Source organism: Phyllobates terribilis, unplaced genomic scaffold (assembly GCF_046119375.1).
Source record: "Phyllobates terribilis strain yellow unplaced genomic scaffold, ASM4611937v1 Scaffold_1__5_contigs__length_1240528914, whole genome shotgun sequence".
Classification (NCBI taxonomy): Eukaryota; Metazoa; Chordata; class Amphibia; order Anura; family Dendrobatidae; genus Phyllobates; species Phyllobates terribilis.
In genome coordinates this window covers 315,758,850-315,903,028 of record NW_027362761.1, presented here as the reverse complement: position 1 = coordinate 315,903,028, position 144,179 = coordinate 315,758,850, and the positions used below count along the sequence as shown (strand labels likewise).

Genomic DNA, 144,179 nt, shown 5'->3' with positions numbered 1-144,179 from the left:
CATGATGTGCTTGATATTGCCACTGTTTCGGCCCATCATAAAGAGGTGATGTTGTACAGCTATATCCAATTGTGTGCTGACAGGTATAGCATTGGCAAGGCTACCAGCAAGATGTTCCAACAATAGTGCAGTACCTTCCTTAACAGCGCTGGTGTTATTCTGCGACCCCCTTACAATCATAGTAGCACCGTAGACTCTTGAGCGCTGCTTGAATGAAACTGTTATGTTGTAGGTTTGGGAAATGTGCTGGATTGTGGGCGAGTTCGGATCAGGAATTGGCTGCAGAATCCGCGCTATGGGCAAATCAAACATTAACACCAACGGCAGCAGCTCTCTTATTCTTACTCTTGCAGATTCAACTTCAGCAGGCTGCCCAGCAATTGATACCTGGTTACTTTTCTCAGCTTGATTGTTCCGGTTTGAATCAGGAAAATGTATGTGGCAGCCGGTTTCCTCCATTACCTTCTTGATTTTGTTCCCACCTTTACCGATAACATGCGAGTGCTCAGTATGAGAGACGTCCATTTTTAAAGTAACTCTGTTACTCTCTGTATTTAATAAAGACATTATCCTCTCTTTGGCTTCCTTCACATTTTCCATCTTACCAGAAACTTTTATATGTGGGTCTTTCTTTGACTTCGCTCCTATCTTCAGTTTAGATGGCCAAGCGATCTGCGTATTTGTTTCTTCCATAATCTTTTGAAAGAAATCTTCACTGCTTTTCCTTTTCCTTCTGCTGCTGATTGTAACATGGTCTCCAGCTTCTTCCTATCCACTTGGAACCTCTCCTCTCCCTACTCCGTGTCGTGGGAGGGCGGGAGAGTCGTCCTCGGAGCCGGGGAGCGGGGAGTCGGTGCTTCTCTCGCTGTTGGAGCCTGGGTTTGGTTCATGTATCCGCTCATGGAGTCGCACTGAGCAGCCATCGTACCGCTGGGATAATGCGCCCAAGTCCGCGCTTGCAGCGGCAGGAGAGTGCCCGGGACCGCTATGTGCAGGACGGACGCAGATGGAGCGGAGTGCTGCTCTCTGCCGCTCACACAACTACACAACTTCCAGAGGGAGCTCTGCTGATGTCACCACACACTGCACGAGAGGAGCTCACATGTGCACTCACCCTGCTGATGTCAGAGACCTGTCACTGTCTCAATGACACAGAACCGGTTTATATCTGGAACTAAAACTGGCAATATGATGATGTCATGTGTTTGGAAGCTTCTGATAGTTTTTTTGGGCAACATCTGAGTTAATTAGAGACACACCTGTGGATGTATTTTAATGCACACCTGAAACACACTGCTTCCTTGTGTAGCATCATGTCAAAGTCTAAAGAAATCAGCCAAGATATCAGGAAGAGAATTGTGGACTTGCACAAGTCTGGCTCATCCTTGGGTACAATTTCAAGATACCTGAAGGTGCCTCGTTCATCTGTACAAACAATTACAAACAAGATGGGAATGTCCAGCCATCATACCGCTCAGGAAGGAGACGGGTTCTGTGTCCCAGAGATGAATGTGCTTTGGTCCAATATGTGCATATCAACCCAAGGACAAAAGCAAAAGACCTTGTGAAGATGATGGCGGAAGCTGGTAAGATTGTGTCAATTTCCACAGTACTATATCAACATGGGCTGAAAGGCCACTCTGCCAGGAAGAAGTCATTACTCCAAAAGAAACATAAAAAAGCCAGATTAATGTTTGCAAATGCACAAAGGAGCAAAGACCTTAATTTTTGGAGACATGTCCTGTGGTCTGATGAAACTAAAATTGGACTTTTTGGACATAATGACCATCGTCATGTTTGGAGGAAAAAGGGAGAATCTTGGAAGCCTAAGAACACCATCCCAACTGTGAAACACGGGGGTGGCAGCATAATGTTGTGGGGTTGTTTTGCTGCAGGAGGGACTGGTGCACTTCACAAAATAGATGGCAACATGAGAAAAGAAGATTATGTGGCAATACTGAAGCAACATCTCAACACATCACTGAGGAAGTTAAAACTTGGGCAGAAATGAGTCTTCCAAATGGACAATGGTCCTCAGCATGCTGCCAAAATGGTAACAAAGTGGCTTAAGGATAACAAAGTCAATGTTTTGGAGTGGCCATCACAAATCCCTGATCTAAATCCTATTGAAAATGTATGGGCAAAGCTGAAAAGGCAGGTGCGATAAGGCGACCTACAAACCTGGATCAGTCACAACATTTTTGTCAGGAGGAATGGGCCCAAATTCTGACCAACTATTGGGAGAAGCTTGTGGAAGGATATCCCAAACGTTTAACCCAAGTAATTCAGTTTAAGGGCAATGGTACAAAATACTAATGAAATGTATGAAAACTTTTGACTTTACAGTAAACAATAAAAATGCCTTAAAACATTCTCTCTCTCTCATTATTCTGGAATTTGGCAAATATTAAAAATTATGGTAATCCTAATTGATCTAAAACGGGAAAGATTTATTCTGATTTCATGTCAGATATTGAGAAAAACATGCATATGTGTCTTTTTTATACAGTGTATGTAAACTTCTGGTTTCAACTGTAGATGCTGCTATCGTGATTGACAGCAACATTTAAAGAGTTATCAGCTCCGATCCATTCCAAAACCGGTCGGGGCCAATGCCGCAGCGTGTCAGTTGTCATATACAGCTGTCATGTGTGGGATTTTCGCCTGATGGTGGGGCACTATACACTTAATCCTCGGTGCTGTGATTAAGGTCCCTTAATGACCTCCGTAAAAAGATGTATCAGTGGTCGTTAAGGGGTTAAGGACTATTGTTTACACATATTACATGTTGTTCTGCCCATTACATGCTACCATAAATCCACACACTCACACATAGAAATACACATAGAAAAACACACACACGCACACCCATACACATAGAATAACACAGACACATAGAATAACACAGACACACACACATACATTGTCTCACCTCCAATGTTAGACCTGTCATGCCTGGCAGATTACGGCCTCCTGTCCCTGCTGAGCTCTGCTCTCCAAAGTTCTATGACTTCAGCCCCTCCCCCTCCTGAGCCGACAATAGTGACGGCTCTGCTCACTGACAGAGGAGGATGCAATGCATCCTCTTCTCTGCAGGGCGCCCAGCCTCTGTTCCCCACAGTGAGGGAAAGTAACTCACAGGCCTGAGAGGCAGGGATCACAGCAGTGGAGGTGCAGGGATGAGTGCAGACGAGTAACTTTCACCTGAATCACTGTCGCCCTGGCTGTACTCTGGCGATCGCACAGGTTGCACATAGCTAAGGCCAGCCATGCATGGACCAGCTGCAGGTCTCCTGACCTAAACTCGACAGACTCCTAGGAATAGTCTGTACATTGTAGTTTGTATTTGGACCGTGAAACAGAAATTAATGAATCCAGCCTGAGTCTCCAACTATGCAGTAGCCTGCATGATTTTGAATAGAGATGACTCCTATGCACATGCATACAATAAAGAGGACTACTTCTTCAGCATGCTGCATATAGCCTGTTTTTTTTAAAGGGAATCTGTCACTCCCTGGGACGTAACTAACCTGTTTATATGGGAATACAGGTGATAGAAATGTAAATCTATTCAAAACTGTATGCCTCATATTAAAAGTTTTGACGTTTTGAAATCTTATATTATGTCTTTATGGTAATGATTGCTCCAGGCCCCTGGCCCGTAAGGAATCCCCGCCTCCTCTCTTTATTATCATAGTACCCCCCTCCCCTGCACGTCACAATGTCCTGTTGCAGCGCTATAATCTCGTGCCTGAGCGTTGAAATCCCTCCACGATCCTACCTCCCACAAGTCTCCGTGACTCACCTTCGCCTGCGTAGAAGGTCACAGACTAGTGTATTGTGTGATAGGTATGTTACGTCCCAGGGGCTGACAGGTTCCCTTTAAAGTGGGGAATGCATCTGATCTGAATAAAAAAAAATGTACTAATTTGGAAAGAGCATCTTTTAAAAGGCTGCACAGAAAGACGGTTCAAACCAAGCACAAGCACTCTATGCACCTTGGTGTGGCCAAACATTTAAGTGAACCTTAACACCTACTTGTTTTCCTTCTATGTCTGCCCTTCTCTGGCTCTATAAAACCAGATCTGATGATCAAAGAAGAATAAGGGGGATGGGTTCAGGGTAGAGATAGATGGAAAACAAGTAGGTGGGAAGGTGCATGTGCATGTTTGGCCACACCAAGGGTGCTCCATGCACCTGCCTTGGTTTGAGCAGTCATTCTGTGCTGACAGACTCCATTTAAGCTATTCACTGATTGCTATCTTTTAGAAGGTTCTCAGAGAATTCCAGAGTAGAAAAGAAAATGAGATGAAATGCTAGAGAAGTACAGAGCAAGAGTAGAAAAGAGTACTTATTAATGAGCATAAGCTATCCAGGTCATCCTACTTCACTTTAAGTTGTTTAGTGCATGTCACTTATTTCAATTTTAACACTATAAAGAATGCTGTTGATTCCTTCCGAGTGTTAGATGTACAGGTGCATTTCATTAAATTAGAATATCATCAAAAAGTTAATTTATTTCAGTTCTTCAATACAAAAAGTGAAACTCGTATATTATATAGAGTCATTGCAAACAGAGTGATCTATTTCAAGTGTTTATTTCTGTTAATGTTGATGGTTATGGCTTACAGCCAATGAAAACACAAAAGTCATTATCTCAGTAAATTCAAATAATTAGCAAAAAACAGCTGCAAAGGCTTCTTAAGCGTTTAAAAAGGTCCCTTAGTCTGTTTCAGTACACTCCACAATCATGGGGACGACTGCTGACTTGACAGATGTCCAGAAGGTAATCATTGACACTCTCCACAAGGTCCCAGAGTTCCAATTTTCATTTGGAAATCAAGGTCCCAGAGTCTGGAGGAGGACTGGAGAGGCACACAATCCAAGCTGCTTGAGGTCTAGTGTGAAGTTTCCACAATCAGTGATGGTTTGGGGAGCCATGTCATCTGCTGGTGTAGGTCCACTGTGTTTTATCAAGACCAAAGTCAGCACAGCCGTCTACCAGGAAATTTTTAGAGCACTTCATGCTTCCCTCTGCCGACAAGCTTTTTGGATATGGAAATTTCATTCTCCAGCAGGACTTGGCACCTGTCCACACTGCCAAAAGTACCAATATCTAGTTTAAAAACAGTATCACTGTGCTTGATTGGCCACCATAACGCATGACCTTTACCCCATAGAGAATCTAGCATTATGGAGTACATGCTGATCTAAACTGACTAAAAATAGTTAAAAATTTTGGCATGGGCTTTTCCATCCGCCACCCTCTGACCTCCTCAACGATTCAGAAATAACACCTCTGAAGAGTATAGGTACACTGAATAATAATAATAATAATAATCTTTATTTATATAGCGCCAACATATTCCGCAGCGCTTAACAATTCACAGGTTCATGTACAACAGTCATAAGTAATATAGCTAAAGATAATACAGTAATTACAGCAAAAATTAATCCCATTGAAATTAATAGGCTCTGTCATCAGATGCAATAATCTTTTTCATCACATCAAAATACATTAAATTGAAGGGAACTGCGGGCATTGATTAAATTTCAAATTTCCTATGTCTGCCATCCCCTATGAAACACTTTGTACAGCTGTCTGAATTCAGGTACAAAGATGACAATTCTCTGGATACAACGTTCCTGAATTGGCATACAAGACAAGTTGCATGTTATTTTCACATCTACTTTTGTGAAAGGGTTGTTACTAAGTCTACGTTACCACGATTAGTTTTTGGTGTGTTTTTGACGCTGCATATTTTTGAAAAAATGCAAGAAACCTATTTTAGTTAATGGGTGCAGAAATGCTGCAGAAAATCTCCAACATCAAAAACGCATCAAAACTTCATTGTGGGAACGTGGCCTAACAGTCATTATTTTGGAGCAGAGTTTCAGACAGTCACACAAAACTTTTTTTTTTTTTTATTGGTTAATGAAAAAAACAATGAGCTGTGTCATCAATTAATAGTGCAGGACTGTCAAGCAAAATACATCATGTAGACTGCCTCGTCTGTCAGTAACTGCTGACAATAGTTGACTTGGTCTGCTGAAAGCATTTGGATGGGTCCTCTTACTGCCATAATCCTGCAAAGCCTTCTCACAAAACCAGCAGGATCAGCCACTAATCTCTTGAGGTGACTCGTCCAATCCCATCCATTAATATGCTAAGTAAAGGATGATACTGCTGAATCACATAACTGGAGATGAAATGGGGCAGGTGCACCCAGGCACAGTATACAGGGTTCGGCCCCCCTATACTGCTACCAACCATAAACCTTTGTAATAAAATACACCTTGTAGTAAGACACATTACATTGTAACCCATGTGTAGATTCTCTCTCCTTATGTATCTAGCTACCATTGGGTTTTCTTTAGGCTATGTTCACATCATGTTAATGGTCACCAATTTATTTATATACTGGGAAAAGCTCCCAATATATTCCTCTGAAGGAAGCCTGTAAAGTATCCCACTGCATAGGCATACAATGGGAACTGATACCCTCGGGGTGTCATTGCAAAGCGCAGTGTGTTGGCATGAAAAACGCTGGGTACATTGCATGTTTTGATGCATTTTGTATGCTTTCAGTTGAAAGGGTAAAAAATGCACCAAAAGCTGTAAAAATATACATGCTGCAGTTTAAATTAAAAAAAATGCACAATGTGAATGCGATTTTAGAAATCTCATTAATTCTGTGGCTAATGTAAAATGCTGCATTTTTTTCCCCACACAAGAAAAAAAAATCGCAGCAACAACACTGCGTATGAACAAGCTCTAACGGACTATTCACATTGTGTTGCTGGCCTTTTTATGAAGTGTTGCATCTGAATTCCTTCCAAACTATACTCTTGTGCCAGTCTGAAACTGCTAGGAAAGATAGCTGAGACAGGGAGCATTTGAACCAAATTTATCTCATTTTCTATTGCTACACCAAGGAAACCAAGGAAATAGGTGGGATGTGAGGCAAGCAAGGGGGAAGGGGAGAAGTGAATATAATGAGGGTGGAGAGGGGGGTGGGGATAGTACAGTTAGATCGTTAGAGAAGAATAGGATGCTAAATAACCCCAAAGTTTTATCTTGCATGCTGACCAACGCAAGAAGCCTGACCAATAAGGCGGATGAGCTGCAGGCGCTTATATCGGAGGAGAGGTATGACATCGTAGGTATAACAGAGACTTGGCTAGACGATAGCTACGACTGGGCGGTAAATTTATTAGATTATAGTTTATTTAGAAGGGATCGGAAACAGGGGAAAGGCGGAGGAGTCTGCTTATATGTAAAGTCATGTCTAAAACCCAGACTAAGGGAAGATATAGGAGAGGGAGAAGAGGGGGTCGAGTCCATGTGGGTAGAGATAGAGGGGGCAAAAAATAATAATAAAATATTACTGGGGGTCTGCTATAAGCCACCAAATATAACAGAGGAGAATGAGAATCTGCTATTAGGACAAATAGACAAAGTAGCAAAACATAATGAAGTGATTGTAATGGGGGATTTCAACTACCCGGATATTGACTGGGAAACAGAAACCTGTAGATCTCAGAAAGGGAAAAGGTTCTTGACAAATATTAAGGATAATTATCTCTCCCAACTAGTGCAGGAACCAACGAGAGGGAAGGCCGTGTTGGACTTAATATTGACTAATAGGCCTGATAGAATAACTGAGGTACAGATAGGGGGGCACCTAGGTAATAGCGACCATAATATTATCGACTTCAAAATGCCCTTCAGTAGGGTTATCAATAAGGGAACAACAAAAACATTAAACTTTAGGAGGGCGAAGTTTGATCAGCTGAAAGAAAGCCTTCAACTTATTGACTGGGACAAAGTTCTTAATCAAAGGAATACGAATAGTAAATGGGAAACCTTCAAAAGAATTCTGAATACTCAGTGCGAGAGATATATACCGTATGGGAATAAAAGGGCCAGAAATAAGAGGAAACCAATATGGTTGAACAAGAACGTAAAAGGGGCGTTAAATAGCAAAAAAGAGGCATTCAAGAGATTAAAACAGGAAAACAGTAAGGAGGCACTAATGTGTTACAAGGAAAAAACGAGAACCTGTAAAAAACAAATAAAAATAGCGAAGGAGGAAACAGAGAGACGTATTGCTAGGGAAAGTAGATCAAATCCCAAACTGTTCTTTACTTATATAAATAGTAAAAGGATTAAATCGGATAATATTGGACCGATAAAAAGTGAGGAAGGCAAAATCATAGAGAAAGATGAGGATAAAGCTAATCTATTAAATTATTTTTTTTCGACAACTTTCACAAAGGAAATAGAACTAACAGGAGAAATGAGAAGTGACAAGCTTAATCCTCCACTAAGTATGACAAATCTAACCCAAGCTGGGGTACAGAAACGCCTCAGTAACATTAAAATAAACAAATCACCAGGACCTGATGGCATACACCCACGGGTACTAAGGGAACTAAGTAATGTGATAGACAGACCGTTATATCTTATATTTAAGGACTCTGTTGAGACTGGGTCTGTGCCACTTGATTGGCGACAGGCGAATGTAGTGCCAATATTCAAAAAGGGAGCGAAAAGTGACGCCGGAAACTATCGGCCGGTGAGTCTGACGTCCGTTGTGGGCAAAATTTTTGAAGGCTTTATTAATGAGGCAATCATGGAGCATCTTGATGCTAATAATCTTTTAATCCCGAACTAACATGGATTCATGAGGAATCGCTCCTGCCAAACAAACCTGATTGACTTCTACGAGGAGGTTAGCTCTCGAGTAGATGAGGGGGAACCAGTGGATGTCGTGTATCTCGACTTCTCAAAAGCGTTCGATAGCGTGCCACATAATAGGTTGGTATACAAAATGAGAATGATGGGGCTGGGGGAAAATGTCTGCAAGTGGGTAGCTAACTGGCTAAAGGATAGAAGGCAGAGGGTGGTTATAAATGGAATATACTCAGATTGGGTAAGCGTCACTAGTGGGGTACCACAGGGGTCTGTACTAGGCCCAATGTTATTAAATATCTTTATTAACGACATAGTCAACGGGATAAATAGTAAAATATCAATATTTGCAGATGAAACAAAGTTATGTAAAACAATTAATACAAAAGAGGACAGTGCAGACCTACAGAGGGATTTGGATAAGCTGGGTAGGTGGAGCATTAAATGGCAAATGAGGTTTAACGAGGAGAAATGTAAGGTCATATGACGCGCCCCTGGGCCTTCTGTCGCGCAGCGTTGCGCACACGGGAGCCTACCCGGAGCCGGATCTCTTTAGGGTTGTAGTCTCGTGGCGGTGATCCGGTCCGTGCCCAGGGAGTCAGACTAAGTGGCAGTCTATGGCAGTAGATGTTAACTTGATCGACTACGCCACCCGTTGAGTGCGGCTTTGAAGCCGCCGCTGCAGAACAGTCCACTGAGGCCAGGTGTATGAGGATGTGCAGCGTGGTGGTATAACCCCCAACGGGAGGGGTATGGCCTCAGGGCAGCAGGGATAGATGATTGGGGTGATGGTGGTACACGAGCGCAACAAAGACAACTCGGAGTCTTGGTGGTGCAGTTCAGGGTCTTTACTCACGGTTACTCGGTTACTGCTCCAGGCCACCGCTGCAGAGGTGGCCGCCTGTGTCGCGCTGTGCTCACCAGGTGAGGGGCTCGGTTAACTCCCAGGTCTTTCTGGAGTGCTTTGCAGGACCCCCTTTATGTCCCCTGTCTCTGGTCTTCAACCCCACTAGTGACCACGCTTATGTCCAGCTGCCTCGGACCTTCTTGGTGGGCAAACGTTGGCCTGCGTTTCCCAGGTCCTATGTGGTGCCTTTCTAGCGGGTGTGGTGAGGGGCTGCTCCACATGTAATGTCGCAGCCTCCGGTTCTTAGTTGAGGGTAGTTTCTCTCCTCCACTAATTTGGGATCCGGTACCCATCTTCTTAACCTGACCCCCCTACTCAGGTAGCGGCGGGCGTGTGGTGGCTACCAGCCAGTCCACACCCCTGGGGTCCCCTCTGTCCTTCCTGGAGCCCAGTCTGCTCCTCTTCCTCCTTCTTCCCTCCTCCAGGCTCAGGCCTCCTGACAGGGTCTGCCTGTGGAGCAGAGCCCATAAAGCAGCTCTGCTCCCTGTCTTCTCCTCTCTCAACTCTCTCCCTTTCCAAGATGGTGCCTCCCTTTATACTCCTGTACAGAGTGCACCCAGGATCTACTTCCCCCACGCACACACTACCGGGTTCCCTTCTCTAGGTGTTCCCTCCCCCCACTCCAGCCAGGGACATGCTCACTCGTGCCTGCATAACTAATGGGAGCACCGTCGAGCTGTCCCCCGGAAATGTGGTGTAGTGCATGTGGGTGTTAGGGTCCTGAGCCACACTCCATCCTTACCTGGAAGTGAGATATCGCACATCTGGGTGAGATGCAATACCTCTGTAGCAACCGAACCCTCGGGGTGCTACACATACATATGGGAAGGAAAAATGGAAGTCACCAGTACTCACTGAATGGGAAATCATTGGGGAATTCAGAGATGGAGAAGGACTTGGGCATCTTGATTGATAGCAAACTAAATTGGAGTGCCCAAAGTCAGGCCGCTGCTGTAAGGGCAAACAGGGTAATGGGATGTATCAGAAGAGGTACAGCTGCAAAGGATGAGAACATTGTTCTTCCACTGTACAAAGCACTGGTCAGACCACACTTGGAATACTGTGCTCAGTTATGGGCCCCAATATATAGAAAAGATATAAATGAGCTTGAAAAGGTACAAAGGAGGGCAACAAAATTAATAAAGGGAATGGAGGGACTGCAATACCCAGAGAGGTTGTCAAAACTAGGACTATTCAGCCTGGAAAAGAGAAGGTTGAGGGGGGACATAATAAATGTGTACAAATATGTTAGGGGACAGTATAGAGACCTTGCCCGGGATTTGTTCAAAAGGAGGGATATTACGGTAACAAGAGGGCACTCACTAAGACTGGAAAAGAAAAGGTTTCAGCACCAGCATAGGAAGGGGTTCTTTACGGTAAGAGCAGTGAGAATATGGAATTCACTGAGTGAGGAGACGGTAATGTCGGATTCACTACACCAGTTCAAGCGGGGACTGGATGCATTTCTAGATACCAGGCAGATTTCAGCATATACTTAAAAATAAAATAAAATAGTAGGTTGATACAGGGATTTATTCTGACTGCTGGTTTCAGAGTCGGGAGGGAATTTTTCCTCAGGTGAAGATTGGCCAAATCATTTGGGGTTTTTGCCCTCCTCTGGATCAACTTTAGCAATTACAGAACTAACAGGTCGAACTTGATGGACGCAAGTCTTTATTCGGCTTTACAAACTATGTTACATTGTAAGACTCTATCTGAATCCCATTTTTCGGGGAATAAGACGGAGTGCTCAACGGAAGGGGCAAAAATCAATGTGAATGGCCCCTATCAGCCAGACGGATGGCAAATGATACTCGTATTCTGCATGGTCATCTCCCTCTGATGAAGCATTACACTAGAAAGATTGCATAATGCTCGTTGGGGACTTCTGTGATGTGGGTCTGACCATTGGCACGTACAACAATCCGCATCATGGGTATAAGCTTATGACATATGCGGTATCCTCTTTCTAACAGCTGATGCACTACTAGCACTTTAAATAAGACACTGCTGATGTATATTATATATGAGTAGTGATGGGCGAGCACTAAAATGCTCGGGTGCTCGATGCTCGGGTCGAGCAAATTGGAATACTCGGGTGATCAAACCAAGCCCAATGTAAGTCTATGGGAAACTCGAGCATTTTTCAGATGGCTTTTCCCGGCGGTCTGCAGAGAGCCTAAAACTTGCCCCAATCAATGGAACAGTGCTCAAATGACATGGGAACAGCATGGGGAAGACCCCTGGAAGCATTTCTGACTCCCAGGTCACTGCTGTCAACAACATTATAAGAGGTATTACGCCACTTTTACGGACTCACAATAAAACATACAAAAACGAAACCAAAATGGATTTTACTGGGAAATATGTTAAGGAACATCCTTTCCAGGGTAATGACTTGTATATAAGGCAAAATAAATAACCAAAAACAAAAGTTTTTCACACGTAGCGTTTTTGATGAGTTTTTGCACTTTTGCATTGCTTATAACCGTGACAAATGCATTCACAGGGAAATGTCATTTTAACATTTTACAACCCTATTTGGCCATGTGGTGTGTGAGACATGATCAGACACATCCTGTTTCATTTATGAAGGAGGGACTCTGAAAGTCACAAAGCCTATTTTTATAGGGCCATCTGGCGGCCTTTACTATTCTTAAAGGGCCAGCAGTCGGCCCTCGCTATTCTTAGAGAGCCATCAGCCGGCTATGCTTTGTTGTTCCCATTACTAAAGAATGGGTCTCCTATACTGTTATTGCGTATGCAGTGAGTGGCAGGTCTGCCCAAAATTTGGACGCACCCCAATACCCCTTTGAAGAGACTTAGAGGAGGGCCTCCTGAAAACAATGTTCCCATTATTAGGAAGTGGGTCTCCCATACTGTTTGCCTATGCAGTGAATGCAAGGGCTGCCAAAAATTTGGACCTACTCCAATACCCCTTGGAAGAGACATAGAGGAGGGCCTCCTGAAAAAAAATGTTCCCATTATTAGGAAGTGGGTCTTCCATTGTGTTTACCTATGCAGTGAATGCAAGGGTTGCCAAAAATTTGGAGGCACTCCAATGCCCCGTGGAAGAGACATGGAGGTCAGAGGGCATCCTGAAAACAATGTTCCCATTATTAGGAAGTGGGTCTCCCATAGTGTTGGCCTATGCAGTGAATGCAAGGGCTGCCAAAAATTGAGAGGCACTCCAATGCCCCTTGGAAGAGACGTAGAGGGCCTCATGAAAAAATGTTCCCATTATTAGGAAGTGGGTCTCCCATAGTGTTGGCCTATGCAGTGAATGCAAAGGCTGCCAAAAATTGGGAGGCACTCCAATGCCCCTTGAAAGAGACGTAGAGGGCCTCATGAAAAAATGTTCCCATTACTAGGAAGTGGGTCTCCCATAGTGTTGGCCTATGCAGTGAATGCAAGGGCTGAAAATAAAATTGGGAGGCACTCCGATGCCCCTTGGAAGAGACGTAGAGGGCCTCATAAAAAATGTTCCCATTAGAAAGGAGCAAGTCTCCTATACTTGTAATGCCCATGCACTAAGTGTATGGGCTGATAAACATTTACCCCGGGGGGTATACATGAACATACTGTATAAAATTTTTTTTTTACGGGCATCATAAACACCCTTTAAACAAATTATGCGGCTGTTGCATCAAGGACCACGGTCACCCTGGTGATATGGTGGTGAAGGATGAGGATGAGAAGAAGGAGGAGGAGGACAAGAGCAAATAGCCAAAACCAGGAAGCGTATACCCATGTGTGGGCGTGAAAAGATGCATGGGAATACAACTCCCAACTAAAGACACTGGATTTGAGTTTATGTTACGCATCTATCATTCGGTGGTGTTGAGAAGTCTGGCCCAATCCAGCCCTTGTTAATTTTTATAAGAGTCAGCCTGTCAGCATTTTCAGTTGACAGGCAGATGCACTTATCAGTTATAATTCCATCAGCGGCACTAAAAACCCGCTCTGATAAAACGCTACCAGCAGGGCAGGCCAGGACCTCCAAGGCGTATAGAGAGCCAGTTCATTCCACATGTCCAGCTTGGATACCCAATAATTATAAGTCACAGAGGAATCACGGAGGATGTTGGTACGGTCGGCAAGGTACTCTCCAAGCATCTTCCCAAACTATGCACTCCTTGTGAGAGTACCCCGCGCCTCAGGGCCTATGCGATCAGAGGGGCTGAGAAAACTCTCCCAGAACTTTGACAGTGTTCCCCTGCCTCTGCTGGATTAGAGTTGTCTCTCTCGCCTGTACTCTTTGGTTGTCCAACGAACTGTGACCTCTGCCGCCAGCGTTTTCAGATGGGAATTTTTTTAATAGTTCCTCAACAAGGGCCTTCTGGTACTGCCCCATTTTTGTAGACATGTCAGCCTCAGGAATAAGAGATATAAAGTTCTCCTTGTAGCGTGGGTCTAGAAGTGTCACCAACCAGTAATGACTGTCGCCCAAAATTTTGAGAACGAGAGGGTCACGGGAAAGGCAGCTTAACATAAACTCAGCCATGCGTGCCAGACTGCTAAGAGGCAAGACTTCCGTGCCCTTACCAAGAGGACGACTGACCATGCTCTCCTCCTCCTCCTCCTCCATGTCCTCAGGCCATCCACGCTGAACAGACGGTATGACAGTTGTGCAGGTAGTACCGTCTATAGCGCATGAAACTAGCTCCTGTTCTTCCTCCTCCTTCTCCTCCTCCTCATTGTCACCCAATCCACGTTGGGATGAGATGAGGCTGGGCTGTGTGTAATCACCCTGTATGGTTCCTTGCTCCATCTCATCGTGCTCCGCCTACAATGCATCCTCTTTGATTGTAAGCAGAGCGCATTTCAGAAGACAGAGACGTGGGATGCATATGCTAATTATGGCGTCATCACCGCTCACCATTTTGGTGGAGTCCTCAAAGTTTTGGAGGATGGTCAGATGTCTGACATCCATGTCCACTCCTGAGGTCTTATGTGTGGAGTCTGAACTGAATACCCACGGCCTTGTTGATGGTGGTAGTCCTCTTCTGCTCACAAATCCTTCCCAACATCTGCAGTGTAGAGATCCAATGCGTGGGGACATCACACACCAGTCGGTGAGCCCGAAGCTGCAAATGCTGCTGAAGCACAGCAAGGGCGATGGAAGCTGTAGTTGACTTTCTAAAATGGGCACACACAGGCAAACTTTGACAAGCAGATCCAGCAGCTCCGGGTAGGTTTTGAGAAACCGATGAACCACGAGGTTAAGCACATGGGCCAGGCATGGTACATGTGTGAGTTCACCTCGCCTCAGAGCCGCCACCAGGTTCCGGCCATTGTCACACACGACCATGCCTGGCTGTAGGTTCAGCAGTGTCAACCACAGATCTGCCTGCTCTTTCAGAGCTGTCCACAACTCTTCAGCATTGTGCGGTTTGTCACCTAAGCATATTAGCTTCAGCACAGCCTGTTGCCGCTTGACTGAGGCAGTGCTGCAGTGGTTCCAGTTTGTGACTGATATGGTCATTTTGGAGATGGAGGCTGAAGAGGAGGAGGCTGAGGAGGATGAGGTGCAGGAGATGTAGACTGTGGGGGCAACCATGATTGCCCTAGGGCCCTCTATCCTCGGCGTTGGAAGGATGTGTTCCGTCCCAAGGTCTGACTGAGTCCCGGCTTCCACTACGTTAACCCAGTGTGCAGTCAACGAGATGTACCATCCCTGCCCACAAGCACTTGTCCTTGTGTCCGTGGTTAGGTGGACTTTCCCAGTAACTGCATTGTTGAGGGCACAGCTCATGTTGTGGGACACGTGCTTGTGTAATGCAGGGACGGCACACCGGGAGAAATAGTGGCGGCTGGGGACCGAGGGATGGCCGCCGCCATCAGGTTGCGGAAATCGTCCGTCTCCACGAGCCTAAAAGGCAACATTTCGAGCGCAAGCAGTCGCGAAATGTGGGAATTTAGTAGTGTGGCCTGTGCGGCGTTGGCTGCATATTTGCGCTTGCGTTTCAAGGACTGGAGTATGGACAACTGAATGCTGCGCTGGGACAAGGACGTGCTTACTGATGGTGCTAGTTGAGAGTGTGCAACGACAGGTGCAGGGCAGGAGGCATCTTTGCATGCACTTTGAACAGGGGATTGGCTTGCATGCACAACAGCATAAGAGGCCCTGGGGTTCGGCCCACAAAGTCGGGTGCTTTGCTGCCATGTGCCTGATCATGCTGGTGGTGGTCAGGCTGGTAGTTTTGTTAACCCTGCTGATGCTGGCCTGGCAGGTGTTGCAAATGGCCTTTTTGGGGTTATCGGCAGAGTCTTTAAAAAAACAACCAGACTTGGGAAGACCTAACAGTTGTACTAGAAACTTCCGTCGTGTTGGTGTTATGGGGAACGGTTGCCCGGCTTCTGTCTGTGGCCACCACACTGCTTCTTCATGTCTGTTGGGGTGCTCTGCCTCCCTCCCCCTGTGTGATGCTGTCCTCGCTCTGCATGTCCTCCTGCCAGGTTGGGTCAGGTACTATATCATCCACCACCTCGTCTTCCACTTCCGCACCCTGGTCCTTCTCCTGACTTTCTGGCAATTGTGTCTCATCATCGTCCACCTCTTGTGACATTTTCCAACCGTCGTCTTTGTATGACCGTGGCTGCTCAAATATTTGGGCATCGCTACATGCAATCTCCTCTTGCCCCGCTTCAAGTGGACCAGGCGAGAGGCCCGAATCTATAAATGGAAAAGTGAACAGCTCTTTTGAGTGTCCAAGTGTGGGATCAGTTTTCTCTGGGCACTCGGCATGGTGGGAGGAAGGAGGATCAGGGTGAGGAATATGCAGTCCAGACTCACGGCTACTGAGACTTGACCGTGTGGAAGACAAGGGTGGTGGTGGCTAAGTGACTGGAAGCATTATCTGCTATCCAACTAATAACCTTTTCACACTGCTCTGTGTTTAATAGTGGTGTTCTGCGGTCCCCTATTAATTTGGACAGGAAGGTCGAGCGAGAACATGTGAGTGTTTGTTGTGGTACAATTTCAGCTTTCCCACGGCCTCGGCCTCTGCATGAATCATCACCATCACGTCCAGTTCCCCGTCCCTTGCCACACGCCTTGCCCATTTTAAATGGAGGACAGTATCTTCGACGCTCACAACAAATGGCTGAATTTGGAGCGAACTTATATGTGATCCGTGTGACGGACAAACCACAGTTTTAAATAGCTGGCTTGTAGGTCACTATTTTTAACAGTAAACTGATGTCAATAAGTTCGCTGACACACTGCAACAAAATTTCAATGGAGGCCAGGAATGGCAGAATTTTCAGCGCAATTATATGTGTTCCGTGTGACAGACAAACCACAGTTTTAAATAGCTGGATTTTTAGCGCTGTAATATGGAAAGGACCTGGCTGTATTCTGCAGTGCCAACAAGCAAATGGCGCAGAAAAACGGTGTTCTCTGGATTGCTTTTTAAGCAAATAATCAGGATTAAGATAAAAAAAAAATTCCTGGCCCCTGATACCTTCGGCTATTTCTGCAAATATATTATCTGTAAAAGCACCAGCAGACAGAACTCGAATGGACCCTCTTGCTATATGCACTGCAGTCTGCTATATACCCTGCCTGTTTGCCTAGCACTGATATCTCTGCAGCTGGATTAGTCCTCAGAAGGACTGTTAGTTGAGATGTACAGCACAGACCAAAAGTTTGGACACACCTTCTCATTTAAAGATTTTTCTGTATTTTCATAACTATGAAAATTGTACATTCACACTGAAGGCATCAAAACTATGAATTAACACGTGGAATTATATACTTAACAAAAAAGTGTGAAACAACTGAAAATATATCTTATATTCTAGGTTCTTCAAAGTAGCCACCTTTTGCTTTGATGACTGCTTTGCACACTCTTGGCATTCTCTTGATGAGCTTCAAGAGGTAGTCACCGGAAATGGTCTTCAAACAATCTTGAAGGTGTTCCCTGAGATGCTTAGCACTTGTTGGCCCTTTTGGCTTCACTCTGTGGTCCAGCTCACCCCAAACCATCTCGATTGGGTTCAGGTCTGGTGACTGTGCAGGCCAAGTCATCTGGCGTAGCACCCCATCACTCTCCTTCTTGGTCAAATAGCCCTTACACAGCCTGGAGGTGTGTTTGGGGTCATTGTCCTGTTGAAAAATAAATGATGGTCCAACTAAACGCAAACCGGATGGAATAGCATGCGGCTGCAAGATTCTGTGGTAGCCATGCTGGTTCAGTATGCCTTCAATTTTGAATAAATCCCCAACAGTGTCACCAGCAAAGCACCCCCACACCATCACACCTCCTCCTCCATGCTTCACGGTGGGAACCAGGCATGTAGAGTCCATCCGTTCACCTTTTCTGCGTCGCACAAAGACACGGTGGTTGGAACCAAAGATCTCAAATTTGGACTCATCAGACCAAAGCACAGATTTCCACTGGTCTAATGTCCATTCCTTGTGTTCTTTAGCCCAAACAAGTCTCTTCTGCTTGTTGCCTGTCCTTAGCAGTGGTTTCCTAGCAGCTATTTTACCATGAAGGCCTGCTGCACAAAATCTCCTCTTAACAGTTGTTGTAGAGATGTGTCTGCTGCTAGAACTCTGTGTGGCATTGACCTGGTCTCTAATCTGAGCTGCTGTTAACCTGCGATTTCTGAGGCTGGTGACTCGGATAAACTTATCCTCAGAAGCTTAAGGCTGTGTGCCCACGATGCATTTTTAATGCGTTTCCGCAGCGTTTTTGCAGCTGCGGAAATGCATTAAAAACGCATGGTAGAAAGGCAGCAATGTTCCCCAATGATAATCCGCATGTGCGGAAAAAAATCATTGCGGAAAAAAACGCAGCACTACCAATTATTTTGCGGAAGTGCTGCGTCTTCGCTGCCATTGACTTGCATTAGACCGCATGGATTACGCATCACTGTATATGTAGATGCGTATTCCAAGCGTTCTAATGTGCGGATGGTACCCGGGTGTAGATGAAAGGAGAGTCTCATCCACACCCATTAAAAAATCGGTAAAAAAAAAGAATAAAATAAAAAATAAATGTATACTTACCTTCTGTCGGCCCGTGCTGTGCTCCTACTTGCTTCCCGGCACTTTGCAGTGAATTGAAGGACCTGCACTGACGTCAGAGTCATGTGACGGGTCACGCGACGCTGACGTCGGCAGGTCTTTCAATTCACTGTTGCCGGCAAGGGAGAACGAAGTGAGCGGGACACCGGGGGCCATCAAAGGGTAAGTATACATTTATTTTTACCACTCTCTCGGGTCACACTATATAAATCCATGCTGTTTGCATGGATTTATATAGTGTGACCTAGTTGTCACAAGCACTTTCCAAGTGATGCTAATCGCTTGGAAAGCGCTTGTCAATCCACATGCGGAAATGTCAGTGGGTAACCGCTCCATTTCCGCATGTCCCTGGCAGGAAAACGCATGTACAATCCGCATGCGTTTTTTTCTGCAAGGGAGATGCAGAAATGCTCAGGAAAAAATCCTGAGCATTTCTGCATCGTGGGCACATAGCCTTACAGTTGTTGAAAAGATGTGTCTGCTGCTAGAACTCTGTGTGGCATTGACCTGGTCTCTAATCTGAGCTGCTGTTAACCTGCGATTTCTGAGGCTGGTGACTCGGATAAACTTATCCTCAGAAGCAGAGGTGACTCTTGGTCTTCCTTTCCTGGGGCGGTCCTCATGTGAGCCAGTTTCTTTGTAGCGCTTGATGTTTTTTGCAACTGCATTTGGGAACACTTTCAAAGTTTTCCCAATTTTTTGGACTGACTGACCTTCATTTCTTAAAGTAATGATGGCCACTCGTTTTTCTTTACTTAGAATTTGTATTATGGCAAGAAAAAAAGCAGCTAACAGTCTATTCAGTAGGACTATCAGCTGTGTATGCACCTGACTTCTGCACAACACAACTGATGGTCCCAACCCCATTTATAAGGCAAGAAATCCCACTTATTAAACCTGACAGGGCACACCTGTGAAGTGAAAACCATTTCCGGTGACTACCTCTTGAAGCTCATCAAGAGAATGCCAAGAGTGTGCAAAGCAGTCATCAAAGCAAAAGGTGGCTACTTTGAAGAACCTAGAATATAAGACATATTTTCAGTTGTTTCACACTTTTTTGTTAAGTATATAGTTCCACATGTGTTAATTCATAGTTTTGATGCCTTCAGTGTGAATGTACAATTTTCATAGTCATGAAAATACAGAAAAATCTGTAAATGAAAAGGTGTGTCCAAACTTTTGGTCTGTACTGTATATGTAGAGAATCTTGTGGTATACCTACACTAACTTATAAACAAACAAATCTCTCCCTAGCTCAGCAGCAGCTCTCCCTACACTGCCTGATTGCGGAGTAGACTGTGACGAGAAAGGCGGCGCCAGGTCTGATATAGACCTGATGACACTGTGTGGCCAGCCAATCACTGTAATGGCCACAACCAACAAGGCTGCTGCATTACAGTGTGTGGCAGAAAATCCCTGCATGTTGATTGGCGCTCTAAAGAGCGCCAAATATGCAGGTAGGGGACCCGAGCATCCGCCCGAGCATCTCGGAAGCACTCGGCGAGCTCCGAGCATCTCGAGTACTGAGATGCTCGGGCGAGTACTGAGTACTTGCGAGTATGCTCGCTCATCACTATATATGAGAGCTAGAATAAAGGAGTATAACCTACTTGCAATTGTTATGTACAATATTTAGATTGTTATATATACTTTCCTGCCATTGCAATTGCAGGGCAGCACAGTGGCTCGGTGGTTAGCACTGCAGCTTTGCAGCACTGGGGTCCTGGGTTCAAATACCACCAAGGACAACATCTGCAAGGAGTTTGTATGTTCGCCCCATGTTTGTGTGGGTTTCCTCCGGGTTCCTCCGAAATATGTACGGATAGGAAATTTAGATTGTGAGCCCCATTGGGGACAGCAATGATAATGTATGTAAAGCACTGTGGAATATGTTGGCACCATGTAAAGAGAAATAAAAAAATTGCATATGTAAATATGATTGTTAGTACTATAGGATTTGATCTCTTTTCTGTATACTATCCTCTGTTTTTATTGGTTCTTATAATCTTCACTTGGATAATATGTAGCACTGAATAAAACTTTTTTTATGTAAGCATTAGTGTTGAGCGAGTATGTTCTATTAACCATTTCGCCGAGTACGCTCGGGCCGAGCTCCGAGTATTTATAGCTGCTCGGTGATAAGGTTAAATCGCTCCCGTGTGCATGATTTGCGACTGTTTGACAGTTTTACTACATGGGAGGAATGTCTATTTCTAACACATTCCTCACATATAATAAAGCTGTCAAACAGTCGCAAATCATGCACACGGGAGCGATTCAACCATATCATCGAGCAGCTGTAAATACTCGGAGCTCGGCCCGAGCATACTCGGACGAAACATACTCGCTCAACCCTAGTAAGCATTTATTTCCCTGTGTCCTCCCTCTTGCTTATATGGTCTGAGTTTTGTTGTTAAAGAAAGGAAATCTGTCTCCAGGTTTTTGCTGTGTAATCTGAGAGCAGCTTGATGTAGAGACAGAGACCTTGATTCCAGTGATGTGTCACTTACTGGTCAACTTGAGTTTTTATAAAAAGCGCTGTTTTATCAATGTGACAACACTGGATTTATTCTTAATTATGCAAGATATATTATTCAGTAGGCCCAGGGACATGAGCTGTTGTTCATATGAGACTGAACATTGACGCCTATTGTAGGTTGAATTGATGTTTGTTGAATGGTTGCTGATCTATTGTATCAGTCCTTGCAGCTTATTGTTCTACTATCCTTGAAGGACAAAGACGCAGGTTAATTGAAGAATCGATGTTTGTTAATATGTTGATTACACATTGTATCAGTCCATGCAGCTTGTTCTGCAAACATTACAGGACAAAATATGCAGGTTAATTGAACACTTGAACAATGAGAGATGACCTCCTCCCACCTTCCCTCAATTCTGTGGATGGAAAAATGCCTAAATAAAAGCTGTGAACTATAAAAGGGGATCTGCCTCTGTTTCCACACACACTCTAGAGGACAGCAGCCAAGGCTCCGTGGCTCCAACAGGAGGAATACAGATTTGATCCACTGCCCATCACTGAACCCATGGAGACATTTGGAGATCTCAGGTTGGGACAATCAGGTCACCTGGCCACATACCTCAATGGACTGTCAGCTTCCTATGCTTGCCGCTACCTCCTCTGTGTGGGTGCCCGCGAAAAGCGGGGTGACACTGGATAGGGTAGTTGGCCCTGGAAGCCCCGAAGTCACAGATGTTCTAATTCCCAGCGAGCCAGCAGAAGGGTGAGACTGTAATTTGCACAATCTTATGTACTTGCTGGGACTGTACTATGTGTTGTTGACTATTGGTGATCCAATATATTATTACCATAGTGTGTTACTCTCACTCTGTGTTGTCTGAATGGTATTCTGCTCACGGGAAAGGAGTACAGGCGTTCAGTGGGATGACCCCTGGTCCTTGCAGTCTTTCTAAAGACAGCCAAGCAAGCGGACGAGAGCACCCACTGACACTCATGTCTCCACAATCAACTGGAGATTTTCACTATAGGGCAACTTGGCTGACTGTCAGGTAGTCCAATCACGCCTGCATCACTGATTTAAACCTTTCTGGTGCGCTATGCATAGGCAGAAAACTGACAATCAGTGGTGGGGCGGAGTTATATAGAACTCGACATTCAGAACTGGTAGATCTTCAGCAAACAAAAATTTTTAATCAAACCTTTAGAACCCAGTAAACGGACACGTCGCTGGAATCCGCATCTCTGCCCCAACATTATGCTATTCTCAGATATGGTAGCCAAAGCCTGACAGATTCCCTACACAGTAGAAATTGTAGCACACCCTCAATTGCATAGCTACGTCTATATTTTTCAGCCCTTAGAAGTAAACAAGAACATTTTAAATTCCCTAACACCAAGCTAAAAGCTTAGTATGTTGCCTGGCAGTGCAGGGTTTCTAGATTCGAATCTCACCAAGTACCAAGTAAGGTATGTGGATTGAAGACACCAATTGCATTATGTGAATAGTGTTGTGCGTCTTATATACACGGACGAGCAAAAGGGTAACAAAATTTTTAACTTTTGACTTTCAGGATCCATATCTCACCATCCGCCACTGCTTTGAAAATGAGACTACCTTCCTTTTATAGACAATCTTGGCTATCTCATACATAAATTTGACTTGCAACTGTTTAGCATATGATTAGTTATGCAGATTCTTGTCATGTCACTGCACTGTTTTGCTCCTAGTGGTGGAAAAATCTTTTTTTTTCCGGTATACTACAAAATACAACCTGTTCTCACATTCCCTAATAGCTGAGTGTGTTATTAGGTTGATTCCCAAGTGAAAGGTCACTGGTTTGAATCGAGGAGCAGCCATGAAGATTTTCCAAGAAGAGAGAAACAGCATCATCCAGCTCACCGATAGCAGTCTCTCGGCCAACAAAATTGCCAAACTGCAGTTGGAAAAATATAAAATGAAGTCCGTCTTTCAAAAAGTCAAGAGGTGGACATCCAGGCAAAATATTGGCGTGAACAAGTTGGCTCATCACAAGGTCTATTATTGGTTCTGGTGCGACAAACACGGCAGAAGGAGGCGGCTTGTATATCTCATAATAGTGAGATCACAGATATCCATGCCAGCACGTTACACAAGTCTGGAATGGTGGCTTGAAAACGTGTGAAGAAGCCTCGACTTCAATATCGTCATAAGAAGCGTCAGCTTGAGTTTGCAAAAAAGTACAAAAAGTGGATAATAGAAGATTGGAAACGAGTGATTTAGAGCAATGAGATGAAAGTCAATAGACTAGGCTCTGATGGATGCAAATGGGTCCGGAAGAAACAAGGGAAAAAGAGGCTAATGGATCAAGAAATTTAAGGAACCCCATATCATCAGGTGGAGAAAGCCTGATGATATGGGGTTGTTTCACAGCCAAAGGAATTGGATACTTGACCAGGATCAATGGTGGTCTCAATGCTGAGCTATATGTGAGTATCCTACAAGATGAGTTACTCCGTACACTCTAGTATTATGGGTAAGAAAAGGATGACAGTGTTCCAGCAAGACAACGACCCAAAGCATACGTCAAGATTGGCGAAGAAATGGTTCAATGACAAAGAAGTAGAGGTACTGGATTGGTCCTCACAGTCTCCAGACCTCAACCTAATCGAACACTTGTGGGTAGAGTTGAAGAAAAAGCTATACTCAAGTGAGTCAACCAGTATGCACCAACTTTGGGAACTTGTAGAAGAGACCTAGGAACAGATTTCGATTGAGACATGTTTGAATCTGATCGAGATCATGCCCAGAAGGATACAGTCAGTGTTGAAAGCCAAAAGTGGATTACAAAATACTAAAAATACTAACAAAATAATAAAAATTACAATTTTGATTTTTAGGAGCAAAACAGTAACAATGCAGTGACATGACAAGAATCTGCATAATTAAGCATATGCAAAATAGTTGCAAGACAAATATATGTATAAATAACCAAGATGATTGTCTATAAAATGATGGTAGTCTCATGTATGAAACTGTAGTGGATGTTGAGATATGGAGCCTGAAAGTCAAAAGTTCAAAACGTTGCTAGTGCTACCCTTTTGCTTGTCACTGTATGTATTGTCCCATGGGATGTGTTCTGGTGTGATGTATTATAAAATAGAGTGTGGTAAGTATTGAAGTGTAATACCCATAATGTATAGTAATGCAGGATGTGATAGGTAAAGATATAATATAAGTATTGTTAGTATAATATGTATAGTGTATAGCAGTGTTACAGGGAATGTATAGCGTAAGATAAGTAAAGTAATATACTGCATAGTGTGTACTGTAAGAAAGTTCTGTCCAGCAACAGATAGCAGAGTCAGAAGTAGGTAACCGCTGGGACTAACCCATAGGGGGAGGGCTAAGTTATAGGGACAGGATTGTGCTTCCTGGTAGAGTTAGATAGTCTGAAGAGTAACAAGTGTGCAGTGCTGCCAAGGGGTGATTCAGAGACTGGAACGAGGAATAGCTAGATCCTAAAGAGGGTTACTGACGAGACTGAGAAACCTTCCAGAAGGCATTATCAGATAAGATACTGAGTCACGAGAAACCCAAGCGCTTGCTAGTGCCGAAGGTAATGGATCTAAAGAGGACTGAGAGCGTGGGACTAGTGGGGGTCCTGAGCGGTAGATCCATAGAATCATAGAATGGTAGAGTTGGAAGGGACCTCCTGGGTCATCTGGTCCAACCCCCTGCTCAAAGCAGGATTCACTAGATCATCTCAGACAGATGTCTGTCCAGCCTCTGTTTGAAGACGTCCATTGAAGGGGAACTCACCACCTCTCGTGGCAGCCTGTTCCACTCATTAATCACCCTAACTGTCAAAAAGTTTTTTCTAATATCTAATCTGTGTCTCCTCCCATTTAGTTTCATCCCATTGCTTCTAGTCTTTCCTTGTGCAAATGAGAATAAAGATGATCCTTCTACAATGTGACAGCCCTTGACATATTTGTAGACAGCTATTAAGTCTCCTCTCAGTCTTCTTTTTTGCAAGCTAAACATTCCCAAATCCTGCAACCGTTCCTCATAGGACATGGTTTGCAGACCAGTCACCATTCTGGTCGCTCTTCTCTGAACTTGCTCCAGTTTGTCAATGTCTTTTTTAAAATGTGGTGCCCAAAACTGTACACAGTATTCCAGATGAGGTCTGACCAAAGAGGAGTAAAGACCGATAATGACTTCACGTGATCTAGACTGTATGCTTCTGTTAATACATCCCAGAATTGTATTTGCCTTTTTTGCTGCTGCATCACACTGTTGACTCATGTTCAGTCTATGATCTATTAGTATACCCAAGTCTTTTTCACATGTACTGTTGCTAAGCTCTATTCCTCCCATTCTGTATATGCTTTTTTCATTTTTATTGCCCAGATGTAGTACTTTGCATTTTTCCCTGTTAAAAACCATTCTGTTGGTTGCTGCCCACTGCTCCAGTTTATTTAGGTCTTTTTGAATCCTCTCTCTCTCTTCTCTAGTATTAGCTATCCCTCCTAGCTTTGTGTCATCAGCAAATTTAATCAGTTTACCCTCAATTCCTTCATCTAAATCATTGATAAAGATGTTGAACAACATCCAGCGCGTCCATAGTGATAGGACGCAGAACTGCTGAGCGAGTAGAGAGAAACTCGCTGATCCGGACTGTGGCCTAGAAGCTGGGTTGTGGCAATGTAGAGACGAAACAGATAAGATGCAGAGCCCTGGAGTAGCCTACAGAGTAAGGATACAGTGGGAATGAAAAGGCTTCTTACTGAGAAGGAACGTGCTTTAAACTGTGTACCAATATCCTTGTACATAACCCTTATCAAGTTCAGTAAAGTACCCATGTCTGAACAGAAGTGTCCTTTATTAATCTGTGAAATTCGTGGTCCTGGGCAGTGAACACCATCGGCTAAAGGCGGTCTGCACGGGCGTAATTCCCACACAACACTAACACCAACACCCAGCCAGGACCCACTCTTTCATGTAGCACGTCGGGGCGTGACGGGAAAAGCCAAGTACCTCGCCACGGCTACTGCGCCGCCTTACACATCTCTTGTCGCTGGGCGAAGAATAGAGCTGGAGTGACAGAGGCTTCTGATCTACAGCCTCATTTGTATATCAATTCAAACACTGATTTCTCAGTAATGGAGGAACAGACTGACCATGTAAAGGTATTGCTGGACTTGTCTTTGAAAGCGCTACACGAGTCAATTATTTGGGGAGGGTGAAATCCTGCTGACAGATTTCCTTTAAAAGCTGGGGTCACACGGCCGTCGATTCTCTCATGACATAATCAGCTGTCACATGCCTTTAATAGCCACGGGTGGATTGGAGCTCCACCCTCTGCTGTTAACCAGTAAAATCCCGCTGTCAATCTTTGACAGCGGAATTTAACATGTGCCAGCCCGAAGCGCGTCATTAATCTTGCCCTTTGGAGCCTCTGTCACGTAATTAGGGGGCGCCAAAGGGCTGTCATGACAGCCGGGGGTCTGCAGAAGACCTCCGTGCCTGTCAATACGATACTCCTGTGAACACCAGCTCATGGCTGAAGCACTGCTATGTATAGCACAGGTGATCGAACGATCGCAGCTTCAAGTCTCCTAAGGCGTCTATTAAATACAGTAAAAAGTGAAAATAATAATAATAATCTTTATTTATATTGCGCCAACACATTCCGCAGCGTTTTACAATTCAAAGGTTCATATACAACAGTCATAAGTAAGAAAAGTGGAAAAGAAAAAAAAAAAAAAAAAAGTTTGAAAAAATATGAAAAAAAAAAAAAAAAATCACCCCCTTTTGCCCAAATGAAAATAAAATTTAAAAAATACACATTTTGTATCAGAAATGTCTGATCTATCAGAATATAAAGTAAATTAATCAGATTGGTAATGAGAAACAAAATAGAAACACCAGAATTACGTTTTCTTTGTCCGCCACAACATTGCGTTAAAATGCAATAAGGCAATCAAAACATCAGATCTTCCCCAAAATGGTATCAATAAAAACATCAGCTCAGGGTGCAAAAAATAAGCTCCAGATCCTGAAAAATGTAAACGCTACGGGTCTTGGAAAATGGTGATAAGCGCAGAAACTTTTTTTCATACAAATTTCTGAATTTTTTTCACCACTTAAATAAAAAATAAACTATACATGTTTGGTATCTGTATACTCGTACTGACCTGGGGAATCATATTGCCAGATCAGTTTTACCATAAAGTGAACATGGTAAATAAAAAACACAAAAAACAATTGTGGGATTGCACTTTTTTGCAATTTCACCATACTCGGAATTTTTTCCCCCAATTTTCCAGTACACTATGTGGTGAAATCAATGGTGTCATTCAAAAGTTCAACTCGTCCCGCAAAAAACAAGCCCTCATATATTGATGGAAATATATATATATATTATATATATATATACACACATATATACATACACATACATACATACACATACATACATATACACAGTACAGACCAAAAGTTTGGACACACCTTCTCATTTAAAGATTTTTCTGTATTTTCATGACTATGAAAATTGTACATTCACACTGAAGGCATCAAAACTATGAATTAACACATGTGTAATTATATACTTAACAAAAAAGTGTGAAACAACTGAAAATATGTCTTATATTCGGGGTTCTTCAAAGTAGCCACCTTTTGCTTTGATGACTGCTTTGCACACTCTTGGCATTCTCTTGATGAACTTCAAGAGGTAGTCACCGGAAATGGTTTTCACTTCACAGGTGTGCCCTGTCAGGTTTAATAAGTGGGATTTCTTGCCTTATAAATGGGGTTGGGACCATCAGTTGTGTTGTGCAGAAGTCTGGTGGATACACAGCTGATAGTCCTACTGAATAGACTGTTAGAATTTGTATTATGGCAAGAAAAAAGCAGCTAAGTAAAGAAAAACGAGTGGCCATCATTACTTTAAGAAATGAAGGTCAGTCAGTGCGAAAAATTGGGCAAACTTTGAAAGTGTCCCCAAGTGCAGTTGCAAAACCCATCAAGCGCTACAAAGAAACTGGCTCACATGAGGACCGCCCCAGGAAAGGAAGACCAAGAGTCACCTCTGCTTCTGAGGATAAGTTTATCCGAATCACCAGCCTCAGAAATCGCAGGTTAACAGCAGCTCAGATTAGAGACCAGGTCAATGCCACACAGAGTTCTAGCAGCAGACACATCTCTACAACAACTGTTAAGAGGAGACTTTGTGCAGCAGGCCTTCATGGTAAAATAGCTGCTAGGAAACCACTGCTAAGGACAGGCAACAAGCAGAAGAGACTTGTTTGGGCTAAAGAACACAAGGAATGGACATTAGACCAATGGAAATCTGTGCTTTGGTCTGATGAGTCCAAATTTGAGATCTTTGGTTCCAACCGCCGTGTCTTTGTGCGACGCAGAAAAGGTGAAAGGATGGACTCTACATGCCTGGTTCCCACCGGGAAGCAAGGAGGAGGAGGTGTGATGGTGTGGGGGTGCTTTGCTGGTGACGCTGTTGGGGATTTATTCAAAATTGAAGGCATACTGAACCAGCATGGCTACCACAGCATCTTGCAGCGGCATGCTATTCCATCCGGTTTGCGTTTAGTTGGACCATCATTTATTTTTCAACAGGACAATGACCCCAAACACACCTCCAGGCTGTGTAAGGGCTATTTGACTAAGAAGTGATGGGGTGCTACGCCAGATGACCTGGCCTCCACAGTCACCAGACCTGAACCCAATCGAGATGGTTTGGGGTGAGCTGGACCGCAGAGTGAAGGCAAAATGGCCAACAAGTGCTAAGCATCTCTGGGAACTCCTTCAAGATTGTTGGAAGACCATTTCCGGTGACTACCTCTTGAAGGTCATCAAGAGAATGCCAAGAGTGTGCAAAGCAGTCATCAAAGCAAAAGGTGGCTACTTTGAAGAACCTAGAATATAAGACATATTTTCAGTTGTTTCACACTTTTTTGTTAAGTATATAATTCCACATGTGTTAATTCATAGTTTTGATGCCTTCAGTGTGAATGTACAATTTTCATAGTCATGAAAATACAGAAAAATCTTTAAATGAGGTGTGTCCAAACTTTTGGTCTATACTGTATATAAAAAGTTATGGCTTTTGGAAGAAGGGGAGCAAAAAAAGAAAACTAAAAATGGCCCAGTGGTGAAGAGGTTAATATATTGTATCTAATCTCATATAACACTTTTTATAGCTAAATATGGTCAGGCAGTAAAGGCAATATATTCATCTAATCAGTGGATCTCACCAAGAATTGTTCAGAGCAATTACAACTTACAAATTTCAGCTAGTTGTTTCTTAATCTACAACATTACTAACACGGTAAAAAAAGAACTGCATTATTTTTACAAAGCTGGCCTCGTACAAGAGGATCAGTGTATTCATCATCTTGTAGCCTTGTGGACAGGAAGTTATCATGAGACGTGAATGCCGGTTGCTATGAAACACAGACAAAGTATCAAGGAGGAGAAGCCGCTGAAAGCAGTTCTTTAGCCTTTTCCGTTCTATAGAAGGCATAAATAGCATACTCATGTTCAAAACTGTTATTCAATGAAATGGCGGACAAAGAGGCTTTTTCTCATTTGTCTAATTCGGTATCAAATAAGCAGCTACAACCAAGCATTCACAGATCTGGCCAGTAAACAGCTCCGGTTATGGTCACAGACTTCTGCTTGTTCCTCTTTTGTAAGATGTATGTCCTTCGTGTTGTCGCACAGGCTTTGATAGTGCTCAGCTGGGTGAGGTAACACTGAGTATGGTCATAATCATCAGCGTATGCTGCTATTATGTGTCTGGCCATGAGTCAGAGCGCCATCATTTACTGGAAAAGCTGCCTATTGTCTGTACACAAATTGGAATTTTATTGATTCCTCATTACCCTGGTATAATTTTTCTCTTCTAAATCCTTTTGTTACCATAGTATACAAAATTTGGAATGATCTCTGCATTAAATTGCCTAAAAAATCTTGACATGGTTTCCATGCCTACAAAATGTTACACTGCATAAAACAGCAGCCTGATGGGCTTGTAGGCATTTACATGAGCAGTTTTCGACCACAATAAATTCATCTGTTGCAAAAATTTCTGCAACAAAACCAGCAGTGTGGAAATTTAACCTAAGAGTATGTTCACGCGTGGCGTTTTCGCAACTTTTTTTTTTTTTTTTTTTTAACAAAGCAGCGTATTTTCTACTTTTTACAGTACTAGCATAAATGATTAAATCTCAAGCACACGCAGTTATTTTTTCGTGCATATTATGAGCCCTGCTCCGTTTTTGCCAAGGTGCAGCATGTCCATTTTTTAACAAAAAAGTGTGAAACAACTGAAATATGTCTTATATTCTAGGTTCTTCAAAGTAGCCACCTTTTGCTTTGATGACTGCTTTGCACACTCTTGGCATTCTCTTGATGTGCTTCAAGAGGTAGTCACCAGAAATGGTTTTCACTTCACAGGTGTACCCTGTCAGGTTTAATAAGTGGGATTTCTTGCCTTATAAATGGGGTTGGGACCATCAGTTGTGTCGTGCAGAAGTAAGGTGGATACACAGCTGATAGTCCTACTGAATAGACTGTTAGAATTTGTATTATGGCAAGAAAAAAAGCAGTAAAAAAAGTAAAGAAAAATGAGTGGCCATCATTACTTTAAGAAATGAAGGTCAGTCAGTCCCGAAAAATTGGGAAAACTTTGAAAGTGTCCCCAAGTGCAGTTGCAAAAACCATCAAGTGCTACAAAGAAACTGGCTCACATGAGGACCGCCCCAGGAAAGGAAGACCAAGAGTCACCTCTGCTTCTGAGGGTAAGTTTATCCGAGTCACCAGCCTCAGAAATTGCAGGTTAACAGCAGCTCAGATTAGAGACCAGGTCAATGCCACACAGAGTTCCAGCAGGAGACACATCTCTACAACAACTGTTAAGAGGAGACTTTGTGCAGCAGGCCTTCATGGTAAAATAGCTGCTAGGAAACCACTGCTAAGGACAGGCAACAAGCAGAAGAGACTTGTTTGGGCTAAAGAACACAAGGAATGGACATTAGACCAGTGGAAATCTGTGCTTTGGTCTGATGAGTCCAAATTTGAGATCTTTGGTTCCAACCGCCGTGTCTTTGTGCGACGCAGAAAAGGTGAACGGATGGACTCTACATGCCTGGTTCCCACCGTGAAGCATGGAGGAGGTGTGATGGTGTGGGGTTGCTTTGCTGGTGACACTGTTGGGGATTTATTCAAAATTGAAGGCATACTGAACCAGCATGGCTAACACAGCATCTTGCAGCGGCATGCTATTCCATCCGGTTTGCGTTTAGTTGGACCATCATTTATTTTTCAACAGGACAATGACCCCAAACACACCTCCAGGCTGTGTAAGGGCTATTTGACCAAGAAGGGGAGTGATGGGGTGCTACACCAGATGACCTGGCCTCCACAGTCACCAGACCTGAACCCAATCGAGATGGTTTGGGGTGAGCTGGACCGCAGAGTGAAGGCAAAAGGGCCAACACGTGCTAAGTATCTCTGGGAACTCCTTCAAGATTGTTGGAAGACAATTTCTGGTGACTACTTCTTGGAGCTCATCAAGAGAATGCCAAGAGTGTGCAAAGCAGTCATCAAAGCAAAAGTTGGCTACTTTGAAGAACCTAGAATATAAGACATATTTTCAGTTGTTTCACACTTTTTTGTTAAGTATATAATTCCACATGTGTTAATTCATAGTTTTGATGCCTTCAGTGTGAATGTACAATTTTCTAAGTCATGAAAATACTGAAAAATCTTTAAATGAGGTGTGTCCAAACTTTTGGTCAGTACTGTATATGTATAATTATATATATATATATATATATATATTATAGCCGCTTATTCTAATTTAATGAGATGCACCTGTATATATCAAAAAGTTTATTTATTTCAGTTCTTCAATACAAAAGGTGAAACTCATTATATAGAGTCATTACAAATAGAGTGATCTATTTCAAGTGTTTATTTCTGTTAATGTTGATGATTATGGCTTACATGATTGTGGAGCCTACTGAAACAGACTAAGGGACCTCTTTAAACGCTTAGGAAACCTTTGCAGGTGTTTTTTGTTAATTATTTTAATTTACTGAGATAATGACTTGTGTTTTCATTGGCTGTAAGCCATAATCATCAACATTAACAGAAATAAACACTTGAAATAGATCACGCTGTTTGTAATGACTCTATATGAGTTTCACTTTTTGTATTGAAGAATTGAAATAAATTAACTTTTTGATATTCTAATTTAGTGAGATGCACCTGTATATAAGAGGCTACGTGGGGCTCACTGTGTATATGGAGGCTACGTGGGGCTCACTGTGTATATGGAGGCTATGTGGGGCTCACAGTGTATATGGAGGCTATGTGGGGCTCACAGTGTGCATATGGATGCTACGTGGGGCTCACAGTGTGTATATGGAGGCAACGTGGGGCTCACAGTGTATATATATGTAGGCTATGTTGGGGCTCATACTGTATATAGGAAGCTATATGGGGGCTTACATTGTATATAGAGACTATGTGGGGGCTGATTGAATATAGGAGGCTATGTGGGGGCTATGTTGGGGCTCATTGTATATAGGAGGCTATGTGAAGGCTCATATTGTATAAAGAGGCTATGTTTGGGTTCATACTATATATAGAGAGGCTATGTGGGAGCTCATACTGTATATTGAGGGCTGTGTGTGGGCTCATATGGTATATATGGGGCTTTGTGCAGACTCATACGGTATATAGGGGCTGTGTGTGGGCTCACAGTATATAGGGGGATTTCAGCATACTTAATTCTGCTCCATATTAAATTATACAATTATTAACCCTTTTGCAACCCTGGGATTCTCCGTTTTTTGCTCCCCTTGTTCCCAGAGCCATAGCGTTTTTATTTTTTGGTCAATATGGCCGTGAGGGCTTATTTTTTGCGGGACGAGTTGTGCTTTTGAACGACATTACTGGTTTTACCATATCGTGTATGGGAAAATGGGAAAAAAATTCCAAGTGCGGTGAAATTGCAAAAAAAAGTGTAATACCACAGATGTTGTTTTTTTTTTTTTTTTTTTTTTACCACGTTCACTGAATGCTAAAACTGACCTGCCATTACGAGTTTGTAGACACCAAACATGTATAGGTTGTTTTTTTATTTAAGTGTTGAAAAAAAATTTCAAAGTTTGCCAAAAAAAAAGGCGCCATTTTCCAAGACCCGTAGCGTCTCCATTTTTCGGGATCTGGGGCCGGGTGAGCGCTTATTTTTTGCGCGCCGAGCTGAAGTTTTTATTGATACCATTTTGGGGTAGATTCGATGTTTTGATCGCCCGTTCTTGCATTTTATTGCAATTTTGCGGCGACCAAAAAACGTAATTCTGGCGTTTAGAATTTTTCTCTCGTTATGCCGTGTACCGATTGGATTAATTCATTTATTATATTGATAGATAAGGCGATTCTGAACGCGGCGATACCAAATATGTGGTTTTTTTTTATTATTATTTTATTTTGAATGGGGCGAAAGGGGGGTGATTTAAACTTTTATATTTTTTAATACTTTTGCCCACCCCTGTCCCAAGGCCAGCTTCTCCTTTAGCATACATGCTGCATTTGTTTCTGGTACAGTTTTTTGTTTAAAAAATCCTCCGCTCAAGAGACACACAGTTCATAAAATTAACAGTTCAAGCAAGCTGGAAGTTAAAACTCATGACCCCGATGCTTTTAAAGAGGCTGGGGAATTGTGCGTGTTTTGATGCTTTTTTCCCCCTCAAACGTCTATGTAAAGCCTTAAAAAGGCATGTAAAATCGTAATTTTGTTTTTAACAGCGGTGTGAAGACCCAGGGCCTTCTGTGGGCAGAACAGTACTCAGACAACACAGTGTGAGGGTAAAACAGTGTGGCAATATTTTATTGAACCACCAGGCAAACACATAGAACAGTCCCAGCAAATACCCAAGAGGGTACAACATTACACAGTCCTCACCCTTCTGCAGGCCCACCTGGGATAGAACAACTGCGACTTTGGGGCCAACTACCTCAACCAGTGGCCTCCTGCTGTTGGCGGGCCCCCACAGAGAGAAGGTAGCGGCAAGATTAAGAAGCTGACAGTCCATCGAGGTACAAGGCCATGAGACCCGAGGGTCCCACCCTGGCCTCTCTGAGAGTTTTCATAGGGCCAGATGACCGGCTGGTCCCCATCTGACTTCTCCGAATGTCTCTATGGGTTCCAGGCACATGGAGGGTCCCACCCTGGCAACCCCAAACAACATATCCATGGGGCCAGGTGATTTCATCGTCTCAACCTGGTCTCCCCAAATGTATCCATGGGTACTCTGATTGTCAATGGAGCAGATCCGTATCCTTCCAGTCAGCGCCATGTACCCTTAGGCCGGAATTATGTAGAATCCAAATCTATGTCTCTCTGGCTCGAGACATGCTACCAAGCTACTCTCCTGAAGAGTGTGTGTCTGATCTCCTTGTAAAGTCTGCCTGCTACCGAGGCCTTGTTCCTTAAATAGTTCACATTTGTTCTTCCAAGTACACAACCACAGGGCAAGGATTAGGGATGATATTATTCTACAGGTCTCATGTTTGAGAATTTAATCAATTTACATAGTTGGTATAGCAGGGGGCTCTTTAAATCAACATCTATATGGCTTTAATACAATATGTAATTAGCATATTAACAAACATCATTGTTTCAAAACCAAGAGAAGTCAACATTCAGGTTTATACACAATCGTATGTCCTTCTTGACCAGCCACAGAAATACACATACATTCACAAGTCAACACAAATACAATAGTGCATTTCTCTTGGCTTAACAAATCTAGACGTCTGGCTGATTAAGATGAGAAGCTGTTTTGTCACATTTCTCCCCCATTTTAATTAGCCAGACATGATAGGGATTCTATAATCCTTCTGCACTTATTGGGGACAGTCCATCAGCAAGTCTTTAAGCACAGACACGAATGTAACATGTTTCACCATCATGAGAACAAAACTTTGCATCATCCAGTTTCCTCAGAGCATATTCAATGTCTTCCTTGCGAATAAACTCCACACAATTGACAAGAAAAGACTCATATCCATTGCGTCCACACATGCCGTCCTCAGCATCCTGTGGTTCCTGAATTAAATCCGATGAGTGTCGGTGCCCTGGTATTCAATTCGTTGAAGCTGGCACAGCGCCGGTAGTTGCCATACCTTGTTGCGGCTGTATATCCTCTCCAGTCATCCTCCCAAGGCCGGGCTGGTGGGGTTGGACATGGTAGCATCCGAAACCCGCTGTGTATGCCTCACCTATGGTCTGCTGGGTCTGTCTACATGCCTCCCTGGTTGATGAGCCCTTTGGACGGTGTGTGCTAACACCAGTCCTCTTGCAGCTCCCCCAGATCTGCTGGGCTGAGTAGTATCCCACTGTTGCCACCAAAATGTGAAGACCCGGGGTCTTCCGTGGGTGGAACACTGCTCAAACAACACAGGGTGAGGGTAAAACAGCATGGCAATATTTTATTGAACCACCAGACAATAAACACATAGAACAGTCCCAGCAAATTCCCAAGATGGTGCAAAAGTTACAGTCTCACCCCTCTGCTGGCCCGCCGAGAATAGATCAGCTGCGACCCTGGGACTTCCAGGGCCAACTACCTCAACCAGTGGCCTCACGCTTTTGGCGGGCCCCCACAAAGCGGCAAGCTTAGGAAGCTAACAGTCCATCAGGGTACAAGGCCAGGAGACCCGAGGGTCCCAGCCTGGCCTCTATGAGAGTTTACATGGGGCCAGATGAAAGGCTGGTCCTAATCTGGCTTCTTTGAATGTCTCCATGGGTTCCAGATGACCGGAGGGTCCCACCTGGCAACCCCAAAAAACATATCCATGGGGCCAGGTGACTTCAGCAGTATTGCAGAATTTCTGCAATAAAAATATTCATGAAAACATGCTGAATCAAACCCAAAAGGTAAAATTCATTAAAAAAAAAGCCGCAAAAAAGAAATGAATTGAAAAAAAAAAAAAAAAACTCCAAAAACAAACAACCACAGCTTTTTAGCATATGGGAACATGGCCTTACTCAGTTATTGCCATGCTGTTTATGGCTAGGATCAGATGGCTGTTGTTAAAAATTGGGCCAAACGTGTCGGCAAATTTTGGGCCTGACTGGAACTGTATGCTTGTCCATATTGCGGACAGATGCATGAAGTAGCAGCCAGTTCCTGCATTACAGCAGATGAAGGACAAAGCCGCTATCTACGGAGCGCCAAGGAATGGATGAAGAGGAAATGATAAAAACCACCTTTATTGGGTCAAAGGTGGTTTTTATCATTTCCTCTTCACCATCCATTCCTTGGCGCTCCATAGACTGCAGCTTTGTCCTTCATCTGCTCTGTATTTGTCCTTCTCAGAGGGTCCACGGCAGGAGCTGCCTTTCCCTTGGGAGTCGATTTTTCTTGAGGACCTGCGGTGACATCACAGCACCACGGCACTGTGGACCTCCGCTCTCCAAGCTACTCCTGGGGTTGTGCAGGGGTGCACAACCCGTTCAGGTGAGCAGTTTTCTCGCCCCATCCCTGTCCTTCATCCCCAGGTTTCACGCAGAGCGCCCCTCTTATCTCTATATTTCTTTTTCAGTTCCTGCATTAGGACAGATACAGACAAGAGTATTTGCTGTTCAAGTGTGATCTGACAAAATATTGGATCACACTTCGACCAATGTTAATCTATGGGGTCGTTCACGTTGCAGGAAAAAAAAAAAAATCTTTGCATGCTCGAGTTTGATGCAATTTTCAGATCACACTCGTCCATGCAAGTCAATGAGTCCGTGGAAACCATCGGACTGCACTTGGATGTCATCTGAGTGCAGTCTGATTTCCGCGCACTGACACAATGGAGAAAAAAAAATTCTCTATCATCTCATCAGAGAAAATCGGATCACACTCTGATCACAGTGTCATTTGCATAATTCCCTTAGATGAGAGAATCTACGGCCGTCTGCATCTGCCCTTAGTCTGGCTTGTAACACACCAGATTAGAACATGGTGTGTTTTTTTAGCGTTTACTCACTAGTTTAATATGCGGCAGACTGAAGGCCTAGGGGAGCATTCACACAACCACATTTTACACAAAGTCTTACAGCAGTAATTCAAAAACAAATTGCAGACTAATACAGAGTGTAAAATGCAGTCATATGAATGCACCTCTAGGGTATATGCACACAACATCTCAATCAACACACTGAGTTTTTCAAGAGGAAGATGCTTTAAGAGACTAGCATTTTTTCTTTCCTGAGGTGCATTTTGTATAATTTTTTTGTGGTCGTTTCTTGAGCACTTTTTTTAGGCTCTGGCGGTTCTCTATGATTTTTGGGGTGAAATTTTTACTGCTGTTTTCTGTTTGTTTTTTTAAACTCCACTAAAAAATGAAGAAACCGCTATAGTTTTTTTAAAAAAATAATTAGAAAACCGGGTATCATTTCCTTTACACTACACAAATACTTGCTACTTTGTGTTGGTGTATCACACAAAATCCAAATACAAAACCATTAAAGCATCACTGCGTTTTTTTTTTTTTTTATTGCACCGCTGGAGTGGTACTTTAAATGTAAGTCCCCTGGCCCCCTGTCTGATACTCAATTTGCGCCGTTTTCACCCAGTCTCACCGCTGCTCCAGTCAGGAGGACCGCAGCGGTGCTAAAAAACAGGGAAGTCGCCGGAGGATGAGTATATGACCCCCCCCCCCCCCCCAACTGTAACATTCTATGATTTTATGACTGGTTCCCTTTAACCTGCAGATTAAAGGGGTTCTCCCACAAATTAAAGTTGATTTTAATCAATAGATCTTGGAATAATAATAACTTCCACAATTGGATGTGTTTAAATAAAATGTTCCGGGGCTGAGTTAATCTTATAAATGTTCCCCTGTGTAATGGCTGTGTCTGACCGTGTACGGAACATGGTCTGATCATACCACATCTCCTGGGCAGGGGAGGAGGGAAAAAGAGCATACAGACATTACAGCAGGGGGATTAAAGTCAGTCACAACTTCACAAATCTGACCGAGATCTAAACGTTATCTTGGCTCATCACAGAGATGATAGCAAGTTTTTTTTTCTTCTGAATAATGCTATATCGATAGGGAAGAGAGAAGAATATAAATGAAGGAATTTTATACATTTTCTAAATTTATTTTATATTTTAACACCTAGGCAGACCTGGTTCTTTAAGAATATAAAACAATAAATAGGCCTGGAACCCAGTAAACCAAAGTAAAATACACAGCAGCAGCAGATTATGAAAGGACAAATATGGCACATGTGCTTATGTATGCAAACATTTATTTCTACAATACTTGTAAGTGTACAGAGGATATATAACAGTCGCTTTCCTTTGGATTGATTACCACAATACTGAACAGAATATTTAGCTTCATTGTTTACAAGAAATTAGTGAATCCCATAACAGAAAAATGTCAGAGGCCAACCATAGAAAGAAATTCTAACAAAAAATAAAAGGAGTCACTTGTATAAAACCTTAACACTGTAAATGATATAAAAAAAAACATTTAAAAAAAGGCACACAAACACCATTAGATGCACAATATTAAAAGTGTACATAAGCAGTAGGCACTCGCATGTTTAAAATAAAAAAACACAATGGCATTCTATAATGAAGAGCTTTGGCTCCAAATATGAGAAATAGCTCAGAATACTGGAAAGAACCATACCACATTTAGTCAAAATAATAAGTTAGTTTTGCCCCTTCGTTGAACAAATGTTCCCCAATGATAGCAAATATGGCCACGTAATAAATGAGAATTCTTAAAGATTCCTTTAAGCATCTAGAAACAATTGTCTATTATATGCCCCACAAAAAGTCATAAATGAGTGACCTTAGTTTATCTGCTAAAATGAAGTTCCATCCTATAGCAGATTAACAATGATACAGTACTGAATTTGTATAAACCTTACACGTTTCCAGTGATTTTTTTCCCATTTCCTCTTTTGTTAACATTCATGTGTGTATGTGGAATGAGTGCAGTGACATACTCAGCAATGGCTATCGTCTGCCGTTTTCAGCGGCTCTCCAGTCCACCCCGGCGTCACGTGACCGCATTTGTGACCTGATGAATCCCAGTGTTTGCAGTGTGTGCCGGAGGTCTGTTTCTCAATGTAAGTCTATGAAACTGTGAACGAGGCTAGAGAACCTCTTTCTGAGTCACAGATTTGCATAGAGAAAATTCTAAAGGTGACGTAATGTCCACACAGACTACACTGACTCGGCAGGTCACAAATTCCAGCTGCCCGAATGCATGTTGCGGCACTCTACTGCACTCAGTACATGCACATGATTTTTAACAAACGGGGAAATAAAAAATGAAAAAATAACTGAAGTGGTCCTTTGAAAGTAAGACACTGCTCCATGAAAATATTTAATGTCTCCTAATCACCATATAAAAGTCTTGATTATGTCATAAGACTTACATGCACTAGATAATTACAATATTTTTTATGCACCATTATCCTAATGAAATACATCACTGCTGGAAAATAGGAGGAAACCCTTAAATTGTTTAGGTTATTTTCCTCTTAAAAAGCAAAAACACAAGTATCTTCCGTTTAACGGGAACCTGTCAGAATGATTTTCCTACTCAAAATTAGTGGTATGGCTGGTATTCGTCTATAAAATGTGTAGTAATCTGACTTGCCAGTGCTGGGAAATCAAGCTTTGAAGCCACACGCTTGGGTGTGTGTTTATACGGAAGGGGGTGTCAAGAGACCCTCCTCCAAAGCACTTGTAGGCTTCTTTTCATATGGCTTCAAAGCTTTTTTTCTCAGCCTGCCACATCAGATATAGGCCGGGGTCACACAAGCATATAACACGGGTAAATGGAATGTGATAAAACATCAAATAGCACTCAGCCCAATGTTAGACTATGGGGCAGCTCACATCTGCGATTAGTTTCTCATGCCAAATCAGCATGAGAGAACAATTGTAGCGTGCTGCGATTGGCAGCGAGACTCGGCTCACAGGCACCCATACAAGTCTATGAGTGCATGTGAAACATCGGGCTGCACTTGGATGTCATCTCAGTGCAGTCCGATATATGCAGAGTCAGGCCATGGAGGAGATGGAGAAATTACTTTCTCTGTCTGCTCCGCACCTGTGCTGAGATTCTCACATGCGAGAAGACAGGAGCACTGACACTCGGCTCACACTCACAGCAAAGCTGAAGCCAAGGGCATTATCATATCGCATCTGATGCTATACAGTGTGATTCCAGCCCAAACAAAGTATGCAATCACTTTTTTTGTTGTACTAGGACCTGCACAGCCATACCGCTAATGGTAAAATCATCCAGATAGGCTCCCTTCAGGCTAAGTTCACATTGCAATTCCCCCACATCAGTGGCTCTGACGGTGCTTACGTCTGAGGTCTAGGAAAATGAGATTTGGGTGTATGCGATAGCTGGATTTGACTGTAATGATGCAGATGGAGTCACTTTGTCAGAAATATTTTTGATCTTATTCACCTATTTGAGGCAGGTTGAAAAACGCAATTGACCACGTCTTTGAGCCCGCCTCAAATAGGCAAAAAATGATGTCCGACAGACAGTCTGGATTATTACAGTCAATGGCCCGATCAAATGCTTGGATCCTGTTTTCCAGGGTTGCAGATATAATCTACGCTGAAGCCACTGACGTGAGGGTAAACAAAATGTGAACCCAGCCTTGGATGAGAATATAAAAGCTGTGCATTTGTGACCCCTCAGTGAAAGTGTGTGGAATGCATTACAATCACGGCCCATGCCGATGATGGTATAAGAGCTGCTGAGAAAGCCCTTCACCGACACTAAATATACATGTTATGAACAGTTGTACTATGGCTGAATGTAGAAGCTATTAATGAAAACAAAACTACATATCTAAGGGATCTTACCATACAACTCATTTTCTTTTTCTCCTTCATTAAAGCACTTGCTAATATAAATTCCTTTATAAACATGTGAACATATGTGCTATATTATGGGTATAATAGCACAGCTGAGAATGTAGAGGCGGTGTCCCCCTCCACTGAAAGCAGATTATTTTTATAAACAGCACTGACTGCAATAGTGATAAAATGCTTTGCAGTCTGTGTCCTCCCACACTGTAATATATATGTTGGCCATTGCCACAGAATACTGAGACGAATTGTAGGAAATAAACAGCGCTTTCATGTAGTCATACTGAATAGATTAGGCATGCTGATCTGCAACCTGCATCACTAAGATATAGAGTATTAAATACATTGTTTTTTTCTAAAAACTGTCCCTTTAAACTCCATCAATACCACAAGGAAAAATCATCACGTTTGTTGAGAAAAGATCTCTGCAATGATTTATACATTTAGGCTACCTGAACATGAATTCCTGGCTTATGAAATGTAGGTGGGCTTAACAGTCTAGTACCCTTCCTTACAAAGTGTCCTGAGATTGTTATGTCAGTAAAAAGAGATCTCAACCTGCATGGTCTGATGCAACCTCTACTCCTCCATCCCCAAAATCAAACATAGGTTCGCCTTCACCACTTCCATGCGCCAAATAATCTTCCAAAACTTTAGCAGGGTCCCGAAGAAAGATAACCAAAACAGTAATATTGTCACTAGAGCCTGCCTCCTTGGCCGCTGACACCAGTCTTGCAGCAACATGTTGCCCATCTCCACCATTCTCCTGAAGGTAACCTAAAACAAGGCCAGGAACCTCAGATAAAGATACTGCATCATAAAAACCATCACATGCCAAAACAAGGAAGTCATCTGAGCCACTAAGGGTATGTGAGGACACATCTCCTTCTCCAGACACATATGGTTTTTGGTCAATATCACCTGGAAAGAGAAGAAATGTTATACAGTATAATCAGAAATTGCAATAAGCCATAGACATAAAATGATAAAAGTAGAATTTTTTTTTGGGGGGGTAAGCTAAAATAATAAATAATGTGAGTGGAGGATCTCCTATTTCAGCCAGTAAAGATAGGAGAGGGGCGCAAATAGTGCCATTACCCAGTAAAATTGAAATAAAAAATATAGCAGTGCCGCTCACCTAGCTGAGTTGTGTGAATGCACAACTCATATATTTGCCTGTGGAGTGCTGCAGAAGACACCAACCCTTCTGGGATCCGCAATAAACCAAAGTGTGGATTAGAAACTTTGCGTCTTATTATCCGCGCTCCTCCGTTCCGGGACGTCTGTGAAACGCGTCTGATTTTAGTTTGCAATAAATGGATTTTATTTAAATACTGGACACTGGATCCTTGATGAAAACGGAGGAGCACGGATAATAAGACACACAGTTTCTCATCCACACTTTGGTCTATTTCAGCCAGTGTAAGAGTGTAACACTAAGTCCACATGATCAGATCAAATTGTTTAAGGCAATAATTTTCATCCATAGAAAAGTAGTGTCCTGCAAGATTTACATCACTAATGAGTTATCACCAGGGCAAAGGCAACATTCTGGGTGGGCGATTCAGTTGATGAACAACCTTTTTTTAATAAAACAAAAACAAACCGAAATGATTGCTTAAAGTACGAAATAGATTGCATACATGCATGCCACTTGTGCACAGAAATATTCTATAAGCATCTAGTCAAATACAAACTTGGGGCTTACATTGCAAGGATTAAAATATCCAGTCCATGCAATGTAAGCCTGAGACCAAAAATTCTACTTGCGTGAAGTACCATTTTAGAGATCCCATTTAATATTTAGCCAGAATTTGTGTAATCGAAGTTGAAAAAGAAAACCCTAAAAAGAGAAATCTGTCAGCAAGATCCTACCCACAAACTACTTATATGCTCTTGTTGCTCTCAAAGATAATGTCATCCATACATTTACTGATGCAATCTGTTGCGCCTCAAATGAAAAAGTGCTGAATTAATTTAAAGGCAACTGAAGTTTAAGTGCTCTAGAAGTGTCAAAGCACTTGCCAAAACTCTGCCTCCCTGGATCTATTCTCCGCCCAGCCCTACCTTCCTCTGCTTGACTGACTGCTCAAGAGATGTGTAGTTAAGCCAGTGAGCTGGAAGTCAAGCAGAGAAACCTGGGGCTGGGTGGGGAAAAGAGCCAGGAGAGTGCTCTGATCATGCCCAGAATACTTAAGCCTCATTTACAAATGAATAAAATAAAAAAAAAATAAAAAAGTGATTTTTAACTTAAGGAACAATTTATTTCATACTGTTCTTGCAAAGGCTCTGTTGCCGGCATCTTTTACACTTTTATACTATCAATATGAAGGAGCACATAACTTCTTTTAACCACTTCAATGTTTCCGAACAGAAGACTGAACTTGCACAGCACTGTCGTTTTCACATTGTTGTGTACTGTGATCTTTTTATGGGGCGCTTTTGCTGTGGTTTTTGAAAAAGACACAGTGTGCACATATCCTTTAAGTAAAAGCCATACTGGAAGAAAAGGCCGTTAGCATTGACATCTATCTGTGTGGCACTATGTAGGCTCAGTAATCTGTAACAATGGTAAATTCACAGTACTATGATATTAATGAGACCATTGCAGAGGGTAGAATTTTGAAAACAAAAAATATTTCATACCACGCAGCCATCATGGTTTTGTCACAGATTTATCTTTTTTTTTTTTTCAATGTTCTGCAAATGGCAGAAACTGAAGCATAGAAATTTAAAAATGATCATTGCCCTTTATGCATGTGTTGCTTCAATATGGTTTTCCATCTTTTTGCACCAGTAAATCATCATGTCTAATGACATATTTGTATGTTCACAATAAAATTCCAGGCAGAATGTGCCGTGCCAGGCCATTATATAACTCTGTGCAAGGTTACCTTGTGTAACTAAATCTTGTCTAGGCTGGTTGCTGTTCAACTGCTGCCAATTCATTCATAGGCCTGGTCTGTGGTGTATTGGAGTTTGCACACTGCCTTTCACATACATGCTTTTCGCAGAACGCACACTGGATCTAACCGTATCCTGTTTGAATATCAAACCCTTCACTTTATTAAAAAAAACTTACCTGGCTCAGTAGAAGGGCAAATACTACTCTGCATAGCCCTTTGGGAACTCCTTACCATGAAAGAAAGTACCTGAGAAAGTGGGTCACTTGCTGCCATACTCAATGTGGGGAGCTAAGGGTCATGCTTCGAGCATAGCCCATGTTTTAGCAATGGACCGTCTAATAAATCTGAATGTATGCTTTTATTATTATTATAATAATTTGCTTATGTTACGTCTTTCTAGTCTTGGGAGGAAAAAAATATTTTTTACAAAAAATATATACTAACATAATGGTCATCCTAACAATAATAAGAGTAAATTAGATTATTCCCAACCTTTAAAAAGTTAAAAGTTATCATCTATCCAAATGATAGGTAAAAGCTTGCGATTGTCTGGTGTCCCACTGATCCAGAAAACTAGGCCCTGAAATGTTCTGTTGGAATGAAGCATTGGCCAAACCACCACCCTTCCACAAGATAACAAGTATGTAAGGACAGATGAGAAGTTTAAATATTGGGGAAACCCTTTTCAAAAATTACTCACCAATGGCTCTAGACACAGCGAGAGTCCCATTAACTCGCCAGCACCCCATGAAAGTGACGCAGCCCCCCAGGGATTCTATTCTCTCACGCTCATCCTGTAAAAAAGATGTGCTTGAAGTCACTTTTTTTTTTCTAAAGTCAACATGAAACACTAATCCGTGATGATGTACAAAGTCTACTCACCTCTCTCTCTGGCTTGTGGGGATCCATGAGAGTCACTGGATTCCCTTGTCGTACAAGGAGAGCTTGTGAGTCACCCAACCATGCCACATGTAACCGTTCTCCTTCCAAAAGTGCACACACTCCAGTGGTACCACTGCGCAGTCTCTATACAAACACAATTACATGCTTTAAACCCGGGAGAAATACAGATAAAGCACCATATCTGAGAAGTGGAATAATACTATTCAACAGTACAAATGTGTACTACTAAAATAGTAACAAGGTATGTAGGCAAAAGCCAACCAAACTCCCCCCCCCCCCAAAAAAAAAAAAAAAAAAAACGTTATAAAATATCCTACCCAGATTCATTTAAACTGCTGCATTTAGAGGTCGAAGGGCCTTGTTCAAAATGATCATATCTCTAAGCTTCAGGGGATTTGATAGAAGCAACCAGGAATAAATTATATAAAACCCTGTGTGAATTTAATTGATCCCTTTTGGAAGATCATTGTCTTTACTTGCCTCTCTTCTTGCTCGTCTAAGGAACATTGCATCTGTACGCTGAAAGGCTTCCTTTAAGGCCCTGGTAGGATCTGACATCAGTGCCTCATGACGAGCCACCATAACATGGACGTGGGTAGCAGCATAATTAGCAGCATCTATTCCACCGTGGCCATCAAAAACAGCAAAATATGATCTCTCAACTCCATCCTGAAAGCAAAAAATATTTAATGATATGTCAGATTCAGTATGTAACAATCCAGCATGTTATACTCGGTAATCAGGTAAAGTTCACTTGATTTGTCCATAACAGGAAGAGATTATCTGAAAGGAACCTTAAAAAGATATGGACAGTTTTTTTTTATTTATTTTTTTATTACACTTAAAGGGAGAGCATGTGACGTGGCTCCAGTTCGGAGATTGGTGGGACCAATATTTATTCATTTATTTTTATTTATTTTAATCACTTATATAGCGCCATTAATTCCACAGCGCTTTACAGACATTATCGGCACTGTCCCCATAGGGGATTTAGATTGTGAGCCCCAATAAGTATGATGTCTTTGGAATGTAGGAGGAAACCTGAGAACCCGCAATGTGAGAACAGTACCAGTCGCCATAGGTTTTATTTCATACATCAATAGTACACATGAAAATAAGCAACTTTGTAACATAGTAACGTAGGTTGAATAAAGACCTAGGTCCATCAAGTTCTACCTTCCTCCCTCCCCCTGTGATATATTTTTCTAAGAGAAGTCTGCTTCTTTCACCTCCTGGTTTGACCTTCCACTCAATTTATGGGTAAAATCTGTATTCCTTGAAGACAGATTCTCCTATTACATGAGATAGGAGATGGCAGTTGGTGCATTTAAAATACTATGGATGGGGAGTGGGGGCGGGGGTGGAACTAGAGGCATACAGCGACGTTCTTCTGCAAGTTCAACTGAAACGACAGTTACAGTTTGCCACAGAACTTTATGAGCAATACATGCCATCTCCTATTTCAGTGATGGAAAAATCTGTATTCACTGAAGACAGATTTTGCCAGTGAATGGAGAACTTGGGAGAATGAATGCTCAGTCCAGGAGGAGAAAGAAGCAGATTTCTCCAATAGAATATTCATAAAGTTTCTGATTTTCACGTATACTATCCTAAGTCATATTGCACGACTCGTTAAAGGGTTGATTGTGATTTGTAGGATTGCTGCTTCCAATTGGTGGCGCTATAGAGTTCAAGTCCTCTTCTTCTCTGAGGAGGCAATTCACATATACTATTCATTTGCGGAAAAAAAAAATTAAATTGAAATTACGGTTGCTTTTCAATTAGCTGTCCAATGCAACAAACCAGCATACAACAGCCAGAGTCTACTTTCCAGTGTAAAAATAAGGGCTGTAAACACAGTGAGTGTGGGCAAGAATGGTAGTCTTGCCCTTCAAGACAAAACATGAGTGTCACACATACAGTGGGGAAAATAAGTATTTGATACATTGCTGATTTTGCAAGTTTTCCCATTTACTTGAGAGGTCTGTAATTTTTATAGTAGGTACACTTCAATTGTGAGACAATCTTTAAAAAAAAAAAAATCCAGAAAAATCACATTGTATGATTTTTACATAATAGAATTTGCATGGAATAAATATTTGATACAACAGAAAAACAGAACTTAATATTTTGTACAGAAACCTTTGTTTGCAATTACAGAGGTCAGATGTTCCCTGTAATTCTTGACCAAGTTTGCACACACTGCAGCAGGGATTTTGGCCCACTCCTCCAGATCGTTCAGGTTTCGGGGCTGTCGCTGGGCAACATTGAGTTTTAGCTCACTGCAAATTTTTTCTGTTGGGTTCACGTATGGAGACTGGCTAGGCTACTCCAGGACCTTGAAATGCTTCTTACGGAGCCACTCCTTAGTTGCCCTGGCTGTGTGTTGAGTCATTGTCATGCTGTAAGACCAAGCCACGACCCATCTTCAATGCTGTTGTTACTGAAGGAAGGAAGTTGTTGGCCAAAATCCCGTGATACATGTCCCCATCCTCCCTTCAATATAATGCCGTCGTCCTGTCCCCTTTGCAGAAAAGCATCCCATAGTATGATGTTTCCCCCACCATGCTTCATGGTTGTGATGGTGTTGTTGGGGCTGTACTCATCCTTTTTTTTCCTTCAATCATGGCGAGTGGAGTTGATACCAAAAAGTTCTATTCTGGTCTCAACTGATCACATGACCTGCTCTCATGCCTCCTCTGGATCGTCCAGATGGTTATTGGCGAACTTCAAACAGGCCTGGACATGTGCTGGTGTGAGCAGGGGGACCTTGCCTACCCTGCAGGATTTTAATCCATGACGGCGTCGTGTGTTACTAATGGTAATGTTTGAGACTGTGGTCCCAGCTCTCTTCAGGTCATTGACCAGGTCCTTCCATGTAGTTCTGGGCTGATTCCTGACCTCTCTCAGAATCACCCTTACCCCATGGAGGTGAGATCTTGGATAGAGCCCCAGACCGAGGAAGATTGACAGACATCTTGTGTTACTTCCATTTTCTAATAATTGCTCCAAAAGTTGTTGCCTACTCAACAAGCTGCTTGCCTATTGTCCTGTAGCCCATCCCAGCCCTGTGCAGGTCTACAATTTTGTCTCTGGTCTCAGACAGCTCTTTGGTCTTGGCCATGGTGGAGAGGTTGGAGTGTGATGGAGTGTGTGGACAGGTGTCTTTTATACAGGTAATGAGTTCAAACCAGTGCAATTAATACAGGTAATGAGTGCAGAGTAGGAGGGCTTCTTAAAGAAAAACAAAACTAGGTCTGTGAGAGCCAGAATTCTTGCTGGTTGGTATGTGATCAAATACTGTATTTCATGCAATAAAATGCAATTTATGTAAACAAAAAAAAAAAAATCATACAATCTTCGTAGGTGGGAAAACTTGCAAAATCGGCAGTGTATCAAATACTTATTTTCCTCACTGTATATGTGCTGAAGGTGGGCACTAAGTACACAGATAGAGACAGACCGACCTTAGCAATGATGTACAAAGGTGTGGGACAGGGGGAAGAGACTGTTGGGGATAAATGAAAACTCTAATTTTGCCACATTATGGCAAAATCAGCGACTCGTGGAGTTGGACAAATTGACTGGTTTTGGAGGTTGGGAATCAAGGGGAATTCAGACTTTAGGTCAGTTAATAGAAAATGGAACACTTAAAAACTTAAAAAAAAAATACAAGTTTGGATTGCCTCATGGCATTTTCTTTCAATATCTACAACTTAGGCATGCATATATGACTCAGTTTAACGCTGTGGCATCGGATATATGGAAAAATTATTTACTAGACGCAATAGAAGCGGCAAAATACACAACCAGTTTAATTTCCAAAATCAGCAACTCTTACAGTCTCGCATGGGAGACCATCCCGACAGCAAAATTAAAATGGGAAGCAGATGTGGAGCCAATTACGGAAGGACAGTGGAAAGGTGTGTTGGAACTCACTCCTAGACTGTCCCCTCCCCGTATGAATCTCAGAGGCTCTCACAGATATATCTTATTCATAGAGTGTATAGAGCACCAAGCTTTCTTTTTTAGAATCGGGGAACATCCTAATGCAGATTGTTCAAGATGGAGAACTGGAGACGCACATTTGTTACATATGTTCTGGGAGTGCAATATATTGTGTTTTCTAGTAGGAGCCCACACTCTTTAATAAAAAAGGGTATTTGGTGTGCAAATCCATGCAAACCCCAAAATATGCATACTGGGATATTTGGGGGATTCAGTCGATTTTAAATACCCGATGGCTATAGGTCCTTCGCGAACACTGTATCAAGCACACAAACTTATTGCACAACATTGGCTAGACGCTCATTCACCGACAGTTAATGAATTAATAAATAAGCTAAACAATATTATTTGGTTGGAAAAAAGGGTATATAGAAAAAGAAAAGCAATCAAGAAATTTGACAACATCTGGGGACCCTGGTTGAATGTTCCAGGCCTGCCATCTGGAGTACTCCTGAGGGATAAAATATGGCAATTTCTGGTTTCATGAAAACTTGTGGTATGATCATTCCAGGTTAATTTTTATAAGTATGGTCAGTACACATGCAAACTAATTATTATAACTGAATGGCAGATATTCTAAAGGTATATACATCATAAAAAAATAAAAATAGCATGGATATAGATTTCTCTAGAGTGTTATCGAGGGTTGCATTAGCTTGTTTAAATGGAAAAAGAAAAAATTGAATCCTTGGAAGATGACAACTTTGTTATATTTTATGTATGGCAATAGTATATGATGATACAATGTAACATTGAATATCTCTTTGTTCTACTGATCTTTCTTGTTAAAAACGTTATTGTGCAATTTTCTTAATAAAAATGATCTGATTAAAAATCAGGGCTGTGTAGTTGGGAGTCCATTTAGGTGGAGTCGGTATAAAATGGACCGACTTAAAACATAGAATAAATTGGTACAGTAGTTCAATGCAGGATGTGCTGTAAATGTTTTCATAAGAATCTGGGAAAGTTATGAAATGTCCTATACATGTCTGTTCTGTTCCTGATCTAAGGATCTGGGCTTTTAGTTGAGATGAATCTGTGCTGCACTTTATGTACACGCTCAGTAGTGAGGCCGTGCTGTGGAGTCGGGAGTCAGGGAAATTGAGTCGGTGGTTTGGCTTACCGACTCCACAGCCCTGGTAAAAGCATTTGGTGGAATATCCAGTTAACACAATTTTTAGACTTTACTGATGAAGAACTTTAGTCCAACCAAAATTACAGTAAGTATGTATAATGAAGAATACTGCAGAAAAATAAATTCTACTAAGTCTCACTATTTAAAGGGAATCTGTTAGCAGATTTTTTGCTACCTCATCTGAGAGCAGCCTGTTGTAGGCAAAGAGAAGCTGAATCCAATGATGTATCACTTACATTACTGGGTACAGCTGTTCTGACACAATCAGAGCTTTTAGATTTATAATGAAGCAGAGCTGAGAAAGCTAACCCTGCCCACACCAGGATCTCTGTGTAAAAAAGTATATAAACATCACAGCATGGGGCGATGCCAGACCAGGAGGCACACTATGCTGTTGTGTCCAGCAATAAGCTCCTGGTGCTAAAACAATCATTGCAAGCAAACAATGAAATAGCACAGTTCTACCATCACTTTTTTGGGTTTTGTTTTTACAGCGCCCATTGTATGGTAAAAATTATCTGCCAATATGATTCTCTTGGTCAGTACGATTATGGTGCTACCAAACAGTTTTTTTGTTTTTAAGTGGTGAAAAAAATAAATTATTTGTGTCTGCATTTTCCCAAGACCTGTAATGTATTTGGTCCTTTGGGATGTGTGCCAATTTGTCTTTTTTGGTGCCCCAAGCTGATGTTTTTATTGGTATCAATTTGGGGTAGATATGATGTTTTGATTGTCACTTATTGCATTTTTTTAGTGGTGGCCAAATAACTACAATTCTGAAGTTTTAGTTTTATCCCCCTCATTCCTTCATTACAGCGTTTACCAATCGCGTTAATTAATTATAAATGTTGATAGATCGCGGACGTGGAGATACCACATATGTGTATTTGTTTTCTTTATTTTTATGGTGGATGCAAACTTTTATTTTTCATACACTATTTTTAACTGCATTCTGTAGTACCCTTAGGGGACATGAACTTGTGATTATCTGATCGCCTGTACAATATACAGCAATACCACGGTATAGATGTTTCGGGAAAAGATCACAGTCTCTTCTAAACACCGGTCACAGGCTGGCTTTCATAAGAGTACAATTCATGACAGGCAGGGGAGGGGTGCATCAGCTGACCCTCAGCTGTTATGGCAACTCATCATTACACCTCCCAGGACACGTGGGGTAAATGCCACTGTCACAGATTGACAGGGGTATCTAAAAGGTTAACAGCTGCGGGTGGAGAACTGTTCCTCTCGTGGTTGTTACAGACAGATGATTGCTGAATTCATGAGCCTGCATCAAAAAACAAGGCGCCAACACTGGGTGTACCAGTACATTCAAGGGTTAATAGCACAAGAAAGTCAGCAAGGATTATTTATCTTTATTAGTTTGTTGTTTTTTACCATTAAGCCAAAAAGCTGGTTGAATTCCATGAGCGACACATGACGATCTTCCATTTTCCTTCGTGTGTTGCGTATCGCGTGAATAGAGACTAACAGGTTGCGTTTAATGATCGGTGCTGAGGGCATCTGTAGCTGCCACTGACCACCGATCTCTTGGAGAGAGGTAAGGCAATGTTGAAGTAAGGCTTCAGCGCGGAAATCTGCAGAAAAAGATAAAGTAAATTCACAAAAAAAAAAAAACCACCACAACATTTGGCATTTTATACACATTTGTTTCTATGTACAATAGAAATCTCTATTAAAAAGGGTTCTCCACTAATGAGCAAGTTAATGGGGTCAAGATGGTTTAAGAAAAACAAAAACTATACTCCTCTCTGGGACTGGAACCTGCTATTCAGTGGGTAAGGGGGGTGTTCTATGACCACAGACTTCCTGCAGTCTTCACATTCTGCCATGTGCCAGCCCCCCCAGTTGCTGACGACGACAGGACAGCGTGTAGAAGAGCGACGCCAGTCCAGGAGGAGAATATAGTTGCTTTTTTTTTCCTTACACAGCTATGGGTCTATTAAGATACAAGTTGTACTGTTGCTGTTGTGGAGAACCACTTTAAAGAAGACAAGTAAAACAGTCCATCATGAATGCTCAATGTCAAATGACACAGTTATGGTAGCGTGCAGAGAACGGTTATCCTGGGTATTTTATCTGCTTACGGTCCAGGGTTAGAGTAACCCCAGAAGCCAAAGTATGTAGAAATGTCAACTTCACTAGAAATGTTCTTATTCCTAGGCCACAAAATAAAATTTGCAACATAATATTTAGAGACAAGCCTTGAGCTCCTTTTTCACAGTGGATGGCAAGATCAGAAGGCAGGGAGAGGGGGAAGAAGTGGAGAAGGTGGCTGATTTCTTTGATATGACACATTACAAATGTTTCTTATAATCACCTGTACTATTGAGTGACCTTTTTAACATATCGTGGATTAATAAAATGATAGAATGCTATTCTGTGACATGATTTTATAAAGACAGACTATAAGAAAACAATAGAATAGGGGAAAGCACATCATTTCTAACCAACAGAGGGAGCTAATGTGCAATCCAATACAAAGTAACTGGTCATAATTGGTTCCATAGACACAGATTAAAGGGAACCTGACAGCTGATTCATGGTGCCTGTGGGTAGGGGGGCATGAATCAGAGGCTGGTTCCTGCATTCTAAACATATATGTTTAATTTTTAAACACTGCGGCATTTCAGAGAAAGGCATATTTGAAAGCACACTTGGGGTCGAAGCGACTAGTCCAAAAGGCAGAAGGCAGTCTGCTTCCCCCTCCTGCAGAGCGAGACTGACAGATCTCCCCCTGTACACACATAGGGAGAGACCTGAGCAGATTGGGACATACCTCATAGACTAGTCACCAAGTTCTTTCTTCTGACTAGGTTTTTCTCTGAAACACTGCAGTATTTCATTGTAAAACGTACAGTATGTATGTTTGTAATGCATGAGCCTCTGATACTTGCTGCCCATACTTTGGGCAACATGATTACAGCCAGGTATGTTTTAATTTGAAACGCAGAGGAGTTTCAGAGAAAATATTGTTTGAAAATCCGGACGGGACAAGAGGGAGAGTTGTTATGGCGTGAACCCGGTTCTGGTGATTGACAGGTCTGTCCATGTGTACATACATGGCACTGAAATGTCAATCATCTGGAGGGGGGCGAAAGAAGCCACACAGGGACCCCGCCACACTAATCGAGCCTCTCCCTATATTCCCTGGCCGACTTTCCAAGCTATGTTTTCTCTGAAACACTGCTTCTAGCATTGAGGATCAATGACAAGAGAACACAACTTGAACTCCTAGGTAATATTCTATACAGAAATAAAAGCATTTTATAGTGGAACTAGAGAATGAATGAAATGCTATTTTGAATGTTTCTCCTGCACTGGAAAGTCTTGTTGCTTTCACAGAACAATTATTTAACTTGAGGCTCTACATTCAATATAATGAGAATCCAGTTCCTAAATGATTATTTATACAAATAGTAATCGCATAATGGCCTGGTCTGCTACTACAGTCATGGCCAAAAGTATTGAGAATGAAACAAATAGTAATTTTTCCAAAATTTACTGCTTCATTTTTTGTAATGGCAATTTGCATATACTCCTGAATTTCAAAGAGTGATCAGCTTAACAGCAATTACTGTACTTGCAAAGTCAATATTTGCCCAGAAAATGAACTTTAACCCCCAAAACACATTTCAACATCATTGCAGTCCTGCCTTAAAAGGAGCAGCTAACATCGTTTTAGTGATTGATCCATTAACACAGGTGTGGGTGTTGATGAGGACAGGGCTGGCGATCAATCAGTCATGATTAAGTAAGAATGACATCACTGGACACTTTAAAAGGAGGCTGGTTCTTGGTATCATTGTTTCTCTTCAGTTAACCATGGTTATCTCTAAAGAAACACGTGCAGCCATCATTGCACTGCACAAAAATGGCCTAACAGGGAAGAGTATCGCAGCTACAAAGATTGCACCTCAGTCAACAATCTATTGCATCATCAACAACTTCAAGGAGAGAGCTTCCATTGTTGTCAAAAAGGCTCCAGGGCACCCAAGAAAGACCAGCAAGCGCCAGGACCGTATCTTAAAACTGTTTCAGCTGCGGGATCGGACTACCAGCAGTGCCGAGCTTGCGCAGGAATGGCAGCAGGCTGGTGTGAGTGCTTCTGCACGCACTGTGAGGCGGAGACTCTTTGAGCAAGGGCTGGTTTCAAGGAGGGCAGCAAAGAAGCCACTTCTCTCCAGAAAAAAAACATCAGGGACCAACTGATATTCTGCAAAAGGTACAGGGAGTGGACTGCTGAGGACAGGGGCAAAATCATTTTCTCTGATGAATCCCCTTTTCGATTGTTTGGGACATCTGGAAAACCGCTTATTCGGAGAAGAAGAGGTGAGCGCTACCACCAGTCTTGTCTCATGCCAACTGTAAAGCATCCTGAAACCATTCATGTGTGGGGTTGCTTCTCAGCCAAGGGAATCGGCTCACTCACAGTCTTGCCTAAAAACACAGCCATGAATAAAGAATGGTACCAGAATGTCCTCCAAGAGCAACTTCTCCCCACCGTCCAAGAGCAGTTTGGCGCCCAACAATGCCTTTTCCAGCATGATGGAGCACCTTGCCATAAAGCAAAGGTGATAACAAAATGGCTCATGGAACAAAACAGAGATTTTGGGTCCATGGCCTGGAAACTCCCCAGATCTTAATCCCATTGAGAACTTGTGGTCAATCATCAAGAGACAGGTGGACAAACAAAAACCAACAAATTCTGGCAAAATGCAAGCATTGATTATGCAAGAATGGACTGCTATCAGTCAGGATTTGGTCCAAAAGTTGATTGAGAGCATGCCAGGGAGAATTACAGAGGTCTTGAAGAAGGGGCAACACTGCAAATATTGACTTGCTGCATTAACTCATTCTAACTGTCAATATAACCTATTGGTACTCATAATATGATTGCAATTATATTTCTGTATGTGATATAAACATCAGACAAACACTAATAAAAACCAGAGGCCAGCAGATCATGTGAAAATATAATTTTGGTGTCATTCTCAAAACTTTTGGCCATGACTGTATAAGCCATACTTACGATCTTCAGTCTGCACATCGTTTTCTGGTCCTTTCTGCACATCATGCTTCCCCACCAGACATGTATCCAAGTCAGACTGCAGAGTCTGGTGGACAGCGGCTCCAACTAAACCTGCAGCTAACCAAGAAGGCCCATCCCTGCAAAAACACAGAATAAGTGAGGCAAAAAAGCATGATAAAACGAGTTTTTGCCATCTCCTTTTCATTCATGACAGCTACTGGTACAAGAACAAGAGGACACTTAACTAAAACTATTGTCATCAGGAGAAAATTAACATTAGACGATCATTTTGGCTGCCACATGACATTAAAGGAAATCTGTCAATTGGATCAACCCTCCTAAGCAGTCTATATGGGCATGTAGGTCATAAAAAGCGGGAAAAAAAAAAAGATACCTGGGATCTGATTTCTTATTTACATAAATGAGCCATTACACCACCTGGAGCACTACACCGCCTGGAAGGCAATGCAGGGCCCCGTAATTCTGTATGGAGGACTTTGTATGGAGCACTTTTTGTGGCCATTATACTGTATGGAGGGCTGTGTGGGGATTACAGTTGGAGAATCACAATGTGATGGGGTCATCATACTGTGCGTGTGGAGGAATTCACTGTGGGGGTATCATACTGTGTTTGGGGGCACTTTTGTTTGCATCATACAGATAAAAGTATTATTCAAGGTTTTTTATCCTTTCTTATTACATAATTAAATTAGGTCATTGGGCCATATGCTTTTTACAGAAATTACATAACATTGTATTTCAATATTTTATTCTAAGAGCTATTAAATTAAAATATACTTTGCTCGTGGACAACCCCTTTAAGTTTGGTTTCCATATGAAAAAGTTAGTTATATTTGACGATAAGGAAAAACTTCCTCAATTGTGGACATTTTTGCATAAATATCAAGGTTGGTCCGTGACTTTATCCAAGCTTTTAATTTTAGCCCTCTGTGTATTTAAGTTTGACATCCCTGACGCAAAAGGTACAAGAAAAAAATTTTCATGTTGGGCTTATTGTTACTGTATTTTCTGGCGTATAAGACTACTTTTTAACCCCTGAAAATCTTCTCAAAAGTCAGGAGTAGTCTTATACGCCGGGTGTCATCTTATAGTGCGTATAATTATGGTAATTTATAAGCCCTCCCTGTCTCCAAGACTATCAGAACGGTAGCACATCCCTCTGGCCCGCCCTTGTATCCTATTACTGGTACCTCCTTCTCGGATCTCGCTCCTGAGGACTGCAGTGATGAGGTGAGGGGGCGCCTCACCGCGAAAGTGTAAGTGAAGCAAGCTGCAGGTGTCCGGGACGACCGAGGTATGTAAAAAAGAGAAAGAGCAGTGCTGTGCCCAGAAAAACACGCCTCTTTCACTCGTCTGGCCCGCCCTTGTATTACCTCCTTCTCTGCCTCTCAGATATCGCTCCTGAGGACTGCAGTGAAGCGGTACAGGCGCGCATGTGCGAGATCAGAGAGGCAGAGAAGGAGGTACCGGTAATAGGATACAAGGGCAGGCCAGAGGGATGTGCTACCGCTCTGATAGTCTTGGAGAAAGGGAGAGCTGGGCAGACAGGGAGAGCTGGGCAGGCAGGGAGAGCTCACCAGTCTAAGCAGGATTTGTATACAACAACCAGCCAATCGCCGGCAAGGTTCATCACTTTAAAATTACCATATTGAAATCAAATCTGATTTTTTTTTTTTTTTTTTTTTTTAATTTTTACCGTGTGTGTGTTAGAAGAGGGGTAGTCTTATACGGCGGGTATATCCCAAACTCTATATTTTAACTGGAAAAGTTGTGGGTCGTCTTATACTCCGGAAAATACGGTAATCATACAGACTAAGTTTACATTTAATGTAATTGTGGAAGCTGTTCCCAACTCCTACATATTTACAGAAAACGGCAACGAATCCCTGGTATATATAAGGTGTCCTAGAGGGCACTATTACCTATAAATACATCCAACGAAGAAAAAAATGCCAGGACCAAAACACATCCACATTATTTAAAAAGATGTACATTTTATTGAATAAAAGACACAAACAAATATTATAGGAATCCAACAACAGGTATAATGATGCACAAAATGGTGAGTGAGCAACAGAGATAGCCCAATACTGTATATACTCTAATTCTGTAGGTATAAAGTGACAGTGCTCAATAAATCTCTGATCATATAAATACATCAAATATTATATATATATATATATATATATATATATATATATATATATATATAGAAAATATATATGTGTACACTCAAAGTGAGTATATAATCAGTATAATCATAAATCAATGTATTTGTGAATCAAACCTACATACATAATTGGGTACTATCCCCCAACTTTAAGCATATAAGCAATCCATGAATATAGAGTAACAGTCACTGCTCACTCACCAACAACCCAATGGGCATTTCGCAATAGCTTCATCAGGGGTGATTAGTGAGGGAACAAGCCCTCCTTAATAAAGGGCATCGAGCCAATCAAATATGTATAATTGGGGCGGGTACAGGTGCTGCATAGTAAAAAAAAACACTAACGTGTCACAGGGTCATCTGACCACCGCATCATAAGGTCCTTTCATATACTAGTGGAAGGTTCTAACCATCGTGCCATAGGGCCATGTGACCAATGCATCATCAGATCACCTAGCCTTGGCCCCATTCTGCCCATATCTCATCAGCTTGGAAGCAAAAATATACATTTGTTGCTGCATTTCTTGTTACCAGTATTGTGTTACTGTAAAGTCCAGTATCGGAAATGCTGCTAGAAAAAGGAAACCAAGCAGGAAATTATGTCATAGAGGGAAGTCTGCTGAGACAGTCAACTGTGATAAACTGAAAACCTGCCAACACCCAGACAAGGAGAATTACCAGCACAGTACAGAAAGACCAGGAAATGATAGTGCCTATTGATGGGGGGAGGAACACACACACACACAAAAAGTTTATAGGCCATGCAGCGCACTTGCAGATTGACTGACAATTTACAGTATGTTAATCACATATCAAAATAGCATGGAGGTTATTTGGTCATGTATCAAATATAATTATATAAACCTATAGAAAGATACATAACCATAATATTCAGAAAAATATATATTTTTATCAATATACAGTACAGACCAAAAGTTTGGACACATCTCATTTAAAGAAATTTCTGTATTTTCATGACTATGAAAATTGTACATTCACACTGAAGGCATCAAAACTGTGAATTAACACATGTGGAATTATATACTTAACAAAAAAGTGTGAAACAACTGAAAATATGTCTTATATTCTAGGTTCTTCAAAGTAGCCACCTTTTGCTTTGATGACTGCTTTGCACACTCTTGGCATTCTCTTGATGAGCTTCAAGAGGTAGTCACCGGAAATGGTTTTCACTTCACAGGTGTGCCCTGTCAGGTTTAATAAGTGGGATTTTTTTGCCTTATAAATGGGGTTGGGACCATCAGTTGTGTTGTGCAGAAGTTAGGTGGATACACAGCTGATAGTCCTACTGAATAGACTGTTAGAATTTGTATTATGGCAAGAAAAAAGCAGCTAAGCAAAGAAAAACGAGTGGCCATCATTACTTTAAGAAATTAAGGTCAGTCAGTGCGAAAAATTGGGAAAACTTTGAAGGTGTCCCCAAGTGCAGTTGCAAAAACCATCAAGCGCTACAAAGAAACTGGCTCACATGAGGACAGCCCCAGGAAAGGAAGACCAAGAGTCACCTCTGCTTCTGAGGATAAGTTTATCTGAGTCACCAGCCTCAGAAAACGCAGGTTAACAGCAGCTCAGATTAGAGACCAGGTCAATGCCACACAGAGTTCTAGCAGCAGACACATCTCTACAACAACTGTTAAGAGGAGACTTTGTGCAGCAGGCCTTCATGGTAAAATAGCTGCTAGGAAACCACTGCTAAGGACAGGCAACAAGCAGAAGAGACTTGTTTGGGCTAAAGAACACAAGGAATGGACATTAGACCAGTGGAAATCTGTGCTTTGGTCTGATGAGTCCAAATTTGAGATCTTTGGTTCCAACCACCGTGTCTTTGTGCGACACAGAAAAGGTGAAAGGATAGACTCTACATGCCTGGTTCCCACCGTGAAGCATGGAGGAGGTAGTGTGATGGTGTGGGGGTGCTTTGCTGGTGACACTGTTGGGGATTTATTCAAAATTGAAGGCATACTGAACCAGCATGGCTACCACAGCATCTTGCAGCGGCATGCTATTCCATCACGTTTTGCCGGTGGCTTTGTCCAACATGATATTTACATAGCCAGTCCATTCCTTCATTATTGAGAAATCAGCTTGAATTGACATGCAAATGAGGCTCTAGATTTGAAACCTCTGTCACTCCAGCTCTACACCAGCATCGCCTCCTCCTGCTTGACTAACAACCTCTATGCTGTGTGACTACAGGCAAAGGAGCAGTCAAGCAGGAGGTGTTGGCTCTGGGCAAGGAATAGAGATTGAGTGACAGAGGCTGCAGGTTTACAGACTAATTTACATATAAATTAAACCACTGATTTCTCAGTAATGGAGGAATGAACTGGCCAAATAAAGGTATTGCTGGACTTGTCTTTGAAAGAGCTACAGGTGCATGTACCTAGTTTGGGGGTGAAAAGACATGCTATACAGTTGCTACAGGGTAGTAATGGGTATCAGTCTCCCCCTCTACTATGTACATTTGTAATAAGGCATATAGCGATGCACCCTAAAAGCATCATTGCATCTGAGCCACATACTCTGCCTACAGCACTAGCACTTCCATGGAGGGATGGAATCTGATCAGACAGTGAAAGCAGTGAGGACACTGAATAAACCATTACTTAGAATAGTTAGGGCTCATGCAGACGGTCGTGGATCTCAGTCTGATCGCAAACTGATCATGGGTCTCCCGACCCTAGTATGATAGCTTCATATATTTCTATGAGACCGTCACGGTCAGGTAGGGAGCACCGGGGCCAGTCCATGCTCAAACTGATTTGTACAAACGTCTGTATGAGCCCTTATGCAATGCCTCCACAATAATTTTTTTTTTTTACAGCAGTGGCATTTACACAATTTATGAACAGAAAGTTCATAACAAGGAGTAATGTTCATGAGCACAACCATAGTATCACATGGATTCCATATGTCATGGTCACATTCTTGATTTCTACATGCCTAAAGTTGTTTTTCTTGCAAATATAGGTTGTTGCTGTGTTATAAAAGGTATTCTCCCCAGGAAAGTTCCTGTAATATGTAAAGACACCATGCACCACCATACAGGGCCACGTGCACACATTGTGTATAAGGAGTAAAAGTAAGAACTGACAGGTGGCAAGTAAAGTGCAACAGAGGAGGCAATTTCCAAAAGAACCAAAGCGTTTCACGTCCATAGGTAACTTTGTGGTACAGCATTTTATGCTGATTGACCAAAAAAGTAATGTGTTCCAAGTATTTGACACTTTACATATAGAAAATTTTAAAACACAAACTAATCAATGAATTGTACAGCAGCTGTGAACGAGTTAAAGAGAATGGAGAATGTTAGGGAGGTAGAAATACTGTATGGATGGTATGTCAGGTATGAGGGCTGGGCTCGCTGGGACATCCCTGCAGTTCTCACTGAAAGCAGTCAGAACAAAATACCCCAATCTAAAAAGGGGAGCTAAAATCATGTTTCCTCACCATAGAAACAACTCGTCGACTGCAAATATTCCCATGCTGTTGATTTCACAGCATTTAATTGGTGAGAAAGCAACAATTACAAAGCCTATAGGCCCCCGTACAAAAAGTAATAGAAACCTACCAATATCACCAGGAGTGGCTAACTATCTAATATGTACGGGGCCCTCAACTCCTCCCCAACACATGATGTAAGGGGAGCGAATAAGTCAGCCATGTTGAATTACAGTATCTGGTCATTTTGTCTCCACTGGTTAAGAGGTGTCCTGGACTCCTTCTACCATTAAAAATTTTGACCATTATTTTTTGTATCGGATTTTCTTTTTTTTTGGTACGTGTCATCAACATGGGATCAGGATGCAACATGGATGGCATCAGTGTGCAGTCCGCCTATTTTGCGGACCCACTTGTGACTCAGATTAAAATTGGAGACTTCAGGGTTTTATAATTATTTTAAGACACTGCGAAAATCACACATCTGAACAGCCTCCAAAGAAAATAAATGGGTACATTTTCCATCTGTGAAAAACACATTGATAAAACATGCATACCCAAGGCCTTTGAATTGCTCTGCACGCCATGTAGCCATTATCTTAAGAGAGACGTACTAAAAGAAAACATCATACTAGGGTCACACAAATGTATTTTCTATCATCTGAGAAAATGAGTCCAATTATGATAATCACACTCTGATCAAAGTGTGATCCGATTTTCTCAGATGTGGAGAAGATGGAGAATTTTCTTTTTCCGTCAGTCTATGAAAATCAGACGTACTCTGGTGTCATTTTTTGACAGACCATTTGACTTACATAGCCAAGTGCGAACTGCATTACAGATGCAAATTGTGCATGCTATGATTTTTCCCTCGGACAGACTCAAGTCGGAGGAAAAAAAAAAAAAAAACAAACATGTGCACGGCCCCATATAATAACATTGGTCTGAGTGTGATCCGGTGTTTTCTTCAGATCGCACTGGATTGAAAATACGGTTGGCAACATTAACCCTTAGGGAAATCAATTCCATTGTTGCAAGCACAATTGAATCACATTATGGCACATGCATCTCACAGTGTTGGACAGTATTATTTAGGAAACCCTAAGCTTAGCCAGGAGTTTAACCTTTTACATTTCTAGTGGATTGGCAGTTTCCTCCTAGGTCAACTTGGTGAGAACTAATTGACAGGACTCGGTCCATCGGCCACGCCAGTAATCTGTGGCTGAGAACAGCCTGTTACCCGACGGCACCTCCGGTTCCTCATGATTAGTCGGCCTGGGAAAACGTCACGTGCACGTTATGCCACATTGATGACATTGTGCCAGACCAACTTCTCAAGAAAGGAGCAGTGTATGACGGAAGGCGGCTCTCAGGGCTCACATCCAGTGGCCACAGTACTGACGCGGCCAATGGACCGTGTCCTGCAAATAAGTCTGCACCAAATCTGCCCCTACACCTTTCAGACGCCATATTTTACAACAAAAATATGAATACCCTCCAGCGGGTCACTGACAGATTCTGCAACCACATTGCTCAAGCTGAAAGATGCACGTCTCCCTTGGAAATAGGATGTGAGCACTAACTGGACAGAGTAAGGCCTTATTCACACCATCCAGCGCTTGTGGTTACAGTCCATCTCTTATGGCAACAATTCCCAGTTCTCACCGCAGATCCCCTAACACCCTCATATAAGTCTATATTACACAGGCCGTATGCAGTAGGAATTAAGTCCTAGACTGTAGGGCCACACACCACAGATTGAGGAACCATAACATTTTCAGGCAGGGTGACGGAACACCACAAATGGAGAGATCCTCCAGAATTGGTATTTACTACAACCGACAAGCTCCGCAGCGAATACCAGGACCCCGGCAGAAGTCGGAGGGACCCCCGGACGTGACTGTCCGCACCCAGCACAGCCGTCCTGGTCCCACACACTCTCCTGCGCTCCATAAACACTGACAGACTATGAGTTATGGGGACAAGGAGGCAGGAAAGGGTTACTATTGTGGCAGAGGGTCTCTATCCTGATATGTGAGGAGGGATTCTCCATATCAGCAGCTATGATGGGATCCCCTCACCAGAAGAAAGCTGCAGCCAGTGCACAGAGCTGCCAGCATGTGGAAGGTGTCACCTGCTGGGACTTGTAGTGCCACACGGCCTCACCCACAAGCACACCACGTGTCTTCTCACATAGATCCCATCTACCTCATACGGGTCCATGATGCTGAGCACAACTCCCCCTTCCCCCATACAAGCAGACAGCTGCGCCTCACCTGCCCCCCACCAGCCGCTGCAGGGACTCGGACAGCTCCCCCTCGGCCTCGTCACGGCTTACGCTCCGGTTCTGTGGCCTCAGCTGCCTCTCAGCTCCGGCCAGGTCGTGCAGAACCGCAGCCAGCCAGTTGTGAGCAACCGCCGCCTCGTCCTCCGCTGCTGCCGCCGCCATACCGCTGGGTAGCGGCCACTTCACTGAGAGGACGTCACGTGACACGCCGGATCACGTGCTGCACGCCGGAGTTCCTGGTCGCAGCTGCTGGGGAGACAGTGCAGGAGACGGGAGTGGTGGCGTCCTGTCACTGGCCCCTTTCCTTTAGCCAATGGTCAGTATTTGTCCTCAGTATGTGTAACCCAAAACCAGAGAGCCTGTCAGACAGGCTATATCTACGTGTGTGACAGTCAAACAGCCATGACACTTGCAGGCGCGGGGACATTAAAAGAAATGCCAAGCACGCCAAAATACTCGGCGAGCACCCGAGTGTAACCGAAGGGGTTAATAGAACGCGCTCGCTCTTCACTACTACTTACTAATACTGACCACATACTGAACATGGCGTCATGAAGAGAGGAGGCAGCGCTGACACCTAAAGCGTGACCTATTGCTGAACACTTTAAGGGAAGGTTCATCTTTCCAACCGATATCCAATTAAAGGGGTTGTCCAGTACTTTATATTACCTCCCCCCGGGGCCCCTAAGACTTTTTGTAAACACCTTCTGCTGTTGATAATGCCTGTGAGCGGCGCTATCACTGGCCGCTCACAGGCATCACGTGACCCCCGGCTGCAGCCGGCTCTGACATCCGCTGACGTCACGACAAGTGCTGGCAGCAGCCGGGGGTCTCGGCCTTCTGCGTTCCACGTTGGATGCCATGCTGTGGACTGAATCTGCTGTACCGCGCTGCTGCTGCTGTTAAGTTCCACTCTGCAACTGAGCACATCCAGCCTCCACCAGCACCAAGAATTGTTAATCTGCAGAGGTGCTGGGTTTCAAACCCTTAGGCCTATTTCACTCCTCCGTATTTCCAGTACGTGTGATGACAGTTCCCACACGTACTGGAGACACTGACACACTCATTCAAATGAATGGGTCTGTGCACATGTCAGAGTGTTTCCACGGACCGTGTGTCCGTGTGATCCACACGTAGACATGTCCGTTTTTGGCCGGCACCACGTACCGCACACTGATGTCATCCGTGTGACACGCACCGGCACTTGGGAATCAGCGGTGCAGTTAGCGCTGTTCCAAAGCACCGGGTGCTGAACGCTGCCCTCATCATCAGCACCAGCAGGAACAATGATGAGAGTAGTAGTGTCAGCTCCCGCAGTGTCCAACTGTAAAAATAAAAATAACATTTAAAAAAAAAAAAAAAGTATACTCGCCTCTCCTAAGTGTCCCCCGCTGTAATCCATGCGACCGCTCACGCCGAGGAGCCGGGGAGAATGACTCCTGCAGCGAGCGGGCCCCGGAGCTGCGCTCAGTGAGTGACAGGACACAGCTCACTGAGCTCAGCGGCCCGCTCACTGCAGGAGTCATTCTCCCCGGTGTGAGTGGTCACATGGATTACACTGGTGCACACGGACACGTATATCTCCGGTACTGTTTATTCCAGTACCGGAAATATCTAGACGTGTGAAAGAGCCCTTACCAATCTCATATTGATGACATCCTAAGGATAGGCCACCAATGTAAAGTGCTGGACAACCCCTTTAACACATCATTGCTGGGGGTTAGTAAACAGAGATTGGTGGAGGAACCAAGCTAAAAGCGCCAGCAGACTTTGATATGACACCTAGATTTTATATATTGTACTTGGGTGCATACATGTCAAGTCTTCTCTTCTAACAAGTCTTCTCTTATTCAACCTAACAGGAAAAGGGAGTAAGGTACATTCAGACAAACGGACACAGCAAACTGTACACAGCAGACTGACAAGTCAATGTGCTAATCAATGGACTACAGCCAACACTAGTCTGGTCTGGTTTTCAGACAAGATGGTAGAAGATTAGTGTGCACCTGGTCGATTCTTCGAGGTGCTGGTGGAATGAAGTACGTGGCCCCTAGACCAGGGTTCCCCAACTCCAGTCCTCAAGGCCCACCAACAGGCCATGTTTTCAGGATTTCCTTAGTATTGCTCAGGCAATAATTCCATCACCTGTGCAATACTAAGGAAATCCAAAAAACATGACCTGTTGGTGGGCCTTGAGGACTGGAGTTGGGGAACCCTGCCCTAGACCAAGGCAAGAGTCACCGCACACTCTTAATTCGGGTGATGCATTCTTTTATTATTGGGTGAAAACAGGCATATACAGGGTGGTCCAAAAGTAGGTGGACAATAAGTGTAATAAGGTTATGAAGGGGGAGATTTATCAAACATGGTGTAAAGTGAAACTGGCTCAGTTGCCCTTAGCAACCAATCAGATTCCACTTTTCATTCCTCACAGCAACCAATCAGATTCCAGCTTTCATTTTCCAAAGAGTCTGTGAGGAATGAAAAGTGGAATCTGATTGGTTGCTAAGGGCAACTGAGCCAGTTTCACAGATCTAGTTTTCACAGATAGATCTCCCCCAAATCTGTTTTCTTTTCAGATAACACATAATGGCAAATACTTTAAAATACAGATCAAAGAAAATGGATTTTAACAGAGTATTGGAGATCTCAAAATGCTGAAACCGTTAGAGCAAATTTGGTTGAAACATTTGGTACTCAAGCCCCAGAGACAAACCATTTACCGCATTCGTGACAAATTCAATGCCACTGGCTCAATCCTTAATGCTCCAAAAACTGGTCGACCCAAAACAGTCTGTACAGAAGATAATAAACAACTTGTTGCTGAAACATTTGTTCAGAGTCCAAAAAAGTCCACCAGAAGAGCCTCTTTGGAATTGGGAATTTCACGAGCTTCTATCATGCAAATCCTGAAATCTATTGGGTGGAAAGCTGATCGTCCAAGTCTAATTCATGGTTTATTGGAGGATGATCCAGACAGGCGGCTGCAATTTAGTGTTTGATAAATCTCCCCCTTCATAACCTTATTACACTTTCTGTCCACCTACTTTTGGACCACCCTGTATATAAGTTGCTGTGAAACAAACAACAAACTCATCTCTCTCACCCACAAATCTCTCCACAGTTCTGCCCTATATCTCTTCCCTCATTTCTGTCTATCAACCTTACCGTGCCCTTCGTTCTGCAACTGATCTAAAACTAACATCCTCCTTAATCCAAACCTCATACCTCCATCTCCAAGACTTCTCTTGTGCCGCGCCAGTTTTCTGGAATGCACTGCCCCAAACGATCTGACTAATATCTAGCCCCCATGTCTTCAAATGTGCTTTAAAAACACATCTGTTTAGACAAGCCTATCACCTTAACTCACTAACCTAACCCTCCCCTGTTCCCTCCTAAATGTTAATCTTAATCTGCCCCTGTGTATTCATCTGTCTCCACCTCCTCCACGCACCAAATACCACACGGTAACTGCACTTAGGCAGATACTGAGTAACGACCATGTTCTGCCTATTGTGTCCCATTTCCATATAGATTGTAAGCTTGCGAGCAGGGCCCTCACTACTCCTGTAACTGTTAAAATGTGATACATTATATTGTTTTTATTGTCTGTACATGTCCCTACTTAATTGTAAATTGCTGAGGAATATGTTGCTGCTATATAAAAATTATTATTATTAAAGTTACGACTTTTCGACCTGTCCAGAGTCTTTACTGCAATGTCGTTGTTTGCTTATACTAAAGGTAACACCTTCAAATATAGTCACCAACTCAATGGGACGTATCATGAATACTATATAGGCTTTCTGAGCTTCACGTGGCGCTCCCGTGCCTGTACGTGCTAAACGGGTGCTAAACGGGTCGTAACTTTGTCTTGTTGCTTATTTCAAAGCAACTTATATGTACGCCTGTTTTCAAGAATAATAAAATCATGCATCACCCGAATTAAGAGTGTGCTGTGAATCTCTCTTGCCTTGGTTTTCGGACAAGACAGTGCTTGTTTTGTTTCCCCAATGACAGATAGCTACTGCACCTGTCCAAGCTGCAAGCAGACCCAGTCACACCCGAACTTTAGAGATGTGACTGGTCCAAGAATTCAGCCTCAGGCCACATTCAGGTGACCGTGTGTCACATACATGTTCTATCCAGTTTTTCACAGATAGAACACGTACCCATTACATTCTATGAGCTGTTCGCATGTCTTTTATTTAAAAAAAAAAAGGTTATAGACCGATTGCCTGCAAAAAAAATAAAAAACGGAGACAAGACCGTTTTTGAACCAATATTGCAGATCAAACTAAACTATTCAAGTGAATGGGTCTGTGAAAAAAATCAGACAGCACATGAATAATATCCGGTGTCGCCTGATTGCAGCTTGTTTCTTACTGTTCAATGAGTCGGAGAAGCTTGGAATTGCTTTGTTTTTTGCTGCATGCAAGAAAAAATGATGCCACGCTGACAACAAGGACCAAAAATGGATGTAAACTGGGTCCAGCACATTGAAAAATGGTCTGTTTGTTTCTTGTACACAAAAGAAAAATGGTCGTCTGAATCAGAGGTGAGACCACTAGTGTTGAGCTAGTATGTGCTATTAACCCTTTTGCCGAGTATGCTCGGGCGAGCTCAGAGTATTTATAGCTGCTCGGTGATATGGTTGAATCGCTCCCGTGTGCATGATTTGCAACTGTTTGACAGCTTTATTACATGTGAGGAATGTGTAAGAAATAGACATTCCTCACATGTAATAAAGCTGTCAAACAGTTGCAAATCATGCATACGGGAGCGATTCAAATATATCACCGAGCAGCGGTAAATACTCGGTGCTCGGCTTGAGCATACTCGGAACAGAACATACTCGCTCAACAGTAGAGACCACAGAGAACAGTCACAAATCCCTCACGGAAGCAGCTTTACCACAAATCAGTGTGTCTATAGGATGCTTATGTGTATCAATTTTAGGCTAATTCCCAGAATGAGTTTTTGATGCTGCATATTTTTCATCATCGTCTTAAGAGTTCCAGCAAAGTGGATGGGATTTATAGAAATTTCATGCCACAGTTAGAGATGAGGTTCGCACCGGACACCTAGTGTCTGGTGCTGAACTCTGAACACGGACCTGGGAAGGAAGGGGGACAAGGAAAGGGATAGATTTTTCCAGCTCCAACATTCGGGTCCCCATTGATTTCTACGGGGATCAGGTACAGTTCTGGTACCCGAACCGAACATTTGGACTAAAGTTCGGGCGAACCTGAACTTCCACGGGTCCGCTCATCCCTACCCACGGTGCTTCTTTTTTTTTCTGCTTCTTAAACTGTATGTGAAATCTGCAACATGTCAATTTCTACTGCGGTAAGGGTTCTTTCACACGTCCGTGTTTCCAGTATGAGTGGTGACAGTTTCCACACATACTGGAGACACTGACACATGCAGACCCATTCAAATCTATGGCTCTGTGCACATCTCAGTGTGTTTTCACGGACCATGTGTCCGTTTGCTCCACACGTAGACATGTCTGTTTTTTACATGCTGCACGGTCTGCAAAATGTCCCACGCTAAACACACGTGTCATCAGTGTGACAGGTACTAGCGCCTGAGAATCAGTGTACAGTTAGCACTGTTCCCAAGCGCCGGGTGCTGACCGCTGCCCTCATCCTAGTCCCTGGTTCGCGCTGTGATCAGCACGAGCAAAGGAAAATGTTGGGAGTAGTAGTCTGCTCCCGCACTGTCCATGTGTAAAAATAAAAAAAATAAGAATAAAATATGAGCAGGCCATGGAGCTGCGCTGAGCTCAGGAGCGGTGTCCTGTCACTCAGTGAGTTCTGCTCAGTGCAGGGCCTTGCCCGCTGGAGCGGCTCATTCTCCACGGCTCCTCGGCGTCAACGGTCAGAGGATTATAGTGGGGGACATCTCTGGACAGGTGAGGTATAAGGATTTTGTTATTTTTCTTATTTTTACACATGGACACTGCGGGAGCATACTACCCCCAACATTGGCCCTTGCTCGTGCTGATCACAGCGCGAGCAAGGGACAATGATGAGGGCAGCGTTCAGCACCCGGCACTTGGGAACAGCGCTAACTGTACCGCTGATTCCCAGGCGTCGGTAAGTGTACTCCTGATGCGGCACATGGTTGCCACATTTGTGCCACACACAGACACGGAATATCTCCAGCACGGGTTTTTCCGGTACCGGAAAAATCAGGACGTGTGAAACCGGCCTAAATGAGCTTACTGTTCGGATTTTCCCCATAGAATTGCATTAGATCCGGAAAATACACAGGTAAAAAAATGTATATGTGATCTGCACATGCATTTATCAATAAAATTTCATCAAAGACAAATACCAGGAATTATCAAAAACAATGTAGCATTATTTACAACATGACATACCAAAAAGAGACAAAAAGGTTTGTAAGACATGCACTCAAAAAAGGAATGAAAAAAAAAAAAAACGCAAGTAAAGCCACTTTCACACATTGAGTATTTGGTGAGTTTTTTTACCTGAATATTTGTAAGCCATAACAGGAGTGGGTAGAAAATACACAAGTGGTGACGTGTTTCTATTATACCTTTCCTTTGACTCCTGGTTTTGGCTTAAAAATACTGAGTTAAAAAAGTCGCCAAATACTGAACATGTTCACTTGGCTTAATTGAGCTAAGAGGTGCTGAAATGCTGGAGAAAATCTGCAACATGAAAAGCTCACCAAATACTTTCAAAAAACATGCAAAAATGAAGTTGCTTTCCAGAACCGCACAGACTGATGTAATTGCCATCAGCTATGTGAGGCCTGAACCTAGAAGGCGAATTCAGACACAGCTTCCCTCCCTCTACTGGACAAAACAAGAATTTCATCTAACCATTGAAAATGATTGTTAAAAATCGATGTGTAGTTTGTAAGCAACTGATCCTTCTAGAGTATTTGCTGAGCTTTTTACCTCAGGATTTGTAAGCTAAACCAGGAGTGGGTGATAAATACAGAAGTGGTGACATGTTTCTATTTTCTATTGTTCCACTCCTGGTTTTGGCTTAAAAATACTGAAGTAAAAAACTCACCAAATGCTCAACGTGTGCACGTGGCCTAAGCCTCTCTCTGCTCTGGAAACAGTAAAAAGTTTTGAAATCCTGCACTATATGAAAATGTATTTTTTCTCTCTTTCAGTATTTGCGAATTAATCTATGAATGTCTTAAAATAACATGTTTCATCCTGTAAATGATTTGTATGTGTTGGAAAAAGTAGTGAGGGAATCATTTAAGCATGAGGTTCTGTAGTAAAACTACATTTTGTAATGTATTTAAGCTAGAAAATAGTCAGAAATACATTAATAAATCAGCCGCACTGGTTGTCATGCAAGATATCCATACTTTATTAAAGAGCATCTGTCAGTAAGATTACCCCCATCCCCCAAACCTCATATATGATCCATCGACACCGTTAGGGTATGTGCCCACGTAGCGTTTTACAAGCGTATATGCTGCGGAATTTCCGCAGCGTAAACGCTTGTGAAACGCTTGGTAATCCATCTCCCATGGTCCCCAATGAGAATCCGCAATTTCAATGCCCATGCTGCGGATTTTTCCGCAGCGTTTTTGATGCGCTCAAAAATCTGCAGCATGTCCATTAATTTTGCGTTTACGCATGCGGAATTGCCTTGTCAATGCAATAAAAAACGCAAGGCAATTCCGCATGTCCAAAACGCTTCTAAAACGCGCGAAAAACGCTTGCCAAATTCCGCAAGCGTTTTTCCGGGAAAGGACATGCAGAAATGAAGCAGAAATTTTCTGCTTCATTTCTGCAATGTGGGCACATAGCCTTACACCTTCTATCTGCTGCTGCATTATGAGTAATTAGTGTATTAATGCATGTGCTAATGAGGCGTTGTGTTCTGGGCATGACCGAGCATTTCCCGAGCCTCTGCCTGCCCGGCACCAATCTCTTCAGCTTGATTGACGGCTCAATGTCTGATTTCAATGCCTGGTACCTAACATATAGACAGTAAGGTATCAATCTAGCTTAAGGCTATGTGCCCACGATGCAGAAATGCTCAGGATTTTTTCCTGAGCGCTTCTGCATCTCCCTGGCAGAAAAAAACGCATGCGGATTGAACATGCGGATTGTTCATGCTTTTTTCCTGCCAGGGACATGCGGAAGTGAAGCGTTCTTCACATGAATTTCCGCATGCGGGTTGACAAGCGCTTCCTAAGCGATTTTAGCATCACTTGGAAAGTGCTTGTCAACTTGGTCACACTATATAAATCCATACAAACGGCATGGATTTATATACTGTGACCCAAGAGAATGTCAAAAAATAAAAAAATAAATCTATACTTACCTTCCGATGGCCTCCGCAGTCTTGATTTCCGCCGTCACGGCTGCCGGCAGTGGTAGAATGAAGGACCTGCCGACGTCAGCGTCGCGTGACCCATCACATGACTCTGGCGTCAGCGCAGGTCCTTCATTCCATCGCGAACTGCTGCCAAGCAAGGAGGAGCGCAGCGCAGGCCGCCAGAAGGTAAGTATAATATTTATTTTTTATTTTATTCTTTTTTTTACAGGTTCTATGGTACCCAGGTCCGGAGGAGAGTCTCCTCTTCTCTAGACCTGGGTACCATCCGCACATTAGAACGCATGGAATGCGCATCTACTTATGCAGTGGCGAAAACGCAGCACTTCCGCAAAATAATTGGTAGTGCTGCGTTTTTTTCCGCAATGATAATTTCCTAAATGAAATTTCCACAGCATGTTCACAGCACATGCGGATTATCATTGGGGGACATGGCAGGCCTTCTACCATGCGTTTTTTAAGCGTTTCTGCAGCGTTTTTGCCGCTGCGGAAACGCTTAAAAAACGCATCGTGGGCACACAGCCTAAGAGGCTGGCGCTAGGCAGGGAAATACTAAGGGGGAGCACAGCTTAGATTGGTGCTTTGCCATGTCCAGAGCACTTTACTGCCTCATTTACATACAAATTAAAACACTAATTTCCCAGGGATCCAGCAACAGATTGAACATATATAGAATCTCAATGGATTTACTTTTCTACTTTTCGTAGTCCTGACCTCCGACACCCTGAATGAGACATTGGCTGCATTATTGCACCTGTGTCTGTTTTAGGCTGGGTTCAGACAAGCATGTACAAAATTGTCCATCTTTCATCTTGAAAAAACTGCTATTTTGACATCCATATTGTGTTCCATAAGTCTGTTTTGCATGTCCAAGTATCTGTTTTTTCGGTCCATGTACCATCCATATGTCTGTTTTATACATGTATATGGCATCCGTTTTTTTAAATAACTAATAAGGGACAAATAAGTTATAGATGGTAATCAGTTTTTTTTGTGTCTTATAATGGGCAAGTCTGATCTGAAACATGGATCAGAGTAGTGCATGCTGCAATTTTTTAACACTGCCATTGACAAGTGAAGACTTGTTTTTAAGAGACAAGTTGTAGTTTTGAATGGTACTACTAATTTTATTATCCAATATATGGCATTCACTATGCAGTTAAAAATAACCTGCCAACATCCAGGTCAGTGCAATTCCAGCAATTTCAAACTTATATAGTTTTTTTTTTTTTTTTTTACATTTATGTAGTAAAAAAATTCAAACTCATTAAAAAAACGAATTTGTCTTCTTTCCCTATTTTCTGAGATCTATAACTTATTTATTTTTCCGTTGACGGAGCTTGTATTGTAGTTTCGTTTTATTGGTACCATTTTGGCAATACATACAATGTTTTAATCATTTTCTTTGCGGTCACGATGATACAGAATATGTTTTTTTAAAGTGTGTGGGGCCGATACATCAAAGTATTTATCCCAGAAAATTGTCCTTTGGACTGTGAAAAGTATCAACATTTTTGGGCAACATGAAGTTGCGCAAAAATGTAGCAACTTTTGGTATTTTAGTCCAGTTTCAAGCAGTTGTCATATTGGGCAAAGCTGGGGAGGAGCCGGGTTGGCACAGGGTCTCACCTGCCCATCAGATTGATGAAAAGTGTTAGCATTTCTTACGCCAGAAATGTTATTCCAGTACCTGAAATGCTCTGAATTCATTATGTGGCATGTGACTCTTAAAGAGTTTGCCACATCTTATTTCTGAATGTCCATCATTAAAACTGGTGTAATGAATCGGGACCTTTATTTTTAAAATTTGAAAATGAGGGTGACTTGAATTTTTATGTTTTTTTAGCTTTTTTTTGTTAATTTACTCTTCATAGGGGACTTGAATTTGCGATCATTTGATTACTTGTTCTTTATACTGAAACATCACAGTATTCCAGTTTATAGCAAAAATCAATGTCGTGTGAAGGTCAGCCTTCAGCAGGCCCATAGCTGCTATGACAATCCATCGGCCCCCTGTGATAAAGTCCGGGGTGGGTGGGTCAACAGCATCAGTTAGATATTAACAAAAGCATTAAAGGGCTTAAATAGCAGCAATCAGAGCCTGCTCTATAAACCAGTTACGCGGAATGTTACAACAGTACATGTACGTCACACCGGGAAGTGTTCAAAGAAGCAAATGCACCAATAAGAATAATCACTGCACCTAGCTCTAGGTTTGGTTTGCGCCTTGGTCTAAGTTTATACTGTGTAAATATTAAATAGCATTAGTAAATCCGCCCAAATGTATTTGGGACACAACAATGCTGGATTTCTTGTGACTTGCATGTAGCATTTGCAGCAACTTGTGAGTTGCAACATGACCACATTCACTTTCATTATGTTGCGATTGATCTATTGATATACTGCGCATTTTCAGCATGTAGCGTGTTGTACGGACAATACACCCCTGTAGATCCAGCCTAACAGTGGGATTCACATGTGGGAGGTTTGTAGATATTGCTGATTCTATTTCTATCCCCAAAATAACCTAATTCAGATGAAAGATGAAGCAAAATGATTCTTAGTTGCAAACATTCCTGCAAAAAAAAGAAGCGCAAACTTCTATATGTGAAAATATCTCAACAAGAATGCATGTCACAGCAAACTAATATCAGAACTTGGCATAAACCAGACTTTTAAGCATTTCCTTCACACATCAGAAAAGTTTTTTAGAACAAGGTTTTATTGATCATGCTAAAAAACATGTTACACAAAGTAAGCTGCCAAGGCAGCCATTTTGTCTTTTGGCTTTTTGGGATTACCTCTTCGACCTCTGCCCCTTCCTCTTCCTTGTTTCCTTCCTTGTCCACCCCTGTGCATAGGATGTCTCATAGTGGCATGTTTGAGCTCTACCAGATCTTGGAAGACATTGTCACAAAATACACAGCCTGTATGCTGAGTTTGGTCTCCAGGAAGGGGACTCTTTGCTTTATTAAAGTCAACAAGCACAAGAGCAGCATCACACACTTCACAGGTCTCCGCAGCGACTCGCACCCTGTGAGCGTTTTCAAAAAAGTGCACAATGACGTTACACTTATTACAGGACATCTTCCATTTAGGACCAGAGGTGGAGTCTAAGACCATCACTCCATTCTCACACTCCACACACTGGGCAATTCCAAGCATGCTCAGGGAGTGCTGGCAGGTTGGGTGAGTACACTCATTGCACCCCATCCCTGTAGAAAGATGAATAGGAAATATACATCAGTATTAAAGTTAAAAACCTAGAATACCAAAGAAACTATGACAAACACATTTTAGAGATTTACAGTAGTGAACGGTAATGCCAAGGAAATACATGTAAAAAACAAAACATATAAAGCGACTGGCTGACTGCTTATTTCTATAGCTAAGCCAGCCCCCATTCTATGTCTATATACTGAATTAGCTATTAAATGAGCAGTCAGCCGGCCCTTTTCACACACAGTCCCATGCAAACACAGGATACACTGGTCTGTGTCAGCTATTAACCATGAAGAGGATGTGCCAGGACCCAACCTTTTGGCTGAAAATCAGGACACGTTTCAGATGTAACATCAAATTCAAAAACCATTAAGTTTTAGAAAAAGTATTAAACCACAATATCTTTATTAGCAATTAATTAAAAAAAACAATTAAAACATATACATTTAAATGAAGTGCATCTATGAAGGTGAGGATATCTAGACTTGCATAAGGTGATTAATAATTCACCAGAAATACCTGATATAAATTTAGGGATATGTTCCTCTGGTGACTTTAGTACATGTAGGTTACATTGCCCTGTCTATGTGTGGCTGAATAACACCCTGTAATCAATGTAATATTAACTAGTTAGTACGTTGGATTTAAGGAGAAAGTGCTATGTGCAAAACATGTGCTACTAGGATTCCTATAAAGTCCGGTTAATTGCAGATATGAAAACCAATGCACATAGAACACAGGGTTCAATTGATTATCCAAATCAGTGTGGACAGATAAATACCTGCAAGCATATAGTTGGTGCCCATGTGCTGTTTACCTCGTTGCCCCAACGCGTGTTTCGCCCATATCTTCATCAGGGGGCGTTCAGATGTACAGTTATGTGCAAAATAGCAGTGTATTTAAAACAACTGAGAAAAAGCTCAATCCTCATAATAGCAGTTATTTCCATATACACAAAGGTGCTGGGAGCTGCACATTCAATTCCAAATGAAAACATGAACAAAATATACATTTTTAATCCCTTTCCGACGTGTGTCGTAATAGTACGACGCACGTCGGATCCCTCCCTTTGGTGCGGGCTCCAGCACAGAGCCCGCATCTTTGCGGGCACGTAACAGCTGATCTGATCAATCTCTGACAGCGGCATTTAACTCGCACTTACAGGAAGCGCGTCACTAATGCCGCCCATCGGCGCCCGTGTCACATGACTGCGGATCATCAATGGGTTGGCATGACAACCCAGGGTCTGCAGGAGACCCCTGCGGTTGTCATTGCCAGATTGCTATGAGCAGCGCCCAGCGGTCGGCACTCATAGCAATTCTGCTACACACAGGCGATCTGATCATCGCCTGTGTGTAGCACAGGTGATCAGACAATTGCAGCTTATAGTCTCCCATGGAGATTATTGAAGCATGCAAAAAGTAAAAAAAAAATGTATTTAAAAATATTCAAAAAATATAAAAGCTTAAATCACCCCCCTTTCGCCTCAAAATGAAACAATAATCAGAATCACCCGATCAATATATAAAAATAGTTAATCCGATCGATATATGGCGTAACGAGAAAAAATTCAAAACGCGAGAATTAAATTTTTTTGGCCGCCGTAACATTGCAATAAAATGCAATAACAGACGATCAAAACATCGGATCGACCCCAAAAATGGTATCAATAAAAACGTCAGCGCAAAAAAATACGTCCTCACCCGGCCTCAGATCCCGAGAAATGGAGATGCTACGAGTCTCGGACTATGGCGCCATTATTTTTTAAACAAACTTTGGATTTTTTTTTTACCACTTGAATAAAATGAACCTATACATGTTTGGTATTTACGAACTCGTAATGATCTGCAGAATCATAATGGCAGGTGAGTTTTAGCATTTAGTGAACATGGTAAAAAAACAAACAAACAATAGGTGTGAATTACACGACATTGTAAAACCAATGGTGTCGTTCAAAAGTACAACTTGTCCCACAAAAAATAAGCCCACATAGCCATATTGACAGAAGAATAAAAAAGTTATGGCTCTGGGGAGAAGGGGAGCAAAAAACAAAAAAGCAAAATGGCCCGGTCATGAAGGGGTTAAACTGAAAATTGAGTGAGAAAAAATAATAGTAGGCTGCTCAAAAAATAGCAGTGTCTGTATTTTCATTTACAAACTGAAATTTGTTTACAGACCTCGCTTTTCTGTTAATCACTGAACTAATATTTAATTGTATAACCTTTATTTCTGATAACTGCTTTACATCTGTGTGGCATGGAGTCAACTTCCATCTGACACCTGTGAACAGATATCCCAGCCCAAGCTGTGGCCACATTCCACAGTTCTTTTACATTCTTATTCTTTGTAACAAAAACAGCATTTTTGATGTCACTTCACAAATTCTCAATCAGACTGTGTGCCCACGATGCGGATTTAATGCATTTCTGCCGCGGAAACGCATTAAAAACGCTTGTTAAGTTGTCTGACATTGTTTCCCACTGATAATCTGCATGTGCTGTGCAAATACTGCTGAAATTTCCGCTGCAGATTATCACTGCGGAAAAATCCGCAACACAACAATTATTTTTGAGGAATCGCGGCATAAATCGCCGCCATTGACTTGCATTGAACAGCATAACATCCGCATGTATACATGCTTATTTTATGCGGTTCAATGTGCGGATGGTACCCGGGTCTGGAGAAGAGGAGACTCTCATCCGACCTGGGTACCATTAGTAAAAAAAAGAATTAAAATGTTCAAAATAAAAAAATACATTATACTTACCTCTCCGGCGGCCTCTGGTCTCGTCCTCTGTGTTCAGCAGTGGTGTAACAGGACCAGCGGTGACCTCATTTAGTCATGTGACAGGTCACGCAACCGCCTACGTCAGCGGTTGCGTGAACTGTCACATGACTAAATGACATCACCGCAGGTCCTTTTACACCACCGTTGGACGCCGAGGACGCCACTGGAGACGAGACAGGGGGCCGCCGGAGAGGTAAGTATAATGTATTTTTTTATTTTGAACATTTTAATTATTTTTTTTTTTTTACTATTGATGCTGCATTTAAAGCAGCATAAATTGGTCACACAATATAAATCCATGCCGGTTACATGGATTTATATTGTGTGACTAACTTGTCAAGTACTTTTCCAAGTGATGCTCAAAATCGCTTGGAAAAGCGCTTGACAAGACGCATGCGGAAATGCATGCAAAAACGCTTCTCCCTGGCAGGAAAAACGCATGTAAAATCCGCATGCTTTTTTTCTGCCAGGGAGATGCAGAAACGCTCAGGAAAAATCCGCATCAATTCTGCATTGTGGGCACATAGCCTTAGGGTATGTGCACACGATGCAGAAATGAAGCAGAAAATTTCTGCATCATTTCTGCATCTCCCTGGCAGAAAAAACGCATGCAGATTGTGCATGCGTTTTTCCTGCAGAATACATGCGGATCCACATGCAGATTCACATGCGTTTCCGCATGCAGATTGACAAGCGCTTTCCAGGCGATGTTAGCATCACCTGGAAAGTGCTTGATAACTAGGTCACACTATATAAATCCATGCAAACAGCATGGATTTATATAGTGTGACCCGAGAGAGTGTATATACTTACCTCCGATGGCCCGCGCTGTCCTGCTCAATCTGTTCTCCCTCGCCAGCAACTTTGAATTGAAAGACCTGCCGACGTCAGCGTCACGTGACCCGTCACATGACTCTGACGTCACCGCAGGTCCTACAACTCACTGCAAGTGCCGGGAACCAAGCGGGAGCGCTGTGCGGGCCGACAGATGGTAAGAATACATTTATTTTTTATTTTATTCTTCTTTTACAGCTTTTTTAATGGTACCTGGGTGTGGATGAGACTCTCCTCTCCTCCACACCCGGGTACCATCCGCACATTAGAACGCACCAATTACGCAAGTACAAATGCTGTCTTGCGGAATTGGCGCGTTCTAATGCAAGTCAATGGCGGCGAAATCGCTGCGGAAAAATCCGCATCATGGGCACAGCACATGCGGATTTCCATTGGGAAACATTGCTTCCCTTCTACCATGCGTTTTTCATGCGTTTCCGCGGCGTTTACGCAACTGCAAAAACGCCGCGGAAACGCATGAAATACGCATCGTGTGAACACAGCCTTAGATTGAGGTCTGGGGATTGAGCTGGCCACTTCCTAACATCAATCTTGTTGGTCTGGAGCCCGCTTGCTGGAGTGTTTGGGGTCGCAGTCTTGCTGAAACACCCATTTCAAGGTCATTTCTTCTTCAGCAAAAGGCAACATGACTTCTCCCAGTATTTTGATATATTTAAACTAGTCCATGGTACCAGGTATGCGATAAATGGGCCCAACTCCATAGTATGAGAAACATCCTCAAACTATTATGCTTGCACCTCCATGTTTTACAGTCTTCACAGTGTACTCTGGCTTGAATTCAGTGTTTGTGGGTCGTCTCACAAACTGTCTGTGGCCTTTAGACCCAAAAAGAACAATCTTGTTCCTATGTCCATAGAAAGTTGCACCACTTTTCTTTAGGCCAGTCAATCTGTTCTTTGGGAAACTGTAACCTTTTCAACACGTTTTTTTCAGCCATGGTACTTTACGAAGGTTATTGCAAATAGTTTGGCTTTACGTAGGCGTCTTCTGATGGTTATAGGACTCACAGGTAACTGAAGATCTTCTTTGATCTCCCTGGAGCTGATCATTGCCATTCTTGTGATTCTATGATCTATGCGGATGGTAGTATTTCTTTTCCTACCACGTGTTTAGGGTTTTGTTTGCCATTTTAAAGCATTGGAAATCTTTTTAGCTGCCCAACCAATTATTTTCTTTATATGTTTTCCCCTCTCCAATCAACTTGTTGATCAAAGTTCTTCGGTACAATGTCTGGAACGACCCATTTTACTCACTGAGCAAGGGCTAAAACCAGCAGGTACATTTGCTGCCCTCCTTCTTTAAATAAGGGCCATAATTGACAACTGTTTCTTCACAGAATGAATGACCTCACTAATTGAACTCTGCACTGCTATTAATTAGAACACCCCTTTCATTAAATGAGTCACTTACACTCAATTAGCAGCGTGCATGTCATGACTGTTGATTCTGTTGGTTCCCCATTACTCGCCTACACCTAGTCGTGATTTTTTTCACGCATTGTATAATCTTTTCTGCCAAAAACAGTAATTAAACACATTAGTGATATTAAACTGCTATTATTTTGTATGTAACTGTAAGCTAGGTTAGTAGCTTGCATAACTTAATAATTCATGCACACTTACTAACAATTTATTTTCAGCTGGACCACCCCTTCAAATGATACAATTCTGTTTTATGTTCAGACACCACTAGTGCACAGGCACTGACTCTTCTCTTAGTAACTGTATATGAATATCTATTTAGTATTCTCCCTTTAATGGTAGCTGCAGGTGGCCATAATTCTATTTTTTCTTTACTTATGCTAAGTAAAGGAAGGCATGAGGAGCTCCAACCCAAAACAGAGCAAGGACTATGCTAGCACTGTTTATCAGGAGACACTCTTGTTGGGGTCACTCACACTCAGGAAAATGGCTTAGTATATTTTGTACATATTCTAGTCTTCTGCAGACTCTCACGTGGAAATATCAGAGGTCTGTATTTAAATATGTAAAAAAAACAGTGTTGAAGTGCATGTAAGATCACGTTGGCATCTAAGACCATGTCATTAGTTTTCACTGGATCCTAAATGTAAAAGCTGGCATTTACATAGGAACATGCCTAGCATAAATTCACCATAAAGTACATAACAAATTGAATAAAAGGGATAACTTGGTCTGTAGACAAACCTTTTTTCATGTCCCTGAAAGGTGCATGGTTGTAACAATATGGGCATAATGGATAACTCTTCCCCCGAGAACCTGATGACCACAGCACAAGTTCAAAGTCATCCAGTGGGCAGCGCAACTCCTTGTACAACTTGATGGTCCCATTTTGGGGCAAGCTATACGTCTCATCACAGTGTGAGCAGTGCAGTCGGCTGGGCTTAGCCTGGTGACAAACAAAAATTCTTAAAATGGATAAAAGGAATGAGATGAAATATCACGAATACTGCAAAATGCCTACATATTACATTATGCTTAAGATGTATCATTGATTATTATATCGTATACAACTTTAATGCTCTAAAGAGAAACTTACACCAGGTTTTTGCTTACCCATCAGAGAGCGGCATGATGTAGGAGCAGAGACTGTAACTCCAGCAATGTATCACTTTACTGGGCTGCTTGCTGTAATTTTGATAAAATCACTGTTTTATCTACTGCAAATCTAGCAGTGCTCTGAATGCTGAGCTCTGTATAACCCCGCCCCACCACTAATTGACAGCATTCTGTGTACACTGTGCATAGGAAGAAAGCTGCCAATCAGTGTTAGGGGCGGGGTTACACAGAGCTCATGAATATGGAAGACTACAGGACAGCATATTTACTAGTCCTCTAGTGATAATCTCCTGCTGGTAATATCAGTGATTTTATCAAAACTACAGCAAGCAGCCCAGTATGTTACACATCACTGGAATCAGGTTCTTTGTCTCTACATCATGCTGCTCAACAGATTGGATGGCAAAAACCTGGTGACAGACTCCCTTTAAAGGAAACCTGTCAGATAATTCATGTTGTATGACCCACAGGCAGCACAAATAAGACACTGGCTGTGTTATTGCAACTGTATATGATTTACTTTGAAATGCTAAAGTAAAAATTGATGAGGGACAATGTGTTTCGGATGACTAGTCTAAGAGGCAGATTACCGTCTGCTTCTTCCCACTTGCTCCTCTAGGCTGATAGGTCTCTCCTGATCCACATACTTAGGAAGAGACCTTTCAGTCACAAGTGAGGAAAAGCCGCTGGTGACCTGCCTTGGGCTAGGCAGCCAAGACATAAAGTCCCAGGCTGTTTTTTTAAAGTATGTTTTCTGTGGAACATTGCGGTTGCAATACCACAGCCTGCTGCCCATCTTCAGGCAGCATAAATTAGCTGACAGGTTACCTTTAAGTTAACAAATTGATACAGCATTGCTCAATTATTAACTAAGGTTTTTACATCATGTTTCTTCATTAAAGGGGTTGTCCGGGCTTTCTTTATAATTTGTGTGTGTACATAGGCTGCAGAATGCTGACAGTTTGCAATATACTCACAGTCCGCATTCTGTATCACTGCCTAGCTACCACATTTCGGCATGTGACAAGCTCTCCTGATTCTGGAGGCGCTGGTCACACCTCATCTAGTGTTTTCCTGTCTGGCAAAGGCTGGATGAAACCTCACAACTGACACCACGCCCAGTCTCTGCCAGACCCTTCTCCTGCCTCAGCCTCGGATGCCCGCACACACACAGTGCAAAGCAGCAGTGGCAGGACTTAGTAGGTTGAGCTATCCTTCTACTCTCCTGGAACCCCAGGAGGAAAAAGGCTTCTACTTAGATGACTATAATGTGCTTGGTGTGTCTGTCTACTATCTATTAATCTATATATTATCTATTTACCGTATTTTTCAGATTATAAAACGCACTTTATTTCCTACAAATTTGGGAGGAAAATAGGGGTGTGTCTTATAATCCGAAGTGAGCTTACCGGGGAAAGGGTATCGGCAGCAGTGGAGCAGGGTCATAGGAGGCAGGACCGCTGCTTCAGGAGGCCGGCTGTGGGGGCAATGCTCATTATATGTCGGTTCTTTGGGAAAATGACCGCAGGAGGCGGCGCATGCGCAGATTGAGATCTCGGGAGACGAGATCTCATTCTGGTCATGCGCCGCCTCTTGAGGCCATTTTCCCGAAGCCCACCACAGGGAATTGAATGGGAAAGGGGACTCCGTTCACCGTTGCCGATACCTAATGAGTGCCCAGGCACCACAGCATCACCCCACTCCTGCCGCTGCTGGCCTCCTGGAGCAGCGACCTAGCCTCCTGTGACTCCGCTCCACCGCCGCCACCCCTCAGGTAAGCTACCGTTAAATCGGATTATTAGACGCACAACCATTTCATTTTAATTTTTTTTCCCTATTTTCCACCCAAAAATTTGGGGTGCATCTTATGGTGAGGTGAATCTTGTAATCTGCAAAATACGGTACTTATTTATTTATTATCTATTAATCTATACTTTACCTATTTATTTATCTATATATTTATCTATCTATTAATCGATTTATCCATTATCTATCTATATCTATTGTATATTTATCTATTATTATTTACAAAGTGGGGAGAACCCCATAGAAATCCCTCTCTATCAAACCATAAAACTTAAGCTTTTATTTTTATATATATTAAAAGTGCAGAGGGGTATAAAACATTGTCCCTAATCTGTCTCGCCTATTTTTAACCCTCCACTGGTGAGGTGGGGTTTGCCACACCCCAGGGAATTTTTGTTCTGCTGCCATTCATTGAAAAATGCTGGTATTAATGCTGGTATAAATTTGTTATACTCATGTGTAATCAATGGTATAAATTTGTTATACTCATGTGTAATCAATCGCCAATAAGAAAACGATTAAAACAAACGTGATCTTTGCATTTTCTGTAAAAATAAGAGATTTCTAAACACTGGGGTATAGGAAACCCCACATCACCAGTTGCGTGACAAAAACCCCACCTCGTTGAGGGTTAACAATACACTCTTGTATATATTCATTAGATGACACCCCGGGGTGCCATCATTTGTATAACAGAATAGGACAATTTGTACTTATAGCACAAGTCCCCCCCAACATGTATTACAGCATGTGCGGCGTCAACAGGGGATGGGACACTGGCATCTGCAGTGAGGTAACATGAATACATTTTTTATATTCCATTACTGGTAATATCTCCAAAATACAATTTCAGAAGTTGAAAAATATATAAACCTGCAATAACAAAATAAAAACAAAAAATCTTTTTGCTGCCATCTATAAAGTCTATAAAGTGCCATCAAAATGTTTTGTTATACACCTGTTTATTTCCTTTGTGTGTATTGGAGCAACACAAAAAAAGAGAGAAAAAAAGACGAAGTGGCACCCTCCACTTAATATTTGGTTGAACACCCTTTGGAATAAATAACTGCAATCAATCCCTTCCAGTATCCATCAACAAGCTTCTTACACCGCTCAACTATAATTTTAGACCACTCTTCTTTCGCAAACTGCTCCAGATGTCTCACATTTGAAGGGTGCCTTCTCCCAACAGCAATTTTAAGATCTCTCCACAGGTGTTCAATGGGATTTAGAATTCCATCCATTTCTGGGTGCTTCTTGAAGTATGTTTGGGGTCATTGTCCTGCTGGAAGACCCATGACCTAGGACGCAAACCCAGCTTTCTGACACTGGGCACTACATTGCGACCCATATTTGACTGTAGGTACTGTGTTCTTTTCTTTGTAGGCCTCATTCCGTTTTTGGTAGACAGTAGAATGACGTGCTTTACCAAAAAAACTCTATCTTGGTTTCATGTGTCCACAAGATGCTTTCCCAGAAATATTTTGGCTTACTCACGTACATTTTGGACACAAAACACACTGAGCATAGCAACGTGTATAGGGGATTTTAAAAGGGACCCAAGGGTCAAAAAAAAATACCCATATAATACATGTTTGCTATATGGACAAAATAAATGGCAGACCATTCGGATGAGGACACAACTGACCAAGAGAACCACTTGGACTCTTGTGCATGTAGTGCCACTCTTCAATAAAGGTTTTTTATCTTTTCTAATTATTGTCAAATCGATATTTGGACCCAACATTCGGTGGTTCTCTTGATCAGTCACGTACATTTTGGCAAACTGCAGTCTAGCTTTTTTATGTCTCTGTGTCAGCAGTGGGGTCCTCCTGGGTCTCCTGCCATAGCGTTTCATTTCACTCAAATGTCAATGAATAGTTTGAGCTGATACTGGTGCATCCTGATCCTGCAGGATAGGTTGAATTTCTTTGGAATTTGATTGGGGCAGCTTATCCACCATCAGGACTATCCTGCGTTGCAACCTTTCATCAATTCTACAGTGCCATGGGTTGTAAACTTCTTGATTATGTTGCTCACCGTGGACAAAGGAACATCAAGATCTCTGGAGATCGGCTTGTAACCTTGAGATTGATGATATTTTTCAACAATTTTGGTTCTCAAGTCCTCAGACAGTTCTCTTCTGTTCGGCCTACTTGGTGTGGCACACACAGACACATAATGCAAAGATTGAGTCAATTTCTCCCCTTTTTATCTGGTTTCAGGTGTGATTTTCATATTGCCCACACCTGTTACTTGCCACAGGTGAGTTTGAACGAGCATCACATGCTTGAAACAAAGTTGTTCACTCACAATTTTGGAAAGGTGAAACAATTTTGTCCGGTCCATTTTTGTGGTTTTGTGTGAAATGATGTCCAATTTGCCCTTTTTCCCCTGTTTTTTTTGAGTTGTTCAAATACACACAAAGGAAATAAACGTGTATAACAAAACATGTGATTACAATAATTTTCTCGGAGAAATACTTCATTTTCTGGAACAATTTCAAGGGCGCCAACACTTTCGGCCATGACTGTATAAATGTATTAAAATGATACGAAGTGAATGAATACATGTAAATGTATATACATATGCAACTACAGCAATAGGAATATAATTTTACACAGTAATGACTGCAGTGGTCATCATGTATGTAGAACTTCTGTGAGAGTCCTTTCTCTTGCATATTAAACAATGCTAATATAAAGTTACATACATACCTGGATATACTTCATAAAGCGATGACATTTCCCACAGCGAGACAGTGGTTTGCCAGTGGCAGCCAGAGGTGAGAAGGATACTTCCATTAACTCATCCATACCTGAAATAAATAGGCACAGAAGTTATTTTATACTGTAAACACCACCTAAAAGAGTATTGCAACCAAATGAATACATGATAGTATGGTTTTGAAACTGAAGACTGCCATTGGTTGAATCCTGGTCTTTAAACAGGTGGGAGTCCGAGCGCAATCTGACATCCGCGGACACAGACTATGGAGAAGATGGAGAAATTAAGTTCTCCGTCTACTCCGCACCTGTGATGCTGCAGGAGAATCGCAACACAGCAAGATGACACTCGGCTCAAACTCTAACAGAGTTTGAGCCAAGTGTCATTAGCAGAATTGTCCCGATTCTCTTACATTAGAGAATCAATGGCCGTGTGACCCCGGCATTACATGAAAGCTCAGCCTGGTCAAGATTACATTTCCCCTGACATCTGCCATTAGACTTTTAGAAATCAGTCGATATTTATCTGATTTGACCAGTAAACCTTTTTGTGAGGAACTAGAAAAAGCAATGTTTTAAACTTAACTATAAGTATTACTATGAAAAAAACACATCTGAGTGACTAAAATCTCACCTGCGATAGAATCCACAAAATAGTGAAACTTTCTCTTGAAGATATCCAGAGTGTGTTCCAGGACCTGATGGAAATTTACTTTCCCCTGTGCGATCAGGTTAAGTTGTTTTTCAACTGCACTACGTATAGTTGGTAACACCAGCTCAGGATCTAAAAGTAGGAAAGAAACAATGAAAATTAGAAATGCAAATATTACTTGATGCTGATATTGAATACATGTGGACAATCTGGTACATATAGCTCTAAGATACTGGATTGATAATGAATAAAATAGAGAAACTACAGCACTCCTGGAGTGGTAAGGTGCCCAGGTAGGGTTGCAAGCCCGAAGTAATATTGGTAAATAACCTGGCACTCAATAGACTGGAGGATATTTTTTAAGTAATTATTTAATGATTATAACGTAGTACAGTAAGCAGACGTTTCGGTCACAGGGACCTTCATCGGTGTACAGAAAATGTAGATGATGTGAATGAGGCAGAAGCCTTGAGGAGAAGGTGAACTGTTGGGTATTGTTACCAAATATGGCCGTGGAGTAGGTAGAACGCGGTGTCCACCGCTAGTTCAGGACTGTGGGAGTCACACAGTCCTGAACTAGCGGTGGACACTGCGTTCTACCTACTCCACGGCCATATTTGGTCCCTGTGACTGAAACGTCTGCTTACTGTACTAAGTTATCTTTAAATAATTACTTAAAAAATATCCTCCAGTCTATTGAGTGCTAGGTTATTTACCAATGATAATGAATAAAGACAGCTAGCAGTGAACATCCTCTCCCAACAACCATATTTACTGCAGCATTGTGGCCACTGAATTCACGTATCATGTACTTACCTATCTTGTAATAGCCATGTACTAAGACAATGCCCAAACTGGTGGGCTTCAGTCTGCGGCCACTCTCTACTGTAACATAATTACGCTGGCAGATATTGTTGATGTGCACTGGGATACTTGCATCTGTACCTAATGGGCAAAACACAGTACATGCTTAGATGTATACAGGTAGAAGATACAGCTAAAGGATCAAAGTTAACTAAAAAATTCTGGTTGGGCTGTTGATTAAGAGTTTGTCCTTCAGGCCTCTTTGACTCTTGAATCTTACCATCAGATGATGTCACCACCAGTTTGTGAAGGCAACAATTGGATGAAAGGCTCCCATACACAGACTAATGTCGGCCGATCCCGGCAATATCGACAGGTTCGGCCAACACCGGTCAACTGATTGTCAGGGAAAATGTTGATTGGGCATGTCTGATTTTGGAATGTCAATGGCTTTTTTCTTCAGGAGATAACCTGCCTGCAGAGATATCTGTCGGCAGCTTTCTCATAGAGAACACAAAAGCGCTGAGCTGAAAGAACGCTCCAGTGTATGGGAAGAATGTGAAATGGCTATTGTTGGGATGGTTGAATGGTTGCTTGAAGAATCATTCGGCCAAAAACTACCTAATGTGTATGGCAGTCTTCTATATACCTCAGACCAATGCTCGGTATGCCTGCATTGCTGAAGGAAGACTCTGAAATGTGCTATCCTTTCCCTTGCAATAGGATATATGACAAAAAAAGAATCAAAAGCCAGAAAATAAATATAACATTCCTAGCCTCTTTAACTGTTAAAGACTATGGACAACCTTTTACATAAAAAAACAATGTTTTTATGTCAGTAGTTAAAATTAATAAAAGTACACAAAGTTTCTTCATTCCTTTTCTGACCTACTAATGTGTAGTTTGCAGCCTGATCCAAGTTTCATATTTTTCTCTTGAGGGAGTGTTTCTCCCAGTAATACAGGCTGGATGTGAGGTCTAGTCTTTCCAGCATTCTGAAGTCCTCACTTGCTTTCATGCACCAGCACAGCCCCGGGACTGAATTTATTCCCTCCTTGTCTATGGCCTGTTTTCTCTGACATCCCTGAGATATTTTCTCCCCTCTCCATTGCAGATTTGTGTACATCCCCATCTCCCTACCTCCTGCTATCTCTAACAATGAGAGAAGGAAGAGGGGAGAAGAGAGATCCATCAGGGGCAGGCGTTCTGATGAAATTGTAATATATTTGCAAAACCACTCAGCTAAATAAAGTACTTACAGACACTCTACAGCAGCAAAATGGTTCAAAATTATAATGAAGGCTATTTAGAAAGTGGTTTAACTTTGCATTAAGTAAAAAATAAACAATAAAAACTTCTGTGGGAAGGTGTACATAGTTTTTAAGACAGAATTATGAGGTCTACTGAACATACTACACAATGTTTAGTTATTTAATTATTTCTTCCACTCGCAGATTTCTAGATGACAATCACCAAGGACTGCTTCATATTCAGTTATTGGAGTAGTATAGATGTATTAACGGACGATTTCCCATGAGTGACAAACCTTAGGGAAGCTGTAATTGCAGCTATTTACCAGCAATTATATAACTAATAATCAGCAGAATAAATGCAAGAATTGTTTAATGGTGATTTTTGTACTTTAAGAGTAATGTTCTGTATCATATGATTTTTGCTGACCTTTACATCCACATATAAAGATTACCCACCTATCCCATGCCTTTCCATCAGGGAGATGAGCTCCGCTTCAGTAAGATAATCTGGAGGGCATGTCTGTTTTTCCAGAAGCTTTATCTCATCCACGCTGAAACTATCTCCTTTCTCGCATGGCTGAAAACTTTCCTCCTTTGGGATACCCAGCCATGGCATTATTTCCGTAAATCCTGAGAAACAATGTTACGTGAAATGAAGAATATCTGAAATGTATAATACCTCTAAATGGAATTACATCCAACAGCAGTTTCCTCATTTACACTTATTCTTAGGGTCTTTTTAGAGTGGGAATGGTCTACTAATAAGCATTAGTTCAAGTTTCCTGTCCTTGCCCTGCAAGTCAGTCAGCAGAATGTTAGAGAACAGGCAGTGTCTCGGCGTTTTTTTGTGAAAATATTGGAATTTTGGCAAAAATTTTCAAAATTTTATTTTTATGCCCTTAAACCAGATAGTTATATTACACAAAATAGTTAATAAATAACATTTCCCACTTGTCTACTTTACATCTGCAATATTTTTGAAACATAATTTTTTTGTTAGGAAGTTAGAAGAAGGGTTAAAAATTGATCAGCAATTTCTAATTTTTCCAACAAAATTTACAAAGCCAATATTTTTAGGAGCCACATCACATTTGAAGTGACGTTGAGGGGTTATATAACCCCAAAAGTGACGACATTCTAAAAACTGTACCCCTCAAAGCCACATTCAAGAAGTTTATTAACCCTTCGGGTGCTTCACAGGGATTAAAGCAATTTGGACGGAAAAAATGAAAATGTTACTTTTTCCCACAAAAATGTTGCTTTAGCCCCATATTTTGCATTTTCACAAGGGTAACAGGAGAAAACAAACAGTACAATCTGTTATGCAATTTCTCCTGAGTACACTAATACCCCATAAGTTATCAAAAACTACTTTTGAGGCACAGTGCAAAGCTCAGAAGGGAAGTAGCGCCATATTAAAAAGCAGATTTTGCTGTTATGGTTTGCGAATGCCATGTCACATTGGCAGAGCCCCTGAGGTCCAAGAACAGCAGAAACCCCCCCCCATAAGTGACCCCATTTTGCAAACTACACCTCTCAATGAATTCATCTAAGGGTGCAGTGATCATATTGGCACCAATGGTGGTTCATAGAACTTTATACCATTGGGTGTTGAAGAAAAAATAATTACATTTTTACCACAAACAAAATAGTTTTAGCCCCAGATTTTACATTTTCACAAATGGAAATGGGTAAAAATGGTACCAAAATTTGTCACTCAATTTCTGCTGAACGAGGCAATACCTTATATGTGGCTGCACAGTACTGCAAAGCCACACGGCGAGACTGGGGCGGGAAGGAGCGCTATTTGACTTTTGGAGAACAAACTATCGTATAATAAATAGTGGATTCCATATATAGAGCCCCTAAGTGCCAGAAGAGAAAAATCATCCCTCAGGTGACTCCATTTTGGAAATTGCACCCCTTTGGGAATATATCTACAGGTGTAGTGACAATTTTGAAGCCATGGGTGTTTTCCAGAAACAGGCAGCATTGCTTAGTGAAAATTGCAATTCTGCCACTGTAGTGCCCAGCACATTGTAGTGCCCAGTACATTATGCCCAGCTCGTACTTCTGGAGATATACACCCAGTAAATTAAGTGGGCTCTCATCGCTACAGAAATGGCAAACATGTGGATGCTAACTGAAGTTTAGGCACACTGTGGGGCTCAGAAGAGAGAGGTTCATTTGGATTTGAGAGGTCAGAATTTGCTGGATTTTATCTTTTGGGGGAGAAGGGGGGGGAGCCATAGCGCTTTTCCAGAGCCTTTGTGCTACCAGTAACATGAAACCCCCTTATATCTCCATTAAGAGATGACGGACCTGAGTGGGGATTTGCTTTTTTTGTGGATTGAGTTAAAAGAAGTTATCCACTACTTTTTCATTGATGCCCTATCCGATGTTTGATCGGCTGGGGTCCCGCACCCGGCACCGCTGCCAATCAGCTGTTATTGGTGCCGGTTGGAGGTACTTGGCCGTCTAGCTGTAGTGGCCGCTGCAGGGTACTGCACATCTGCCTCCCATTGAATTGAATAGGAGGCGGATGTGAGGTATCCTGCGGCGGCCACTACAGCTAGACGGCCAAGCACCGCAAGTAAGTGCTTCTGGCCGGCGGCCGCCGCCACCGATAACAGCTGATCAGCGGGGGTGCCGGGTGTGGGACCCCGGCCGATCAAACTTTGATGCCCTATCCTACACAGCGCTTTACATACATTATCATCAACCTGTATGTCTTTGGAGTGAGGGAGGAAACCCACGCAAACACGGGGAGAACATACAAACTCCTTGCTGACATTTAACCCAGGACCCAGCGCTGCAAGGCTGCAGTGCTAACCACTGAGCCACCGTGCAGCACACCTGCCTAGAACTTTTGCTCAATTCTGTTTATAGGAAAAACGTATTAACTTTTCATTATACAATGGATAATACTTATTTGTTGAAACCATAATAATATCACATTAAAGACACATGTAAGAAAGAATTTTAAAACTTTTGTTTTACAGCAGCACAACTACATTTCTGGAGATTACTCACCAGGAGAAATAACTTCCTTACAGGTGGATGTAAATCTCTCACAGCCTACACTGAAACCAATAGTTGTCTGGAGATATTTGCAGTCGTAACTGATGGTAGCGATGAAATGTCGGGTTATATACTCATATAGCCTCCAAGCCTCACCACCTTAACATAAAAGATTACTTATTAAAAAGATAGTAAGTTCAGTGAATATATATATATATGAAGGTATTTGATTGTGTATATTAGCTAAATAAAACAAACAAAACAAAATGATTGATAAGGATATATCACCAATTTATTGTCTATGGAGGACAGTCTGAAGTTAGGCCACTTGGGTGCTGTAACATGAGGCTCAGCCCGAGGAACTGTTGTCCAATCTTGACAGCGGATGGTTCAGCTCCAACATTTTGTGCTTATTAATGTTATAATAAGGGTCGGACAGGGGCACTGGGACACCAGAGAATTCTCCTCGGCAGACCCCCGAGCAGGACGCACAGGGGGCCCACTGGTTTCCGAGGACACACATTCACTTGCAATGTATTGCGGTGCAGAAAGTATGCACTGCAATAGTCAAAATTATGCTAATGATTCCTTCCAGACCCCGGGGCGTAGGGTGCCTGGAAGAAATCCCTGCCTCCTCTCTTTATTATAAAAGCGCCCCCCTCCCCTGCACGTCACAGTGCTCTGTGACGTGCAGTTGCGGTGCCGTAATCCCGCACCTTTGCCTGCCCTCCCTGCACAATGCGCACATCTTCCTCCCTTCTATAGTGAAGAGAGGAGGCAGGAATTTCTTCCAGGCACCCTACGCCCTGGAGTCTGGAAGGAATCATCAGCATAAAGATATAAAACAAGATTTCTGAACAAGACCACTAATATGAGGCATACAGGTAGGACCAGTTTAACATCTCTATCACCTGTATGCCCATATTCGTAGGTTTTAGACATCCCAGGGGGTGACAGATTCCCTTTAATTACTGTATGTAGGCCAAAATGTGGAAAATGTATTATTAGTTTATGGTGGCAAGTGGGGGACATGATTACTGTAGGGGCCAATTAGGGGACATTATTACTACTGTAATATAATTTACTTTTTAGAATACTGTTTTCCATGGAGGGGACAAAAGGGAGCCCCTATTATTGTGCAGGGCGGCACTATGTCGCCTTTTTTCTTCATCTGGCGTAGTGTAGATGTTGGGGAAAAATTGGGGAATGTGGTCTGGAAGCGGTGCTCTAGATTACTGTATTATTTTCTGCAACGACAGTTCCTGGATGGAAGAAGTGATGGCGGTTTGTGCTGGATGAACAAGAAAAGTGAAGATAAAGGACTTCAATTAGAAACGTCACGGTGAGTCAGTGTATTACATGTACATGCACACTATACATTATATGCAGAACTCCTGTGTATAATGTCATTGGTGATCACTGTATTACCTGTACACTATATACAAAGCTCCTGTGTATAATGTCACCGGTGATCCTTGTATTACCTATACACTATATACAGAGCTCCTGTGTATAACGTCACTGGTGATCACTGTATTATCTGTACACTGACACTTTATACAGGGCTCCTGTGTATGTCCCCGGTGATCCCTGTATTACCTGTACACTATACAATATATACAGAGCTTCTGTGTATAATGTAACCAAAGGTAATACCAGTGTTGTTAGTATTGTGGTTTTTATTAATGATCAGTATTGTAAAATTCGGTCACTATGTCATAATATGTGGTCTGGTAATGGTGTGGCGGTATTTGTCCCTTGTATGTGGAATTATTTGGTCGCTATATTCTGGTAATATCCGGTCTGGTCATGGTGTGGCGTTATTTCTCCCTGGTACATTATGTGGTATTATTCAGTCACTATGTGGTCTGGTCATGGTGTTGTGGCATTTTCCCTTGTATGTCGAATTATTTGGATGCAATATGCTGTTAATATCCGGTCTGGTCACAGTGTGGCAGTATTTCTCCCTTGTACAGTATGTGGTATTATTCGGTCACTATGTGGTGGTAATATGTGGTCTGGTCACGGTTGTCATTGTATTTCTCCCTTGTATTTAGTATTATTCGGTCACTACGTGGTCAGGTCATGATGTGTTGGTATTTCTGCCTTGTGTGTGAATTATTTGGTCGCTTTATGCTGGTAATATGTGGTCTGGTCATGTGGCAGTATTTCTCCCTTGTACAGTATGTGGTATTATTTGGTCACTATATGCTGGTACTATGTAGTCCAGTCATGGTGTGGCGGTATTTCTCCCTTGTATGTGGTATTATTGGTGTTGGTATAGTGGATTGTGTTGTGTATGGCGGTCATTTGTTCTCCCTGATATTAACTAGGAGAAGATTCTTCATTTCCATTAGTGATTAAATACTTGTAACAAGATGCACTTACAGGGGTTCTCCGGGAAAAACAAGTAATCACCTCTCCACAGGACAAGTGATAAGTTATTGATTAGTGGGGGTCTGAATGCTGGGACCTGCACCGATTGGTAGAATGTGGAGCTTTTATCCCCATTAGTATGGAGTGGCATTGCCGACTTGACCACAGATCCATTCATTCCATCTGCGAGCTGCGAGCGCTGTTCTTGGCTTTTTCTGGAAGCCCCAAAGAGAATGAATGGAGCCGCGGTCAGACGTCCCTCCTGCCGCTGCATTTTAAAATGGGGATAAGTGTCCTGACAGGGATAAAACTTCTCCATTCTTCCGATCGGTGCGGTTTCCAATGGTCTGACTTACACGATCAATAAGTGATCACCTATCCTGTAGAGCCCACGAATTGGTGATAACTTGTTTTAACCAAAGAACCCCTTTAATGCAAACTATCATAATTGTACATCTCGGTTATAGTATGAGCACACTAGATGTGCAGGAGCCGCCTGTGATTTACAGTCGACGCTCCACTATATCAGGGATAACGGCTTACAGGTATTTGCATATAGCTGTAGGGTGGGCCCCGAGAATCAATTCATCCTGTGGGCCCCAGACACCCCAGTCCGACACTGGTTAAAATATATCTTTACAGAAGTCAAAATCCGTTAATCATTTTGCATAGCTGTAAATCCCCTGTACAACCATAGTGTTCAAGGAACCCCCTCCTAGAAAAAAAAAAAAATGCTAACCCCTATCTTACGGATAAAGGATAACTTGCTGACCACTGAGGATCCGACCTGTAGGACCCACAGTGTTCTCAAGGCTTCAGAATCCCGAGAAAGGGGCTCTGCAGCCCCATCCTGAATAGAGTGGTGGTGCGAATGCACGGCCTCTGTTCCATTAACTGTCTACGGGACTAGCCGAGCAATGCACTATACAGTCCCATAGACAATTAAGGGTGCAGTTCACGAATGCTCACCTCCACTCCATCCAGGATGGGGTTGCAGATCAGCAAGTAATTCCCTATACATTAGATAGCAAATAATGTTTTGGGAGGAATAACCCTTTAAATGATAAAATTTAGACTGTCTGTAATGGCCATTTTGGGGCACTTGGGAGCTTACTGAAAAAAGTTTCATTAAAACTATTAAACATATTAATCATTACTGAAAGAATGGCCCATCTGGTTTATAAAAAAAAAGAAAAAATATATATGGACATAACTAAATAATAAACTAAAGTTTCAACTTATCAGGAAAAGTAAAAAGGTCTTTATCTCAGGAAGAAGTATTTACCAAGTTCTGCCTCTGTAGCTGAACGCATTGGTGTAATAGGGGGATGGTCTCCAGCATCTGTTCCTTTTTTGGGGCGATTAATATTTTCAGAAAGCAAAGCCTTTACCTAAAAATGTCAAAGTGATCAAAAGTCAATATAAAATTCTATATCAATGGAAGCTGCCATTAATTTCGATATTTATGCCTATAAAGTGTAAGTTCAACTTTGATGAATCCACACTTATATACTAAGGAATTGATGATCAGCGTTTCCTAATATATAACACAGGTGAAATTATGATGGCAACTGGACATCATGTGCGGATTCTCCCTTTGCTGCTAAATAATAATAATTTTATTTATAAAGTGCCAACATATTCCGCAGCACTTTACAATTAAGTGTGAACATGTACATACAATAAAAACAATACAAAGTAATGAATAATTACAGAAGTGAGGGCCCTGCTCGCAAGCTTACAATCTATAAGGAAATAGGGGGGACACAATACGTAGAACGTTCTTATTATGTAGGATCCAGCCATCATTATAATAAATAAGGATTTTCATATAAAGCTGCATAATCCGGTTATCAGCCAGTATCCAAGTGCGGTTAAAGTGTGCTATTGGGTACATGGAGGATGTGGAGACAGATAAACAAGAGGGAGCAGATTATGATTAACATTTAGAAGGAGGGAACAGGAGTAAGTTAGGTTAGTGAGTTGACAGGCCTGTCTAAAGAGATGTGTTTTTAAAGCATGCTTAAAAACATGGGTTCTAGATATTAGTCGGATTATTTGGGGTAGTGCATTCCAAAACACTGGCGCAGAAAAAGAGAAGAAGCTGGGAGGTTCAGATTATGGAGGATGTTAGTCTTAGTTCAGTTGCAGAACCGAGAGCATGGATAGGGTGATAGACATGCCCCCTGATGAAGAAAGGGTGAAACGCACGTTGGGGCACCGGACTGCACAAAACCAGCGACATACTCTGTTTGGGTTTTTTATACTGTCTTCTAGTAGTATAATTGCGTATTTTGAGTTGAGATCCTTGTTACTTTGTGTGACTCTATAAGGTATATACATTCAGTGGTTAAGATTAGAGACAGGTCTGTAGGTAGCAACGCAGTTGTGGTCGAGGGATGTTTTTTTAAGTAAAGGGGTTATGATGGTGTGTTTGAATGAAGAGGGAAAGATACCGGAAGAAAGAGAGAGGTTAAATATTTTAGTTAGGTAGGGTAGTGACAGCTGGAGAGAGGGACTGGAGGAGATGTGAGGGAATAGGGTCACTGGTGCAGGTTGTAGGGCGAGAAGAAGAAGGGAGCCTGGTCTCTTCTTCTGTGACATGCTCAAAGATGGAAAGTCAGCTTGAGGTGTGGGAGGGAAAGGGATCCAGGCTACTACAAAAGCCTCAAGTATTCTGGGATAATTTTCCTTAGAGGAAACAGATCCATCCATTCTTGACAATTGATGACTGATTTTGGCAACGATAACACTGTTCTATAGTTAAATTGGTTCAGAGATTAAACCAGTTGAACTCAACTAATTTTGTGGTGCTGAAAACTAATATGATGCTTAAATTTACTGATTGGCTCTAATTTTCAAGATCCAGAGGATATTGTAATTACTTATGACACCTTAATGCAGGCTTATAGAAAAAGTATGTCTTTATTATTTCATCATCATTATTGCATTGTTAGGCTATGTGCCCACGTTGCATTTATGAAGCAGAAAATTTCTGCTGCATAAATGCAAGTCCTCTCCCGGAAAAACGCATGCGGAATTCCGCACGCGTTTATCGCGCATTTTTCGCGCGTTTATCACGCGTTTTCCACATGCGGAATTGCCTTGCGTTTTTTATGTATTGGACAAAGGCAATTCCGCTTGCGGAAACGCAAAATTAAATGACATGCTGCGGATTTTTGAACGCGGCATAAACGCTGCGGAAAAATCCGCAGCATGTGCATAGAACTTGCGGAATCCCATTGGGGAACATGGGGTGCGGATATACATGCGTTTTTCAAGCGTTTACGCTGCGGAAATTCCGCAGCATATACGCTTGAAAAATGCTACGTGGGCACACAGCCTTAGGGTATGTGCCCACGATGCAGATTTGAAGCAGAAATTTCCTGAGCATTTATGCATCTCCTTGGCAGAAAAAAAGCATGTGGATTTTACATGCGTTTTTACATGCGTTTATGCATGCGTTTTTTTCAAGCGTTTTTCCAAGCGATTTTGAGCATCACTTGGAAAAGGGCTTGACAAGTTGGTCACACAATATAAATCCATGCAACTCGCATGGATTTATATTGTGTGACCAACTTAGAAGAAATTTCTACTATCAAATGCTGCAACTAAAGTAAAAAAAAGAAGTAAAAAACCTTATATTCACCTCTCCGGTGGCCTCAAGTCTCCTCCCGGCCGCGTCCTCTCTCCTCGGCATCCCGCGGTGTACTGGCAGGATCTGCAGTGATGTCATTTAGTCAGCTGATGGTCACGTGACCATCCCCTGACCGCTGACGTCAGCGGTCACGTGACCATCAGTTGACTAAATGACGTCACCGCAGGTCCTGCCAGTACACCGCGGGACGCCGAGGAGAGAGGACGCGGCTGGGAGGAGACCGGGGTCCGCCGGAGAGGTGAGTATGATTAATTTTTTTTATTTTTTACTTTATAATTCTCTTTTTACTTGCAGGTACGATGGTACCCGGGTCGGATGAGAGTCTCCTCTTCTCCAGACCCGTATATATGTATACATGCGGATATTATGCGGTTCAATGCAAGTCAATGGGCGTGATTTCGCTGCGAAATCGCGCCCAAATTGGTTGTGCTGCGGATTTTTCCGCAATGATAATCAGCAGCGGAAATTTCCGCAGCATGCGCATAGCACATGCGGATTATCATTGGGATACATCCTAGACCTCTTAGCAAGCGATTTTAATGCGTTTCCGTGGCGGAAATGCATTAAATCCGCATCGTGGGCACTCAGCCTTAGTAGCTAGTCTATTACATCATCTATTTAGTCTATTGGGCCTTCAGTATTCTATCATCTTAGGGTGACCCATCAAAAAACGCCAACTCAGCTCAGATGACGTAATCTTAATTACAGTTGCATCACCTACTTTTATAAATGCTCTGTGTAAGGTATACAGTTTTTGGATTTCTTAGCTTAGTTTCTAAGCGTATTGACGTTTCTTTATGTTTTTTCGGATATGCCTTGTTCCTGCATTAACAAACCGGATAGTTTTTGCTATATATGCGGAGAAGTCACTTTTGCGTCACAAAAGTGAAACTTGACTACCATGATAAAGAAAGCCTACAGCCTGTATTTTGGCTGCAGAATAGGAGATCAGGACAAGAGCTGGGCTCCACACATATGCTGCAATAGATGTGCATCACATCTTACCCAGTGGTTGCATGGGAAGAGGCAATATATGCCTTTGGCAGTTCCAATGATCTGGAAAAAGCCAACCAATTATCTATCAATTGCTATTTCTGCATGGATTCCCCAATTAGGAAAGGAGTTTCAAGGAAGAAGAAGTGGACTTTACAGTATCCAAACATTCCATCTGCAATACGCCCAGAAACATTTTCAGTTGAGTCATTTGAGAAAAAAGAGGGCTCTTGGTGTCATGAAGCATCTTCCTCTCACGACCCAGACTTTCTGTCAGCACCCTCAACTGAACTGGTTATAGGAAGTTTCGCCCCCAGCGGTTCGCCCCCAGCAATTTCCCCCAGCAGTTCGCCCCCAGGTACATTTCGCCCCCAGGAAGATTCGCCCCCGGACATTTTGCGGGGCGAAACATCGGGGGGCGAACTGGGGGCGATATGTACGGGGGTGAAATGTGCAGGGACAAAACATCCTGGGGGCCAAATGCTGGGGACGAAATGTGCGGGAGCGAAATGTACCAGGGGCGAATTGCTGGGGGCGAAACATCCAATTCCCAACTGAACTACACCTTATAACAGAAAGTGAACTGATCAATCTTGTTAGCGATTTGGATCTGCCCAAGAGTAAGGCTGATCTGTTAAGTTCTAGGCTACAGCAGTGGAATCTCCTTGTAGGCGATGTTCAGATTTCTTTGTTCTGCAACCGTGATAAAGATCGTGTCCAATACTTTTTCATGGAGGGCGATCTTGTGGCATGCAACAACATCAACAGTTTAATGGACACTCTGAAGATAAGTCATAATTCAGAGGAATGGAGGCTCTTTATCAATTTGTCCAAAACAAGCCTAAAAGCCATCTTGCTGCATAATGGCAATGTGCTACCTTCAATTCCAATTGGTTATGCAGTTCACATGAAAGAATCCTATGACAACATGAAACAGCTGCTGAAGTGCCTGAATGATGACCAACATTTGTGGCCCCTCTGTGGTGAATTAAAAGTATTTGCTCTTTAACTTGGCCTCCACAGGGGATACACAAATTACTGCTTCTTTCTGTGTGAGTGGGATAGTTGGGCAAGAGAATATCACTACAATAAAATAGAGCTCCACCCCCAGAAGAAGGTAACTTCGAAACGTGCGTTGGGGCATCAGGGCGGATTATCCTGGGACATGGGTAGGTGTTCATACTTAATACTATATTCCATGCTTGATCCACAGTAACCCCATTTATAACCACTGTATACTCACTTGATCTGAAAACTTTTTCATTACAAATGAGTCCATGCGTTTAGTCTGGTGACAATTGTAACTTTTTTACTGGCATTTACATACATATAATTATGTCCTTTTGTGTACCGGACTTGACATGGTCTCCTAGATCAGTGTTTATTGTGTGATATACACATGTATACCTTTGACTAGGGATATACTATTATGATGATGTGATCGCACTGTATTTCCTTACATATACCCTTTGTGCCTAGGCTTCGCCTCCCTGTTTGGCTTTGAGCTCACTCTGCTAACTTCAATTTATGTAATGATATGAAAAAAAAAATTCCTGCTGAGCATGGCTATTTAGCATGCTCCTTGTTTTTAACTTTTGTGTATAGGTTGAATAAATAAAGATATGATTTTTCTATATTAACCCTTGAAGTAATACCGACTTGTTTTTTTGTGATAGAATAAAAGAGACTGGCCTCTCCGACATTCACTTCAGCCATGGATTATGGTCCTGCATTCAGCACTTGTTGACCCACATAAGATTTTGTTTTCACCATTGCATATCAAGTTGGTCCTAATGAAGAACTTTGTAAAGGCAAAAGAATTCAAATTTCCAAGGTTGAGTGAAGCAAAGATAAAGGAAGGAGTCTTTATTGGACTTCAGATTTGTACGTTTCTTCAAGATGAGAAGTTTCTCCGTTTGTTGCAGGGCAAGGAAAAGGCTACATGGGTAGCATTCGCATTAGTGATAACTAATTTTTTTGGAAACTCAAGAGCAGATAACTATGAAGATTTGGTGGAAAATCTCCTCAAAACATATAAGGATCTTGGCTGTAACATGTCCTTAAAGATTAATTTCTTATATTCGCATCCAGACCCTTTTCCACCAAACTGCGGAGCATTGAGTGACAAGAAGGGTGAGAGATTTCACCAAGATATTGCGGCTACAGAGAAAAGATATCAAGGAAAATGTAATCCATCAATGCTTACAGATTACTGTTGAACAATTGTAAGGGACGATCCAATGCAAGCAGTACAAGAGAGTACAAAAAGGAGATTTTTGTGTACTCACCGTAAAATCTCTTTCTCTTAGCCTCTAATTGGGGGACACAGGACCTTGGGTGTACGCTGTCTGTCCACTAGGAAGCGACACTAGGCTTAAACTGAAAAAGATTAACTGGTGGCTCCTCCTCTGCAGTATACACCACCTGAGGGCGTCAGCCATCTTCAGTTTTGTGCAAAAGCAGTAGGAGGAACGTAACATGGATAACATAAATATGCCTATAAGGCAACCATGTATCAACATGCCTATAAGGCAACTATGTACGAGCTCAAGAAAACAACACCAATATGAGAACTCAACGGCCCGATACGGGCAACAGGGTGGGAACTGTGTCCCCCAATTAGAGGCTAAGAGAAAGAGATTTTACGGTGAGTACTCAAAAATCTCCTTTACTCTGTCGCCTCATTGGGGTACACAGGACCTTGGGACGTCCCAAAGCAGTCCCTGGGTGGGAAGCAATGGACGAATATTGTGTAGACAGGCCCCTATTATTGGGGCACTGCCGCCGGCAGGATACGTCTACCCAGGCTCGCATCTGCCGAAGATTGGGTATGACTGCTGCAGTGCTTGGTAAACGTGTGTAGACTGGACCAGGTGGCTGCCTTACACACTTGTTGCGCCGAAGCCTGGTGCCGACTGGCCCAGGAGGCCCCTACCGCACGCGTAGAGTGTGCCGTAATACCTGCTGGAAGAGGAGAATTTTTGAGGCAGTAAGCCTCTTGTATGGTGGATTTGATCCACCTAGAAAGGGTAGCTTTGGAAGCTGGCAGACCCTTGCGGCCGCCTTCCAGAAGAATGAAGAGAGAATCAGACTTCCGGAAAGGCGCCGTCCTAGACACATAGATACGTAGTGCTCTGACAAGGTCAAGCGTATGCAGGGTCTTTTCCACTCTATGAATCGGGGCCGGACAGAGGGATTGCAGAGAAATTTCCTCATTGAGGTGGAAGTCAGACACGACCTTCGGAAGGAAGGATGGAACCGTACGGAGAACTACCTTGTCCTAGTAGAAAGCCAGGAAGGGTTGTCTGCAGGAGAGTACTGTGAGTTCAGACACCCTGCGTAGCGAGGTGATTGCCACCAGGAAAACCACCTTCTGGGATAGAAGGCGGAGTGGAACTTCCCTAAGGGGTTCAAAAGGTGTTTCCTGCAATGCTGTCAGCACTAGGTTGAGATCCCACGTGTCCAGTGGTCTTCTGTAGGGGGGAACCAATCGGGAAACCCCCTGAAGAAATGTTTTTACTTGCTGCTTGTTAGCAATGCGCGTCTGAAAAAGCACAGAGAGCTGACACCTGGCTCGTAAGAGACAGTTTTCCCTCCAGACCCGATTGTAGAAACCCAAGTACCCTGGGAAGGGAATAAGGGAAAGGGGTCTGGTCACGAGAATCGCACCAGTTAAAGAAGGCTTTCCAGGTACGATAATATATCTTGGCAGAGTTTGGCTTCCGTGCTCTGATCATGGTTTTAATGACATCAGGTGAGAACCCTGACTTGGTTAAAACCCAGGTCTCAATGACCATGCCGTCAAATTGAGGGCTCCTGAGTTCTGGTGGTAGAACGGGCCCTGTGACAGAAGGTCCAGTCGGTTTGGGAGACGCCAAGGAACGTCTCCTGTAAGCTGTACGATGTCGGCGTACCACGTACGTCTGGGCCAGTCTGGTGCGATGAGGATGGTTGGATCTCCCTCTTGCTTGATCATCCTCACCACTCTGGATATTAGGGGAAGAGATGGAAAGATGTACAGGAGCTGAAACTGAGTCCAGTCCTGGACTAAGGCGTCCGCTCCCAAAGACCGCGGGTCGTGTGTTCTGGCCATGAAGTTGGGGATTTGGCATTGAAGTGGGATGCCATTAAGTCCACATCCGGAGTCCCCCAGCGGTGGCAGATCTGTTGAAAGACTTCGGGATGGAGAGACCACTCCCCCGAGTCCATTCCCTGTCGACTGAGGAAGTCTGCTTCCCAGTTGTCTACTCCAGGGATGTGAACCACCGAGAGAACAGACCCTGTGTCTTCCGCCCAATGGAGAATGGGAGCCACTTCTCGCATCGTCTGGGTACTGAGGGTCCCCGCTTGATGATTGACATATGCCACAGCTGTGGCATTGTCTGACTGTATTCTGATGTGAGAGGCTGCCAGTAGATGATGGAAGGCTCTCAACGCCAGGAAAATGGCACGAATCTCCAAGATGTTGATGGGCAAGGTCGCTTCTGTTGAGGACCACTTGCCCCGTGCTCTGTGGTGCAGGTATACCGCACCCCAACCCGTCAGGCTGGCATCGGTGGTCAGAACTTTCCAATGACTCGTGAGAAAGGATTTTCCCTTTGACAACGAGGCTGGTTTGAGCCACCAGTGCAGGGATCTCTTGGTTGACGACGTCAACTGAAACACCCTGTTGAGGGAAAAAGGATTCCTGTCCCATGACCTGGGGATGGCTAATTGGAGAGGCCTGAGGTGAAGCTGGGCAAAAGGGACCGCTTCTATTGCCGCCACCATCCTGCCAAGGACTCTCATGGCAAACCGGAGAGACCGAGGGGGTTTGCGAAGTAGGGTACGGACTCCTATTTGGAGGGGTAGTGCCTTGTCCATGGGGAGTAGTACTAGACCCTTGAGGGTGTTGAATAACATCCCCAAAAAGGTGAGAAACTGACTCGGGATTGGAGATGACTTCTTTAAGTTGACTAGCCAACCCAAACGAGTCAGAATGTCGATTGTGATTGAGACACTGACTTGGCAGTCCTTGAAGGTGGGAGCTTTGATGAGGAGGTCGTCCAGATATGGAACGACTATTATGCCTCTGGAGTGCAGGACGTCCATAGTGACTGCCATGACCTTGGTGAACAATCTGAGAGCCGTGGTGAGTCCGAACTGGAGAGCCATGAACTGGTAGTGTTCCTGGTCGATTGCGAACCTGAGAAATTTCTGATGAGCTGGTGCAATTGGTATATGTAGGTACGCGTCTTGAATGTCTATGGAGGCGAGAAATTTTCCCTTCTGCATGGACGCAATGATAGATCGAAGGGACTCCATGCGAAAATTACGTATCTTACATGTTTGTTGAACTGTTTTAGGTCCAGTATGCGCCTTACGCCGCCTCCTTTCTTGGTGACTACGAATAAATTTTAGTAGAACCCTTGGAAGCGCTCGGCCGTGGGGACCGGTGTTATGACTCCAGCTTGAAGAAGCGAGGAGACCGCTTGGTGGAAGGCACGAGCCTTGGCTGGCTGTTTTGGGGGAACAGACGGAAAGAATCTGTTTGGCGGTGTGGAGGTGAACTCTATCTTGTATCCTGAAGACACTAGCTCTCTGACCCACCTGTCTTCTGAAATAGGCAGCCAAACCTGATGAAAGAGCAAAAGACGGCCGCCTACAGGTGGAGTGTCTACCAGAGTTGATGAGTCATGACGAGGGGGAAGTGCGCGACTTTCCTCCCTTAAATTTTGACTGGCCTGCTTTTGATTGCCAGGTCTTGTCTGACTTTTGTGTTGACCTCGAGCTGTCCCTGCGTGGAGTGTTGCTGTTATTCTGTGCTGGTCGCGAGACGGACCAGCCGGAAGAGTTCCGAAAGGATCGGTAATGTGCCTGTTTACGGTTTTTGTAAGTGCGTTTGGGCTTTATTTGAGGGAGGGAGGTACTTTTACCTCCTGTAGCGTTGGATATCATTTTGTCCAACTGTTCACCGAAAAGGCGACCACTGAGGTACGGGAGATGAGTGAGGGACTTCTTTGAAGCTGCGTCTGCTTTCCATTCTCGCAGCCAGAGGATATGCCAAATCGTGATGGCATTGGAAGCTATGCCGGCCGTACACCTTGCAGAATCTAGAACTGCATGGAGCATGTAGTCTGTTGCGACTGCTAATTGGGCAGCCTGATCAAACAGGTCAGGGGCAGATGTTTGTAGGGCAATCTGTAAATTTTGGGCCCAAGCCAGCATTGCTTTGCAAGTCCAAACTGAGGCGAACAAGGGGGCCAGGGAGGCCCCTGCGGTCTCAAAAATTGAACGAGCCATGCGTTCAACCTGCCGGTCTGCTGTGTCCTTGAGGGTTGAGCTATCTGGCAGTGAAAGAAGAGTCTGAGCTGCTAGTCTGGAGACTGGAGGGTCCACTTTTTGGTGACCTCCTGTGGAAAAGAGTACCGCACCTCCAGATATTTGCGATTGGTAAACTTTTTCTCAGGTTGAGAAAACGGCTTTTTAAGGATCGCATCAAATTCTGGGTGGTCAAAAAAGACCTTAGGCAGTTTCAGGACTCCTTCAAAGGAAATTTTATGTCCTGGTGTCTCCGGGGGTGGATCGGAGATGTCCAGCACCCGATGGATAGATGAGATTAAATCATCCACTAGCACTGTATTGCCCGGGGGAATAGGAATCAGAGACCCTTCAGTTTCCTTGTCTGAGTCGGAATCACAGGTGTCTGAATCCTGTGTCTCGCTAAGGAGTCTCCTGCTGGGAGAACCGGAGTGAAAACCCTCTCTGGTCAGGGATGGCTGTGGGGATCTGTGTTGCCTGTCCCTGTCAGGGGACGGTCTAGATGAGCTGGGAGTACGGTGTCTCCCGCTAGAAAGGGACGACCTTGTGGTATGGGATGACGCAGATGAACGAGACCTATGGGTCCGTTTGCGTCCTGATCTAGAAGTGGATGTGCCATCATGTCCCTGAGTGGAACTCTCCCCTTGAGTAGTATTCATAGCAGGATGAGTCTGCAGAGTCTGAAGCAATGTGGAGATAGATTGCGACATCTGTGTGGCCCATTCCGGTGTGGTGTTAAGCACCGGGTCATCTGTAGGGGCTTCATGGGACTCTGGCGCAGCAGTTTGCCTGCAATCCTGACAATGCGGTGTGCTGCTACTAGGGAGAGTATGATTGCAGGCTGGACAGAATGCATAGTAGCGATCCTGCCTGGTTCTCTTCGACTTTGAGCTCGGCATAGAATTTGTCCCCAAAGTCAGTGCACTAGTTACTGAGCTATAAAAATAACTCAGATGAGGTATGGCTATGCAGAGGTGGCTAGCGATGCTGCAGAGAAGGCCAGCAGTACAGGAAAGTGTTAATCCTCACAGCAGAGATAGACTCTGACTGAGGATTTATCCCACCTTAGATGCCTGCTCCTTAGATAGCGCCGGTACATAGAAGTATCCTGTGCCCCCCGGAGACCAGCTGCAGCAAGGGTTAACTTCCTCCTGCGTGCTGAAAAGACGGATTTTGGTAAGACCTTACCTGTAAAATCCTTTTCAGCGAAGGAAGGAAGGGAGACACAGTTATTACTAGTGGGTAGGCGGAGCCCACATAGGATAGAACACCTCAGATTAAAAAAGAGTGTTGACCGGCCCCTCCAGCTTGGGCTCCTCCTACTCCAGCTCTCCAGTCCGTACACAAGCTAAGGAAGAGCAAATATCACCAGCGGAGCAACATAACCCCTTCTGAAGAACTTCAGAGAAAAAACAAGAGACAGGTTATGCATATAACAGAAAAACCACACAGTCCCAGGTACTACTCACTGGACCTGACCACTGCGATGAGCTGGCAATGCTGGAACAGAGCCTTAGCGCGCCGACCTCAGCCCAGATAATCGCTATCAGAGAAGGGTCACGCTGCATCTGAAAACACAACAACACACTTCTGCCATGGGAGGGAGCTGTGTCTCCCTTCCTTCCTTCGCTGAAAAGGATTTTACAGGTAAGGTCTTACCAAAATCCGTCTTTCAGCAGCAGATGGAAGGAAGGGAGACACAGTCATTACTAGTGGGACGTCCCAAAGCAGTCCAAAAATTAAGGGTGGGAAAAAACCAACAGAGGCAGAATCCCAACAACCTAGAAAAATGCGCAACTAGCGCTAAATACAAGTTAACGATAACTTAAACTACAGCCGCCTGCAGGACCCTACGTCCTAAGGCTGCATCAGCGGAAGCACTGACGTCCACCTTATAAAACTTTGTAAAAGTGTGGACGGAGCGCCAGGTAGCCGCCCGGCAGAGTTGAGCTGCCGAGGCCCCTTGATGAAAAGCCCACGACGAACCCACAGCTCTCGTGGAGTGAGCTCGAATCTTAATTGGACAAGATTCGCCCTTGAGTCGGTAAGCCTCTAAAATGGCCGACCGAATCCATCGAGCTATAGTGTCCTTGGAAGCTCGTTGACCACGCCGACGACCTGCTGGAATCACAAACAGAGAGTCCGATTTCCGAAAACCTTGAGTAATAGACAAATAGAACTTCAAAGCCCGCACTAAATCCAATGAGTGCAAGGCCCGTTCCTTCGCATTCCTCCGTTCCGGACAGAGCGAGGGCAACACAATATCCTGGTTAACATGAAATTGTGACACCACCTTAGGTAGAAAGTCGCCCCGTGTGCGAAGCACCACGCGATCCGGGAGAAACTCCAGAAAAGGAGGCGAGCAAGAAAGAGCCGCCAGTTCAGAAACCCTTCTCAAAGAGGTGACTGCCACTAAAAAGGCAACCTTCCAAGAAAGCAAAGAAAGGCTAACGGAGTCCATAGGCTCAAAAGGCCCATGTTGAAGAGCCTCCAAGACCAGATTGAGCCGCCAAGGGGACACAAGCGCCTTCCGGGGCGGAAACTGACGGGTTACCCCGCGAAAAAAGGAACGAACGTCCCTACGCGAGGCGATAGCCTTCCGAAACAGCAAGGACAAAGCAGAAACCTGACCCCTCAGAGTGCTAACTGCCAAACCCTTGTCCAGGCCATACTGCAAAAAGGCCAACAAATTGGGAATGGAAAAAATCCTCGGGTTCCTTGAAGAACCCGAACACCATGAAAAGAAGGCCTCCCAAGTCTTGTGATAGATCCTAGTAGTGGCAGGACCCCTGGCAGCTCGCAGAGTGGCAATGACTTCGGCTGAAAAACCTTGACGAGTCAAGATTTCGGTCTCAAGAGCCACGCCGTCAAACGCAGAGACTTCAGGTCCGGATGACGAACGGGCCCTTGGGTTAACAGGTCCGGGCGAAGAGGGAGAGGAAGTGGAGGCGCAGCCAGAAGCGACACCAGCGTCGAGAACCACGTCCTCCTTGGCCAGTCTGGGGCTACTAACATAGCCGGGACTCTTTCCAGTCTGATCCGACGCAACACCAGAGGAAGTAAGGATATCGGCGGGAACACATAGATTAGCTCGAATTGGTCCCACGGAGCCACCAGAGCATCCACCGCCACAGCTTTCGGGTCCTTGTACCTGGACATGAACGTCGGTAACTTGGTGTTGAACCTTGATGCCATCAAATCCACTTGAGGAGTTCCCCAACGAGAGCACAGCTGTGCAAAAATTTCTGGGTGAAGACTCCATTCTCCGGGATCCACCTTCTCGCGACTGAGGAAGTCCGCCGTGATATTCTGAACTCCCGGAATGTGAATCGCAGAGATGGCTGGCACCTTGGCCTCGGCCCATACCAGGATCCGAGACACTTCCATCATGAGCCTGGAGCTCCTCGTTCCACCTTGATGGTTGATATACGCGACCGCCGTCGCGTTGTCTGTCTGCACTCGGACTGGCAGACCGTTTAAAGGGACCGTCCAGTGTTGGAGGCAAAGGAAAATCGCCCTCAATTCCAGGATGTTGATCGGCAGGACAGACTCTTCCGACGACCATACTCCCTGAATCCAGAGATCGTTCCAGACACCCCCCCAGCCTGACAGGCTGGCATCGGTGGTTATGACCGACCACCTCGGAAGGAGGAAGGACTTCCCCAGGGATAACGCTTCCGGACGTAACCACCATTCTAGAGACTCTCGCACCCTGTGGGAGATGATGACACTGCGATCCAGCGAAGCCTGTGATCGATCCCAACGGTTCAGAATGAGCATTTGGAGAGTCCTGGAATGAAATTGGGCAAACGGAAGTGCCTCCATTGACGCCACCATCAAACCCAAAAGGCGCATACACCTTCGAAGGGACATTGCTGTCGAAGACTTCATAACCTGTACATGTCGAAGAAGACTTGCTTGCTTGTCTGGAGGCAGGGACACCACTGCTCGTACCGTGTCGAAATGCATCCCCAAAAACAGGATTGACTGCGACGGTTCCAGAGACGACTTCTTCCAATTGACCAGCCACCCGAAGTCCTCCAGGAGCTGAAGGGATAGATTGCGAGCCGTCACCGCCTCCTCCTTTGAGGACGCCACAATCAAAAGGTCGTCCAGGTAGGGAAGAACCGTAACCCCCTGTCTTCGAAGGATCGCCATGAGAGGTGCCAGAATTTTTGTAAAAACTCTGGGCGCCGAGGCCAACCCGAATGGTAGGGCCACAAACTGGAAATGGTCCTGACCTATGGCAAAACGAAGGAAGCGTTGGTGGGCCCTTCCGACGGGAACATGCAAATAAGCGTCGCGAATGTCGATTGACACCAAAAAGTCGTTCTGTGACAGGGCCGCCACAACCGAGCGAAGCGACTCCATGCGGAATTTCCGGGTGCGGACATGCCGATTCAATCTTTTGAGATCCAGAATGGGGCGAAATTTGTCCTCCTTTTTGGGGACCACAAAGAGGTTTGAATAAAACCCTCTTCCCCGGTCCTCCGGCGGAACCGGTACCACCACACCCTTCAGCAGAAGGGAATCGACCTCCTGCCGTAGAGCGGCAACTAGCTCGGGCTCTGACGGAATGCGAGATCGGCAAAACCTGTCTGGGGGTCGAGAAAGAAACTCTATGAAGTAGCCTGCTGACACAACCCGCGTCACCCAGGCGTCCGAAACGCGGGACGCCCAAGTCGATTCGAATTGGAGTAGGCAACCCCCCACTCGAGAGCCCTCCAGTGAAAACCTGGCGTCAGTCCGCCTTAGCGGGCTTTTTGTCAGCTTCCCGCTTGTCTTGACGGAAGCTCTGTTTCCAGGGAGTGCGGGATTTCTGAGAAGCCTTTTTTCCTGAAAAAGAGGGACGACCCGATCCCCAAGAGGGCTGACCGGACCGTCCCCTGGACCGAAAGGGCCGCCGACTACTACCGGCACTAGGCCTGCCCGACGCAGAAGCCACAGTTCTTCGCTGTGGTAAGGCAGCTTCTTTTGCCTTTGCCTTGACAATCAGCTCCGTGAGGTCAGATCCAAATAACTGACCACCCTTGTAAGCTAAAGATAGCAAACCTTGCTTGGAAACCGCGTCCCCGGTCCACTGTCTGAGCCACAGTGCTCTTCTGACTGTGACCGCCGAGGATTGCGCCCTGGACAGCAGTGACGCGGTATCCAAACCTGCATCACTGCCATATCAGGCCGCATCCTCCAACAACTTGAAAAGCCCATCCACCTCGGATAGCGGGGATCCATCCTGCCACGCCGTCCGTAGACGGTCCAACCAGCTTAGGGAAGCTTTACAAGCACACATGGATCTTAGCACCGCTCTGAATCCATGACCCGCGGCCTCGTAGATGGATTTCGCCGCCATCTCCGTTTTTCTGTCCAGCGGATCCTGCAGACTCGCCTTCCCTTTAACAGGCAGTAATGAGGATTTGCTAAGCTGGGATAAAGGGACATCCACTTCAGGAGAAGGAATCCAATTATCAATCAACTCCGTGGAACACGGATACAGTGCCTCAAAAAACCGTGTCCCCTGAAAACGTTTATCTGGACACAGGCGTTCCTTCTCCACTGCCCCATTAAGCTCATCCAGAGATGGTAATGCCAAGCGCGACCTATGCGACTCCTGAAACATCCGGGCCGACTTACCAGGACGTCTAGTTACCTCCTCCGGAAACTGTAACGCCTCCCTCATGGCTCCAATAAAAGCCTCTGCACGGCCCAAAAAAGAGGCAGAGTGCCCCTGCCGATCCTCCTTATCCGAATCGGACATCTCCCCATCTGAGCTTGAAGGGGAACCCTCCATAACAGAGATCTCCGAGTCGCTGCGCGGGGAGGGCAGTACCGGCCTGTGGCGCTTCCTGCCATGAGAGGATCTAGCTGACACCCAATAACCTAGAAGGTCAGACAGGCCATCAATAGAACGAGTGAGGGCCTCCATTTTGACCACTGCCCCATCACCGAAACCCCCGACCGCTGCGCTTGACGCCGTCGAGGACTCCTGCGTGTCAGACACGCGAGACTGATCCTGTAGCGGACCTGGGAGACGGTCCGCACCTCCTGGACCCTGATCTGACATGCCCTCACACAGTATATGGCAGGTTAAACCTGTCAGTAAGTAGGACAGTGTGGTTTCTTAAAAGAAAGCTGAAGGGTTAAAGCTCTTAAATAGAGAGCTACCCCAGCTGACCCCCAATTAAGGGATAACCACCTAATAAGGGGTTAATGTCGCAGACTCCCCACAACCTCTGTGAAATGAAAAGGATGTGCGAGCCCCAGACAAAAAAAGGAACCTCTATATGAGGTAATAGCTGCAGGACAGCACAGTCTGCCACCTTATTGTGCCTCAGAAAGGTGCCCTGCGCTGAGGGGGTGAGGGGTTAAGCTTCTGCCCTGACAGGCAGAAGCGACTCACCCAGCTGGCCGCGGTGCAGTGTTCCTCGGTCTGTCGGGAGGAGAGGAGAGTGAGGAGCCCGATGGAAGCCGTTCAGTAATGGCCGCCGCGCTGTGAGGAGAGGGAAGCCGGAAGAGGAGGGGCAGGAGAAAGCGCGCGCTCAGAGCGCTTCCTGCCCGCGAAAGACCGGGAAGGCGCGAAGCCACGCCCCCCGCCGGCTTCAAAAAAAAAAAGCGCGCGCGACTCCTCCGCTCTTCGCTCCTGCCCCGCTTCCATGTCCTGCAGGCATCCACCTGCGGACAAAAAAACACAAGTCACCACCTGAATACATGTAGCAGCGGCTGCCGCAGCAGCCGCTGAAGCACTCTAAACACATTAACATGCTGAGTACTCACCCAGCTGAGCGCCACAGGGACCCCCAGGGATTTGTGGCGCTGTGCCCAAGCTTCCCCCCAGGGCGGAGAACGCAGTGACCCCAGATGCGCGGTTTGCGTCCCCGCCAGGGAAGCATCCCTCATCCCCCGGGGCTGGCAGGGTTCTGCAGGGACCTCTCTCAAAGGGTAATGCAGATCCGCCAAGGGAGGGGTGGGGGTCCAGCAGCGCTGAGACCCCTGAGACCTCAAGACCACGGGGGTCCAAGTCTCTGTCCGATAAAAATAAAAAATTTTTCTGAGGAGCTGCTTCCAGCAGCGACCATCCTCTGTGACCTCAAATTTTAGACTGGAGAGCTGGAGTAGGAGGAGCCCAAGCTGGAGGGGCCGGTCAACACTCTTTTTTAATCTGAGGTGTTCTATCCTATGTGGGCTCCGCCTACCCACTAGTAATGACTGTGTCTCCCTTCCTTCCATCTGCTGCTGAAATGGCCGACGGAGTGAGGAGAGGAAGGGGGGCGGAGCGTTGAAAGGGCGGCAGCGCTGTTAGAAAGCGCGCCCTTTCAGTTAGTCTCCGCCCCCTGTATGACACTGCGCAGTGTCATAATGGTCATCCGGGGGGAGTCCCGGGGGCGGAGAGTGGGCGGCAGCTTCGGCAAGGCAGAGCCGCGGACTAAATTAATAACTGCGGCCCAAAAGGGCTCCAGGCCAGCGCGATAGTCCGGGGGGGTCGCGGATATGAATCGGACCCCCCCGGTTTCTCATGGCAGGGAGGGCGGTGGGGTACTGTATTGAAACGGAGCCCTGAAAGGGTTCCTGTAAGGCCACTAGCTGTGGTGCCGGGAGAGAAACAGAGCTGTAAGCAGCCTGTATTCTCTGACCCCATATGCTCTGCAATGCCCTCCTGCCTGCACTGTGCCCCCCAGTCCTTCAGGGTTCTGCGGCCAAGCAGCGATCCCTGAGCGTTGGTGCAGAGCGCTCTGCACAGGTCCTACCTGCGGTGTCTCAACCTAATACCCCCATAAGGGGGATTAGGGAGGGTGCTGCCGTCACCGTCAGGAGGCTGTAATCCTCACTCGACTTCAACCCAGAGACCAAAAGGAATTGGGGAAGGAGGGAGCTCTCAACTTCAAACCAACACCCGAGGGGCTGGAGAAGGAGCGACATGGTAGGGAAACATCTCGACTTCAACTGTGCACCCCTAGAAGGGGGCAGAGGAAGGAGCCATGCCGGGAGTCTCTTTAGAGACCCGCTTATCTTCGTCTGTAACTCCGTGGAAAAAAAATTGAAGAAAAAAATGGAGTAAAAAATCTTTAGGTGTGCCTCCTTGCGACACTAAGCAAAAACTGAAGATGGCTGACGCCCTCAGGTGGTGTATGCTGCAGAGGAAAAGCCACCAGTTAATCTTTTTCAGTTTAAGCCTAGTGTAGCCTCCTAGTGGACAGACAGCATACACCCAAGTTCCTGTGTCCCCCAATGAGGCGACAGAGTAAAAGAGTTGCCACTGAATGAGGACCAAATTTTGTAGTGTAATTTCTGTAACTGTTTATAATTCACAATAGTGTTTAGACATATTTTAGTGATTTGAATTGTTGCTAAGTTTCCTCTAAATAAATATCTGAAAATTGGCATAACAAAATATTCTGCATCTTTATATTAGCAAAAATAATAATGTTTCAAAGTACTGAAACTTTTATGCATTAATTATATGTAGCAATAAAAGGAAAATTCTTTGATATCATAGAAAACAAGAGCCAACTAAAAATTGTCATTGTCAGATTTGAATTCAGGAGGTGGAAATCATTAAGAAATGGCTTATTTCATAACTGAACCTGACAACTTTTGAAAATATAACTAGTTTTACTTCAATTCATCTGAAACTGTTTGTTGTCTAATTGGAATTATTGTGCGCAGGAGTAAATAGTCACGGTGAAATACAAGTGGGTGTCCAAAGAATTGCCATAAAGTTGAGAGCACCCAACTATATGGAATAGCACTGCATTCTGTAGCTTTAAGACTTCTCTGAAACTAAAGAGCTTAGCAAAGATTTGTCTTTCGACTGTCAAGTTGGTGACATGCTCTTCAGCTCATCCTGAGAATGAAGTAGTGCTTTACACCACTCCAGCGGACGCTTAGTATTGTGTATGCCAGTATCATGCATCAATCATGGAGACCTAATACAATAACGGGCTTTGAACACAGAAAACAATGTGTGAACAGTGCCTAAAACATTAAAAAAGACTATTACCCTTTGTTTTACTCACCGTATCGCCCCAGAATGGATTGTTAGCCTGCTGCCTCAGGGTCCCTTTCAGATCAAAGTTCTCAGGATAGTGTGTGGTCTCTGTGCGAGGATAGCTGATGTAGCCTTGGGTATATAATCGCTCTGCAATCTGCATTGTATGTTGAGGACCCATACCTGAAATAACATGATACAATTATATATCACACTGAGAAGATAATTATCATGAACATTTTTAATAGAACACAAGCTCCTTGCCACAGAAACAAGTTTAGCAAAGTCCCAAAGTCTTCATGAGATGGTTCAGTCATCTGGGTAAGTGGCCAATTTCCAATCCATGGTCTATACTTTGTCTTAAAAAAACTACTTCATACATTCAACATACCCAAAGCTGAACTGGCCACTCTCAGCATTTCCACTGTGTTTAATGCCTGAGGTCTCTGCTTCGCTTTCTCCTTTTTGCTGACAGATTCTACCTGCAAGAAAAACATCTGATTAAAAATACGTCTCAGTAATTACTAGATAAAGGGAACCTGTCACCAGGAAATGCAGTCCAATCTGCAGGCTCCATGTTATAAAGCAAAATTTGCAGAGTAGATTGATATATCGTTTTTTTGAGAAAAGATTCAGTATAAACTGAGTTTTCATCATTTAATCCTGTGCTCTTTCCAGGATTTTGAGTCCAGTGGGCGGGGCTATCAGTGAGTGACAGCTTCCTTTTGTATCAGTGTGCATACTGAGACAACTGTCAGTCACTGATCGGACCGCCCACTGGACCGAAAGTCTTGGAAAGGTCAGAGGATTCAATGATTGAAAAAGAGGTTATACTGAACATTGTATCAAACTATATAGCAATCTACTCAACTCCCACTGTTCTATAACATTAAGCGTCCATTTTGGACTGCAATTTACTGGTGACAGATTTACTTTAATGGACTATTCCGATACCACCTACTATCACATTGAGAGGCAAGCACCGCTGATGATGTCATGTTCACAGATACCTGCCTGGAGGTGTGCAAAATCAGTAGGTATCTTGTACCAATAGCAGGCAGACCGGATGTAACCACTATATAAATGCACCAGCAATGACCAGTTATTATCATGACTAAGGGGGTGTTATACACCTGAAACATAAATCTATACTATGCCTTTTCAATGTATCCTGCAGCCATGCTCTGAATTTGGAATTGTAACTATTTTTTTTCACTGGATTACTATTATTCACTAATAAAGAAAAAAAATATATATATTTTTTTAAAAAGTTTGTGAAGCTGGATTTTCTGCCTTTTCCTGGTACTGATTACGTCTAGGCATAGACACCCTCAGTGCTCCGAACTACATGGGAATCCTACATCTTGTACCAATGAATTGGACAAGTACACAAGACCTGCTGATCGCATGTGTCCCAACAGATATCTGTAGACATTACATCAATGGCGCTGCTCACCTCCCCATGCTCGAACGACCCTTTAAAAGGGTACTCCAGGAAGATAACATTTTTTTGTACTGTTCCCACCCTCATACACTATAAAGATGAGATGGTCAGTGCAGTTTAATACCTTTATAACCCTTGCAATTCCATGTGACAGAATCTGCTCCCCCTCCCATCTAGGTCATTACATCATACACTAAGTGCTGCTCCACCTGTAAGGAACAGCCACGCCTCCTGCTATTATCAGGCTGGCTGTTCCTTACAGGGGGAGCAGCACTTAGTGTATGATGTAATGACCTAGATGGGAGGGGGAGCAGATTCTGTCACATGGAATTACAAGGGTTATAAAGGTAATTAAACTGCACTGACCATCTCATCTTTATAGTGTATGAGGGCAGGAACAGTACAAACATTTTTTTATCTCCTCGGAGTACTCCTTTAATATTTAGTGATTAAATGAGTTCTCCAGGATTAGAGAAAATATAGTAGCTTTCTTTCCAAAACAGATCCACCCTTGACCATGGGTTGTTTGTAGTATTGCAGTTCAGTACCATGGTTGAGTTGCAATCCCAGACACAACCCATAGCCAGGGGTGGCGATTTATCAGAAAAAAAAGCAGCCATGTTTTTTTAATCCCAGACAACACTTTGAAGGGAATCTGTCAGCAGGATTTCACACACCAAACTATTTACATGGCCAGTTTGTTTCTATGCTGAGAAATCAACGCTCAAATTGATATGTAAATTGCTATTGTACATCTGAAGCCTCTGTCACTCCAGCTCTATTCCCCGCCCACCGCCACCTCTTCCTGGTTGACTGACAACTCCTTTGCCTGAAGTCACACAGCATAGAGGCTGTCAATCAAGCACTAGGAGGCTGTTCTGGGTGAGGAATAGAGCTGGACTGACAGAGGCTTCAGATTTCCATTAGCCATTTACATATCAATTCAAATGCTGATTTCTCAACAACACAGGAAAGGACTGGCCATGTAAAGGTATTGCTGGACTTGTCTTTGAAAGAGTTACATGCGCATATGAATAGACCCGGGTGTGAAATCCTGCTGACAGATTGTTTTTAGGAGACTGTTTAACTAAATGTATTTAAAAGCATACTACACAGATAAAATACATTCATAGTGTGTATTCTAAAAAGGCTATGCCATTGTAGTTTACCTTTATAGGTGAGGCCTTTAGGATCTGTTCACTTATATTTACACCTCCATTCCCCTAATAACTGTTATAATTTAAAGGGGGTATATATTAAAAATGTTCACTGTTTGGATTGATGTTTGTGGGGCAGTTTTTTTTAAATTAAAGAGGTATACTGGTTTCAAAAAATAAATTTTAATGGATCCAAATAACAAATAATGGATACATCAGGTTTTTTTTTTTACTGGATGGAATAGTGTTGCATTCTACACTACACAGACGAATAGAAAGCTGATGGAAAAAAACTAAAGCAAGCCTAACACCCTGAAATTTAATGTAATCTATACTAATATGCTATATAACATTTGTTTTCAAAGCATTCAGATATTTTTTCAGAACATACATTACCTTTTAAAATGTTGGACACACTTGTTCATGCAATGGTTTTCCTTGCTCTTATTGGATTTTGCACATTGTAGATTCAGACTGATGGCAGCAAAACAACAAAGGCACACATATAGAAACAAGGCGTAAAGAAACACGTGTGAAACAAACCAGAATGTTTGTTAAACCTAGGATTTACTCAAAGTACCCCCCTCCTAACTCTTATGACATCTTTATACACACTTGGCATTCTTTCAAGCAGCTTCAACAGCATATTACCTGGAATGGCTTCCAATAAACAGGTTTCCCTAGTCAAGAGATAATTTCTGAAATTACTGACCTCAAAAAGTGTTGTCAATCATCAGGTACGTTTTGTAGAGGCAGTGTTGGTACACAGTTCCGAGCCTTATTTTACAACTGTTCTAAGCCAGAATATGGAAAGAATCTGAAAAATTGTTAGAGCCTTGAAGATATCCTCTAGGGCAGTAATAAAAACCATCAATTGCTATGATGAAGCTAGCTCTCATGAAGACCGCCCAGGAAAGAAAGATCAAGAATTACATCTGTTGCAGAGGATAAGTTCATCACAGTTACTAGCTTCAGAAGCTGAAAACCTACAGTACCTCAGACAACAGCCTTCATTAATGATTCATAAACATCCAGTAGCAGACATCTTAACATCAACTGTCCAGAGACAGCGAGATCCAGCCCTTTATGGTTGAATTGCTGCAAAGAACATAAACAGGAAGAAGAGACTTGTTTGGGCCAAGCAACACAAGGACTGGAGATTAGATCAGTGGAAATCTGTACTGTGGTCTGATTAATCAAAATGTAAGAGATTTACAGTAACCAACGACCATCTCATGCATAAAAAGTGAGCGGATTGTTTCTACATGTGTAAAGCCAACTGTGAGGCATGGACGGGGAGGTGTGATGGTTTGGGGGTGCTTTCCTGGTGACACTTTCGATAATTTATTCCAAATTCAAGGCAAACTAATCAAGCATGGCTATGATCATAGCTATCTGCAACGACATGCCATCCCACGTAGTTTGAACTTAGTATGACAATCATTTGTGTTGCAACAGGACAATGACCCAAAACACACCAGAAGGAAAGGGATGGAGCGCTGCGCTAGATAACTCAATTGAGATGGTTTGGGATGAGTTGAACTGCAGAGTGAAGGTAAAGCAGCCAACAAGCGCTCAGCACCTCAATGAACTTCTTCAAGACTTTTGGAAAGATACTTCAGGTAACTACCTGATGAAGCCGCTTAAATGAATGCCAAGGGGGGTATAAGGCTGCCATCAGAGTAAAAGGGAGGTACTTTGAGGAATCTAAGGTTTAACACATATTCTGGTTTCTTTGACACTTGTTTCTTTAATCCTTTTTTCCTTATGTGCTTCTTATTTCTTTTACAGCCTTCAGCCTGAATCCACAATGTGCACATTCCAATAAGTACAAGAAAAAACACTGCATGAACAGGTGTGTCCAAACATTTGACCGGTACTGTAAATGCACAAAAGTAAGATATACACAGTATTGCGCAAAAGTTTTAGGCATGCGAGGAAAAATGCAGCAAAAGTAAGAATGCTTCTAAATATAGAAGTGTTTGCAGTTTATTTTTATTAGTTAATAAGATGTAAACTGAATGAACAAAAGAGAAACCTAAATCACATCAATATTGTGACTAAACTTTTTCTTCATAACAGCATCAAGTCTTCTAGGTATACTTACAGTACATACAGTTTTTGACGCTACCCATTTCTTGATGTTCTCTATGCTGAGAAATGCAGGTATATACTTATCCATCATAATATACCACCTGGGAGGTGTTTGAATAGCTCCAAAATTATTCTGCAGTAGAAGAACAGCTCCAAGTGTACAGCCCATGCCATTAAGAACTATCTTCAGATTAAGAAAAACAAGGAGTCCTGGAAGTGATTATATGACCCCCACAGAGCCTTGAACTCAACATCATCGAGTCTGTCTGGGATTACATGAAGAAACAGAAGCATTTGCTCAAGCCTACATCCACAGAAGATTTGTGGTTATTTCTCCAAGATGTTTGGAACAACCTCCCAGCTGAGTTATTTCAAAAACTGTGTGCAAGTGTACTTAGAGGAAATGATTCTGTGATGCTGTTTTGAAGGCAATCATTGATTTGATGCAGATTTTTCTTTTATTCATTCACCTTGAATTTTGCTAATGGATAAAAATAAACTGTTAGCATTTCTATTTTTTTTAAAGCATTCTTACTTTGCATCATTATTTTCTACCTCTGCCCAGAGCATTTGTACAGTGCTGTATGTATATATATATATATATATATATATATATATATATATATATATATACACTGCTCAAAAAAATAAAGGGAACACTTAAACAACAGAATATAACTCCAAGTAAATCAAACTTCTGTGAAATCAAACTGTCCACTTAGGAAGCAACACTGATTGACAATCATTTCACATGCTGTTGTGCAAATGGAATAGACAATAGATGGAAATTATTGGCAATTATCAAGACACACTCAATAAAGGAGTGGTTCTGCAGGTGGGGACCACAGACCACATCTCAGTACCAATGTTTTCTGGCTGATGTTTTGGTCACTTTTGAATGTTGGTTGTGCTTTCACACTCGTGGTAGCATGAGACGGACTCTACAACCCACAGAAGTTGCTCAGGTAGTGCAGCTCATCCAGGATGGCACATCAATGCGAGCTGTGGCAAGAAGGTTTGCTGCGTCTGACAGCGTAGTGTCCAGAGGCTGGAGGCGCTACCAGGAGACAGGCCAGTACACCAGGAGACGTGGAGGGGGCTGTAGGAGGGCAACAACCCAGCAGCAGGACCGCTACCTCCGCCTTTGTGCAAGAAGGAACAGGAGGAGCACGGCCAGAGCCCTGCAAAATGACCTCCAGCAGGCCATAAATGTGCATGTGTCTGCACAAACGGTTAGAAACCGACTCCATGAGGGTGGTATGAGGGCCCGACATCCACAGATGGGGGTTGTGCTCACAGCCCAACACCGTGCAGTACGCTTGGCATTTGCCACAGAACACCAGGATTGGCAAAGTCGCCACTGGTGCCCTGTGGTCTTCACAGATGAAAGCAGGTTCACACTGAGCACATGTGACAGACGTGACAGAGTCTGGAGACGCCGTGGAGAGCGATCTGCTGCCTGCAACATCCTTCAGCATGACCGGTTTTGCAGTGGGTCAGTAATGGTGTGGGTGGCATTTCTTAGGAGGTCCGCACAGCCCTCCATGTGCTCGCCAGAGGTAGCCTGACTGCCATTAGGTACCGAGATGAGATCCTCAGACCCCTTGTGAGACCATATGCTGGTGCGGTTGGCCCTGGGTTCCTCCTAATGCAGGACAATGCCAGACCTCATGTGGCTGGAGTGTGTCAGCAGTTCCTGCAAGATGAAGGCATTGAAGCTATGGACTGGCCCGCCCGTTCCCCAGACCTGAATCCGATTGAGCACATCTGGGACATCATGTCTCGCTCCATCCACCAACGTCACATTGCCCCACAGACTGTCCAGGAGTTGGCGGATGCTTTAGTCCAGGTCTGGGAGGAGATCCCACAGGAGACCATCCGCAACCTCATCAGGAGCATGCCCAGGCATTGTAGGGAGGTCATACAGGCACGTGGAGGCCACAGACAATACTGAGCCTCATTTTGACTTGTTTTAAGTACATTACATCAAAGTTGGATCAGCCTGTAGTGTGTTTTTCCACTTTAATTCTGGGGGTGACTCCAAATCCAGGCCTCCGTTGGTTAATAAATTTGATTTCCATTGATGATTTTTGTGTGATTTTGTTGTCAGCACATTCAATTTTGTACAGAACAAAGTATTCAATGAGAATATTTCATTCATTCAGATCTAGGATTTATTATTTGATTGTTCTCTTTATTTTTTTGAGCAGTGTATATATATACATACACACACATATCTATATATATATTTAATTTATATATATTTCCCCAATTGGTAACACTGGTTTCCTGAGTCCCCAGCTCCTGCTTGGCTGTTCTGAGGAGACATTTGAATAGAACAGTGGATGAGAATGTGCGCTGCTGCTTCCTTCAAAGTCTGTATGACTTAATAAGACTGGCGTCTGGAATGGGTATATATCCTAACAGAAGTAGTGCATTGTTACCTTAGCCTCTCTGCTTGTCTTTGTAAGATTTAAGAACATCTGGGCAATTTCTCTGTCAAAGACTCGAACGCGATCCCAGTCCAAAGTAAGAGGATGTTCTTGACTGCGACTCACCTGAATTAAAGTATGAAAAAATGATAAAGTAAAACTGGGTTCCAAAATATCCATTCATCAGGCATTTTTTTCCCTGTGGCATGGTAATGAAATGCTGTAGGGAAACTGATGTGAGAGCAGATTCCATAATTTGCTATGGGATTGTTCACATTCATCAGGTGCATCAATTTTTGCATAGCAACTTTCAAAAAGTCGGATCATAAAAGGCTACATTTTGCGTTTTTTGATCCAGCTTGCCAGTTTAGCTGTAGAAACTGATAAAAAAAAAGGCCAGATGATGACAAGTGATGCTATTTGACATCTATTGCCATCATTTCAGGAATAAAAAAAATGACACAGATGGCTAGGATGTATGGAAATCCGGCCTAAAAAATTGACAAAGCGGACTATGCACTATGCAAGTTACTTTTTACAATATTTGTAAGCAAGCAACTTAAAAGTCATATTCCAGTTTCCACTATAATAGACATTGCAATATCACGTCACCTTCACTTGAAGAACCCAGTAAGTTTCAGGCTTGAAAGACTGGATCTTATCATGTCTCTCCACACAGAATCCTAATGTGGGGGTTTGGCAGGGGCCAAAAGATATTAGGGAACTATCGAGGTTGCCATATTTGCCTTGAAAGTATTTAGTTTGAAACCTGTGTGAAAACAAGAATAAGAATATGAGGTTTATTATAAACTAATATGAAAGTAATTTAAGGAATACTGTTTATAAAATCCTGTCATAATTCCAGATAGCAGAGCTCTTACTGAAACAGACCGTGCTCAATTTGCTCCGGATGCAAATGTAAAATAGCAAGAATCACACTCATCATGAAAGAAAATGAAGGAACCTTGTGAAGGCACAGCCAATCCTGAGGTCCAACTCCTGTCTGGCATCCACAGAAAGTGCTTCATTCTTGTTGGGCTCTCCCAGACTGTTCATAGCATTCATGATATCTGTGTCTGTGATGGAGCTGAACTTAGCACGGTGTATAGTACGCTCTCCTCCGTGCGCTTTACTCATCCCCGGGAGTACTGCATCCAGCACCTGAAGAACGGTAAGGACCAAAATGATGGCTAGAGCACAACTAACAAAAATGAAAGAGCTGATAAGATGACATATCATGAAGTCACCTCAAAGCAGATGTTTTCTCCCTCCTTGTCACAATCCAGCCACAAGACTATGTAGTCACATCCACGTCCTTCCACCTGAGTAACATGACAGAAATATATTATTTCTTATGCTTTTTAAAAAGGTACTGTCTGGCCATGTAAAGAAATGTTTTCTTCTTACAACAAAATATCTTACTCACTTGGTGGCGCTGCTCCAAAAAGAACCAATTAATAACTGATCGATATGGTCATTATTGTCTATACATATAAAGACAATCTCTGCAACAAAATATTGATCTTAAGCCCCCCATAGACTTTGGAGAGCTGTTGGATGAACAATGGTTTAGCAAGCAGCTATTTTGCCTGACTCTCCCATACACAGGAGTGCTCGCTCGGCTGAGTGCGCCTGTGTTCCCTATGCGAGAGCCGCAGCCAGACATCTCTGGTGATGGCTTATTTCTAGAAACAAAAGTATCACCAGTCTGAAATCGGACATGCTGGATCCTTAACTTCTCAGACAATCATCTTTTGGGGAACCCAATTCACATTAGCCTGTGGGCCAAATCCATCAATATTGGCATGTTTGGACGACGTTAATCTAATGTGTACAGGAGCCTTAAGTGTTACATTTCACTTCCATGCAGATAACAAATGTACATTTTTTTAAGGTTAAAAACAAACTTCAATTGTGAAAGAAAAATGTAAGTCATAGAAATACATTTGGGGCCCGGTGCATCATAACTTTCATGGCAGAATTCTGGCATAAAAACTTTGGAATATCGCAAAATTTAGGTGCAACTTGGAGTGGCGCCAAAATTTTGCGACTCTTAAGTGTTCTCACGCCAGTTTCTCCCAGCTCTGACAAAACGGACAGAGCTGTGGCAGGAGGGGGACATGGCGACCACTACTTGTCAAATTCATGACGAGAGGTGGTGGTTCGCTAAGCCACAAATCTTGATCCAGAGGTTGGAGTAGGAGCTGTGGCAAGGTGCACACTGAGGTGTACACCACTTGTCCGAAACTCCTGATTCCAGTAAGCCCACTCATGAAGACTGGGGGTCTTGATGCATCGGTCCCTTGATGTCAGTATTTAATTACATGTAGATTGTTTGAGATCAGGACACTTAATAAATGTATGTTACTTCTAGTCATTCTATCTAAGTATTTATGTATACCTTTATAGAAAGTGTCATTATCTAGGAACTAAATATAACTAATAATAGGGAATGGTTTCTAATTAAAAATATACAATACTCACCTTCTAATTCCCCCTTAATTCACTAGCGCTGGCGCAGTGATAGTCTCCGCCAGTCTCTGCACACTTTGGCTGCAGTGATTACATGCAGGACATCCATCTGACCAGTGCAGTAGATCACTGGCTTCAGCGCACACAGCTCCACATGCAGATTTCATATATGTATGGATTTTACTTATTGCAATGAATAAACTCAGTGGCATCTCCGCAGCAGACAGGGCATGCAGTAGTTTCTGCCCAGGATCCGCTGTGAGTGAATTCAATTTGCCAATCGCTAACAGTCTACTGTGATTTGTTACAGAACTTCCATAGTAAAAATATAATGTGTGAACTCATCAGTAGGTATCCAAAAAGAATCACTCCTTATGGGCATCTTCTAAATATTTTTGTCTTATGCCAGTGGCACTTTAACCTGTTCTCAATGATAAAATAAATGTTGGTAGAAGTGGCTGATTGTGAATCCTTTGGCTTCTCTGCTGACGCTATATATGTTACAAGTGATGAATGACAGATAGCATTTACCCACCTGTAAGAACTTCACCATGCTGAGCTTAGGATTGGCTTCCTTCTTCTCTGTGGGTGCCTTGCTGAACAACTCTCCTGGGTCCACTTTATCCCAGTTGTTATATTTTCCTGAAACAACACGCCTATCATAGATATACAATGCTAAATGAGCAAGACACATGAACCCTTTAACAGGTCACAAAGCTAGGGATGAGACTTTCTATAGTGCTACTGATTGAGAGACAGCTGCAGTCCATAGGATGGCACACGGCATATTCCGGAACACTACAAATAGTCCATTCCTCAAGACTGATTCATCAAGACAAATGTGTCCCCTGGTCCAGCTCACTGACTAGAATACAAATCTGGTATAATTTGTGATCTAAATTAAAATCAATTCGTAGGGTCTTTTCTCCTCCCGTAAAGATTGGCAAAGCTGGAGTAAAGCCGACAAACGTCCTAAGTTTTTTATTTATGGTGTTTTGCAATAGGCTTATATCGGTTTTCTGCCACAAATTGATGAATAGGGCCCTTCGTGTAGCCCAGGCCTAAAACTCTGAAAAAGTCTGGGACAAGTGACTTATTGCTGTCAGGTACCAATTTCAGTGAGTGTAATATGAGCATTATTATTATGAGCAAAGTTCTGCACCCATATACAGACGCAGGTTCCAGCCTGATGACAGGAACTGACAACATCGAAAAACGTGGCGGTCTGCTCAAGACTTGTGCCTGTATTATTCCTGTCTGAAATTGGCCTTAGGCATTTTTTGTGGCATTTTTGGTGCTTATACGCACAGATGAAATGAAATATAAACAGTGGATTCTGTCTTTTTTTCCAAACTACAGCACTCTCTACGGATGCAGGCTTTTTCAGACATGTTCCCAATGGCTTCTCGATAGGACAGGGAAACATCTGAAAAAAATAACACTTCCCCATCCAATAAATATTGAGAATATCTGCAGATGGGGCAAACACAGAAACAAGGCAAGAAAACCCAATCTATTAGATCTATTTCCATGATTTTAATATAATGCGGACTATACATTGTTATTCTAGCGCTGCCTCCAAACAGCACATTAACCAATCAGTTTGCATAGCTCACAGACATTTTATTTTGGAAATAGTTTCTTATCCATTAGCATAGAGAAACGGTTTTTCCAGCAGAGGGTGCTGCCACACATTAGATCTCTACACCTCACAAATTGCGACTTGCTGCCTCTTTCTCTCCGCAGACATGCAACACGTGGCTGAGAAACCTGCCCTTCCTTTTTTATTAAGACCTCATGTAGGGCCCTGCTACATGCTGAGCTACCTCATTAAACCTCTTCCTGTGCTTCCTGCACTTAGACTACACAGAGATGCATGGGAAGCACGGCAGAGAAGTAATTGCTTCTGAACCATACTTGCTGCTCAACTAGAAAAATAGCTGTGGTCACACTACAATTAATGCAGGGAAAGTGCTTAGATTACACTTTTATTTTATAATGTGAGATGCAAGGACGTATGCTAATGGTTTCATGGTTTGTTTTGTTTAAACCATTATGTCAACCAGGATAATAGATGGAGGAAATTTGTTAACATTTTGTAAGATGTTGGCACGGCCGTGCAGTACAAATGAGTGTAGGAACCCCGGCTCCCACTGTGGACAGGCAGCCAGACATTTACACCTTATTCTGCAGGCCAAACCAAATGAGCTACACCAATTTAAGAGGCACCCTCCATATAATGCGGGTGCAGGTCTGGAAATTAGAAGAGCTAGCTGCTGATCTGATGTATGAGAAAACTGCTGTTGGAGAATTTGAGGTCACAGTAGGTTATAGGAAAATGAAAGGGGCGTTTATTGCACAAAAAAAAAAAAAAAAAGAAGCATGCTTCAAAATATCACATACTGTCAATTTAAGTCTCTGTTCACACTTAAATTTAGTTATTTTTATTTTCTAACACGTTTCTACTACTCTCTGTTGGAGAGAATATTTTAGCCAGCTGTCACTTCCAGAAAAGCTATTTACCTGCAGAAATAGGAATAATCTTTAAACCCAGAAATAACATGGAGTAAATAGTCCATTGTAAAGTATAACAAAGTTTATTGAAAATATAAAAATAGGCATACACATAAATAGACAAAAATAGAGACAAAGTCAGTAGTTAGGTTCTGGTGTATAAGGACATGCTTACCCACTACAAGTCATGGGTGGGAAGAGAAAAACCTGGGAAATAAACCCCACGTAAAGTGCCAGTGCCTAGATAGATAATGGTGCCCCCATTATGCATCCTAACTCATACACCAAAGGAGCCAATATGATTTAAAGTGCTTGAGTGCAAAGTATATCATAATGGCGTCTCATCGGTAAGTATAAAATGAGGATCCTTGTACTATAGTAACAGATGCATACAGTGGAGGAAAACATCATATCCAAGTTTCTCTCTTACCCATATTTCCCATGTGGAGTAGCACGTCACCCACGTTTCCTCGGGGGGCTGTTATATATTGTGTGCTTAGGCCATCTTTAAATAAGGCTCACACCACTGTTTTCTAAGCGGCGCATGCATAGTGATGCCCGCCATGGTGTTCGCATTGCCTCCGGCATCACCTATGATGCAGAGGATCAGGGGAAATCCCCAGTGACATCACTTCCCCGCCCGCGTCAGAGAGAACTAAAAATATAGTTATGATGATAATTTTTCTACCTAGCCCTGATCCATAATGGAGTCTTGTTAGTGCGCATGCCTGGGATGTGATGATGCACAGAACATTGCCGACAGGCGGGGAAGTGACGTAACAGGGGATTTTCCCTGACCCGCTTCGTCATAGGTGATGCCGGAAGCAATGTGAACACTGTGGCGGCCATCACCACTCATGCATCGCTTAGAAAACAGAGACGCCATTCCCCCCCGAGGAAACCCACGCGAAACGCGCGTTGGGGCTGGTGACATGCTACTGTGGGATATATGGGTAAGAGAGAAACTTGGATATGATGTTTTCCTCCATTGCATGCATCTGCTAATATAGTACAAGGATCCTCATTTTCTACTTACCTATGAGACGCTATTATGATACTCTTTGCACTCAGGCAATTTAAATCATATTGGCTCCTTTGGTGTATAAGTTAGGATGCATAATGGGGGCACCATTATCTAGCTAGGCACTGGCACTTTACGTGGGGTTTATTTCTCAGGTTTTTCGCTTCCCACCCATAACTTTTAGTGGGTAAGAATGTCTGTATACACTTGAGTCTAACTACTGACTCTGTCTCTATTTTTATCTATTTATGTGTATGCCTATTTTTATATTTTCAATAAATTTTGTTATACTTTACAATGGACTATTTACTCCATGTTGATTTTGGGTTTAAACTTTAATTGAGGAGTGTCCGGACTACTATTTGGGCCCGTAGACAAGAAGGCATAGGGTCCCTTTTTTCACCACGTTTATGTTCTGCTGATATTGTTTTCAGACATAGGAATAATCTGCAGGTAAATAGTGTTAAAATTACATTAAGCTGCCTTACTGGAGTAGAAGGGAGAAAATAACTTCTATTCCCCCTGCAGCAGCTCGCTTACAAGCATTGGGGCAGTGCAAGGGGCTTTTACCACTCACTATACATTGGGCACATTGTAATCACTCCCCTGTCTGCGGTAACTCGGTCACCGCACGCTTTCAGGATTTTCTGCTATTGACGGTGAGAGCGGGCAGTCACATTACCACAAGTCTTCAATTTGCATATATCTGGTCACATTCAGACCAGTTGTGCTTCATTTGTATTGAGCAAGGCCGACCACCCATTCTAACCGACAATAACTGAGAATCCTGGCAGAATTATTTTAGTTCTTTATTTTTCTGTTTCCACCGGAAAAAAATTCAGTTTATTTTTCAATTTTATCTTTATTTTAACACATAATTTTGTGACTTTAAAGCGAATCAGTCTCCCCAAACTATTTATATGCTCATGTACCTCATTCACAGACCAGTCCAGTAATACCTTTACATAGTCAGTCCATTACTCCATTACTGAGAGATCAGCATTTGAATTGATATGTAAATGGATTTTTGTAGACCTGAAGCCTCTGTCACACCAGCTCTGTTCCCAGCCTTGCACCGCCTCCTGCTGCTTTTCTGAAGTCATACAGCATAGAGGATGTCAGGTAAGTAGGACGAGGCGACGCTGGACGGGAAATAGAGCTGAAGTGACAGACGCTTCAGATCTACCATAACCATTTACATATTATTTCAAACTCTGATTTCTCAGTAACAGAGGAACAGACTGGCCATGTAAAGGTATTGCTGGACCTGTGTTTATTAGAGCTGCATGCACATATTATTAGTTTGGAGTGTGAAATCTGCTGACAGATTACCTTTAAAGGTTGAAAAAGTTCTGAAATGATTCTTCTTGGTATGATTTTTTTTACATGACAAAAACCTGCTATTTTAACAGGGGTGTGTAGACTTTTTATATATTTATAAATTTATTTATATAATATATTTTATATACTGTATTTGCTTTCCCACCTCTTTTGGGGTTATATTGTTAAATTTAATATTTGAGTGCAATCCCGAACCTTATTGTGGAGGATCAGTATACGGGTTAATTAATTTTTCTTACTAATCTATAAAACAGATGTCAAATTTATCTTTATTTTAACACATAATTTTGTGGCACTTACTAATATATAAGTATTTCAGATTCTATACCTTTGTTAAATGCGGCCCACTTCTTAGTGGAGCCTTCCTCGCAGACGTAATAGCAGACTGTTAATTGATGGATCCATCAGCCTCCTCCAATTAAGAAGCAGCTTTCCCAAGTGTAGCATATTAGGAGGAGGCTATGGACAGGTCTGGTCACATGCTCCTCTATTAGTGGCCATTTTGAGAGGTATAATGCTGTGCAATCTAGGAGGAAAATACTCTTACAAAGCAGGGAGCGATTCACAAAGGAGGAGAACCTGAAATACTTATATATTATTAGGTGTCGCAAAATCATGTCCTTGAAACATTTGTTAAAATAAAGAGAGGTTGGACAACCCCATTAACTCCTTAAGGACCGGGTGATTTTTAGTTTTTTGAGCTTTGGTGTTTTCCTCCCCTTATTCCAAGAGCCATAACTTTTTTATTTTTCTGTCGACATAGCCGTGTGTTGGCTTGTTTTTTTGCAGGATGGGTTGTACTTTTGAATGGTACCATCCATTTTATCATGTGATGTATTGGAAAGTGGGAAAAAAATTTCAAGTCTGGCGAAATAGCAAAAAAAGGGTAATTCCACAATTGATTTTTTTTTTTTTAAATTGCACCGTTCATTTTACGATAAAAATGACCTGGCAATATGATTCTCCAGGTCAGTACGATTAAGGCGATACCAAACATGCATAGTTTTTATTTTACTTAGATTGTAATACAGATACAGAGCTGTGTGAGAGCTTGTTTTTTTGCGCCCATGTTTTTATTGACATCATTTTGGGGTCGATACGATGTTTTGATCGCCTCTTATTACATTTTTTTCTGTTGTTGTTGTGGCCGAAAAAAAAGCAATTCTGCCGTTTTGATTTTTTTCCTCGATATTCCATTTACCGATTGTGTTAATTTATTTTATATTTTGATAGAATGTACTTTTATGAACGCAGCAATATCAAAATGTGTATTTTTTAAATAATTGTTTTTGTTTCTTAGTTTGCAATGGGGCAAAAGGGAGGTGATTTGAATGTATATATTTTTTTCATATTTTTTTTTTTTTACTGTATTTGTTAGTCCCCTTAGGGAACTTAAACCTGTGACTGTCTGATCGCTTGTACTACACACAGCAATAGCATAGTATAGCTATGTATTATGTATAGCAAAAATCACTGTCTCCTATCAAAAATCATGGTCTCCTACGGGCTGGCTTTCACATGAGTACCATCATGACAGGCACAGGGGTCTTCAGCAGACCCCTGGCTGTCATGGCAACCCATCGGAACTCCGCGATAACGTCACAGGCGAGCTGATGGGCACATACAACAGCACAACTCTCTGCAGGCAGCACTTTACAGGTTAACAGCCGCAGGCAGAGCGCCACTCCATCCGTGGCTGTTACAGGAAGATGATGGCTGGATAACACAGCCATCATCTGCCAGGAAAGATGCGCTTTCGCCTTGTGAGCCCGCATCAAAGGCAGTGAGACAACATATGATGTACGCTGTACGTCATATGTCATTAAGGGGTTAAGCAAGCTTATTAACATGTAATTAAATATGAAAGCCAACATACCAATAAAGTCCAAGCTCATGACATGGCCACAGACAGAAGTCATCTTGAATCGTACAATCTGTCCCATGAAAGATCCTGTATACTCGTGTACAGAGCATGCTCCATTAAAGCCTTTCCGGGAGGTGGCACTACCTAAATAGAAAGGACAAACCTGTTTACGGAATTTAGAAATCTATATTAAAAATGAAAGACATTCAAGGTTATGATGAAAGCATTCATTAGCTGCGCAAAAATGTAGCGACTTTTGGCATTATCACGCCTGTTGAATCAGCCCTGCTGAAATGAGTTGAGAAAGGGAAGAGCCGTGGTGGAACAGGGGCATGACCGTGCCCTCTCCGCAAATTCTTCAAAACTGACTGCATTTTGTATACCAGAAATGATACTCTAGTCCCTGATGGGAATAACAATTCTTGCGCAGCGCACTGAGGCATGTAAGACTGGAGTGGTGCGACCATGCCCCATATATCCAAGTAAAAAAATGATCCTATGTGTGCAGAGAAATACCAGTTATACTGCACATATCCGATCCATTTATGATCACAAGACTCACCATACTATGACCCTGCATTGCATAAAAGAAACAAGTGAAAGTAAGAAGTTTGTCAATTTACTTTGCCAATGTGGAAGAGACCACCAGCAAACATGCCCATGCCTTAAAACACAGGGATCTGTAGCAAAATAAAGAAATTAATAAGACTGGAAAACTCTAAATGAAAAAAAAAAGAAAATGGTGGAGCCCTTCACTTCCACAGCGTGGTACATTCTGGAAGATCTTGGGGATAGCCTAGGTCCATTACGCCTGGATTGAGGGGGGGGGGGGGGAGAGTGGAATAGAGGGATCATTTGGTGAAGGTCTATAATACTAACATAGGTGGTCTAATCTAACAAAATGACTTCAATAAATCAGAGTATCAGCTGGATTGCATGTTAATTAAACTGATGTAAGTTACATTGTTATTAAGTTCTTATATTACATTGTTTTGCTTTACCAATCAAATATTTAAGAACTATCTCTTTATACCCTGTCTGCGTACAGGTATCTGATTATCACCTTAATCTGGCATGTTTTTGTTTCTTTTTGAAAAAGTTCATAAAAATTATATATTAAAAAAAAAAAACTGGAAAACTCTACGATACCTAACCACACCACGACAGCATTCAGCACTGTGATGCATCTGCGTGGTGTGGCTTGGCCAGTGTAGAGCCTTGCAATCTTATATGTACATGTATCTTAGATGTCCAGCTACAGAATGAAATAGCTCATGAGTCCAAGTGCATTCAGTCTCTGCAAACTCCGCTTGACTGACAGCTGCAGCTTGTACTCAGCAGTGTGAGATCTCAGCAGCAGGAGGGAGTAGGGACACTGAATAGCTGTCCAGTAGGCTAGTTTGGAGGAGACTTAGTTAAACTTTTACAAAGGATTATACTGCCATTCAGACATGGATTTTCAAAGTAAATACAGCAGCCTTATCTGGTCTAAAAGATCTATTTAGTAATGTATGTAGTTTGTGTTGTGAAATCTAGTGACAGATCGGCTTTGCCATTGCATGGTGAGTTAAGTAATGGTTACAACTGGATATACAATCCCTGGCAAAAATTATGGAATCACCGGGCTCGAGGGTGTTCATTCAGTTGTTTAATGTTGTTGTAAAAAAGCAGATCACAGACATGGCACAAAACTGAAGTAATTTCAAATGGCAACTTTAGGGCTTTAAGAAACACTAAAAGAAATCAAGATAAAAAATGTGGTACTCAGTAAGGGTAATTTTTTTCAGACCAAGCAGAGGGAAAAAATTATGGAATCACTCAATTCTGAGGAAAAAATTATGGAATCATGAAAAACAAACACACAAAAGAACACTCCAATACATCACTAGTATTTTGTTGCACCACCTCTTGCTTTAATAATAGCTTGCAGTCTCTGAGGCATGGACTTAATGAGTGACAAACCGTACTCTTCATCAATCTGGCTCCAACTTTCTCTGATTGCTGTTGCCAGATCAGCTTTGCAGGTTGGAGCCTAGTCATGGACCATTTTCTTCAACTTCTACTAAAGATTTTCAATTGGATTGAGATCCGCACTATTAGCAGGCCATGACATAGACCTTATGTGTCTTCTTTCAAGGAATGTTTTCACAGTTTTTGCTCTATGGCAGGATGCATTATCATCTTGAAAAATTATGTCATCATCCCCAAACATCCTTTCAATTGATGGGATAAGAAAACTGTCCAAAATATCAAGGTAAACTTGGGCATTTATTGAAGATGTAATGACAGCCATCTCCCCAGTGCCTTTACCTGACATGCAGCCCCATATCATCAAGGACTGTGGAAATTTGCATGTTCTCTTCATGCAGTCATCTTTATAAATCTCATTGGAACGGCACCAAACAAAAGTTCCAGCATCATCACCTTGCCCATGCAGATTCGCGATTCATCACTGAATATGACTTTCATCCAGTCATCCACAGTCCACGATTGCTTTTCCTTAGTCCATTGTAACCTTGTTTTTTTCTGTTTAGGTGTTAATGATGGCTGTTGTATAGCTTTTCAGTATGTAAATCTCATTTCCTTTAGGCGGTTTCTTACAGTTCGGTCACAGACATTGACTCCAGTTTCCTCCCATTCGTTCCTCATATGTTTTGTTATGCATTTCCTGTTTTGGAGACATATTGCTTTAAGTTTCCGATCTTGAAGCTTTGATGTCTTCCTTGGTCTACCAGTATGTTTGCCTTTAACAACCATCCCATGTTGTTTGTATTTGGTCCAGATTTTAGACACAGCTGATTGTGAACAACCAACATCTTTTGCAACATTGCGTCATGATTTACCTTCTTTTAAGAGTTTGATAATCCTCTCCTTTGTTTCAATTGACATCTCTCCTGTTGGAGCCATGATTCATGTCAGTCCACTTGGTGCAACAGCTCTCCAAGGTGTGATCACTCCTTTTTAGATGCAGACTAACGAGCAGGTCTAATTTGATGCAGGTGTTAGTTTTGGAAATGAAAATTTACAGGGTGATTCCATAATTTTTTTCCTCAGAATTGAGTGATTCCATACTTTTTTCCCTCTGCTTGGTCTGAAAAAAATTACCCTTACTGAGTACATTTTTTTTCTTGATTTCTTTTAGTGTTTCTTAAAGCCATAAAGTTGCCATTTGAAATGAATTTAGTTTTGTGTCATGTCTGTGATCTGCTTTTTTTCAACAACATTAAACAACTGAATGAACATCCTCCGAGCCCGGTGATTCCATAATTTTTGCCAGGGGTTGTAATATGTACACTTTAGATATCATTTTAGTTAGTAGATGATTCTGTGGTATTTTATTGCACATTTAACATCTTTGCACAAGTTTCCACAATATTTGTAAGTGTATACAATTGACAGCACAGTGGCTCAGTGGTTAGCACTGGGGTCCTGGATTCAAATCCCACCAAGGACAACATCTGCAAGGAGTTTGTATATTCTCCCCGTGTTTGCGTGAGTTTCCTCCGGCTTCTCCGGTTTCCTCCCACACTCCAAAGACATACTGATAGGGAATCTAGATTGTGAGCCCTAATGTCTGTAAAGAGCTATGGATATTAATGGAGCTATATAAGTGATTAAATAAATACTTTACCGATGTATAATTTATTATTTTATTGTTTAATGCTTTTGTATAAAATATAGGATGTGTTTGTCAATGTGCTAGAAAAATGCTCCATAGTGTTGGGCTGATCACTGAATACAGGTAAACTTTCTTTCATTGTCTTTTTTCTATGGGCACTGAGCCGGGAGTCCTGGGAGGATTTGCACCCATTGTTCTCTAGTGCTTTGCTGCTTTTGTCTTCTTATTTATCTATTGCTCTTAAGTTTATTTGGGCATTTCATGCATAGGATGCACAAAGTGTTAAGAGTGTAAGCTCTCAGTATCAGGTTCTAGTCTGGTGCACTCGCAGTCCCTATAGATAAAGGCTTTTTCTCACAAGATAGTCAGCACCTCATTTAAAGCCTTCAAGGAATGTTTAGGGAGGGGAGAGGAGTTGCTGACCATGTCTGAGAGAGCAATTCTTCAGAGCAAACATACAAGGGTTTAGCCTGGGCAAATTGAAATACTATAACAAGGTTACTCAAAACAGTGATGTTGCTACATGTGCAAAAATAGAAAGGTGAAATGTTTTTTTTACAAGGTATTTTTTCAATGGCAGACTAAATGCAGGACCAAATTCCTTGCAGTTCTTTCTTTCCAGGCCTCAACAGTAAATGCTGCACAGCTTCTAAAACAACAGTTTAACAATGTTAGGGCCTGAAGCCATTTTTTTCTCCCTATGGGTGACACAAGAGAAAAATAATTTTAATTTGTCTATTTTTTTTTTAGACACAACCGAGATTTTAATATAGCACCAAAACGTATCCAGCATATTTTTTACTTAGTTTTATATAGTGGGCCATGGAAAAAAGGCAGGAAAAATACAAATTTTGTTCTTTTTTTCCCTTTCGTAACTCAAAATTTAACCAATTGTATGGAATAAAATAATCCCTGCAGTCTCCCATTTACACTAATACTAAATGATGTATCCCAAACAACATTATCACAATACTACTCCAAACAAAGGTCCTTTTCCGAGTGAACCTTCAGTCTCTAGGTTGTATGTGCAATGCAGAAATAGGTGTAATATAATTTTATATTGATGCATAATTGTATGCGTCCATTTTGTTTGTGTAATATGTATCCAGGTCACCCAGAATGGTTGAGAAGAGTGGTTAACGTTTTATTTCGCAGGATTTTTTAATTGATTTTTTTAGTCATTCTTTTTCATGACTTCTTTAGTTTCACTGAATTATTATATTTAGTTTACTCTTGGATTTTCCCTAGAGCTGGAGGACACTAAAATGACATGATCTGTTTTATTCCAGCATTTCTCTATAGCAGATAATAGTGATCTAACGTCTGCCAGTCACGGTGGTGATTCCTGTTGGAGTTGGCATCGCAATATGAAGGGTTTCCATTGTAATGGCCCCATGCAGGCAGGAAGGTTCCAGCACCCAGGTCCCATTGCAGAACACAACACCCATTTTCAGTGCAGTGCCAAGTAGCTTTTGTGACAGTAAACAGATCATTTTATCTTCCAGTCACTTCAGAGGATTGAGCCGACACAGTATTAACCCAACGTGTTTAACTACAGAGCGCTATACAACATGATCATCCATTAAAGAGGACCACATGTATTTTCATTCTCGCTGCATAGGGCAGATAGAACATAAGCATTTGCATTGTAGAGATGAGGCCAAAGATTCACATTACTCTGACCTGGTTGCTGCCTTGGTACTCTGTGGCAACAGTGTGAACTTGTCTGAATGTCGGCATCCTGGGTGATCCTTGTCATTGATAGGCCCCCATGATGTCATGGCCAGGATTCTGGCATTTGAATGCTGGAAGGAAAATCACACTGCCCTGGTCCGACTGCCATGGAGTAGCAAAAAGTGAACTGGGGTAGTGCAAATCTTTTTACTTATCGCTAATGCACTGTGTAGGGGTTAAGAATCATAATGGAAGATGCTGACATATCCATCTTAGCTAAACAGGACTATTAAAGATGACAAACTAATTACATTGTTATCAGTTTCAATCCGCAATAGCAGAAAATCTTTTTCCTATACATCGTTATAGAACAGAAAATGAGAATACATCTCTGTTGACACTGCATAACATTGGATCAAGAAATGCAAATGATGGTACAAGTAAGACTTCACGCTGAAACGCGTAGGTCTAGTATCTACTTCTTTTTTGTGTGACCTGACTACTCAATGGAGTTTTGTAATTGAATATAGTAAATTCGAAGTTTTACTGCCACACAGCTTCTTTTTGCTGGATGTCTACTCTACTTGTCTGCATTTCCCAGAGGTACTCTAGCGCTGGTCTGTGCGATGTTCTCCTGCTATGGCCATATACATATATATATATGTTTGGTGGGCTGACCCTCTCCTTCTCATTTATTGGAGACCAAAAAGCATGGGCACTATAGTCATACCATTACAACAACGGCTATTAGTTTCGGGTCCTATGTAATCATACTATGCTCTCCCAATATCATAACTACAAATGTTCTTCATCTACGCGTAGATGAAAGATAAGGAAAGACAGATCCGATTTAAAGAATTATTCATTTACCCAACTACATGTATATCTAACATGCTCACAAAAAAAATATTTTCTTAGGATAAACTATTTCAACAATGTTTTCTTTTTTTACCTTTGGAAAGGATTTTGGCAATAGACTGAGCCAGGGAAGGCTTTTCTGCTACCATAAGCACAGTCTTCATTCTGAAACAGAGGCAGCAGCTTCCCCACCTTTATGGATAGTTTGGTTTATTTGATATCCAAATGTCTATAGGAATGAAACATATAAAAATGAGAAATCCAGTAAGTATAACGGAAGACACGTTAGTTCATAAATATAACTTCCACCACTAACAATAGTCTTTTAGATATCTTGTGTAATGAATATCAAAGCTGCTTTACTCTATAAAGGGTACTTGTAGTGTTGGACAAGGGAGCTAAGGGTCCACAAGTAACACTGACCCTGGGGGCCCACTATTCAATTATATGCAAAAATGACATTACCCTCTTTCACAAATATACTTATGCTTCTGTATAGTAATTAAAGGGATTGTTCGGTATATTGATGGCTTAATCCTTAGGATAGGTCATTAATACCTGATTGGTGAAGGTGCGACATCTGGCACCCCCACTGATCAGCTATTCCCAGTGCTGGCAGTGGCAGGGTGTAATCAGTTGCGGAGTTGCACAGCACAGCTCCATCAACTGCACAGTGGCCATGACCAGAAACTGCACATCTGCCCCCTATTCAAATGAATGAATAAGGGTGGGATGTGTAGTACTCCGCTGTGGCTATTATACATTTGATGGAGTTGTGCTGTTCCGCTCTGCAACTAAACATATCTGGCCGCCACCAGCACAGGGAACAACTGATCATCATGGGTGCCAGGTATCGCACCCAACCCATTTGGTATTAATGACCACCCCTTAAACTGGGTAGTTTGATGAACAAATGATAAGATAGTGGTTTGGTCTGTACATAGTGAATCAAATGTATTGTACCAAACATAGTTCATGCTGGAGGGGTGGGGGCTGAATCCTGTACAGGGGCCTACTGAGGGATTCGCCTCTTCCCCTGGGGACCAGTCTGAGTCTGGGTACTTGATTGGCAGGATATGACAATCATTGATTGAAAGTGCATCATCTACATATTAGACTATCACCCCATCTGGCTATTCTTGCTCACTGCCCTTCAGGCATTTAATATTTTGCTGATCTGAACCAGTGCTGATTGCATGCCCTTACTGACATCATCAAGGGGCTTTTCTCCTAGCAGGGTCAGTCTGACAACTTTCCTGCCTGGCAGGAGTAGGTGTGATGTAATGTCAGCAACTTGGAATAAGAAGGGAAGTAAGAGGACTGAGGAAGTGAAGAGTGGATGGCTCTGCCTAGCAGGGTGGAGGGGTGGGATGGTTGCTCTGACTACTATAAAAAGTAACGGTCCATTGCATCTATCTGAGAAAGAAGGGTATGAACCATAACTACTAGGGAAGTAAGGCAGAAGAACTGCTGTGTCTAGGGGGAAGAGGGTGAGGACGGTACCGGCTAAGGAAGCGTGACCCACCTCTGACTACTGGGGATTAGATAGTAAGGAACACAATGCTTACTATTAGAAGATATGAACTATTGTTCTACCATACTAAGGGGAGCTTCAATCTGACAATTGAAGGAGGAGAGGGGGACCTCAAGTGACAAGTAGGGCTAAACAAGTAAAATAAGTAGTGTTACCGATGGTGAAACATTTTCGGAGAGTAAAGAGACATCTGCTACTAATGTGTTTAGCTCATATCATAGAGGATAGCCTGGACAATACAGTCCTGTATAGTGTGTTCTTGCAATCATATTCCCTGGTGATTCCCTCATTTCCTACATGTAGTTACCTTGTACTGGTTGTGTTTGGTATTGGCAATCATTTGAAGAATTTTACAGGAATACACAGGTCCAGCTTTGTGCAATACATTTAGGGCAGCAATGTGGGGGCCTTCTGTGGATTATGGGTTCCTGTATCTAGCAGGAGGAAAAAGGGGGCAGCTGTGACTTCCAGAGAAATAAGTGTCTACTTCTCAGTATTGATCAAGGCTATAGCTTCAGTGTTTTGGCATCAAAAATTCACATTGTTTTTGCGCAAACATTTGAGACTTTTCAGATTTTACGCCACTTTTAAAAATTGTGTAAGAAATTGGACAAGAATTTGTCCGCTCAGCCAAAATGTGAATGATGCAGCTAATCAGTGGTGGCTAAGGGAACGCAGCGCTGATCAGTGGAGTATGGAGGACCAATGGTATATTGCTAGGCTATGCCACTATTTTCTGAAAATTGGCGTTGGACCTCTGGATCCCCCACCAAGATTGAGAATGAAGAGGATGCAGTGCCAGCATAGCATTGGATCTCTTCTAAATATTTCCAGCACTAATATTTCTAGCCCCCATCAAGTGACTGTTGTGGTTGACAGTTACTTGAGTAACTGAATAGCATGGAGATGCACAATGCGGTCAAAAAATGACACTACACATCTCCTTAAGTCACAGGATTGGTCGTGGTCTCAGCGTCTGCCCCACACTAATCATAATGTAAAGGTAAAGAAGTAAAAAGCCTTCAATAGGGCTAAGCTGCAGTAGCAGCCATAACTGAATGTATGGAAATGTGCGCCACTGTGCCTGCATACAAGAAGAAGTTGCAGTACTTATTGACCCGGGAGATTGAAAATGACTGGCTTATCCTAAGGTCAGGCCATCCATTTGTGTTCCAGTAAAAAATCAATCACTAAACAAACCAAATGAAAGAGTCACCAGGAAGATACATATTTTTAATAAATAATATTTTAGGTGTATTGGAACAATACAAAAAAGGTTGTAAAGTTGGATATTACATGTCGTATATTGAATGTGTAGAGTGTTTGAAGCATTTGTCACTCATAAAAAAGGATGACCTCTCATAGGACAGGTCATCAATATTGGATCAGTGGGAATTTGTTATCTGGCACCCCCACCAATCTCATGTTATCAGATGGAAGGGAGCTGCAAAGCACCACTCTATTCAGTGTGTAGCAGCTGCTGCTGCTGGGTATAAAGAATATGTGCTGTTGTGCAGCACCTGGCAGTGGCCACCACACACTGGATGGGGCTGTGTTTTTGCAGCTCCATTTCTTGTGTTTACATCCGGCAGCCACATGATTGATGGGGGCGCCACTTTCACAGACCCCCACCGATCCAATAATGCTGACCTACCCAGTGGATAGGTCATCAAGTTGTTGTGAATCGCCCCGATTTAATAGGGTTGTCTCATTTTCCGCAGAACACCACTCCCCAATCTACCTAGTTGATTGACAGTTTGGACCAGCATGTGTTGTGGCACCACTGGCCCAATTGTGTGCTCTCCGATACTTCTAAATGAGGCAGCTTTGTATCAGCAGCATCAGAGGAACTGAAGCTTACTGGATGGGGAGCTAAGAGTGTGCACCAGCGAGCTCAGCTAACTTTATTGCAGTGAATTCAAACTCTATCAGAAAAAGAAATTCCTGTGGTTTCTTAAAAATATATAAATTCTCAATCCCATCTTCATTAAAACTTCACATCGGTGGAGTGTCAGTACATGTTGATGTGTATAGACCGCCTGTCTGATTTAATAGTAGCATGTACTGCCACTCTACTGATGTGAATTCTTAATGGAGATGAAATAAAGAATTAAAAATATTTTTATAAAACCACAGGCGGCACTTACTCACATAGAAATTATACTCATGGGAGCTAGTGAGTTGGCTGTGGATTTCTTGGTCTATACAATGGACAGCAAACATTAAAGGGGTTGTCCACTTTAAGAAAAATGGGCCCCAAACTGTGCAAAGTACATAAAATAAACTCAGCAGATAGTCAACCTCCTCGGGTCCACCGCTGCTCCGTGTTTTAACTATAGCAGTGACATCACGCCAGCAGCATCATTGATCTAGCCATTCAGTGAGCTCAGCGTCGCGTGCCATCAACCTAAGTGCTGGAGCAATGAGCTCAGTGACCTGCTATAGTGATGAAGAAAGAGAAAAAGAAGTAAGCAAAAAAAAGGGGATCACCTTCAAATATTAAATGAATAAATATTTATTAACACATAACCAAATGGACATGCACATAAAAACAAGTGAAAAGCTATGTAGTTGAAACGGACAAAAAAGCATTTAATAAAGCTTAAGTCCACCCTAAATGTCAAATTTATACAAAAAGCCTACCAACAACCATGTGTGACATACAGTGCTGGCCACACATTCAGTGGTGATACACGTGGGGTCTGTAGCCCTTTCTGCCTCCTTGATTTTCATACAGGTGGCCTCCACATCTTTATTATTTGATCCTTTAGTTGTGCTGGTAATATGCTTATATTTATTTTTTCAGATTTTTGCACATATTCTAATGACATTCTCTTTTTATTTGTGCAACTGTATTTGTTCTAATGCTTTACATTGTCACTTATTAAGTTTATATCCGTGTATTGTGTCTATTTGATTCAGATGTTTAGTATTTTGTTGCTCTGCATTTTTTTTCCATACACCAGCACTGTATTTCATTCAGTCTGACATGGTTATTGGCAGGCTTTCTGTATAAATGTTGCATTTAGGCTGAGTGCCCACGATGCATTCTTCAAGCGTTTATGCTGCGGAATTTCCGCAGCATAAACGCTTCAAAAACGCATGGTAATCCGCCCCCCATGGTCCCCAATGACAAGCCGCACTGTCAATGCCCATGCTGCGGATTTTTCCGCAGCGTTTATGCTGCGCTCAAAAATCTGCAGCACGTCCATTAATTTTGCGGAAGCGCGGCGTAATCGCCGCCATTGACTTGCATAATCCGTGTCAGTACATTTGTACTCACGGATTATATGCGTTTCAATGTGCGGATGGTACCCAAGTCTGGAGGAGAGGAGACTCTCATCCAGACCTGGGTACCATTGTACCTGTAAAAAAAAGAATAAAATAAAAAAAAAAAGATTATATTCACCTTCCGATGGCCCCCGGTCTCCTTCCCTGTGCTTGCTGGCAGGACTGAAGGACCTGCAGTGACGTCACAGTCATGTGACCGCAGGCCCTTCAGTGCAGTGTACCGCGATCAGCTGGCAGCCAGGAACGAGCGCAGCTACACACGCCGGGCCATCGGAAGGTAAGTATCAAGGTTTATTTTTTTATTTTTAAACATTCTTACGGTCACACTATATAAATCCATGCTGTTTGCATGGATTTATATAGTGTGACCTAGTTGTCAAGCACTTTCCAAGTGATGCTAAAATCGCCTGGAAAGTGCTTGTCAATCCGCATGCAGAAACGCATGTGAATAAGCTTCAAATCCGCATGTATTTGGCAGGGAAACCGCATGCACAATCTGCATGTGTTTTTTCTGCCAGGGAGATGCAGAAATGCTGCAGAAATTTTCTGCTTCATTTCTGAATCGTGGGCACATAGCCTTAGGGTGTACTTAAGCTTTATCAAGTGCTTTTTACTTGTTTTTATGTCCATGTCCGTTTGCTTACGTGTTAATAAATATTTATTCATTTAATATTTGCAGGTGATCCCGTTTTTTGCAGAATTCTTTTTCTCTACATGGTTATTCATAGTATGTACAGAGTGATCCCTTTTTACCTAGTGGTGTCCTCCATTTTTGTTTGATTCTGCTATAGCAATGACGCGCATGGTTGACGTTACATCACCACTGTAGAAAAACACATGGACCGGGGCAGCGGGGTGGAGCTAGCACTGGACCCAGGGAGGGTGAGTACCTGCTGAGTTTATTATTTTATGCACTCTGCACAGTCTGGGGCTCGATTTCCTGAAAGTGGACAACCCCTTTAATTCCACTTGTGCAGATGAGCCTGTTACACTATGAAATGTGGATCGGAAAGAGCTTGTACGTCCGATGCATGTTCAGCCACTGCTGATAGGAGGTAGTGATGGCTGGTTACCTAGGCAACGAGAAGTAAACAATTAAAAATCCCTCTGATCTTGAGATCTTTAACAACAAATAGATGTCCATGCTTCTAGTTCTTACAAGAACTTGTACCCATGGGATGCCCCTGCAGTGCGGCTTTCCTGGCTGCTAGTTGATGAACCTGCGGCTTTTCCCCATGTGTGCATTGTCCTCACATCACACAGTGCGGTATGAGAAAACAATGGCCGGGGTCTGTCGGAGACCCCTGAATTACCAGCACATGAATACACCGGCGCCTCCGCGCACTGGGAGCCGGAGCAGAGCCTTCTTGTGGGCACGCACGGAGTGTAGCTACCGAGCCGCAGCGATAGCGCACCCGGCTCGTACACACGGCGCTCTCTTACTTATGTTTTCCTCACTTGCGTCTTCCCCTCACACATCACACACTTCACACAGCGGCGCTGATATCTCGCAGCAAAGCCGGGAAAGTCTTCAGTGACAAGGGCGCCGCCATGTTGGGATGACGTCACTTCCGGGGCCGTACATCCGGGTGCTGGTGGCTGCACCTGAGCAGTCCACGTAGCAGAGAGTTGTCAGAGTGTTTGGCAGCAGGCAGCTCAGCGCCTCAGGGTGGCACAGCAGGCAGCCCCATGCCCCTCCAGCTCTGGCGGGTAGTACAGGGATATCCAGCTCAGAGTGCCGCACAGCTGGCACACAACTCGGAGTTTCTCCCCACTGTTATTATTAAGGTCAGGCCCCACTATCAGTGTTCAGTCAGGAGTGGGAGCCAAAACCAGGAGTGGGTGATAAATGCAGAATTGGTGACTTGTTTCTATTATACCTTTTCTCTGATTGTTCCTCACCTGGTTTTGTCTCCCACTCCTGAGAAAAAATACTGACCGAATACTGATAGTGGGGCCGTGACCCAAGTATAATAAATGTCACCATTTTCTGGCTTTTACGATAATAATGATTATATTTCTATAGCACCAACATATTCTGCAGTGCTGTACAATTCAGCAGGGACATGTACGGACTATGACATATGGCCGTCTCCAGTTTTTTTTTTCTTGCTACAATCGCAGGTTTATAACAATGTTTTTTTCACCACAACGTGACCGCAGTGTGTGAACCAGCATGGAAACCGGGAAGAAAATGTGTGTGCGGGGGGGGGGGGGGGGGGAGAAGGAACGCCTAGGAGGTGATGTTTTTAGGAAGAAACTGCCCAGGACATCAAAGAGATTAACAAAACCAGCAAAGAAAATTTTTTACTGAGTTTCATATTTTCCTAAAGATTCACAGTCATTGGTTGTTGGTAAAAACATGCAAAAATGCAGCATTTTCTTTTATAAAAACCACAAGGTGGGAGCTCAGCTTTCATCTTCCAAACTGCAGCAGACGTGTAAAATGTGGTGTCTGGTTGTCACAGTAAATAAGGAGACTTCTCTAAGACATCAAACGTCTTGGAGAAGTTTGGTCTCAGAAGAAAAGTCTGCAGGCTCTCTATGTGACAGCTGAATCGTGACAGTGTGCAAGGTGCATAGTGCCACGAGTTCTCTGTGCTCCCGTGTGGGTGGACACTCACTTGACCACATGCATACAATTTGCATACTTGCGCTCACGTGTTGACTAGACTCCTGCATTTCTCTTAATTCTCTCGTATTGAGAGAAGCCGGGTAAGACTAGTTGTCACGTGACCGCAAGTATGCAAATCATACATGTGGTCACATGAGGCTTTCACAATTTGGCAGTCGCAGTGACTGCAGACTTTTCTTCTTGGGGTATGTTTTTTCTGCCTGAAAAAGTGTTCAATAGTTATTATAACAATTATAATTGTTAAAAATAATGAACATAACACATGTCAAAACAACTTGCTGTGCATATGTTTTGTCTATTGTATAGTCTTTTAAAGGGTACTTTTAGACAGATGGCCTATCCTTATGATTCAATTCAATGGGAGGCGGATGTGCAGTACCCTGCAGCGGCCACTACAACTAGAAGGTCAAGCTCAGCAAGTAAGTACTTCCAGCCACCGATAGCAGGTGATCGCGGGGGTGCCGGGTGTCGGATCCCAGCTGATCAAACATTGATGCTCTATCCTGAGGATAGGGCATCAATGTTTAAGTAGTGGACAACTTCTTTAACACCCATTCTGGTCATCTGTGAGACCTGTCAGACCTTTATCACTTATCTTGTGGATAGATCATTGAAGTGTTTGTCTCTGACAATTATAGAATTTGATAGGGCCTGTCACATGGGGAATCCTAACAGTGTATAATGTACGCACTGTAAGGAATTTGTTGTTTCCACACTCCTCAAGCTGGTCACGTGACCACTGTGTGATTTGCACACAGCGGATCACGTACGATCGGCTTTCTATTCCTCTCAGAGGTTGCATTACATATTTTTCAGTCACGTTAAAAATGATCCTCTTAGACTATGTGCACACGGTGCGTTTTCGCTTTGTCTTTTCCACGCATTAAATGGGCTAAAAACGCTAGGTAATCCGTGTGC

At 42.9% G+C, this 144,179-nt stretch overlaps 2 protein-coding genes and 1 pseudogene across 4 annotated transcripts; all 3 read right to left on the bottom strand.

The window, feature by feature from the left end:
• Window positions 1–923, bottom strand: part of LOC141262256 (protein bicaudal C homolog 1-B-like) — a 4,724-nt pseudogene extending 3,801 nt beyond the window's left edge.
• A 37,505-nt stretch (window positions 924–38,428) lies between these two features.
• PPM1F (protein phosphatase, Mg2+/Mn2+ dependent 1F) lies at window positions 38,429–66,333 on the bottom strand. 2 transcript variants are annotated; one of them, XM_073675136.1, is made up of 7 exons: window positions 66,224–66,333; window positions 55,059–55,195; window positions 51,404–51,603; window positions 45,343–45,531; window positions 44,842–44,985; window positions 44,660–44,753; window positions 38,429–41,974 (listed from the first exon to the last, which is right to left on the bottom strand). In XM_073675136.1, exons 3-7 carry the CDS (start codon window positions 51,527–51,529, stop codon window positions 41,607–41,609), a joined length of 921 nt encoding a protein of 306 aa, XP_073531237.1. In that variant the 5' UTR covers window positions 51,530–51,603; window positions 55,059–55,195; window positions 66,224–66,333; the 3' UTR covers window positions 38,429–41,606. The 2 variants fall into 2 exon arrangements, with proteins under 2 accessions (XP_073531237.1, XP_073531226.1); XM_073675125.1 differs by lacking the exon at window positions 66,224–66,333 and adding an exon at window positions 62,985–63,226.
• A 7,734-nt stretch (window positions 66,334–74,067) lies between these two features.
• TOP3B (DNA topoisomerase III beta) lies at window positions 74,068–142,236 on the bottom strand. Of its 2 annotated transcripts, none has more exons than XM_073675097.1 (18): window positions 142,070–142,236; window positions 135,896–136,030; window positions 129,663–129,794; window positions 123,446–123,552; window positions 121,686–121,760; window positions 121,403–121,599; window positions 121,051–121,207; window positions 120,451–120,564; window positions 113,703–113,793; window positions 113,340–113,494; window positions 94,663–94,768; window positions 91,014–91,160; window positions 88,437–88,610; window positions 86,740–86,868; window positions 85,906–86,055; window positions 85,263–85,363; window positions 80,368–80,569; window positions 74,068–74,552 (listed from the first exon to the last, which is right to left on the bottom strand). In XM_073675097.1, the coding sequence occupies exons 2-18, from the start codon at window positions 135,963–135,965 to the stop codon at window positions 74,083–74,085; spliced, it is 2,577 nt and encodes an 858-aa protein (XP_073531198.1). In that variant the 5' UTR covers window positions 135,966–136,030; window positions 142,070–142,236; the 3' UTR covers window positions 74,068–74,082. The 2 variants fall into 2 exon arrangements, with proteins under 2 accessions (XP_073531198.1, XP_073531210.1); XM_073675109.1 differs by having other exon boundaries at window positions 142,085–142,230.
• Between the last annotated feature and the right edge of the window lie 1,943 nt (window positions 142,237–144,179).

What these genes read in the sequence shown, in the direction of transcription:
- PPM1F (XM_073675125.1), bottom strand. Translation starts at nt 63,157, where the DNA reads ATGGCGGCGGCAGCAGCGGAGGACGAGGCGGCGGTTGCTCACAACTGG. An exon ending in CGATGTGCAGACTGAAGATC is followed by an intron (nt 51,604 to 55,058) that starts GTAAGTATGGCT and finishes CTTTTTCTGCAG; the next exon opens with ATTTCCGCGCTGAAGCCTTA. An exon ending in ACCAGCTTTTTGGCTTAATG is followed by an intron (nt 45,532 to 51,403) that starts GTAAAAAACAAC and finishes TTTTGCTTTCAG; the next exon opens with GATGGAGTTGAGAGATCATA.
- TOP3B (XM_073675097.1), bottom strand. Translation starts at nt 135,965, where the DNA reads ATGAAGACTGTGCTTATGGTAGCAGAAAAGCCTTCCCTGGCTCAGTCT. An exon ending in ATCCATTCTGGGGCGATACG is followed by an intron (nt 94,769 to 113,339) that starts GTGAGTAAAACA and finishes TGACATTTTTAG; the next exon opens with GTAAAGGCTTTGCTTTCTGA. An exon ending in GCTTTATGAAGTATATCCAG is followed by an intron (nt 80,570 to 85,262) that starts GTATGTATGTAA and finishes GTTTGTCACCAG; the next exon opens with GCTAAGCCCAGCCGACTGCA.